This window comes from Eschscholzia californica, unplaced genomic scaffold (genome assembly GCF_041429995.1).
Source record: "Eschscholzia californica isolate CP2 unplaced genomic scaffold, dmEscCali1.0.p SCAF_6, whole genome shotgun sequence".
Classification (NCBI taxonomy): Eukaryota; Viridiplantae; Streptophyta; class Magnoliopsida; order Ranunculales; family Papaveraceae; genus Eschscholzia; species Eschscholzia californica.
In genome coordinates, this window is record NW_028238483.1 from 9,290,812 (window position 1) to 9,434,990 (window position 144,179).

General features: G+C 39.0%; 7 protein-coding genes and 2 long non-coding RNA genes across 12 annotated transcripts; 4 read left to right on the top strand and 5 right to left on the bottom strand.

Annotated features, from left to right (window-relative positions):
- Positions 1–4,884: 4,884 nt before the first annotated feature.
- On the bottom strand, positions 4,885–5,649 carry LOC147531614 (uncharacterized). Its single transcript, XM_086649762.1, has one exon. It carries the CDS (start codon positions 5,647–5,649, stop codon positions 4,885–4,887), a length of 765 nt encoding a protein of 254 aa, XP_086505888.1.
- Positions 5,650–10,127: 4,478 nt separating this feature from the next.
- On the top strand, positions 10,128–11,623 carry LOC147531615 (uncharacterized). Its single transcript, XR_015227142.1, has 2 exons — positions 10,128–10,933; positions 11,004–11,623. It is a non-coding gene; the product is annotated as an uncharacterized LOC147531615 (long non-coding RNA).
- Positions 11,624–15,727: 4,104 nt separating this feature from the next.
- LOC147531616 (uncharacterized) lies at positions 15,728–50,676 on the bottom strand. Its single transcript, XM_086650589.1, has 2 exons — positions 48,676–50,676; positions 15,728–16,436 (listed from the first exon to the last, which is right to left on the bottom strand). Exon 1 carries the CDS (start codon positions 50,598–50,600, stop codon positions 49,158–49,160), a length of 1,443 nt encoding a protein of 480 aa, XP_086506715.1. The 5' UTR covers positions 50,601–50,676; the 3' UTR covers positions 15,728–16,436; positions 48,676–49,157.
- A 6,802-nt stretch (positions 50,677–57,478) lies between these two features.
- LOC147531617 (Ubiquitin-like superfamily protein) lies at positions 57,479–69,851 on the top strand. Of its 2 annotated transcripts, XM_086646871.1 has the most exons (5): positions 57,479–57,681; positions 62,693–62,773; positions 68,212–68,397; positions 68,616–68,655; positions 69,654–69,851. In XM_086646871.1, exons 2-5 carry the CDS (start codon positions 62,771–62,773, stop codon positions 69,725–69,727), a joined length of 303 nt encoding a protein of 100 aa, XP_086502997.1. In that variant the 5' UTR covers positions 57,479–57,681; positions 62,693–62,770; the 3' UTR covers positions 69,728–69,851. The 2 variants fall into 2 exon arrangements, with proteins under 2 accessions (XP_086502997.1, XP_086502998.1); XM_086646872.1 differs by lacking the exon at positions 62,693–62,773 and having other exon boundaries at positions 57,568–57,681.
- Positions 69,852–95,655: 25,804 nt separating this feature from the next.
- Positions 95,656–108,093, top strand: LOC147531618 (uncharacterized). Of its 3 annotated transcripts, XM_086646875.1 has the most exons (7): positions 95,789–95,897; positions 95,996–96,070; positions 96,156–96,280; positions 96,960–97,056; positions 97,282–97,391; positions 106,342–106,416; positions 107,829–108,093. In XM_086646875.1, the coding sequence occupies exons 2-7, from the start codon at positions 96,001–96,003 to the stop codon at positions 107,877–107,879; spliced, it is 528 nt and encodes a 175-aa protein (XP_086503001.1). In that variant the 5' UTR covers positions 95,789–95,897; positions 95,996–96,000; the 3' UTR covers positions 107,880–108,093. The 3 variants fall into 3 exon arrangements, 2 of the variants coding, with proteins under 2 accessions (XP_086502999.1, XP_086503001.1); XM_086646873.1 differs by having other exon boundaries at positions 95,656–96,070; XR_015227405.1 differs by lacking the exons at positions 106,342–106,416; positions 107,829–108,093 and adding an exon at positions 98,957–101,480 and having other exon boundaries at positions 95,666–96,070; positions 97,282–98,455.
- LOC147531619 (uncharacterized) lies at positions 98,957–101,480 on the top strand. The gene is made up of 2 exons (XR_015227406.1): positions 98,957–100,334; positions 100,997–101,480. It is a non-coding gene; the product is annotated as an uncharacterized LOC147531619 (long non-coding RNA).
- A 15,211-nt stretch (positions 108,094–123,304) lies between the features above and the next one.
- On the bottom strand, positions 123,305–123,859 carry LOC147531620 (uncharacterized). The gene has a single exon (XM_086649763.1). It carries the CDS (start codon positions 123,857–123,859, stop codon positions 123,305–123,307), a length of 555 nt encoding a protein of 184 aa, XP_086505889.1.
- Positions 123,860–125,971: 2,112 nt separating this feature from the next.
- LOC147531621 (uncharacterized) lies at positions 125,972–126,820 on the bottom strand. The gene is made up of 2 exons (XM_086649764.1): positions 126,152–126,820; positions 125,972–125,998 (listed from the first exon to the last, which is right to left on the bottom strand). Exons 1-2 carry the CDS (start codon positions 126,818–126,820, stop codon positions 125,972–125,974), a joined length of 696 nt encoding a protein of 231 aa, XP_086505890.1.
- Positions 126,821–134,596: 7,776 nt separating this feature from the next.
- Positions 134,597–137,050, bottom strand: LOC147531622 (uncharacterized). Its single transcript, XM_086649765.1, has one exon. It carries the CDS (start codon positions 137,048–137,050, stop codon positions 134,597–134,599), a length of 2,454 nt encoding a protein of 817 aa, XP_086505891.1.
- Between the last annotated feature and the right edge of the window lie 7,129 nt (positions 137,051–144,179).

Consider the following 144,179-nt stretch of genomic DNA (forward strand, 5'->3'; position numbering starts at 1 on the left):
CGACTTCTTCCCTCGATAACTTGCTCGTCCGAACTCCGATTCGACTTCCCTTTTCGTCGTGAGGTTCACCATGGACTCCACTTGTCATCTGAACATTGATTTTTACCAAAATACCCTTGGAACTCTTTTCTCCCAGTCTCGTTCGCATGAGATGAAAATGTGATGAATTACTCCTTTTTATTCTGAATCAAACACCAAACTCCAAATAAGCTTCCTAATCAAGAAAAATGCATAAAATGTTACAAATAAAACCCGAAACGAACTAACTCATTGAAGTTAAGTGATCTAAATGTGGCATTTTCACGCCACATCAGCAGCACTGTTAAAAACCTGAATGGAAGACATCATAAAGGTATTATGGAACAAGGTGATAACACGATACGGAGTCCCGAGAATCTTCATCATGGATAACGGACCTCAATTCAACAACTATATGATGAAGATCTTCCTTACGGAATACGGAATCAAGTCTGCTTACGTTAGCCCCGCTCATCGTGCAGGAAACGGCCAAGTCGAAGTAACTAACAAAACTCTCGTAAAATACATTAAAACTAAATGCGACAATAACAAAATCTGGGTAGACGAACTCCCAAATGTACTGTGGACCTGACTCATCAAACATCCCCAAACTTAAATTTTTGCTAGTCCTCGAGCAAAACAGAAAAATAAAATTAAACCCCTTTCACCACTTTCGGAGGGAATCACAATTGCACTTAGCACGTGCAACAAGCCGTTAATCCTCTAGGTTACCCTAGAGTTTTGTCTCGTGAGAGTTTGCAGTGAATATACCTACGAAATTCAGTACTATTTCAAAATCCAAAAGGGTCTAAATCTAACATGGGCTGAAAAATGTTTATCCGGTCAAAATTTTGAAAGCTAATAGAAATGAAATCCAAGTCAACCAGACCATAGAAATGCTAACAATCCCTTCAGTAATAAACTAGACCCGAAGTGCACGTGACCAACCAATATGAGTGTCATTTCGGTTCGTAACAGACAAAACCTCGATTACCTTCTCAATACATTTCGCCTTGACTGTTGCCTCACGGTCATACACTAAAAAATTAAAGTCACTGAGAAATGATTCACTCAATGTGTGAGTATGAGTATGAAGGAAACTCAACACATTACAAAAGATGGACTAAAAGTTTGGTGAACGACTGATCTCATAGGAAAGAAACAACCACTAATACGGAATGGGGAAGCTAACCAACTCTTCTCACCTGATCTACTTGCTAACAATGCTTCCTAGAGGTCAATAGACACTATGGATGAACATAGAACTGCTGAGAACTCGATGTCTTCAAATCTTCAACGGAAAAACACTTAAACAAAACTAAATAAACACCTTTTTTTTATACTCTCTTTATTTTTTTTTCTTTATTATTTTTTTTCAATAGACGTCTGGTAATAAAACTCAAAATACAGAACGTATTTCCTTAACACTTCCCTCGGGGTTCTAAATGGTGAATAGAGTTCCTATCTTCCTCTAGTTGACACTGTTTTCAAGTTTCTCAAACTACAAGAGAAGGGTTTCCATTCCTGAGGACTTCCCTAGTGGTTGTAAAATTTGAACTCAAGATATCAAATGAATTTTGCTTTCAATATTGCGAGGTTGAGTAGCTCTTCACTCTACTCGGAGTTAGCGCAGAAGAGATCACTCGAAACAAAAAAGAAAAGCTCGGAATCTCACAGGGGTTAACTAATGATCAATCAAGTTCTCTCAGAAAAGTCTACTCTTCACCTATCTAACACTCACATGGCTAGTGCACAGACAATTTCAAGATTCGAAATTTGTGGAAAAACCTTAAGCAAAAGCATAGTACGACTAACTAGACTCTATGACCATTAACAAGCAAAACCAACTAGACTCACTTTTTTTAATCCAAAAATTTAAAGATTTGAAAAATTTTAAACCCTTTTGAATCTTTGAAATAAGTACTTAGCAAACAAAAGTTTCAATCCCCTATCCCCGAACTTAAACCGAACATTGTCCCAAATTTTCTGAAGACTATGCAAAAATAATAAGATGAAGGAAAAGATATTACCAGATTCAGACATCCTATGCATGGGTTGCCTCCCGAAATCGCTAAGTTTAATGTCTTCAGCCAGACAAAATAGATGACTCGACAAAATAGAAAGAATTAACCTACTGGATTACGAATATGTGACTAACTAGAAACCAATAATCGGTACATCTGTGGGTCCACCCAAAACACAAAGTTTTCAGTAAACGATAGTCTCACATTTTTGTAACTTGGTGATAGTGTAAGTGAGGCTATCAAGAAAGTAAGGCAATCCCCAAACTTAGACGACAATAAGGTCGTTCAGTTTGGTACTGCACCAGAGAGAACACATACCGGATATAAGGGGTCTTTATATGAATGATGACACCCAGACTTAAACTAGGGTTCTCTAAAACAGGTACTTCGAGTTCCTTCAATGGAGAAACCCTATTATCAGACTCTTAGTCCCTAGAATTCGGATTAGATAGTCTTTCTATAATTTCTTTAATCATGTTATCATCGGTGTCCCTAAAGAATTCTAAATCTTCGCCTAAGTCCGGCGAGTCACTGCTCTCATTTAGCAAATTGGTCAACCATGATTCATCATCCTCAGTTGGGAGTTTAGGCTTCTCATCATCTTCAACTCTAGAACACTCTTCACTATGGTCTAAAGGGATTTCAAGTTCGATACAATGAGAGGATATCTCAATGTTGGGTTCCACCATTTCTGAGATTTTAGGCTCAATATCGATGTTTTCTGGAGAACTGTACTCCTCTAAAATTGTATCCTCATCATCATACACATGGTACTGTGTACTGTACTTTATATTGTCCTGGTAATCCTCTTCTATAATACTTGTTTTCCTATTGAGTATTTTATTTAGACTTCTTCCATTTTCTTCAATTCGTTCATTTATCAGATCAAACTCTAAATTACTGTTTTGAAGATCACTAACCATTTGGACTAATGAAGGTGATGCTAAAGATGGAGAGTCAACAGTTTCATCATACACATGGTACTGTGTACTGTACTTTATATTGTCCTGGTAATCCTCTTCTATAATACTTGTTTTCCTACTGAGTATTTTATTTAGACTTCTTCCATTTTCTTCAATTCGTTCATTTATCAGATCAAACTCTAGATTTCTCGAATGATGATACGTTAACTAATGAATTACAACTAATAAGCATCGACCATAAAAGAATCTAATCTAAAAATGGTGGATCAAATCGGATGGACAACTATGAAAACTATATCATCAACAAGATCGAACTCATCTACCACATCACGGAGTTCTAACTATTGCCTATCAACTTATCAATAAGTATCAATCATAAAAGAACCTAATCTAATAATGATGGATCAAGTTAGAAGCATAAACAATGAAAGACATATCACTACGATGTTGATAAGAGCACATTAAGACTGTCAAGATGAAAAAACTATATAACATGAAAGGTTTCATCTGCCCTAGATAGGAATTCTAGCTATACATGATTATCAAAAACATCATCATAATTATAAAAAGGAATCCTATTACAAGATTGAATATGAGAGAGTAATAAGGAATATCACCAAAGATGTCATTTCTCCATGATATTTCTAGTTACTCCTCAAGATGATAATGAATGATCATCGTTGTTGATGATAATAATGTTGGTGAGATGAAAGTGAAGGAGGCTCCATTTCAAAAGTCCATGTTATGCTTCTCGCTCTCTTTCTCTCTCTTTTAATCTTCTCATAAAATAACAAAGAAAAGGAAGAAGGCAATGAAGCAAAGTTCTCTGATTTTTCTTTAAAATATATTTATATATATCTCTCTCTCTCTCTCACTCTATAAATCACTTCTCTCTGTTTATTCTCTCTTTAAATACCAACTTTCTCTCACTAAAAGTAGGAGACAAAATACTCAGAAACTTTGTACCAACCGAGAGGCACCAGCAAATTGATGAGGAAAGGATGCTGGTTAAAGTGATGAAGAATTTCCCTCTATATTTTTCTCTGATCTTTCTGTTGTCAAAGTTTACTCCAACCGAGAGATGAAGATGCAAGAAAAAGTCCCTGGTCGAGCTACTCTCTCTACTGTAAACAAATTTCCAACCGAGAAGTTCACTATGTATTTCTCCTAGTTACTCTCTCTCTAATCTTTCATTGAAGCCCGAAAGTAGATCCCCCCAAAAAATAAGATGAGACCGTCTTCTATATTGAAGAAGAAAGAAATAAAATCAGAAATCTTTCTCTCTTAATAATCCAATCAAATTCCAGTCTTACCGAGACCTATCTTCATTAGTTTCTCTCTCTAGAATCATTTCCCTTTCTCTAAACTATCTTTCCAAATCTTTTTCTTTTTTATTTGAATTTTTCAACGGGTTAATGTGCCCAACACTTACAATAAATAAACGGGTTAGAGGGCCGACCCTAAATAAATGGAATGGAAAAGATACTAGCAACTGGGCACGCAAAAAACAAGCAAAGGAAATAAAGTATGTCTTAACTCTAACGGTACTATTTCATGTTTCTGATTCTAATTACACCATTTTTATCTTCCAAAGCAATCTTTAATAAGTCGGCAGGTAACATGCTACCCTCCACCTCCTGATACCCCATGGTAGGCTTTAACTTTGATAAGTAATCGGCCACTTGGTTAATTTCACGGTAGACATGTATGATTTAACAATCTTCCATTTGTGTCCATAGCTCACGAATGTCTCGAACTAGCTTGACTAATCGCCACGAGGGTGCCTCCAAATCAGATCGCAATATCGAAACTGCTTGAGCTGAATCCGTTGTAATCTTCACTATCCTCGTACCGAACTTAATAGCCAACTGTAATCCCATTCGAATACCTTGCATTTCATGCATTATAACTGAAATACTTCATGTTTTTACTGTTGCAGCTACAATGATGTTGCCCCCTTGATCGCGAATAATTGCGCCAAATCCACCCGATTCAGCTTCATACGACCCATCTGTATTTATAAGGACTTGCCCTATCCCTGGGCCAGCCCATTTGCAGGAGCCGGTTGCCTCTAGCCTCAAAGGAATGGCCATATTCCACCGTTCAAGGATTTGATGGGCTTCGGCAGACCTATTGGGCCTTCGTTTCCAGGTTGCTACCTTGGTCTTAACATCACTGACCACACTTATGTACAACAGTTCAGCTGATTTAGCCTCCCGTCTAAATACACGATTATTTCGTTCCCTCCAAATGTGATAAATAAATCCACAAAAAGCAAGATACCCGAGCCTTCCAAGTACCGAGTTGCCATTAAACATTGTTGTGTACCATACGACCTCCTCAGTCCAATTCCCTGTGTAGTTCCTACGAATACCAAACAGAAATAATAGGTCTGTCCACACTGTTCTCGAGTAGTTACATTGAAAGAAATTATGCTCGTCAGTCTCTATGTCACATTGGCATAAAGGGCAAATGTCATACACTTTAAGTCCCCATGCTCGAAGCTTGGTTTTCGTTTTTAAACCTCTTTTGAGCGCAATCCAAGAAATAAATTGATGCTTAGGGATTGCCTTCGAACATCGCATAAGTGAAAACCATGGTATCGAGTTACCTTTTCGCCGAAGCGAATTATATGTATCCCTGACCGTGTATTCACCCGACGGAGTGATTTTCCAAACCACCATGTCCCTCTCAATCCACCCACTTCAATTTCGTGCAAAGTGTTGAAAACTTCTCCAAAAGCAAACCTGTTTTGATCTGAGAACATCCACTGTCCCATTTGTAAGAAAACAGCAACTCGGGCATCCTCTCTCATGCTAGAGTTAAAACTTCGGTTTAAATTAAAATATTCAGTTAAAGACCCCATTTGATGCCATACATCTCGCCAAAAGAATGTGTTCTGCCCATCGTGGATAAGATATTTCACCATTCCTTTAGCCAACTCTCTACAACCCAAAACCCGTCGCCAACACCATGAATAACTCTTAGGCCATGTTTAGCGCGCGGGAATGGAATGTGATTCCCGGGAATACCATTCCTGTAATGAGATTCCTGAGAATCACATTACTTAGTTTAATGTTGGGTTCGACCAGGAATAGGAATTCTATTCCTGATGGAATCCTAACTTGGTGTTTGGTTTGTATAGGAATGGGAATGTAAACTTTAGTAAAAGTTCACTTTTACCCTTATTTAAACTACATAAAATACACATTAACTTTGTTATATATTAAAAAATCAGTATTATTTATTCAAATTTGTAGATATGAAATAATAACATGATACACCAAAGGGTTATATTTTAAAGATAATAAATAAGGCCCCGACTTTGGGGAATAAAGAAAAATCTCTGGGGAATGAAGACTTCGGTCAACACGATTTAACTTGAGAACAACTTTATTTAGAGTCCAAAAATTGAATTCATCATCATTTTCCCCCTAATCTTCATCCCTTTCATTTTATTTCATCTCCTTCTATCTAACTCAAACCCAACGAGATTTGTATCCTACCTACTTGTAGCTGTGGAGCAAGCAAAGCTGAGCAAGCAAACTCTCTCTTTCTCTCTCTCTCTCTCTCTAAATCTAATACCTTTGTTGGAAGAATCATTAAGTCATCACTACTCTCTGAACCACTACTCAAATCCCTCCTATGTCTCTTCTTCTTTTGTGATGCATAATGCATAAACAATATTGTTCCTAACAACCATTGCTAAGTTCATCCGCATTTATCTTAACTAAACAACTAGAATCAAGTAATCAACTTTACATATTTCATCTTCACAATCAGCCTACCAAATCTTAACTAAACCTCATGCAACAACTAGAAATCATCTTACTTCCTACTCTTTCGCTTCCCTCCTTCAAACTAAACCATAACGAACATATCACCGTAAGAATCTGAAATTCGTAGGACATCACAATGTAAGAGTTGAGACAGAGAAATCCTAAAATCATTGCAAACTTCGTTTTTCATAAATCAAACATCTGAAATATAGATCTGGTGAAATTAACGAAGAAACCAGAGATCGACGCAAAGTTAACCAAAATTGGTATCATATCTTCGAAAAACACAGCAAATTTAGTGGATAACAATCGAATGTTCTAGGCTAGGGTTTGTGGGAGACGGAGTGAGTTAAAGAGATAAAGAGATAAAGAGATAAAGAGAAGAGAAATAAAGAGAGCAAGAGAGAGATAGTAGAGAAAGAGCGAGAGTCATAGAGAATGAGAAAGAGAACAACAAGAGAGGGAGAGGAGCAGAGAAAGAAAAGCAAGTAGCGGATGAAGAACATGGGGCAAAAATTAACTTTATTAAGTTTTGGACTCAAAATGAAGATGCTTCCAAGTCAAATCGTGTTGACCAAAATCTTTATGCCCCGGAGATTTTTTTTATTCCCCAAAGCCGCGGCCATAAATAAAGGTCTTAATAAAATTTTATTTCAAATAAAATTCTGCTCATAAACCTAAATAAAAAAATTTGTTCATAAACCTAACTAGTACTTATTAATACCAAATCCCACAAAAAAATTTAGACTGAATAATTTTTTATATCTAGGGCCTATTTTTTCCAAGTAGCCTAAGACCCCAATATAGAAGACATTCAGGTGGCAGTGCAAAGAAAAGAGTTGCTTTCGAAGAGTCACTATTGAGGATATCTGCTGCTTCTAGCATTTGATCGTAATCCAATCCCTCGTGTAACTTGGATAACTCGGCTACCACTTTGGTTGCAGTTTCATTTTCTTGGTTATGAGTAAGAGTTACAACCATCTTATCCATATATTCCTTCGTTCCTTCAGCAATTTTTTCAATCGAACTAGCAATGTTTCCCAAACTCGTTACTAATTTATTTGATTTTCGGAAACGTTTCCTCTTATTAACGTTTGAGGTTTTTGTTGTTGGAGCTGGACAACCAAAATAATTAATTTTTTTATATGGACACCAGTTTCTAAGGGGACAACTCTCCACTATTTTCACTCAAGTCCTCTTAAAATTAGATCTATTATTTTAACACCTCCTTCTTTTCTCATAAACCCTAAGTAAGTTTGGTCTTCTTCTACTACTTCATCATCAACCCAAAATTCTAGAGAGAGAATTTTTTTGGAGAAGATTATGACATCAAACAAAGGGAAGGGAATTGTTGAAGGATATTCCTAACCAGAAAGATCAGATCTAAAAACCTTAAAATCCGTTAAACTTTTAAAACCTAGAAATCAAAAATTTCAAAACCTTAGATTTTTTTTACAAACAAGTAGAGTTGCTCGTGCTTCCTGGAAAATCGACAAAATACGAGAGATCTTAATTTCTGAGTTTTTGTAAAAAAAAAAAACCTAACATGCCAATTTCGTAGATTTCCTACGAAAATTTGGCAAGACAGAAGGAAACTTGCCACGAAAATCTAGCATATTTTTGTAGATTTCCTACGAAATTCTGAGAATTTCTTATTCACTTCGATTTTTTGCCTTAAAATCGTTTTGTATTCTTTCAAACTACCCAAACGAAAATACAAAATAAAATTAAAAAAGTTAGAGTCTTACCTCATCAATGTAGGGTTTGATTAAAATCCATCTAAGGTTTGATAAAAACAAAGGGAAGTAGTAGAAACTATAGTTCACTAAAAAACAAATAGAAGTGGTAGAAACTATAGTTTACTAAAAAATAAGGGAAGTGGAGATTGATGAGTTTTATCTTCTTCATTCATCTAGGGTTTGATAAAAAACCAAAGGAAGTGGTAGAAACTATATTTTACTTTTAGTAGCAGTATAAGAATAAGAATAAGACTAAGAAGGAAGAAGAAGAAGATGATGAAGAAGAAGATAACTTAGGTTTTCAATTTTGAACTATTATTTTGTTAAAGGTCCACAAGTTAGTAACTGTTAGTATTTAAGACTTTATGGAGTTATCCCCTTATTAAATCAAAGTCAACTAAGTCAAGCATAATTGACTCGCACCGAGCCCGAAAATAGTTGTCCATATAAAAAAAACAGTTGTCCACGTATTGGCCACCTTTTTTATTTCCCCTTAAAATTTATTTCCCCGAAAAATCTCTAAAATTCTAAATATTCCCTTTAAAATTTCACACCCCGGAAACTATTTAGCTTTCCCCAAAGCGCTGGCCTAAAAATATTAGAAATCAGAGAAAGTTTTGGGCTGCCTTTAGAAAGTGTTTCATGGTCTCATCTTCTTCATTCTGTAAAAATTGTTCAACACCAGAGACATGGAGGAAAGTCGACGAAGTTCGGCGTTTTTGGCTAAGAGAGAGACGATGAAGTTCTGAATATGCAAGTGATATCATCACCATCAAGAAACACACACGTTTTGGTTTGTGATCTTTGCAAATCAATTCTAATTTCAGATTTGGGTTGAATTTAATCCCAATTTGGTATTAGGGTTTCAAACCATTAATGACTTCATCACTTTCTGAGTAAAATATTAGGGTTCCAAATCATCCCCAAATATCAGATTAGTCTTTGCATCCACTCGTTCCCTGCTTGTTCTCTTTAATGCCCTTTTGACTGTTTACTCCATTTATTCACTTTATCTGTTCTTTGGGTTTCGTGATTTGATTTTTAGAAAAAATGATAAGATCTCTTTGCTTCTTTGATCCTCTGTTTCTGACTTTCTTCTACCACATGAACATACTTGTATTAAAATCATGTAACATTACATCATAAAACAAGGTTCAACAGATTTGAGACAACCAAAACGCTTGAGAGAACTAGTTTTTATACTAATTCAAGATCCCTCTGCCTCTCAATCCTGCCTCTAACATCTAGCATGGAAACCATTTCAATCTTCAATTAAGGTTCTATGATCTAATTTGAAAGTCGATAGAGGAAGAGACGGAATATGAGATTAAAGAGGCGGTTTAGAGAGTATAGAGAGAGAAAGTTGAGACGGGAGGAGAGAGAGTGGGACTTTGAGACGGTGAGAATTCGATTTTACCACCTTTTTGGTGGTAAAATTTTCAGAGTGTTTTTCCTACTTTCTTTTAGGATAAATGACTTGTTGGGATGAAAATATTATCAAAATAATCAAAAAAGCCTAGATTATTTTCTATTAGGTAGAAGTTACCAAAATTTTATATATAATAAGAGGTAAAGTTTGAAATAATATTGATAATTATCAATAAGGTCACTTTCTTTTATTTTTCATTCCCAAAATAACCCCACCCTCTAAAATAGTTCTCTCTCTAAAAAAATAAGAAATTTGGTTTCTTCTTGTTCCACTTTCTCCGATTCTTCTGCGAGTCTTCTTCTTCTTCGATGCATCTTGTTCTTCGACTTCTTCTTCTTCTAGATTCGACAAAACTTAAGTTCAGATTCGTTTCTGATGTCAATGATTCAAACTCTAGAAAAACGACGCCCAAAATTTGATGACGAACAAGGGCTATGTACATGAAAGCTCATGGGAAGCTAAATTTAGCTTCTTTTGGTGTTCAAATCCATGCCCAGCCTATGAGAACTGGTTTAGATGATGAAGTTTATATAGCTACAACTCTTACAGGTATGTACATGAAAGTTAATCTTTTAAAGAATGGTCAAAGTTAATCTTTTAAAGAATGGTCTTAAGTTGTTTGATAAAATGCCTTAAAGAAATGTTTCTTCTGTTAATGCTGTAATTTCTGGGTTATCACAAAATGGGTGTTGTAGAGATGCTTTCTTAGTGTTTAAGTACTTAGGAGTTGTAGGGTTTCGACCAATTTTGGTTACGTTAGCTAGTGTTTACCCGCTTGTGAAAGTGTATCGGAGGGGGTGCAATTACATGGGTTTGTGGTGAAATTGGGAGCTGAGATGAATATTTATGTTGCTACTTCTACTTCTGTACTTACTACGTACTTGAATTTTCAAGCATGGCAAAATTACCTTTGATAGATTTAGAGTCCGAAACTCCAAAAGAGATTGAGCTGAGATTACTGCCATCTCTCGACATGCTAAGAATTAAAGATAAGAAGGATTGTGGAACTATAACCATAACGGTAAGTCGGTCTACATCATCCTTATTTGAAATAGTTTTATATTTCATCTTATATATATCTATCGACGAAGGAGAGACAAATTTGGTATGCGGGTCTTGTACCATGAATTCAATAAGGAAGAGCAGATGCAAGCCTTCGAAGAAGAAAAAAGAATCCTAGAAGAGAGGCAAAAATTGAAAGACGCTGGTGTGATAGGGAACACGATGGATACACTTGGTTCCGGAGTCGGACTAGTAGGGTCTAGTATTGGAGCTGGTGTTAGGCTTGTTGGTAGTGGACTTGGGGTTGGTGTCAAGCTTGGTGGTAGCGGAATTGGAGCTGGTGCAGGAATTGTTGGGTCGGGTTTTGGTGTTGTTGGAAGCGGCTTCAACAAAGCAGGGAAGTTCATGGGCAGGACCATTACTGAGCATTCTAGCTCGAAAAGAAATGGCAGTACCACTCCAAGTGCCCCCGAAAATGGGGATCCAAAACAAGCCTAATCTTTTTGTATATACTAAAACTTCAGTCAATACCACTTCAACCTTCGTAGTTTTTACGGTTATGAATGTTTGCCAGAGATACAATTCTGACTTCTGGTTTTAATATACAATCTTAAAACCTTAGTTATGCTACATTGTAGTTTCCACTTAAAAGTATGACATAATTCATCAACAGTTGTTGATATGAACCATTTATCACCTTCTACTTGGTTATGCTTGAAGTGCAACTTCTTTTTTTTCCTAATATAATTGAGAAATAGGAGACTGTTATAAGGATCGAAAAGGAAAATTGCGGTTCCTTCTCCTTGCTAATTGATACTTATGAGTGTTTCTGTTGTAGATGGTACGCGTGGTGGGAAAAATCAGGTTTATTTGTCGCAGATGCTAATAGTTTGAAACCTCCTTTTGCGATTGTGAGTTTCTGGAAGAAAACCTATAAATTGAACTTGATTTTATCGCGTTTGTCAATTTGTCATGCATTTATAGGTGTTATTTTTTGTATTTAATCATTGAATAGCAGGGATATGGGGCTTCTTGTACTAGTAAATTGCGCTTTTAAGATTCAGTAAAAATTGCAAATTGTTCTGAATCATAGTTGGTTTGCTTTTCAATTGGAAATCATCTATTGGTCAATTAGATGGGATTATGATTTTCATATATTATATGGTGGATGACACTGGTTTTGTTGCTAGATGTGAGGTTGTGTGGGATTATGATTTTAATGTCGATGTGATTCTAGAACTCAACAACTAGTTGCAGTCGACTTATACGAGAACTCTTTACTGTAACATTAGATATTTGATTAACATAGTAAAATGGTGCTGAATAGTGAATGTTACGTGGTAGTGACAAGATAAGTTATTCTTTCTCGTAGCAGTAGTATCAAGTATGTATATCTAGTTTTTATTGTATTAGTTTTCTGATTCGAAGAATGGTACTTTTGTCTGTAAGAATTTAGTTTATCAATATATTTCTTGTTACTTTGTCGAATCATCAAAACAACTTCGATAGCTTTTTCTTTTGCAGTGAAAATTTTGAATAATTTGATGCATCAACCATTTGAGTTAGACCGAGTGGTTCGAACATACCAATAGTTTATATTCTCGATTTGCAAAACGAGTTTGCAAGATATGCAAATCATGTTTGCAATCGATATTTTGGAAACACAGTTTTGCAGTTTACATTATGCAAACACATGTTTGCAGTTTACATTATGCAAACACATGTTTGCAGATCAGATTGTTGCAAACACGTCTGCATAACAGATTGTTGCAAACACGTCTGCATAACAGATTGTTGCAAACACGTCTGCATAACAGATTGTTGCAAACACGTTTGCAGAAAAACGTAAAGGAAAAAAACGCCGTTTTTTCTGGGTTTTTTTTTTTTAAAAAAAAGTATTGAAAGTGGATCTTGTTAAAAAGCTAATGAAAAATCATTTCTAAATATATAATTTCTATAGAAATCCGACATCTCAAACAAAAGTTATATCGATTTAAAGTTTAAAGAAAAATAAAAGAATTTAGTTATACAAAATGACAAAAAAGGGTATTTTAGTTTTTGCACACTTTTTGACCTGAATAATAATTTTCAAATGTTTTGTGTTTTTCTACTCATTTTCAATATTATTTTGACCCTTTTAGAAATTACCTCATTCTTTTGACCCAATCAAACAGCAAACAATCAACTTTCTCATGAAAACGACTTTCCCACTTTTATTTTCTCATGTATCAAACGGACCCTAAGGATGATTACAATTCCTGAGAACTCCACGTCTTCAAATCTTCAAGAACTACTTCAAGGGATAAACACTCAAACACAACTAAACCATCTTTTCCATTTTCTCTTTCTTCTATTGTTCTTTTTCTTTTTCTTTTTCTTTTTCTTTTTCTTTTTCTTTTTTTCCTTTTCTTTTTTTTTTCTTTTTTTTTTTCTTTTTTTTTTCTTTGAAACAATCTCCGATAATAGTACTCATAATACAAAAACAACTTTCTTGACATTATTCTTTCCCTCGTAAAATTTTCTTCATTTTCCTTCATGCCTTATTCTTAAGGTTCTAAACGACGGACGGGGTTTCTATCTTCCTCTAGACACTGCTTTCAAGTTTCTCATACTACAAGAGTTAGGTTTGTGTTCCTGAGGACATCGCTAGTAGTCGTAAATTTTAAACTCAGGAGATCAAATGAGTTCTTCAATATTGCGAGGTTGAGTAGCTCTTAACTCTACTCAGAGTTAGCGCAGGAGAGATCACTCAAAACAAAAAAGAAAGGCTCAGAATCTCACATAGGTTAAGTCTCCACTAATGATTAATCTGTTTTCTCGGAAATGTCTACTCTTCACCTATCTAACACTCACATGACTAGTGTACAGACAACCTCAAGACTCGAAATTCATGATAAAACCTTTAGCAAACGGATAGTTAGACCGACTAGACTTATAACTATTAACAAGCAAAAAACAACTAGATCACCTATTTAATCTGAAAAATTGAAATATTTTTTTGAACCCTTTTAAAATTTTGAAATAAGGACTTCAGCAAAAAGTTCAATCCCCTATCCCCAAACTCAAACCGAACATTGTCTTCAATGTTTAGAAGACTATGCAAAAATATAATAGGGTCAAGGGAAAGATATTACCAGATTCAGACGTCCTAAGCATGGGTTGCTTCCCAGAAAGCGCTAAGTTTAACGTCTTCAGCCAGACAAAACAGATGACTCGAAAAAAAATAAAAAAAGTTATACCTACTAGATTACAGAAGTGTGACTAACTATAAACTAATAATCGAAACATTTGTGGGTCCACCCAAAACATAAAACTTTCAGTGAATGATAGTCTCACACTTGAATAATTTGGTGATAGTGAGACTATCAAGAAAGTAGAGCAATCCCCAAACTTAGACGAGACTAAGGGAGTTAAGTTTGGTATTGCAACAGATAGAGTACAAACCGGATAGAAGGGGTCTTTATATGGATGGTAGACAAAGGGAAAGTAGTCTAGAGGACTATCAACGACACCTGGACTTCAATTAGATGTCTCTAAAACAGGTACTTCGGGTTTCTTCATTGGATAAACCCTGCTATCAGACTCACAGTCCCTATAAGTCGGGTTGGATAAACCTTCTATACTCTCTTTGACCGCGATGTACTCAGGGTCTTTAAAGAATTCTAAATCCTCACCAAAGTCAAGCGATTCAATGGTCTCATTTAACACATTGACCAACCATGATTCATCGTCCTTAAGCGAGTCAGACGCCTTCAAATCATCTTCAACTTTAGCAACCTCTTTATTTTGGTCTGAAGGGATTTCAAGTTTGGTATAATGAGAGGATATCTCTATATTGGGCTCTGTCGTTTCTGAGATTTAGTCTCAATAACAATGTTTTCAGGAGAACCATACTCCTCTGGAATCATATCCTCGTCATCATCATACACATGATATTGTGTACCGTACTCTACATTCCTATGGTAATCCTCTTCTATGATACTAGTTGTTATTTCTTGTAGAGTTCTGCAGATATTTTTAGTTTTTTTTCTAAATTCTGACAAAACTCGAAAGTACTCTTTTGAAGATCTTTAACAGTTTGGGCCAATGAAGATGATGCTAAAGATTGAGAGTCAACAATTTCACCGTTATCCCATTGAGGTTGAGACACGCGTGGAGCATAAGACTCTCCATTACTCCTCCTTAGCATACTAATAACTTCGAAAGTAATTTTTGAAGATCACTAACAGTTTGGGCCAGTGAAGGTGATGCTAAAGATGAAGGATCAATAGTTTCAACGTTATCTCATTGATGTTGAGACACGTTTGAAGCATAAGACTCTCCATTACTCCTCCTTAGCATACTAATAGCTTCGTGCAATAAAGATGAAGAGTCAACAGATCCACTGTTATCCCATTAAGGTTGAGAAACGTGTGGAACATAAGACTCTCCATTATAATGCATGTAAGATGATCTATCTGGATATCTATAATGAGACTCATAACCTTCTTGAAGTTGACAATATTCCAAACGATCGTCATTATGCAAATTATAGCTAGGTTAACGAACACTATTTTGACCATTTGCTAAGTACCTCCATGTAGGGGTGGGAATCGGGCGGGTATGGGCACCCGCGGCTAATTCTGAGTCGGACTCGGGCGGGTCGGGTAAGTTTCTCCTCTGCCCACTCGGGTTCTCGGGCGGATTCGGGCGGGCTTTTCTGAAATCTCCTATGATCAAAGCCCGCCCATGCCCACTAAAGCATCGGGCAAGTCGGGCTTCGGGCAAATCGGGCATCGGGTTTCTTTATCTGATACTTTTTTACCAGATCAGGAAACTCTAGTAATTTGATATTGTTCAAATAAGCTTCTCTAAACAAATTGATACCAAATCTTTACAAAACTTATAAATCAAGAATGAAAGAAATACTCAGATTCCGTAACATAAGAAATCAACAACTGATATAGATCTATATATGCAAACATGAGACTTGGTTGTCTTCCACTTTTTTTCTTGTCTTTGTATGTTTCATTAGTTCTTCTTTGTTCTTCCTTCACATTAAAATAATTTTAAAATTTGACCACTACATAGAGGTGGAAGATGATCCCAATAACTTATTTAATAGAGAAGAAGGTTGGCACAAGAAGGTCTAGTAAATAAGAGAGAAACGGCTAGAGAGACAACGTAGATTTTTTTTCTCTCTCTCTCTATGCTACCGAATTTCTCAGATTCAATGTGGTAAACTATTAGGGTTGCTTCAATGTGTTGTTTATATATCTTTGGAGAAACCTTAAATCTACTTTGGGCTTTATAGTGAAGTATAATCGACACTCAAAGTGATTGGCATCTATAGGCACCCGTCGGGTGAGCATATCTAGCTCGGGTATGGGCGGGATGTCGGGCAGAGCTTTTCACCCGAGCCCGCCCACGAAAAATCATCGGGCTGGGCGGGTAGTACCCATCTTCGGGCGCGGGCGTCCATGGACATTGTCGGACGCGGGTAAACGTGACGGGTATCGGGCTTTCGGGTAGAATTCCCACCCCTACCTCCATGGTAGATTTAAAGAACTTTCGTCCCTTCTGTCATTATAGTGGGACCAAAATCTATCCATCTCTCTTTCAATTTTATTTTTTTGATCGAAAACCGAAGAAGCACTACAAAGATCCTAGATAAAAGGAAAACAACCACAATCAAATTGACTCAACCAAGCAGCCTAAACAAAATCTAGACGACATAGAGGTTGGTCAAATTCACTTAAAAGTCTAGACAGCTCCTCCTTCGTACCAAAACTTGAACTATGATTGTTATGAGGGTTACTACTTCAAAGTACTGCGGTCAAACAATTCTCCAGGAGACAAGCAACTATGAAAATTGAATAACCGTCCTACCTGAGGCAATGTTTCCACTTCTCGAGGCGACATTTTTTAAAGAATTGTGGCCGACTGAGATCTTTCTAGAAAGTTCGGGATTAAGTCTATAGGTCGCGCAACGCTGATATCTCCCTAGTTCTGGGTGTAAGATATGGGCCGAACTTGTGGAGACCCCCTTTTTCCTTTTGAGACCCCAGGGTTGATCTTTCCATGTCAAGGGCGTTTTGTGCAGAGCTGGTTTCTTCCGATCGACCTCCCAGTTAGGGGAAAATGTGGTGGACCATTAGGTATGTAGCTGTTCTGCTGCCTTAAGCCGAGTCGATCAAAGAGACTTTAGTTCTTATCTTGACTCTTCAAACGTTAGTCAAGATCTGGACATTTTGTGCATCAATATGAGTCCCGCCACTTCTTAGTTGAAAGTAAAGAGACTAAGGAGTAGAAGTAACTCGTGTGTTTTTACTTTATTTTGAAGACCTGAAGTCGAGAGTAATACCTGCCCCAGAGCTGTTTCGTGAAACTCTTTGGGTCTTAACTGGACCTGGACTATTTCGTAGTGCTCGATCTTTTTCCAGAGCTGCGCTACCCCGGGCTGGCTTGTGCTGAGCTGGTGGGAGCTGACGGTGGTAAGTTTTCCTTTTTTACATCTGCTTTTTGCCAGAGCTAACTTGAGTCTTTCCTGCCTTAGACTATTGGACGTGTGGTTCCTCTTCCCGACACACGTTTCCACTTCTGCCTGAGTAATTAATTTCCTTTCCATGCGTGATCTTATGAGGTCATGGATTCGATCTTCTGATCATGTCCATTTTCGGTGCTGTTCTTTTGGGTCGTGGTACACGGCAGCCCTTTCAGCATGCGTGTACACGTGGTGTCTTCCTAGTGGTGAGACTATCACGTCCCCTTAAAATCCGCTGATATCCCATCTGCCATTTGATCTCGATTTGTGGGTATCCTTTGGTTATTATTCCCTTGCGTGTTCCCGAGATGTGTTTGGTTATTGCCTTTAATGCTTATTCGTCCGTTTTCGAGAAGTCTCTTGGTTATCTTCCTAGTATAAATAGCAGACTTTGGTCCTTCCGCTTCTCATCATCGAGAATCTATAAAGAAAAGAAAACCTTCTTCTACAAATATTTTTTGATTTCTTTCCTTAACATCTGTATTCGTCGGAAGTCCGAGAAGAGGCCTCTGTTTGAATTCACATTAGTCGTCTACCAGAAGAGTGTTTCTCCATAATGATCGTGGTAAAGGGTGGACTTCTCCATAATGGCCCTGGTAAACCCATGAGCTATTTTGGAGGATCCTTCAAGGTTGTTGAGATGCCAGTGCTGCCTTCAAATGGGGATCTCAGGGCCAGGTGATGATGGCGAGGGGGTTATTTTTTTTCCCTTGGTTGTCTTCTTGCTTTGACAATTCTTTGGAAGGTGGCTCTTAGTTATTTCTCAGTTTCCGTTTAACCGAATGGCGTGGCTGCTCCTCTAGGCTTTCGCATTCTTTGGTTTTTTTCCTAGCCCTCGACTTCTTTTTCAAGGATTTTGTATGTTCTTTGCAATTTCTTCTGCAATAAATCTGAGTAGTCATATCCTTCTTGATGTATTCATGTTGCAATTTCTTCTGTAATAAGTTTAGCTGCGTAATTGAATAAAGTCAACTGTTAGACGGTAGTCTCGTAGCAGTGATTATACGAACTTCCATAGAACTAATTCCTTCTGATGTAATCTCTCTGTCTGCCCCTTCTCCTGTTTCTTCTTCTTCGTCTAACTTGTAAATAGTTGATAATGGGTGTTTCTTGACGCTCTTCTTTTTTTATTCAGTTTTTATCTACAAATACTTAAACGTGGAATGGTTATTTGTCTAAAGCCCTAATCTGACTAATGCATTCCTAAACTTACTACGCATGCTCCAAATGATCGCCTCTGCAAAATTTTAAAGAAAGTTAGGCTTGATCTATCATGTTCTAATCTTACTATTTCCTTCTGCAAAATAGAACCCGAATTAGCATGGCTCTGCAAATCATGAGGATTTTCGAGTCTACTTCTACCCCTGATCACGGCTATTGCTCCTAGGGCAGTCTTTTATTAATCAAATTTTGAGCCGTTTAGCTTAAATTTCTCCTTGGGCCCCTAGTCGTTGCTTTCGTTACCAAGGCTGGTTTCGTTGGCTTGAGCACAACTAGTTTAGTTACGACTTCTCCTTAGACCCCTGGTCGTTGCTTTCGCTACCAGGGCTGGTTTCGTTGGCTTGAGCACAACTAGTTTAGCTAGGACTTCTTCTTAGTCACCTGGTCGTTGCTTTCGCCACCAGGACTGGTTTCGTTGGATTGAGCACAACTAGTTTAGCTAGGACTTCTCTTTAGTCCCCTGGTCGTTGCTTTCGCTACCAAGGTTTGTTTCGTTGGCTTGCGCACAACTAGTTTAGCTAGGACTTCTCCGTAGTCCCCTGGTCGTTGCTTTTGCTACCAGGCTAGTTTCGTTGGCTTGTGCACAACTAGTTTAGCTAGGACTTCTCCTTAGACCCCTGGTCGTTGCTTTCGCTACCCGGACTGGTTTCGTTGGCTTGAGCACAACTAGTTTAGCTAGGACTTCTCCTTAGTTCCCTGGTTGTTGCTTTCGCTACCAGGGCTGAATTCGTGGGCTTGAGCACAACTAGTTTTCGCCGGGACTCCTCCCGTACCTCTGGTCGTAGCTTGGGCTACCAGAGTTATTTTGTCTGCTTTCGCCTGACAAGCTTCGCAAGGACTTCTCCTTTTCCCCCCGGTTACCTTCGCCAGGGTTATAGTTTAACTAGGACTTCTCCTTGGGATCCTTAGTGGGGACCACATTTTACTCGAGTAAAGATTTTAAGTTTTACTAGGACTTCTCCTTCCAAGGCCTCGGGTCGCAGCCGTGGCTACCGGAGCTACCTCATTTGCTGGCTTGAGCCGATCAGTTTGACTAGGACTTCTTCTTGGGACCTTGGTGAAGGGTCGGTTTTACTCGAGCAAACTTTCAGTTTAACTAGGACTGCTCCTTTGGGCCCTCGGTCATCGCCATAGCTACCGAGGCTGTCCTGTCCCTGGTCGTGGCTTTCGCTAGCAAGGCTGTTTTTTATTTAGGGCCCTCGGTCGCCGCTTTCGCTACCAAGGCTACCTTTGGGTCCCCCGGACGTAGCTTTCGCTATCAGGGCTACCTACTTAGTCAGAGCGAGTTTAACCAGGACTTCTCCTTTTATAGCGTTTTTGGTAAAATATTTTATTTTATCAGATAAAATATGTAGCTAGTAGCGCTACTTCTTTTGCCTAACGACTTTATGTAAAAGGAAATAGATTAGAGGTAGTGGTGACCTGATTCTCTTAGCTCTGCATGTCCGTTGTGGGGCCACCGTAGAACACTTTGTCTCCTCCAACGGCGATCGGATTTGTCGCTTCTTCCTCGCAGCCTTGTGCAGAAATAAGATAGCATTCCCTGGCTACCTTTTGGTCTCCTCTGACCGTCCCTATGAGATTCGTTCCCGGAATTGGGAATTTCATCATGAGGTGGTTCATGGAAACTATGACTCCCTCAGGAAGTTCCTGCCTAGTATGATGTTATAGGCGTACATCTTGTCGACAATGGCGAAGTTTAGCATTATCGCTTTCTTCGATTCTCCATCGCCGATTAGTACGGGCAGGGTTGTTATTTTGTCTGTTTCGACCTGGTTGTCGCCGAACCCTGTCAGGCAAGACTTATAAGATTTGAGGTGGTGCTGACTTACCCCGAGTTTTTGGAAGCATGTCCGACTCATGACTTCCGTTGAGCTTCCTATATCGACCAGGATGCGTCCTACCCTCCAATTGGCCACCACAGCTGTTATTACTAACGGATCCGCGTGTGGAGTTATTACCCCAACTAGATCATCATCAGTAAAAACGATGGGTGGTGTTTCTGTGGTAGGTTTGATAAGCAGGATTAGCGGGTGATGATGCATAAAATGTCCAGATGTCGACTAACGTCTGAAGAGTCAAAGATTAGACCAGAAGTCTCTTGGAACAGCTCGGCTTAAGGCAGTGATGTGACATGAAAATGTCACATTTGGAGAGCCTAGCTTAGACTAATTAGTCCTTTTCGAGTGTTATCAATAATATTTTATGTGTTTTTCATGTTAGGTACTTATTTTGGAGTTAAGCGTGTGACTCAGAATAAAATGAGCGAATTATCACTATCATTTCATGTGTTGAAAATGAGAGAAAAAGACTTCAAGCAAATCAAATTACAAGTATAGTCAATGACGAGTCCGACGGTGAAAACGGTATTCAATTCGGAGTTTGGACGGGGAAGATATGAAAGAAAGAAGTCCGAGGGTATTTTAGTCCTTTGTGAGAATTTGAAGATGTAGAGACAAGGATGGAGGCACTCTCTTGGTTTCTAAATCATAGCCCAAGAGCCCAAGGAAGAATTATATGGGCACCCTCTCTTTATGGATCTAAGTCAACAAAGTCTAAAAAAATTGACTAAGTCTTGACCTAGGGTTTGAGAAGTAAACACAAGTTGGATATACTATTCATCATCTTCTAGCTTGAAAAATGAGGCAAGAGAGTTCTTGAGAGTGAGGGTTGGTGTTCTTGGTTGCTAGAGAGAGAGCTTGAAAGAGAGGGTTTTGAAAGATCAAGAGGGAAAGAGAGAAGGAGCCGACCAAGCTAGGCCGGCCATCACCAAGGCCGGCCAAAGCTTGGCCAGACAAGTCGCGGGAACAGCAGCAGCCAAGTTGCGCCGACACGGGAAGCACAGCAGCGGCACGGCCGGGAAGGAGCAGCAGCACGTTCCACAGGAGCTGCTGTTCTTCACGGGAGCTGCTGCAGACGCATCCAGCAGCAGCTCGGACGGCCTCCACCTACTCGGACTTCACTGGACCTGCTCGAACTTCACGGGACGTGCTCGGTAAACCTCATACGAAGGCACGGGACACATCTTCATGCTCGGGACTGCCGGATCTAGCACGGGACATCACCTCTTGGCCGGATTTTGATGATTTGGCCGGTTTCTTGTTAATGCTTTGGCCGGACTTTTCTAGGGTTTCCGGCAACTTTCTCGGCCGGAAACCTTAGGGCTTTTACTCCCCATGTTGTTGGCTAGCTACCCATGTGGTTTGATTTGGTTTTGGACTAGAAATTGTAGAGAGAGAAAGCTAGGGTTTAGCTTTAATGGAGGTTGTGTTCTAAATGGAGAAGATGATGGTGGTCGGTATGGGGAACCCAAAAAATTGCTAAGGGGAGATCGGCTGCAACTAAACACTCATATTTTCCGACGATCCTAGCCTCGAACCACATCGAAAAAGGGGGATTCTTTCATCATTTTCTTTCCATTTCTTATTCAATCACCATGTTTAGCTAATCTTAGTGTGTCGATTATATGAGATGAAATGTGATGAATTCGTGATTATGTTTAATATGATTTGATGTTTTGATTATAAATTGATTTTCATTTATTTCGATTATCGTTTCGATCGTATTTTCATGTGTCTTGTCAAGCACTTTACATAGTTAATAGACGAAACGAAGTATTCGATATCAATCGTAGTCTAGGTCATAATTTCATGTGTCTTGTCATGCACTTCACATAGTTAGGCGACTAGACAACACTTTCGTTAACTCGGGATTAACCGATTATGATGTTTGTTTGACTAAGTATGATCTCCGGATATACGTAGTGCTTATAGATATCACCTTAGGAGTCGAACATCGATTATACTTTGAAACATTAGATCGGACTACATATAGTCGTAGGTTTATCATTATGGATTCCCGGGTTCGACACCTCTTTCATTTATTTGTTGCCTCCCGACTCTTGTTCCTCCGATACTTCTCTCGAATCTCTCTCGCCCGTTTTACTTATATTGTTTAGTTTAGTTTATTTTACTTGTTTGCTTTAATCTCTTATTGCTTATTCATTAAAAACCCCCCATTTATCCTTGTTTCTCTTCTTTTTAGTCTAAGTTAGCCCTTAATATCTAGACAGAGGGATAAGACCCTTCGATATCTAAACTACCTTCCTATCCTTGGATCGATCCCGGCTTTGCCGAATTACTACTTGATACCTCCGCTTGGGTGTGCAACCTTTTCGGGTGCATCAGGCAGCAGGACAGCTAAAATCCCCGATGGTCCGCCACACATTCCTCTAACTGGGAGGTCGGCCAGAAGAAACCAGCTCTGCACAAAACGCCCTCGCCATGGAAAGATCAGCCCTGGGATCTCTAAAGGAATAAGGGGGTCTCTACAGGTTCGGCCCATAACTTACGCCCAGAACTGGGGAGATATCAGCGTTGCGCAACCTAATGACTTAATCCCGGACTTTCCAGAAAGATCTCAGTCGGCAACACATCTTGAAGTGTTTAAGCCCGATTGGACTCCACGTATCTAAAGGAGGAAACTTCTCCTTTAGAGTCTATCACTCCGGCAAGATATATACAAAATATCCTTGAACTTAGGAACTTTCACTTATCAAAGATCCGGGGTAGACTCGAAGAGAAACCCTAGATACGCAAAAGAGGTAACTTCTATTACGGTTTGACGGCCACCACCTCACCACCGCCACTAATCACAGTCGGCCTAACTTCGCCTATAAAAGGCCCCCGACATCGTCTTTCACAAGACACGGTCTCTTCAGGACAGACACACTCTCTCCCCCAAATATACGATCTCTTCATACCAGAAGGATCACCCCTAAAAAGAGAGTTATCACAGCTCGCTTCTGTTGATGTCGAAAATTGACTCCCAGTTAAATCAGCATGAAAAAGGGAGTTGATGCATGACACCCTCTAATATGATTGAATATTTTTTTTAGAGAGGTGAGATTCCTCTGTTCAGCTCTGCTTCTCTACTCTGCTCTGCTCCTTTGCTCTGCTCCTCTACTCCATGCTCCTTGCTCCGGCTCCTGACTTATTGCTCCAGCTCCTGATTCCTTGCTTCAACTCCTGATTCCTTGCTCCTTTTCGTCTGTTCCCAAGGGGTGAAAACCTGCAAAGGGTTCGAAAACCGCTCCGACGCTCAAGACAGTCAGGGTGCTCTTTGCAGTAAAAGAATGAATATTGATTGATCCTTTTGGGGGCGAGTTATGAGAACTCTGTTTTTGGGGGCAATCCTTCTGGTATGAAGATATCTTAGGTTTAGGAGAGATGGTGTGTTTCTTCTCCAGAGATCGTGTTCTAGGGAAAGAGTCAGTTTTTCCCTCTGGAGGTCGTGTCCTTTGAAGGACGATGTGGGGGGCCTTTTATAGGCGAAGTTAAGCCAACTGACCTTAGTGGCGGTGGTGAGGCGGTGGCCGTCAAACCTTAATAGAAGTTACCTCTTTTGCGTATCTAGGGTTTCTCTTCGAGTCTATCTCGGATCTCTGATAAGTGAAAATTCCTAAGTTCAAGGATACATCGTTGATATCTTGGCGGAGTGATAGACTCTAAAGGAGAAGTTTCCTCCTTTAGATACGTGGAGTCCAACCGGGATTAAACACTTCAAGATGTATAACCGACTGAGCTCTTTCTGGAAAGTCCGGGATTAAGTCATTAGGTTGCGCAGCGTTGATATCTTCCAAGTTCGGGGCGTAAGATATGGGTCGAACCTGTGGAGACCCCTCTTATTCCTATAGAGATCCTTGGGCTGATCTATCCATGCCAAGGGCGTTTTGTGCAGAGCTGGTTTCTTCTGGCCGACCTCCCGGTTGTGGGAATGTGTGGTGGACCATCAGGGGTTTTAGCTATCCTGCTGCCTCAAGCCAAGCTGTTCCGATAGACTTCTGGTCTGATCTTTGACTCTTCAGACGTTAGTCAACGTCTGGACATTTTATGCATCATCATGAGTCCCGTCACTTCTTAGTTGAAAGTAGAGAGACTAAGGAGTAGAAGTAACTCGTGTGTTTCACTTTAAAGGCTAGAAGTCGAAAGTATTACCTGTCCCAGAGCTGTATCGTAAAGCTCTTTGGGCCTTACTGTAGGGATTTGTGTATCTTATACACTATCTAGTGTTCTAAGCGGAATCTCAAACATCATATGTTAACACTAGATTTCCCAGGATCATATGCATAAACTAATCAATGAACTAGAAGATGGATAAATATCTTAACGCGTTTTTCCCTGGAACCATTCCAATCGCGTGTGAAGATCGAGAGCTCTAAGTGTAGCTCCTCTACTTGAGACACCGAGTGAATAGACTTGATCTCCCTTCCTTTCAGACTGCTAGGACTTACTAGAAGGTTGAGAAGAACTCTTCTTCTTGACTAGATTGATAGAACGGGAGCTTTTTCTCTATATTCCTCTCTCTCCACTAGCTGTATATTGAGAGAGAGAGAGAGCTGTATATTTTTCTACCAGAGAAAAATCCACACCTTTTTCTGTTCTCAACTGACCCAATATATAGACAAACCCTAATTAGAATCCCATTCAGATTAGGTCTTTCTATTTTCGGGTCACAGAACAGATAATTACAAAAATACCCTTTTGGGGTATTTTGATAATCCCTTAAGTGTGGCCGGCTAGGGCAGCCCACCATGGGCTTTATATGGCCGGCCCACTTACTCTGGTCGGCCATCACATGGCCGGCCTAATAAGCCTTCCTCCGGGCACCCCTTTTAAGGCCCGGTTCTTTTTATCTTGTTCCGAATCTCCATTCGAACCCTTTCGGCCTTTCAAGTTGGATCCCATCCATCTTTAGCCTTTTCCCGTCTAGTCAAGTCTCTCCGATCAGGTTACCACTCTTATGTGTAACCCGTTTTAGGATCCGATCTATGTTAGCCGCGAATCAACTCCTTGATCCGACGATCGTAGTTGGCTTCTAGCAAAGCATTACGACCCCTAATTGGACCGGACTGGATGATCTTCACGTGTGGTCATCGTTATCCTAACTGACAAATTGATCGCATTTCCACCTTGGTCGAAGGACACTCCTTCGGAAGGACATCTCCTTCAGACCGACCGGATAAATCCTTCAGTCTCCCACTTGTACTTAGAACAAGTGCAATGCTCGATTCCCATGTCACTTAGTATCTCATCTGATACGTCATACCCTTCAGACTTTCTTGATCTGGAGAACAACTGTCAATACAAATGATTAACCATTAATCCATTTGAGTGTGGCCACACATTTTCTAGTTGCTTCTCCTCAAGTGGCCCGGAGATACTTAATCCTAACTTAATAGGAGGACATTATCCAGTCTTGTACTCCCACTTAACTTCATGTCTATCCTGTCTCCCCCAGTACTCCGCCTTTATAACCTCCTTTTACGGCGCGGCATTTGACGGTACCAAAGTTCGACATTCCTTACATAAGATGAGTGGAGTACTCATGTTTAAGGAATCTCTCCAATCTTGCCTATGAGAGTTCGTGACGTTTTTCAACTCCTTGAAGAACTCTCATCTTTGGGTTATCCAGTGTATATTCTCCAATCATACACCCATGTAATTGACTTAAATACCATATTCCTATAGCCCATGAAACTGCGCTATCAGTCAATTCCCATGCTAGTCTTCTTGAGTCATTGTTGTCCATGCAATGACCTGGACTAGGGACTCAATAATGAATCTATTCCATGTTTACTTAGTAAGGTTCCCTTTACCAGATCACGTATTGATGAGACATGAAAATGTCCCATCTGAATCTCTTAACTCGGGTTAGTTAGTCCAGTCTGAGCAATTATTATGATGAATTGCGTGTTTTTCTTTCCCAAGTATCTTTTACGGAGTTCAGTGCGAAAAACGGATAAAATCAAGAGAAAGACAAACCCAGGGGCATTTTGGTAAATATGGTAGTCTGGTGATCTGGTAATTTTTGATGCTCGGATAAAAGTAGGGTTCAAGACTGACCCGTACGCGAAAGTGGAAGTCAAATCGGAGTCCGGGAGAGCAAAATAGACCTAGTCAAAGCTTTGATCAAAGTCAGTTGACTGAAATGAAACAAAGAGCCAGCAGAGACACGTGGCGTGCAGATGGGAAGCAAAACTGACGGCTCAGATGGATTCGGGTTACTTTCTGTCACACACGGTGGTACTTCAGGAGTTCCAGGGGTCCTCAATTCGGTGCAACTGCGTGCATGAGATTACCCTGTATTCTCAACATCTGACGGATAGGGATCACAACCGAACAGATCAACGGTCGTCCCACTGCATCGTACAGAAATCCATGGTCCGCACAACAGAAAAGCTTGGTCTTGAACCGCGCATCCCAGATGATTCGAAATCTTCCTTCTCTCTTATCTTCTTAAACTGTTTTGGTAAAATAACATGAGATTTGGAAATTAAAGGATGGTTCTCTAATCCAAATCAGAAAGGAGATAGAGAGAGAACACGAATCTTGGAGGATTTGAAAAAAAAAGATCTTCACGGCTTAGAGAACATAAAAACAGGAGAGGGAGAAGGATTATAAATAAGGTTTTAAAAGAAGAAAACAGGGAGAGAGAGTTGATAGAAGAGAACAGGGAGGAGCTAAATAATCACGGTTTTGGGAAAGAGAACAGTAGAGAGAGAGAGGTTTTGATTATTTCTGTTTTTCTTTTCTTTATTTTTTATTGTACTTTCTTTATTCGTGAGAGATAGAGAGATTACAGAGGGATTAAGAAGAGAGATATTGTAGAGAGAGAGAGAGAGAGAGAGAGAGAAACAGAACAGAGACTCGGTTTTGAATATCTACTCCATTTTGTTTTTGATTTCTCTTTCTTTTTGTTTCCTGTTTAGTGAGAGAGAAAGAGATAACATAGAGAGAGAGAGATTAAAGTAAGAGATAAAGAGAGAAACAGGAGGTTAGAGAGAGAAAGAAAGTTGAAGAAAATGAGAAAATAAATTTCCCAGAGGGAATCCATTTTCGGGAAGACGAGAAAATCATTTTCCCAGAGGGTGCGTTTGGCAGAATTCTTGGAAAAACAGAAGGAAATCACTTCCTTAAGGCTCTGTTTGGCTGCAAAATCAGTAAGAAACTCAATTTTTCTACTTTTCTCCCACATTCTATATAGTTAAACTTCCATCCTTTATCATGAGTAGCTAAATCTTATCTATCTAGGGTTTTAGATGAAGTCCATAATGAGAATGTTATCGTTTTAATTTATATGCAAGTCAATTTTTAGATTAAATCTTCATATCTTTTAAAGTTCGTATTACTTTTAATGACAACATCTTCCGGATTCTAGAACGTTCATGTGATAGAACCCGAGTAAAAAAAAGAACTTAGTTGAGTAAGGCAAATACATCGTCTTTAGGATTGTCACGTGGACGGATTCGAAAACCCTAGGTTCTCCTTTTTTGAATATCAACCTATTTGTTTTCTTTTGAGTTATATTTGCTATTTTTTATTTGAATCATATTACCAATCAAACCACTTTTGAAAATCACAATAGTTTTAAGATTAAATTGAGTTTGACTTAGTCTCTGAGGAACGAACCGGTCTTACCGAGAAATTACAACTTGACATCCGTGCACTAGCGGGTGTAGACCTATTTAGGGTAACCTTTTAGGCTCATCAAGTTTTTGGCGCCGCTGCCGGGTACTTAGTTTGAATTTAATCTAATTTTATTACTATTTTTGGTAAGTTTTTATTTTTGGATACTTTTACTTGCTTTTCCGTTTTTGGTGTAGAAAAAACGCTAAGGAGCAAAGGAGAAGACGCAACAAGGAGAGGAGCTCAAGAAGAAGAATTACATTTTATTTTATTTTTTATTTTTTGGTGAGAGAGAGACTTTTAGACTTTCTAGTTTTTTATTTTTGGTTTTAAAGTTTTGACCCTAAATTGGAGGGCTTAATTAAATTGTAACCGAAAACCAAAACGAAGCCGCGGGTCATCTACAAAGGTCATCGCCCGTCTTGAACGGGAGGTAAATTTCTTGAACACCCACGAATCTCCTGTCAGTGGGTATTTGTGTGAATTCGTGTGCTTAATTGTTGTGACCGGACTGTTAGTGTAATCATTTTAGTAAGGGCACTAACCCAGTTACAAGATAAGATACGGATTTCATCACCGTTCTCTTGCCCACATAGGTAACAACATTCACGATCCTAAACCTCACCTAAAAAGCTAAAATCTGATTTAGACATTAGCCCCTAAGGTCTCGAGCTCATAGGATCTTTGAAACCATTCAGGGACTTAATATTTATTTGGGCATTCCTAAAGGGAAAGTTCACTCAACTCTTTATAAGGTCGCCTCGAGAAGAGGAAATGTTACCAGGTTGGACGGCTATCACAACGTTTATCGTTGGTCGTCTCCAGGAGTTGTTTGATCGTAGTACTTGGACGGAGTAACCCTCATAAACATTATAGTTCAAGCTTTGTTACGAAGTAGGAGCTGTCTAGATTTATAGGGTGAACTTGACAAACCTGTCTATTGTCTAGGTTTTGTTTAGGTTGTTTGGTGGAGTCAGCCTGATTGTGTTTTCTTTCCTATAGGTTCTTCGTAGCAATTCTTTGGTTCGAAAAAAAAAATTTTGAGAATATCCTTGGTCATTGGGCTCTAGTGTATGCCCGATAGATATCGTGATAAGAGAGGTCGTTTCATTAGTAGAGAAACTCATCTAAATAATCTTCTAGCCCATCTCTCTTTGAGTGACACTATGGGTGAAAATTTGAACCAAGCCAGGGGCGGAAATCCACCTATGACACTCAGGGATTACATGAATCCTACTAGAACGTGTCAACCATCAAGCATACAGTTACCACACTCCACGACTCACTTCGAGTTGAAGCCGAGCATTATTCAAATGCTCCCGACCTTCCATGGGGTTGAGAACGAGAATCCCTACCACCATGTTAGGGATTTTGAAGAAATATGTGGGACTATGAATCTCCCCAATATGCCTGATGACATTTTGAGACTTAGGTTGTTCCCTTTCTCTTTGAAAGAGAAAGCAAAATCTTGGTTGTATGCCTTACAACCTCATTCCATCACTACATGGGAAGAATTGAGCAGTTCATTCCTTCTAAAATTCTTCCCTAAGCACAAAACCACCTCTTTAAGGCAAAGTCTTAATAATTTTGTGCAACAAGAAGGAGAGTCTCTTTATAAGTATCTTGAGAGATTTAAAGAACTTGAGTTGCAGTGTCCACACCATGGTTATGAAAAAAGCAGACTAGTCCAGATTCTTTATGATGGACTAGACTATCCCACAACATCCATGGTAGAGTCATTCTGTGGTGGCGGTTTTACTTATAAATCCGTCGATGATTGCCCGGAGGAGGATGAGGCTTGTCGGAACTGCCTTCCGCCTAGGTGCTCAGGGCAGGGTGATGATGCCCAGAGGGCTTCTTCGTCCTTAACTGCACCTCTTAATGGTGGTCCTTGTCAGCCTTTCCGCTTTTCTTCTTTCAAACTCCATGACGATTCTTTTGCAGTCGCTCATGTTTTTTGATCTGTTTTCCTTTCCCTCGACGATTGGGGCTTTCTGTAATTACTTCTGTAATAGATCCAAGCGCTAGTGGTGGTTTCGGTGTCCTTTTCTGTAATTTCTTCTGTAATAGTTCCTTCTTACGAATTAATAAAGAATTGCCTCTTCTTCATTACTTTTGTGCTTTCCTTAATTTCCCACGACTGCTCACTACGGCTCTTCGTTGATCACGCCCTATCGTTATGGCCCTTTTTGCCCTATAAATAGATGTTTAAGGCAAAGATAACATTTTCAAATCTCACCATGTCTCTTTTAATGGTTAGCGGAACTCTCCCTGGTAGTGACGTTAGGGTTGCCTTTTACATGGTTCTGAATCGTGATGACTTTCCATTGAGGACTTTTGCATGGAAGTGGCGGGAGAGGGTTTTATTGACGTCCTTCGTCCGCGCGATCTTATGGATGACAATCACCTTTCTACCCTCAGTTCCTCCAGGCCACTTTATCCTCTGGTTTATTCTCTGACTGGTACTACCAGCACTTCTGAACCTGCTCTTTTTCCTGCTTTGGATTTTCTGGTTCGTTGCCGTGGGGGTGGTCGCCTTCTTGCCGTCATGACCAGGGATTCGGTGGATATTGGCGGTTCTTCTTCATCTTCTTATTTCTCTGGTGAATGAGAGCTTTCTGCCAAACTGTATTTTCCAGTTTTCTTAAACATGTAATCAAAAAGTTGATGTAATTAGCCCTATACTTATTAATGCAATTTTTCTTAGGCTTACTACGCATGCTCCAAATGATTGCTCCTGCATAACAAGGAAAAGTTAGACCTGGTCTATCATGACCTAGGCTTACTAATTCCCTCTGCAAAATAGAACCCAAGTTAGCCCTGTATAAAAGTATTGAATATTTTATGAACTAGAGTTCTACCCCTGGTTGTAGCTTACGCTACCAGGGCTGGCTTCGTTGTCCTAAGCACAACTAGTTTAGCTGGGACTTCTCCTTAGACCCCCGATCGTTGCTTTCGCTGCCAGGGCTGGTTCCGTTGGCTTGAGCACAACTAGTTTAGCGAGGACTTTTCCTTAGATCTCTGGTTGTGGCTTTCGCTACCAGAGCTGGTTTCATTGGCTTGAGCACAACTAGTTTTGCTAGGACTTCTCCTTAGGCCTCTGGTTGTGGCCTTCTCTACCAAAGCTGGTTTCGCCAGCTTGAGCTTGGCTAGTTTCGCTACGACTTCTCCTTAAACCTCTGGTCGTGGCTTTCGCTACCAGAGCCAGTTTCGCCAGCTTGAGCTTGGCTAGTTTCGCTACGACTTCTTAGGCCTCTGGTTGTGGCTTTCGCTACCAGAGCTGGTATCGTTGGCTTGAGCACAACTAGTTTTGCTATGACTTCTCCTTAGGCCTCTGGTTGTGGCTTTCGCTACCAGAGCTGGTTTCGCCAGCTTGAGCTTGGCTAGTTTCGCTAGGACTTCTCCTTAGATCTCTGGTCGTAGCTTGGGCTACCAGAGTTGGTTACGTCGGTGCGAGCACGATTAGTTTTGCTAAGACTTCTCCTTTGATCTCTGGTCGTAGCTTGGGCTACTAGATTTGGTTACGTCGGTGCGAGCACGACTAGTTTTCGCCGGACTCCTCCCGTGCCCCTGGTCGTGGCCTTAGCTACCAGGGTTGTCTTCCTCATTTTAAGCATGAATAATTTCGCAAGGACTTCTCCTTATACCCCCGGTCACCTTCATCGGGGTGGTAGTTTAACTAGGACTTCTCCTTGGGGATCCACAGGGACCACATTTCACTCGAGTAAAGGGTTGAGTTTAACTAGGAGTCCTCCTTGTGAGGCCTTGGGTCGCAGTCGTGGCTACCAGAGCTACCTCCTTTGCCGGCTTGAGCCGATCAGTGTAACTAAGACTTCTCCTTCGGACCTTGTTGAGGGATCGGTTTTTACTAGAGCAAAGTTCAGTTTAACGAGGACTGCTCCTTAGGGACCTCGGTTGTAACCGTAGCTACGGAGGCCATCCTGTCCCCGATCTTGGCTTTCGCTTAGCAGGGCTGTTTAAATTAGGGCCCTTGGTCGCTGCTTTCACTTACCAAGGCTGCCTTTAGGTCCCCTGGTCGTGGCTTTCGCTGTCAGGGCTACTTGCTCGATTCAGAGCGAGATGAGTTTAATTAGGACTCCTCCTTCTAAAATATTTTATTTTGCTAAAATAGGTAGCTAGTTGCTGAAAATGTTTTATTTATTAGTTCAAATATGTAGCGAGCAGTGCTACTTTTCTTGCCTAGTGGCTAAAATAATATATATATATATATATATATATATATATATAAATAAAATATGTAGCTAATAGCACTACTTTTCCTGCCTAGCGGCTAAAATAATATATATATATATATAGGTACTCTGTGTGAGCAATACTAACCTTGGCGGCGCTATTCCTGCATGTTTACGGTGTGGTCGAAGTTAGTGATTTTTCCAGTGCTTGGAAGGGTGGGAACCACTGCTGGTCGTCGACAGTGTCGAGCTAAATTTGCGTAACATTCCCTGGCCGCCGCTTGATCTCCTTTTACTGTTCCCACCAGGTTCGTTCCCGGAATTGGGAATTTCAGGGTTAGGTGGTTCAAAGAGATCACAGCTTGTGATTCCTTCAAGAAGTTCCTTTCTAGGATAATGTTGTATGCGTGTAGTTCGTCGATGACACGAACTCCATCATTAGTGCTCGGCTAGTCGCTCCCTCTCCGATGAGTATGGGTAAAGTGACATTTCCCCCAGCTCGTAGTCGATCTCCGCCGAAACCTGTCAAGTAATGATCATAAGTCTCGGTGTGATGTGTTCTCACCTGGAGTCTTTGGAGGCATGCCCGGCTTATGATCTCTGTGGAGCTTCCCGTGTCAACCAGGATACGCCCTATTCTTCGATTGTCAACCAGCGTTGTTATCACTAGGGGGTCTGCGTGAGGCGTGATTACTCATCTCAGGTCATCATTAGTGAATATTATCGGAGGTGTGGCCTCGTCTCGTACCCGTCATGACCTCCGGATTTTTCCGTCGTCGTTTGTTGCTTCCGTCCTCTGCATGACTTGGCCCTCCACCTATGACGTTGACACTTTCTTCGCCCTCGGATTCGGATTTCGTTTCCGACTCGGTGAATATTTCCGCCAGAGTTTCTGATATTTCGCCGAGCTCTTTCGCCAGTATTGTCAAACGCCTGATTGTTGTTACTGCTAGGGTCGTGTCTTGAGCTCCCTGGCTATCAGTCTGGCCTTTTTGACTTAGGTTGGCGGCCCTTTCATCGGAGGGCTTTCTGAATGCGTCGAGGAGAGCTTGGGTTAGATTAGTAAAGTTTCTTGTTTCTGAGACCGATCCTACTCCCGAGAATGTTGGGCCCCTCAAGTCGTCTGCCGCTCTGGGATTTTTGCCCAGTAAGGATTTCAACCTAGCTTCCGCTACGTTTAGGTTACTCTGAAGTTTTGTTATTCTCTCTTCTTGTTTCCTTCTTTCAACCTTAAGCCGCTCGAGAACTGCTGAGATCATTATGAGGTATAAAGATCCTTCTCGGTCTTCACCGGGTGTTGGTTTTTCTGCTGGCATGTCTGCCTGAAGGTCTTTTAGGAAAAGATGATTAGTTCAGAAGAAGTATTGAGTAGGATTCGAGTTACCGAATGTGGTGATTTGCTGGAGAGATCCCCTTCTTCTAGCGCCAAATGCTGATGTCGAAAATATGCTCCCGGTTAAATCAGCATGAAAAAGGGAGTTAATGCATGACGGCCTCCGTTATGATTGAATATTTGGTTGGAGAGGTGAGATTCCTCTGTTCAGCTTTACTTCTCTACTCTGCTCCTTGCTCCTTGCTCTGGCTCCTGACTTCTTGCTCCAACTCCTGATTCCTTGCTCAAGCTCATGATTCCTTGCCCCTGTTCGTCTGTTCCCAAGGGGGGAAAACCTGCAAAGGGTTCGAAAACCGCTCCGACGCTCAAGACAGTCGCGGTGCTCTTTGCAGTAAAGAATAAATATTGATTAATCCTTTTGGGGGGCGAGTTATGAGAACTCTGATTTCAGGGGCGATCCTTCTCGTATGAAGAGATCTTAGGTTTAGGAGAGATGGTGTGTTTCTTCTCCAGAGATCGTGTTCTAGGGAAAGAGTCAGTTTTTCCCTCTTGAAGTCGTGTCCTTTGACGGACGATGTGGGGGGCCTTTAATAGGCAAAGGTAAGCTGATTGTCTTTAGTGGCGGTGGTGATGCGGTGGCCGTCAAACTGTAATAGAAGTTACCTCTTTTGCGTATCTACTCTTCGAGTCTATCCCGGATCTCTTATAAGTGAAAGTTCCTAAGTTCAAGGATACTTCGTTGATATCTTGTCGGAGTGATACACTCTAAAGGAGAAGTTTCCTCCTTTAGATACGTGGAGTCCGACCGGGCTTAAACACTTCAAGATGTATAACCGACTGAGATCTTTCTGGAAAGTCCGGGGTTAAGTCATTAGGTTGCGCAGCGCTGATATTTTCCCAGTTCTGGGTGTAAGATATGGGTTGGACCTGTGGAGACCCCCCTTATTCCTTTAGAGATCTTAGGGCTGATCTATCCATGCCAAGGGCGTTTTGTACAGAGCTGGTTTCTTCTGGCCGACCTCCCGGTTGTGGGAATGTGTGGTGGACCATCAGGGGTTTTAGCTATCCTGCTGCCTCAAGCCGAGCTGCTCCGAGAGACTTCTGGTCTGATCTTTGACTCTTCAGACAATAGTCAACGTCTGGACATTTTATGCATCATCAGCCCCCAAAAGGATCAATCAACGTTCATTCTTTTACTGCAAAGACCACCCTGACTGTCTTGAGCGTCGGAGGGATTTCCGAACCTTTTGCAGGTTTTCCCTCCTTGGGAACAGACGAACAGGGGCAAGGAGCAAGGAGCCAGGAGCCGGAACAGAGGAGCAGAGTAGAAAAGCAGAGCTGAACAAGGGAATCTCTCCTTTCATAACAGAATATACCATCATAACGGAGGTTGTCATGCATCAACTCCCTTTTCCATGTTGATTTAACCGGGAGCCAATTTTCGACATCAGCATTTGGCGCTAGAAGAAGGGGGATCTCTCCAGCAAATCATCACATTCGGTAACCTGAATCCTACTCAATACTTTTTTCAGAACTAACTACTTCCCTGAGCTCTTCAGGCAAACTTGTCTTCAGACGAGTACACTCCACGTGGGACACCCCATAGGCTTCGGAGCGCAGATGAGCTCGCGGCTGAACTTGAACAACTCAGAACTAATTACCTCCAAAGGGACGAGGAGGCAAAACGATTGGAGGAAAGCCTCCGCAAAGCTGAGACAGCCAGGTGGGTTGCAGCACCCAATGAAAGAAAAGAAGTGCTCAGGACGTTCGCGAGGAGGCTCTTCTCGCCTGGCGACACCTACGCACCTGAGACCCTAACCCTGCAACCAGGCGACCAGATGCGTCTGGAAAGTATCTTGAGGGAACAAGGCGGGCAAAACCCAGACGAACCTTATATCCCCAAGAATGCTGGGATAGGCGAGGGGTGCGTGGACGACCCTACCCTCTGCGAGTTGCTCATACACCAAGTAGCGGAACTAACAAGAGAAAAAGAGAAGGACAACTCTGGGGAAGGACAGTAATTCGGCAGCCACCTCTCTATCGGGAAATACTGGAGTCCAAAAAACCGGCAAACTTCAATTGTCCCACGCTGGAACACTATCACGGCGTGGAGGACCAAGGAGTGTTCATCAACAACTATGTTGCGAGGATGAACTTGTGTACGACAAACCAAAATATATGGTGTGTGGTATTCGCCACCATCTTAAAAGGGCCAGCTCAGGCATGGTACCAAGCGCTAGTCCCTAAATTCTTTTGACCAGCTCGCCCAAGCTTTCTGCGAAGCTTTCCGAGGAAGCACTAGAATCAAAAGAGGAACCGACAAGCTATTTAATGTGGTACAAGGAAAGAGCGTAACTCTAGCAAGCTACTGGTAGAGATATCGCAATCTTATGGTACAGGTCCCTGACCCGGAATCGAACGTCGCTTTTGTCGCCTTGCGGAGAGGCCTTAGACAGGACGACGTGATCAGAGATATCTCGGGGAGAAAGCCAGGCACCCTCGCAGAACTGATAGAAAGGTTGCAACAGTTTATCATGACTGAGGAAAACTATCTGCGAATGAAGGACGTGGCCAACATTCCGTATGAAAGTGAACGCCCCCGAAAAAGAGAACGGGAGGAAGTCAGGCCACCCAAGGACCGAGAGCGAGGCCCAGAGCTGACTTCACGACCTACACCCCCCTAATGAAAGGAAGGGAGGAAATCTTGCAGGTGTTAATAGCGAAAGGAAAGGCTAAACTGCCCAAACCCAATAACGACCGAGGAGAGTTCGGATCCAAAGATACGACTGCGTGGTGTGCCTTCCACAGAGGCTACGGCCACAAGACCGACGATTATCGGCACCTCAAGAATCTGATTGAGGAGATGGTAAGAAAAGGAGAGCTAGATAAGTACATCCATAAAGAACAACGACCCTACGAATACCGAAACAAGAGGTCAATAAACAGGGCAGGAATCAGATCGGGATCTGAAACCAACGAGCGGGCCCTAATTTTAGAAAGGCAAACAAAGGCTCGGAGGAGTCCACCAGAGTAGTGGGGAATATCAATACCATAGTAGAAGGACCTACCCTCGGAGGAGAAACCAAAGGCGAGCAGCGCAAGTACGCCAACGGTCTTTCTAATCAAGCCTGCCGTGGAAACTCCACCCATTGTCTGTACAGACGACGATCTGGTCGGGGTAATGACTCCACACGCGGACCCACTGGTAATAACGGTCGCGGTTGCCAGTTGGAGGATAGGACGCATTCTGGTCGATACGGGAAACTCCATAGAGGTCATGAGCCGAATGTGCTTCCAAAAACTCGGGGTAAGTGAACACCATCTCAAATCTTATAAGTCTTGCTTGACAGGATTCAGAGACAATCAGGTCGAAACAGATGGAATAGCGACCCTGCCAGTACTGATCGGCGAAGGAGAATCGGCAAAAGCGATAATGTTAAACTTCGCAATCGTCGATAAGATGTACGCCTATAACATCATATTGGGCAGAAACTTCCTAAGGGAGTCAGGAGCAATAGTTTCCATGAACCACCTCATGATGAAATTCCCAATTCTGGGAACGAATCTCATCGGGACGGTCAGGGGAGACCAGAAAATTGCTCGGGAATGCTATCTCATTTCTGCCCAGGGCTGCGAGCAAGAAGAAATTAATCCACTCGCCGTTGGAGGAGACAAAGTGCTCTACGATGACCCCACGGCAGATATGCAGAGCTGAAAACTAAGGTCATCACTACTTCTACTATCTTTCCCTTTTGAATAAAGCCATTAGGCAGAAGAAGTAGCGCTATTAGCTACATATTTTATCAAACAAAATAAAAATATTTTTAGCATAAAACGCTATAAAAGGAGGAACCCTAGCTAAAACTCATCTTGCTCTGAATCGAGCAGGTAGCCCTAATAGCTAGAGCCACGACCAGGGGACCTAAAGGCAGTCTTGGTAGGTGAAAGTAGCGACCAAGAGCCCTAATCTAAAAACAACCCTGCTAGCGAAAGCCACGACCAGGGGCATGATAGCCTCTGTAGCTACGACAACGACTGAGGGCCCTAAGGAGCAGTCCTAGTTAAACTGAACTTTGCTCGAGTAAAACTGACCCCTCACCAAGGTCCCAAGGAGAAGTCATAGTTACACTGATCGCCTCAAGCAAGCTGAGGAGGTAGCTCCGGTAGCTACGGCTGCGACTCGAGGCCTCACAAGGAGAAGTCCTAGCTAAACTTAACTCTTTACTCGAGTGAAACATGGTCCCTGAGGATCCCCAAGGAGAAGTCCTAGTTAAAACTACCGCCCCGATGAAGGTGGCCGGGGGTATAAGGAGAAGTCCTTGTGAAACTATTCATGCTTAAAATAAGGAAGACAATCCTGGTAGCTAAGGCGACGACCAGGGACATGGGAGGAGTCCCGACAAAAACTAGTCGAGCTCAAGCCGACGAAACCAGCTCTGGTAGCGATAGCCACGACCAGAGGTTTAAGGAGAAGTCCTAGCTAAACTAGTTATGCTTAAGCCAACGAAACCAGCTATGGTAGCGAAAGCCACGACTAGAGGTTTAAGGAGATGTCCTAGCTAAACTAGTTGTGCTCAAGCCAACGAAACTAGCTCTGATAGCGAAAGCCACGACCAGAGGTCTAAGGTGAAGTCTTAGCTAAACTAGTCGTGCTCAAGCTGGCGATATCAGCTCTGTTAGCGAAAGCCATGGTCAGAGGTCTAAGGAGGAGTCCTGGTGTAACTAGTTATACAAAGACAACCCTAGTATAGACGATCAGGGGCAGAGCTAAAAACTCTAACACTATTCAAAACTTTTTACGTAGGGCTGACTCGGGTTGTATTTTGCAGAAGGAAATAGTAAGCTTAGGGCATGCTAGATTAGGACTTAAATTATTTCTGTTGCAGGAGCGATCACTAGGAGCATGCGTAGTAAGTCTAAGAAAAATTGCATTAGTAAGCATAAGGTTAATTACATTAACATTTTTACATACTTAAGAAAACAGGAAAACACAGTCTGACGGCAAGCTCTTATTCACTTGAAGAATAAGATGACGAAGGACCGCCAATGTCCACCGAAACCCTAATCATGACGGCCAGAAGGCGACCATCCCCACAGCGACGAACCAGGAAACCCACAGTAGAAAAGAGAGCAGGTTCGGAAGTGCTGGTAGTACCAGTCAGAGAATAAACCAAAGGATAAAGTGGCCTGGAGGAACAGAGGGTAAAAAGGTGATCGTCGTCCAGAAGATCATGCGGATGAAGGACGTCAACAAAACCCTCGCTAGCCACTTCCATGCAGAAGTGCTCAGTGGAAAAATCATCATAGTTCAGGACCATGTAGAAAGCAACTCTAACATCACCACTAGGGAGAGTTCCGCTAACCATTAAAAGAGGCATGGTGAGATTTAGAAAAGTTATTCTTGCCTTAACATCTATTTATAGGGCAGAATGGTCGTGATCATGGGGCGTCATCGGCAGTCATGGGGAACTAACAGACCTAAACGTGGGAAATAAAGAGAAGCACAAAGGTAAAAAGGAAAAAGGTAATTCTTTATTAATTTATAAGAAGGAACTATTACAGAAGAAATTACAGAAAAGGACGCCAAAACCACCACTGGCATTTGGGTCTATTACAGAAGAAATTACAAAAAGCCCAATAGTTGAAGGGCAAAGAAAAAACTAGGAAACAGGAGACACAAAATGAATCACGTATCTCGCCTGAAGAGGAAGTTACAAGAATAGCCCCAATTGTTGAGGGAAAGGAAAATAGATAAAAAAACATGAGCGACTGCAAAAGAGTCGCCATGAATTTTGAGAGAAGAAAAGCAGAAAGGCTGACGGGAACCACCATTCATAGATGCAGTTAAGGACGAAGAACCCCTCTGGGCATCATCACCCTGCCCTGAGCACCTAGGCGGAAGGTAGTACTGACAAGCCTTACCCTCCTTCGGGCTCAAACATAACAGCGCGTGAAGTGATCACGGCCATTATGAAGGAACCCATTTTTTATCACGGTCATTATAAAGAAACATTCCTTAAAGCAAACGCTTGGTATGAACTCGAACAGAGGCTTCATCCCGAATCTTTGGGAAGTAAACAGGAAGAAATAACGAAGCAACAACAGAAGGAAAGAAATCTTAAAATGTTTTTCAAACTTTTTGGTAGTGAAGAATTGGGAGCCCAAAGCAGGCTATTTATAGTGAGAGAGGATAACCAAGAGACCTCTCGGAAATAGATAAAAAGCATTAAAGGCAATAGACCAGACGCGCCTCGAAAACACTCAACGGAATAATGAGTAGGAAGTATGAACGGCTCAAGAACTGCGGTTACCAAGGAGGCTCAGCGGGTTTAGAGGAGACGTGGTTCATTCACCAGTCACGATGCTCCACGCGTCTACGAATGGCAGAGCAGGTTGCCGTGTGAAGTGATCCAAAAGATCAGCGCCGGAAGCACATATTCAGAGGATTAAATCTGTGACGTCACAAAACCACGCATGGAAAAGATCAATTTCTCGCGCAGAAGACGAAACGTGTCTGGGAGTGACAAACCACACGTCAGAGTAAGAACCTAGCTGGGTCAGCCCCAGCAAAGATAATACTTGGTCAAAGAAAATCTCCAATTTATGAACAATCAATCAACTCTGGTATCGACAGAAGGACAAAGCTCTACAAAGCAGCCCTAGTCCAGGTAAGGCCCAAAGAGCTTCGCGATACAGCTCTGGGACAGGTAATACTTTCGACTTCTGGCCTTCAAGGTAAAACACACGAGTTACTTCTACTCCTTAGTCTCTTTACTTTCAACTAAGGAGTGGCGGGACTCATGATGATGCATAAAATGTCCAAACGTTGACTAACGCCTGAAGAGTCAAAGATCAGACCAGAAGTCTCTTGGAACAGCTCGGCTTAAGGCAGTAGGACAACTAAAATCCCCGATGGTCTCCACACATTCCCCTAACTGGGAGGTCGGCTATAAGAAACCAGCTCTGCACAAAATGCCCTCGGCATGGACAGATCAGCCCTGAGATCTCTAAATGAATAAGGGGGGTCTCTACAGGTTCGGCCCATATCTTACGCCCAGAACTGGGGAGATATCAACGCTGCGCAACCTAATGACTTAATCCCGGACTTTCCAGAAAGATCTCAGTCGGCCAAACATCTTGAAGTGTTACCTATTGACTTAATCTTACAAAGGAGAAGTTAACTCCTTTGGATACGTGGAGTTCAATTGGGCTTAAACACTTCAAGATATGTGGCCGACTGAGATCTTTCTAGAAAGTTTGGGATTAAGTCTTTAGGTCGCGCAGCGCTGATATCTCCCCAGTTCTGGGCGTAAGATATGGGCCGAACCTGTGGAGACCCCCTTTTTCCTTTTGAGATCCCAGGGCTGATCTATCAATGTCAAGGGCATTTTGTGCAGAGCTGGTTTCTTCCGACCGACCTCCCAGTTAAGGGAAAATGTGGTGGACCATCAGGTATTTAGCTGTCCGGCTCCCTTAAGCCGAGTCGATCTAAGAGACTTCAGGTCTGATCTTGACGACGTTAGTCAACGTCTGGACATTTTGTGCATCATCACGTCTGATCTTGACGGCGTTAGTCAACGTCTGCGACGAGCCGATCACCTCCTTGTCGACGAACCATGAAATCAATCGCTCTGAAAATCACAGGCTGAGAATTGCTCAAGGTCCACCCTTGAAAGGAGGAACAGTCAGACATCATGGTCGAAAAGCCTTAATGAGACAATAAATTTGAAGACAAACCAATACAACCCCGCGTAGGGAAAACCAATAATTTCAAGGCTTTAAAAGATAAAGGAAGAGCAACGACGATTTTATTTATCGTCAAATAGGTCTATTACAGAAGAAATTGTGGAAAGTAAAATGAGTAGATCAGCAGCCCGACAAGTCTAAACTAAAGAAAAAGAAGACAAAAAGGAAATGGAGCAGAGCCCGGACTGCAGGGAATAACTTAGAGAAGCCACTAAAATCATTTAATCCTTAGAAGACCATCCAAGGGGAGCGCCTCCGGAAGAGGACAACCCTAGGAAATGACTCTCCACCGCCCACATCACCCTCCTTTCGACGAGCAGAGCAGGAAGCGGCACCAAGAGCTGCACCTTTCCGGCAGTACATTCCAAATGGCACGTAAGGTTATCACGACCATTATGAAGAAGCCCACCCATTATCACGACCACTATGAAGAAAAATCGTATAGGAAGTTGCAAGTGTAAACTCGAACAGGGGCCTCATCTCAAAGTTATCAAAATCAAGGAGCCAAAAAGAAATATCAAGACGATAGAATGATTTAGAAGGATTTTTCTTGGGAAAAACTTAAGCACAAGGAGGCTATTTATAGTGGAAGAAGAAGAGCAAAGGCATTACTCAACAGGCGTGAGGGCATTAAAGAAAAGGAACTCATTGCTCATGTTCCTCGCTCCTGCTCCTTGCTCCAGCTCCTGTTCGTCTGTTCCCAAAGGGGGGAAAATTTGCAAAGGGTTCGAAAACCGCTCTAACACTCAAGCCAGTCAGGGTGCTCTTTGTAGTAAAAGAATGAATATTGATTGATCCTTTTGGGGGGCTAGTTATGAGAACTCTGAGTTTCTTGTGATATTTTTGGGGTTGAGAGATCGTGTCCTGTGAAGGACAATGTGGGGGGCCTTTTATAGGCGATGTTAGGCCGGCTGTGTTTAGTGGCGATGGTGAGGCGGTTGTCGTCCAACCGAGGGAGAAGTTTCCTCTCTTGAGTATCTAGGGTTTCTCTTAGAGTCTATCTCAGATCTTTGATAAGTGGAAATTCCTAAGTTTAAGGATTCTTCATAGACATCTTGCCAAAGTGATAGACTCTAAAGGAGAAGTTTCCTTCTTTAGATACGTGGAGTCCAAACTTGCTTAAACACTTCGAGATATGTAGCCGATTGGGATCTCTCTCGAAGTTTCGAGATTAAGTCGGTAGGTCGCTTGGCGCTTCTGCCTCCCCAGTTCTGGGCATAAGACATTGGCCGAACCTGTGTGGACCCCCTTACTCCTTTGAGGACCTCAGGGTTGATCTGTTCATGTCAAGGGCGTTTTACAGGGCTAGTTTCCTCTGGCCGACCTCTTAGTTAAGGGAATATGCGATGGGCCATCAAGGGCTCAGTTGTCCCTCCTACCTTAAGCCGGGTTGACCCAATGGACTTCAGGTCTGATCTTGACTCTTCAGACGTTAGTCAACGTCTGGACATTTTGTGCATCATCAACTTCAATGCCAAGAAAATAATTGAGAGAACCCAAATCAGAGATAGCAAGTTCTTGAGAGAGAGTGGTAATAGTGGTCTGAACTAAAGAGGGATCACTACTTGTGATGATTATATCATCCACGCAGATGAGAATTTAGATGATAGAAGAAGAAGAGATGCTATAAAACAACGATGTATCAGTTTGAGAAGCCTGAAAACCTTTGCTTAAGAGAAAAGTACTTAATTTCTCAAACCAAGCTCTTAGAGCTTGCTTAAGACCATAAAGAGACCTTTGAAGTTTGAAAAGATGAGTGAGATTATCTGAATCAATAAAGCCAGGAGATTGGCACATGTAAACTTCTTCCTTGGGAAGGCCATTCAGTAAGGCATTTTTGATGTCAAGCTGTCGAAGAACCCAACCTTTAGAGACAGCTAAGAGATAAAATAATTCTGATACAAACAGGCTTAATAACTGGACTAAAAGTCTCTTCATAATCAAGACCTTTAGCCACTAGTCTTGCTTTATATTTAGAGATAGAACCATCAACATTCTTCTTAATACGAAAAACCCACTTACACCCAATAACATTCATGCTTGGAGAAGAAAGAGTGAGAACCCAAGTACCATTTTGAATAAGAGCATTGATCTCCCCAGACATATCTAGCCTCCATTTCTGATTTTTTGAAGCTTGAAGAAAAATAGTAGGAGTAAGATCATGGACTATAGAGAAACATTATAAACCTTGGGTTTCCTAATACATACTTTGGCTATGATTGTCATAGGATGAGTATTTAAGATAGGAGAAGAAGAAGGAACAGGAGAATTATCAACATGAGAATTATGAGTAGGAGGAAAATTATGAGGAGAAGGTGAATTATGAACAAGAGAATGAGGATTAGAAGAAGGAGGAGTACAAGAAGAGGGAATAGTATGAGCAGGAGGAGCAAGAACATGAGAATTAAAAGAGGAAGATAGAATAGGAACAGGAAGAGGAGAGAATGGCATAGGAGCAAGAGAAGATGTTGAAGTAGAAGGAGCAGAAATCGATATATAAGGGAAGAGAGATTCATCAAAGACAACATTACTAGAGATAACTATTTGATGAGTGAGAGGATTGAGACATCTATAGCCTTTATGCTTTGGACTATAGCCAAGAAAAATGTGCAATGAACTTCTGAAATCAAGTTTGTGTCTATTGTAAGGTCTAAGACATGGATAACACCCACACTTAAAGACGTTAAGATAATTATAGTCAGACTTAGTGTGAAACATAGCTTCTAGAGGAGAGACATTATGAAGACATGAGTGGGTTTCCGGATTTGATCCTCTGATCACGAATTTGATCCGGATTTGATCCATGCGTGATTCTGTGACTCTGCGGATTTGATCCTTTGATCACGCGTTTCCGGCGTTAATCTTTTGGGTTACTGCACACGATAGTCGTTTTGTTTCCATACGAGGACACGTGGCGTTTTGCGTGTGGAGCAACCATCGCGTCTCCTCGAGCTCTGCTAATGCCTCTTCCGAATTGACCGTTTCGAGCCGGAAGTTTCTCTTAGTCATTATGACTCTGTGTGTTCCCGAGATCCGTTTATTCTTCCGTCTTAATGATTTTTGCTCGTTGAGGAGGTCTCTTTGTGACTGTAAATAGGATCCCCTAGTTCCTGATTTCTTATCAATGTTTTCCCCTTGTATTTCTTCTCTTAATTTTTTATCTTCAACTGCTAAAATTTCCAGATGAGGCCCTTGTTCGAGTTCATGCTTGGTGTTCTCTTTGGTGATGTTTTTCCGATGATGGAGATAGTTAAGGGTAACTTTTCCGATAATAGGGATAGTTACCCGGGATACCAATTTGGGTCCGACCCCACAAATGGTGGTTTGGCCAGGTGTTAGTCATGGCATTCCTGTCAGCAGAGGATCCCTTTTGCTAAATTGTCCCTTTCCCGGGCGACTCTTTGAAGTTCTTGTCTCGATTCACGAGATAGGGGTGATCTTGGTCCTCTTGGCGCTTTGTTACCTTCAACTTCTTTTTCTTTCATTTTTAGCAATTTCTTCAGTAATAGATTTGAATGGTCATACTCTTATTGATGTACTTTGGTTGCAATTTCTTCTGTGATAGACCTCTTTTATTAATTGGAGCTTCCTTTTATTTCCTTGAACTGTCGTGCCCTCTCTGTTCCTGATTGCTGAGTTGTTTTCATATTTGTTCTTCTCGTTTCCGGTGATCCTACAAAATTAATCAGTTATCATTGTTAATACAAAACCTAACTTACTAATGCACTTTCCCTAAGCTTACTACGCATGCTCCGAATGATCGTTCCTGCAAAACAAAAAAGATTTGAGTTTATTCTAGCATGACCTAGTCTTACTAATTCCTCCTGCAAAACAGAACCCAGATGATGAGTCATGAAAATGCCTCATCTGAATATCTTAATTTAGACTAGTTAGTCTAATTCGAGCTGTTACTCTGATGTTTTGCTTGTGTTTCCTTACTCAGGTACCTTTTTCAGAGTTATGTGTGCAAAACGGATAAAAGTCGGAGAAATGCAGATTAGGGGTATTTTGGTCATTCTGTGATTCTGATTTCATGATCAGTATTAGTGCTCGGATGGAAAGTAGAGTCCAAGACGAACCCGTAGGCGAAAACGGAAGTCAAATCGGAGTCCGGATGAGTAAGATAGAGCTAGTCAAAGTTCGGGTCAAATTTGGTGGACCAAGAGTCAAGAAGGACACGTGGTGCGCATCGAGCAAAGTAATCAGAGGGACAAGAAACAAAGTGGGCTACTTTCTGTCACGTCCAGAGGTACACCAAGCTATACTCGTGACCCGGACAGCCCAACCCGACTCGATGACGTCAGCTGACGTCATCGTCATCTTCTTCCTTTTATTAGAACCGAGAGTTGTTCTTCTTCAAATCGAGATTTTTCAAAACAGAGAAAGTTTCTCTTATAACCGAGAGAGAAAAGGAAAGAAGAGAGAAGAAAGGAAAAAAGAGAGAAGAAAGGAAAGAAAAGAAGAGAAAGGAAAGAAGAGAGAGAGATTCGATTCGGCCATGAAATGATAAAGGAAAACAGAGACAGAGGAAGGGAGGAACTCGGATTGGGAGCCCTCTCTTTAAGCTCAACCAACAGAAAGACTAGAGGGAGAGAGAGAGAAGCTAGAACCAGAGAAAGACAGAGAGACAGAGGAAAACCGAGATCATCTCTCCATTCGGCCATTAATGGAACCGAGAGCTAGAGTGAGAAACAGTTTTTGAGAGTTTACTGTTAGGTTTCTTTTTCTTTTGATTCTTCTCTTTGTGAGAGAGAGAAGGAGAGATTGAAAGAGTTAGTAAGAGAGAAGCTCTTGAATTGTAGAGAGAGAAAGAGATTTAATTTAAGTTATAAAACTCCATTATTATTTTTTTTCTTCTTCTTTCTTCATCATATTCGGTTGTAAAGATTAAGAGAGAGTTTCTGTGTTCATTAGAGAGATAAAGAGAGAAGATTGAAAGAGAAAGAAAGAGAAAACAGAGAAGGAGAAGAAAAACCAGGGAAGGAAAACTATTTTCTCGTCTTCCCGGAAACGATTTCCAGGTGAGAAAATAATTTTCCTTCCCTGGTTTTTCTTCTCCTTCTCTGTTTTCTCTTTCTTTCTCTTTCAATCTTCTCTCTTTATCTCTCTAATGAACACAGAAACTCTCTCTTAATCTTTACAACCGAATATGATGAAGAAAGAAGAAGAAAAAAAATAATAATGGAGTTTTATAACTTAAATTAAATCTCTTTCTCTCTCTACAATTCAAGAGCTTCTCTCTTACTAACTCTTTCAATCTCTCCTTCTCTCTCTCACAAAGAGAAGAATCAAAAGAAAAAGAAACCTAACAGTAAACTCTCAAAAACTGTTTCTCACTCTAGCTCTCGGTTCCATTAATGGCCGAATGGAGAGATGATCTCGGTTTTCCTCTGTCTCTCTGTCTTTCTCTGGTTCTAGCTTCTCTCTCTCTCCCTCTAGTCTTTCTGTTGGTTGAGCTTAAAGAGAGGGCTCCCAATCCGAGTTCCTCCCTTCCTCTGTCTCTGTTTTCCTTTATCATTTCATGGCCGAATCGAATCTCTCTCTCTTCTTTCCTTTCTCTTCTTTTCTTTCCTTTCTTCTCTCTTTTTTCCTTTCTTCTCTCTTCTTTCCTTTTCTCTCTCGGTTATAAGAGAAACTTTCTCTGTTTTGAAAAATCTCGATTTGAAGAAGAACAACTCTCGGTTCTAATAAAAGGAAGAAGATGACGATGACGTCAGCTGACGTCATCGAGTCGGGTTGGGCTGTCCGGGTCACGAGTATAGCTTGGTGTACCTCTGGACGTGACAGAAAGTAGCCCACTTTGTTTCTTGTCCCTCTGATTACTTTGCTCGATGCGCACCACGTGTCCTTCTTGACTCTTGGTCCACCAAATTTGACCCGAACTTTGACTAGCTCTATCTTACTCATCCGGACTCCGATTTGACTTCCGTTTTCGCCTACGGGTTCGTCTTGGACTCTACTTTCCATCCGAGCACTAATACTGATCATGAAATCAGAATCACAGAATGACCAAAATACCCCTAATCTGCATTTCTCCGACTTTTATCCGTTTTGCACACATAACTCTGAAAAAGGTACCTGAGTAAGGAAACACAAGCAAAACATCAGAGTAACAGCTCGAATTAGACTAACTAGTCTAAATTAAGATATTCAGATGAGGCATTTTCATGACTCATCAAACATCCCCAAACTTAGATTTTGCTAGTCCTCGAGCAAAAATAGAAAAATAAAACTAAACCCACCTTCACCACTTTCGTAGGGAATCACGATTGCACTTAGCACGTGCAACAAGCCGTTAAACCTCTAGGTTACCCAAGAGGACGAGTTTTGTCTCGTGAGGGTTTGCAGTGAATATACCCACAAAATTCAAATATCTCAAAATTCCAAAAGGGTTAAGTATGACATGAACTAAAAATGTTTATCCGGTAGATTTTCGAAAGTTAATAGAAATGAAATCCAAATCGACCAAACCATACAAATGCAAAAAAAAATCTCTTCACTAGTAATCAAGACTCGAAGTGCACGTGACCAGCCAATATGAGTATCATTTCGGTTCTGAAAAGACAAGACCTCAATTACCTTCTCAATATATTTCGCCTCGACTACTGCCTCACGGTCATACACTCAAAAATTTAAGTCACTCAGAAATGTTTCACTCAATGTGCGAGTATGAGCATGAAGAAAAACTCAACACATTACAAAAGACAGACTAAAATTTTTGATGAACGACTGATCTCATAGGGAAGAAACAACCACTAATACGGAATGGGGAAGCTTACCAACTCTTCTCACCTGATCTACTTTCTAACAATGCTTCCTAGAGGTCAATAGATGTTAAGGATGTGACTAGAACTCCTGAGAACTCGACGTCTTCAAATCTTCAAGAACTACTTCAGGGAATAAACACTTAAACAGAACTAAAAACTTTTTCTTCTTTTTTTTTTTTTTTTTTTTTTTTCATACGACTCATAATACAAATACTACTTTCTTCACATTATTCTTTCCTTGGTAATATTCTCTTCATTTTGCTTCATGCCTTATTCTCAGGGTTCTAACAAATAGATTTCTATCTTCCTCTAGTTGACACTGTTTTCAAGTTTCTCAGACTACAAGAGAAAGGTTTACTTCCTGATGACATCCCTAGTGGTTGTAAAATTTGAACTCAGGAGATCAAATGAGTTCTTCTTTCAATATTGCGAGGTTGAGTAGCTCTTCATTCTACTCAGAATTAGCTCAGAAGAGATCACTCAAAACAACAAGAAAGGCGCAGAATCTCACATAGGTTAAGTCTCCACTAATGATTGATTAAGTTCTCTCAGAAAAGTCAACTCTTCACCTATCTAACACTCACATGGCTAGTGCACAAACAACTTCAAGACTCGAAATTCGTGGAAAAACCTTTAGCAAACGGATAGTCTGACAAACTAGACTCTATAACTATTAACAAGCAAAAACAACTAGACTCACATTTTCAATCCAAAAATTTTAAAATTTTGAAAAATTTTGAACCCTTTTGAATTTTTGAAATAAGGACTTAGCAAAAAATTCATTCCCCTATCCCCAAACTTAAACCGAACATTGTCCTCAATGTTCTGAAGACTATGCAAAAAATAACAGGGTGAAGGGAGAGATATTACCCGGTTCATCGTCCTCTGCATGGGTTGCCTCCCAGAAAGCGCTAAGTTTAACGTCTTCAGCCAGACGAAACAGATGATTCGACAAAATAAAAAGGATTAACCTACTGGATTACAGATATGTGATTAACTGTAAACCAATATTCGATACATCTGTGGGTCCACCCAAAACACAAATTTTTCAGTAAACGATAGTCTCACATTTTTGTGAATTGCAGAGAGTGCATGTGAGACTATCAAAGAAGAGGGGCAATCCCCAAACTTAGTGGATGCACAGTCCACTAAGTAACTATAAATACTCGGACCAATGACTAGAAAGTCATCAAAAGGATCGACATAACAATGAAGGGCCAATATATCCGTCGAAGGCAGAAAGTCATCTGCAAGTTTAGTGGATAGAATATCCACTATTTCCATAGACGTTCTCGAGGAGACATCTGAAGTGTCCCAAAAGGGATCAACAACCGAGTCTGAGACCATGTGAAAGGTCAAACTAGACTCTAAGGGTAAGGCAATATGCTCGGGGACCACGTCAAGGTCCATGGTTTCCTTAGGTAAACAGTCTGACAAACTATCTAACATGTCTCTACTGTCATCAATGTCCTCAAATACATCTGGAGTCTCGCAGTCATTCATAATATCATGCCTTCCTAGAATTTCATCTAAGGCTGACTCCTTACAAATCTCAAATGTCGGAAAGTTCAGAATAGTGTCATTCCCAAACTTGCTCATAGCGCCGTCATTCTGGATATCAACGTCTAATACAGTCCTATCATGGTGAGATGACATAGGTGGAGGAAGCAAGACAACAAGGTCATCAGACCTTTCAGGCTCTAGGGTATTATCAGTAAATTCATCGACATTTAACTTAGTACTAGGGTTAGACGTATTAACCTCGTCATCGTACCTAGTACCTTCCTGAGTTTGGGGTGGTGAACCCCCTTCCTCGTCGGCGAATAACTGTGACTTAAACATTTTCATCTGTTGAGCCAAGGACTCAGTATCCTGCTGCATTTGAGTCGTATATTGTGACATAATCTCAATAAGACGACTCTCGGACTCTGATCGAGATCTATCTTCAAGAGTCTCCTCGTAATAAGGTTCGCTAGTGTAATTAAACGTAGACTCTTGATAATAACTTCCTCCGTACATATTAGGATCATACCTGTCTCTAAAGTCATTGGTCTCAGAATAGTGTGGACAATAAGGTCTCTCATATATATTTGGCGTCGGACCATATCCATCGCTAATCGGACCATCTCTACACATTTGTTGATAATCTCCTAATGTCATATGAGATTGATCAGGCTCATATGGTCTACTCCACTCACTAATCGGACTGTTTCTAGACATTCGTTTATAATCCTGAAATGTCATACCCGGTCGGTTAGGCTCGTCTCTACACATCTGCTGATAATCTCCTAATGTCATATGAGATCGATCAGGCTCATATGGTCTACTCCACTCACTAATCGGACTGTTTCTAGACATTCGTTTATAATCCTGAAATGTCATACCCGGTCGGTTAGGCTCGTCTCTACACATCTGTTGGTACTCTCCTAGGGTCATACCAGTTCGGTTAGGCTCAACTAGCCTATTCCCCTCGTTAAGTCGTTGACAATCTCTTAGAGTCGTACCACGTTGTTTAAGCCAGTCTTTACGCAACTGTTGGTATTCTCTTAAGGTTATATCAGTTCGGTTGATGACGGGTCCCTTTAGATCAAGGTCATCATCATCAACAGGGTACGTCCAACCATTAGAAAAATGCGCCATGATGGTCAGGCACGATCACAAGATGAGAATTGACACTTATGTAACTAAACTTGACTCCTTTCTTTTGGTCCAAAATATTATTATTTTTTTTTTTTTTTTTTTTTTTTTTTTAACACGAAAACCGAGGAAGCACTACTAAGATCTTATAAAAAGTACCCACTAACAGGGGATTCGTGGGTGATTAGAGAAAGTTACCTCCCGTTCGAGACGGGCGACGACCTTTGCAGACGACTCGGGCCACTCTCCCCGCGAGTGTTCGAACCCGAGGCTTCGTTTTGGTTTTTTCGGTTACAATTTATGCCCTTTAAATTAGGGTCAAAACTTAAATCCAAAAATAAAGTCTAGAAATTCTAAAGTCTCTCTCTCACCAAAAATAAAATAAAATAAAACTGTAAATTTCTTCTTTTCGACTCCTCCTCCTTGTTTGCGCCTTCTCTTTCGCTCCTTAATGCCCTGCACACCAAAAATAGAGAAGCAAGTCAAAGTGGCCAAAAATAAAAACTTACCAAAAATAAAAACTTTCCAAGTTTAGAAAAAATTTTGAACTTAGTCCCCGGCAGCGGCGCCAAAAACTTGATGGGCCTAGAAAGTTTCCTAAATAGGTCACCACCCGCAAGTATACGGGCGTCAAGTGATAATTCCGGTAAGTCCGGTTCGTTCCTCAGAGACTAAGTGAAACCTATTCTAAGACTCGGGAGTAACTTGGTTTTTGGTTTTGATGAGGTTTTGGTAATAAAATATAAAATATTAAAGTAAAATTATGGAAAGAAAATAATTACAAATGATACAAGGAACTCAAATGGGGGAGAGGATCTAGGGTTTAGGAATTCACCACATAAAATTACCTTTAGAGCAAATAATTATCTAATTAATTCTCTTTTTTTTTATAACTCAGAATTTCGGATAATGAACTATCCTAATTCCGGGAGATGTTTTCGTTAAAACCGAATAAAACATAACAATGTAATCATTTTATTTTAAATAAATAAATTTCTAAACTACTATTTATCAATTAATAAGTATGAATCGTCAAATGATTTAACATAAGCACGATGCATCAAATCGAAAAGTATAAATAGTGAAAAGAAAATCTATTTATCAAACTAAAACGAATTAAACTATGAAGCATTAATCAAGAGTTAATCAATAAAAATTATATCTCTAAAAGGTCAAAAATGGGTTTCATCGTAAAACCCTAGATGGAGAGTCTTAGCTAATCATGATCGAGATTTAAATAAATATGAATAATAAAAGAGAATGGAAGAAAACTTATCTTTTTCGCTATTTCCAAACCAAACAGGGCCTTAGGGAAATGATTTCCTTCTGTTTTTTCCAAAATTCCGCCAAACAGACCCTTAGGGAAAACTATTTTCTCGTCTTCCCGGAAACGATTTCCAGGTGAGAAAATAATTTTCCTTCCCTGGTTTTTCTTCTCCTTCTCTGTTTTCTCTTTCTTTCTCTTTCAATCTTCTCTCTTTATCTCTCTAATGAACACAGAAACTCTCTCTTAATCTTTACAACCGAATATGATGAAGAAAGAAGAAGAAAAAAAATAATAATGGAGTTTTATAACTTAAATTAAATCTCTTTCTCTCTCTACAATTCAAGAGCTTCTCTCTTACTAACTCTTTCAATCTCTCCTTCTCTCTCTCACAAAGAGAAGAATCAAAAGAAAAAGAAACCTAACAGTAAACTCTCAAAAACTGTTTCTCACTCTAGCTCTCGGTTCCATTAATGGCCGAATGGAGAGATGATCTCGGTTTTCCTCTGTCTCTCTGTCTTTCTCTGGTTCTAGCTTCTCTCTCTCTCCCTCTAGTCTTTCTGTTGGTTGAGCTTAAAGAGAGGGCTCCCAATCCGAGTTCCTCCCTTCCTCTGTCTCTGTTTTCCTTTATCATTTCATGGCCGAATCGAATCTCTCTCTCTTCTTTCCTTTCTCTTCTTTTCTTTCCTTTCTTCTCTCTTTTTTCCTTTCTTCTCTCTTCTTTCCTTTTCTCTCTCGGTTATAAGAGAAACTTTCTCTGTTTTGAAAAATCTCGATTTGAAGAAGAACAACTCTCGGTTCTAATAAAAGGAAGAAGATGACGATGACGTCAGCTGACGTCATCGAGTCGGGTTGGGCTGTCCGGGTCACGAGTATAGCTTGGTGTACCTCTGGACGTGACAGAAAGTAGCCCACTTTGTTTCTTGTCCCTCTGATTACTTTGCTCGATGCGCACCACGTGTCCTTCTTGACTCTTGGTCCACCAAATTTGACCCGAACTTTGACTAGCTCTATCTTACTCATCCGGACTCCGATTTGACTTCCGTTTTCGCCTACGGGTTCGTCTTGGACTCTACTTTCCATCCGAGCACTAATACTGATCATGAAATCAGAATCACAGAATGACCAAAATACCCCTAATCTGCATTTCTCCGACTTTTATCCGTTTTGCACACATAACTCTGAAAAAGGTACCTGAGTAAGGAAACACAAGCAAAACATCAGAGTAACAGCTCGAATTAGACTAACTAGTCTAAATTAAGATATTCAGATGAGGCATTTTCATGACTCATCACCAGATTAGCCCGGTACAAACACTTTTGGATAACCTCCAGGTTTCGACCATGTTCCTGATCATAACTTTCGCTCCCAGGACTGTCTTCGTTGGCTCTAGCCCAACTAGTTTGACTAGGATTTCTCCTTAGACCCTGGTCGTTGCATTCGCTACCAGGGTTGGTTTCGTTGGCTTGTGCGCAACTAGTTTAACTAGGACTTCTCCTTAGACTCCTGGTCGCTGCTTTCGCTACCAGGGATGGTTTCGTTGGCTTGAGTGCAACTAGTTTAGTCAGGACTTCTCCTTAGACCCCTGGTCATTGCTTTCGCTACCAGGGATGTTTTCGTCGGCTTGAGCACGAATAGTTTCGCCAGGACTTCTCCTTGTAACCCTGGTCGTGGCTTTCGCTACTAGGGTTGTTTTATCGGCTTCAGCACGACGAGTTTCGCCAGGACTTCCCTGATACCCCTGGCCACCTCTACCAGGGTTGTAGGTTAACTAGGACTCTCCTTGGGATCCCAAGTGGAGACCGCGTTTGACTCGAGTAAAGTGAGTTTAACTAGGACTTCTCCTTGTAAGGTCTCTTGTTGTTGCCTTAGCTATCAGAGCTGCCTATCGTGCCGGCTTGAGCGCGGTCAGTTTAACCAGGACGTCTCCTTAGGACCCCGGTGAAGGGTCAGGTTTTACTTAAGCGAAGTTTCAGTTTAACTAGAACTGCTCCTTGAGGTTTGCGGACGTCTCCTTAGGACCCCGGGGAAGGGTCAGGTTTTACTCGAGTGAAGTTTCAGTTTAAAAGAAGAAGAAGATGTTGCTCCCCAAACATCAGAGTGTATTAATTCTAATGGAGTTGTTACAGAAGATACACTTGATTTATGAAAAAGTTTGACAAGAGTTACAAACAAAAGGAACAAGGGAAGATGAAGATTATTTGCCTAAATGACATGCTTCATTGTTCTGAAGGCAGGATGACTCAATCTTGAGTGCCAAATCAAAAGCCAATGTAGCAGCAAACACAGAACTTTGAACAACAGAGGGATGAGAATGCAGCTGAATAGTGTAGAGCCATCCTCATATGGACCATGAAGAAGCTCCCTGTTCGATTGAAGGTCCTTGATATTGAAATATTCAGGAAAAAATTAAAAGTAACAGTTATTGTCTTTAGCAAACTTATGAACAGATAAGAGATTCTTAGTAATAGTAGGAACATGAAGAATATTGTTAAGAAAAAAATGAATGTGAATCATATGAAGCAACTGTTGAACCAGTATGCGATATAGACAAACCTGAACCATTACCAATTTTGACATGTCCTTTGCCTTTGAATTCTGATTTAATTCCTAAACTGGAGACATCTGAGATAACATGATGAGTGGCACCAGAATCAGGATTCCATGTGGTTGAAGAATAAGATGGACCTTGTGGTGGAACAGAAGAATAGGTATTGTGGATTGCAGGAAAATGTGTTTCATTATCTATGAATGGATGAGATTCGAAATGTTGAGGCATAGAGGAGTAGTCAAAATCAGAATAGGGATATGATGAGTATTTAGGAAAATAGGAGTTAGGATCTTCAAATTCAGTGAGATAAGATTGATACTCAACAGTAGAATTGGATGATTAAGGTTGAAAAGCTGCATTGTTCTTATTATAGCAATAATAAGCTGAATGACCAGATTTGCCACAGATTTGATATATAACTGGAGAAGAAGATCATCCTCTGAATAAATTTCGACCATGATGTCTTATATCAGTTCGACCTCTTCCTTTGTAATAAGATTGACCTCTACGAAAACCTCGAAAAGAAGAAGCCTGACTCAAATTAATGGAGGAATTGAGAAGATTGAAAGAAGTTTCACGTTGTAATCGATTTTCTGCAATCAGAAGACCAAGTAAATCATTAGTAGAATAAGACTGGGATTGAAGAGAAAAGACAGCTCGAAAAGAACCATAACAGCTGTGAGACCTCTTAAAAGTATATCACATAGATCATCACCTGAAATAGGGTTAGAAGCTTGACGTAATTGTAAAGCAATTGATTTTTCTTTATTGAAATAGTTTTGAATAGAGTCAGATCCTTTCTTCAGATTTTGAAGATCAGTCTTTAGATTGGATACTCTAGCTTTCGAGTGAGATGAATAAGAACATTCAAGTTCAGTCCAGACATCTTGAGAAGTTGTGAGATCAAAATCTTGATTATGAGTTTCCTCTGTGAGAGAGGCAAGAAGCCAGCTAAGGATCATTTGATCTTATTTGATCCAATTTGTGTATTCAGGATTAAGAGAGGGAAGATCAGTAGGATGAATTCGAGTGAATTTGTCAGGACAAGGAGAAGATCCATCTACAATATTAAGAACATCATAAGAACATAGGAGAGGTAAAAATTGAGATTTCCAAAAGATGTACTTCGTAAAAGTCAATTTATTTGAGACATATTGATTTATAGTGGAAGGAGAAGGAAGATTAATCGAAGAAGAAGAAGATGAGTAAATTGTAGAAGAAGAAGAACCAGTAGCCATTAAAAGGAAAGAGAAGAACAGAAACTAAAGAAGAAGAAAATGAAATTCGAAGAAGAACAACCAGAAAACCAAAGAAGAAGAAGAAGAAAAATTAGAAGATCATACTTGTTTGAAAAAGAAAAATTGAAGAATCAAGAGGTTCGGATACCATGTTAGAATTCATGAAGAAGAAGAGGCGGAAATCAGAAAATGAGATTTATTTCATTATACAAATCAACCACTTTTACATTGAGAGTCTTAGTTTAAATAGAGATTTGAGAGAGAGAGAGAGAGAAAAACAGAAAAATGTAGAGAAAGAGAGAGGTTGTTAGTTGTTTCATAACTAACTTTAGTTTCATAACTAACTTAACAACCCAACAACTCTATCAACTAACCTAATTTAATTAACTCGGTTATATACATTTGACTAAGTTAAAACTCTTAATTAGATGATAACCAAATGTCCTTAACAAAGATAGACTCAAAATCATGTTGATTTCTTCTCCACTTCCCTCCTATTTATAAAATTCTTCCATAAAGTGCAACTAGGAATCGATAAGAATTTGCCAACAAACATGAAATCTAATCAAAATAATCGAGTTCACAAGTCAAACCCTCACCATTAAATTCATAAAAACAAAACACATGAAAATATACTGAAAACCTTGCTAATTTCATCTTTAACTTCCCTCTGATTACAAAATTCTTGCATAAAATACAACATCCAGGAATTGATAAAAAAATTCCAGCAAACATAAAACGTAATCAAAACAATCGAGTTAATAATTCAAACACCTCACCATTAAATTAATAAATAAAGCACATGCAAGTCTAATTACCAAATATCCAGTTGCATAACATTACTCAATTCAATTTCTAAATCCATATAAAGTTTTCCAGAACATTTCCCTATTTCAATTTTTCAGAACATGAAAGTTTATTTGGATTTAGAGATTGTTATGAGATTTAAATATCCAGTTTTAGAAATAATACCTAATCCAATTTTAATTGATGACACGAGTTTGTGTATGAGATTAAAAACATCAAAGGTTTTGAATAAAGGAAAAACACTTACAATCTGGTCGTCTCTTTTATGTCCTAAGACTTAATTTGTACAAGTTTTCTTTAATGGCGGAGCCATAGTCGCTGGTTGAAGTTGGCCCAATTGAAGATCTACATATGGAAGTACTATATAGTTTGTAAGATCTCCTCATCTTTCTTTCTTTCTCTCTCGCTAACTCTTTCTCTTTTATTACTTGTTTCCTGCTAGATCAGCAGTAGCCCCGACGGGTTATGTTTTCATTTCATAAAATCTACATCCGTATATCAATGGGGTTTGTTATTCTGTGCAGATTGAGAGAGAAAGAAGAAAAAGAAAAGAAAGAGAGAAAATAAGATGAATATGATGAAGAATAAGGTGGTGGTGTTAGGACAGCGAAAGAAAAACAAAGACTGAAAAGAAAAAATGTTTTATTTTAAATGGTCGTTCGCCCATCAACCGTGGACTTTTTTAAACGAGGAGGACAGAGAGAGAAAAAATAGGGAAACCTTTTGTAACATAGGGTACACAATGAAAAAAAAAATATTGACGGTTAAGTTTGACAAACTCAAAAATAATTTTTGGATTCAAATAGAAATGTTGGACAAATAAGAGGGCCAAAATTTTTAGTTGGTCACAAATTTGGGGCCAAATTGGAATTAACCTTTTTCTTATTATGGCTGAAAAACGGTTTTAAGATGTCCAATTTCATAACAATTGCAGTCGGATGTTACTCACTAGGTTGCGAGTGTCAACTTGAGTAGAAAGGAGAGGTAGGAATCGAAGAAGGAAACGTCGCAATTTCTCAGGTAAGAACCCTAATTTCGCCCTTTTTATCTTGGAACAATAGCTTGCAGATTTCTCACAACCTTATTATAAGTAGGAATTCGGGAGTTGAAGTATTTGCTTGATCTCAGTTTTCATGTAATAACTATTAATGATTTATCAGATCATTTCAACTGTTTTTATCCAGGGGAAAAAGGTTGGAAATTATCGATTTAGAGATAGCTGTTTCAAAATTATAATGTTATTCTACTATAATTGTTGGCATGATGAATGTGATTGCTGTAAATTGGGGTTTTATGTCGTCAAGTTATATGCTGATCTAATTGATGTACAAACTTCAAACTTTTCTCTTCAACCAAACAAACTTGGTTAAATCTAGGGTTTACTAATTCAGAAAATTTTGATAAGCATTGCTTTAGTTTAGATGGTACCATCGGACCATTTGGAGATCAAGGGTTAATTCTTTCTGTAAGAGAGAGGAACCTCCTACAGATGACCTTCTCTTTGAAACTTTTTATGTTTTAGTAGAGTAGGGAAAGGGTCAGAAGTAAGTGTTTAAAGTTTGTGAACCTTTTTGAAATGGGAATTCCTCATTGACTTCCTATTTGGTAACATGCTATTTTATTTCCTGTAGTTTCCTTGATTCATAAAATTGTAGTACTTGGTTAGTTTGAGAATAGTTGAAAATGTTAGATTATGATAATGGACAATGACAGATTAGCCTCAGACAAAAAAAACATTAACCTTAGAAGAGGTACAATGGCTAGAAGCAGGAGCAGAAACTTAGATTACTTCCACAAAATCATCAATTGCCGAGCTAGAACTAATTGAATTGGAAGATCATGGACCTGATTGATATCCGATATCCTTTTATAGAAGATGCTGGGATATAATTAAAGAAGAGATAATTGACATGATAAAGGTGTTCATGGAGACGACTGCCTTAAGAGTGGAGATTGAACCAGACTTATTCGTATTGATACTGAAGAAGAGCAAGTAAGAAACGTTCGATGACTTTAGGCCAATAAGCCTAGTGGGAGGGCCTTACAAAATTGTCACTAAACTCGCGGCAGCTAGACTTCGAAGGTTCTAAATACTTTTGGTATCCCCCTTTGAAGGAGCTTTCGTAGCAGGTAGACAAATCCGGGATGTAGTATAATGGCTAATGAGCTGATAGACTCAAGAAGGAAGGGAACCAGAGGCCTACCCGTGAAAGCAGATCTACAGAAGGCTTATGATCAGGTAAGTTGGGACTTTCTGTACTAGACAATGGAGAAAACGGGATTTGGATACAAATGGCATTCGTGGGTTTGTGGATGCGTATCATCACAACATTCTCAGTCCTCGTTAATGCTAGACCCTCAAGAGTCTTCTAAAATTCCATAGGAATCTGTCAGGGCGACCCACATTCACTGATGTTGTTTCTAATGGTAGCTGAAATCCTTAGTCTCTTTTTGCAAAAAGCAGAGTCGAAAGGTTGGATCAGGGATTCTAAAGCAATTGTTGATGTAAAACCAATGAATCACCTGCAGTTTGCTGACGGTTACACTCTTTTCATAGATGAAGATCAAAGATAACTTAAGTGGCTGAATAACATTCTAATATGGTATCAAATTGCTTCCGGTTTGAAGCTAAATTACTCCAATCCTCAATTTGTGTAGTATCACAGCGAAATGAAAAAGGCTTGAACCAGTCGGAACTACGTAATTTTGGATGTGAGATGGAAAAGCTGCCAAGTACCTACTTAGGTCTCCCATTGGAAGAAAGTTCCAGGAGCAAAGCCCTTCGGGACCCAGGACTAGAAAGAAGAAATCGAAGGCTTTCAGTCTGGAAGGAGGTAAGGTAACTCTCATCAAAGCAGTTTATCAGCTCTGCCTACATACTATCTCTCTCTTTATGCTATCCTAGTAGGAGTTCTAAAGATAATAGAGATGAATGACTTCTAATGCAGTGATTGGTGAAATATCATAGGTTAAGAGTATGTGTTGGGTGGCGTGGTCAATTGTGTGTAAAGATCTGAAATTCTGAATCAAGGAAGCCTAGGAATCAAAAACGTAAGAAACATGAATAAAGCCCTGTTAATGGCTACAGAGATTCAAAGAGGAGAAAAAAAGACTCTTGAGAAGTATATTAGCAGAAAAGTATGGAAGCTCCTTGAAGAAGTGGGTGATTAACAATATGTGGGGTTTGGAGAGGGATCCGGAACAGGGTGGAGGATTTTATGGAGCTAACAAAATGGAAGTAAGAAATGGACAAAATACTCTATTCTGAGAAGATATCTGCTGCCATAATTTAACCCTTAAAGGAAATTTCCGGCTATCTATCACTTAGCAAACTCAAAATAAGCAGCAGTCAGCCAGGTATATAATTCCGACCGCGCCTGCTGGGATCTAAACTTGAGAAGGAATATCAATGGTTGGGAAGTACCTATGTGGGTAGATCTGCTGCAAATAATAGAAGAAAATGCCCCTAATATAGAAGAGCACGTGGGGATTTGGAATAAAAAAGAGGATGACAAAATCACTGCAAAAATGTTTACTGAAGAATGAACCAAGACGATATAGAAGATCATATGTGGATAAGCAGAATAATTTGGAGCAAATCCACTCTTCAAAGAGTATGCTTTACCGTCTGGGCAGCCTGCCTCTAGAAATTGATGACACTCTGACAGTGGTTCAGTTAAATTGGAGAGGTTTCTGCTTAGTGCATCATGTTTAAAGAGGCAGCAGATCATTTGTTTGTTCATTGTTGATTTGCATCAACACCCGTGAGTTATTTGAATAACTCCATAAAGCCAAAATGGTGTAATCCATGGTCGATTAGAGAAGTTCTGGAACAATGGCAAGGGATGCAAAGAATTTTGGGACATGATCCCTAAGGCCATTAGTTTAAAAATCTAGAAAGATAAAAATAATGAATTCTTTTGAAGAACATAACACTCATAATTCAGTTCTAGAAGATGATGTAAAAGGCTTGTTGTTCAATTGGTTCAGAAATCTAAGTAATGTTAGAGCATCTCTTGCAATGATTTCTTTCAAAAATTGGGAGGCTTGGATCAACGTTACCAGATTCGCTCATGTAGGGAGCAAACCCTATCTGTTTCGATCATACCCTTTAGGGTAGGTTCGCGAATCAGATCGCCAAAACCTGGGGTACCCATTTGCACGACAAAAAAAAGATGAAAAACATGGCGTACCCAAACCTGGCGTAGGGGTCAAACTCAAAATAATGTTTGCAAGATAAGAAAGTCGATCAGAGAAATAAGAACGAAAAACAGATGTTTAAAGCTCCAAGTTTTTTGTGTCTTGAAAACGTTAGAAGATATATTTTTTAAGTCTTCTCTCTTAAGGTTCTTGTGGAAATTTCTAGGTTCATTTATTTTCTTTCTTTTAAGTTTCACACTTAACGGTGAAAGAAATAGAAGAGAGGACGAATAAAAAGGAGAGAGATACCGACTGAAATTTATTTTTGGTGTATTATAAACACTACTTTTAGGGTTTGTTATTGGTTAATGTGTATTCATCCATCAGATCAACTTGAATACAATAGGGTCCGTTAGACTATATAGGTCTTACAAAGTGTGAATTTTACTTTAAATTTTAGGGTTCTGAAAATAATTTATGATTAAAAATTTAAGTTTTACGTTATATATATACATTGTATAAAATTTCGAATAATTATACCCTAGAGAGTCGGAAACGTCTAATTAGCGCACACGTACCGGAGAGTACCACGCTTTAGGTAACATTGGCTTGGATATAGTAACATGTAACCTAGCCACCCATGTTGTTTCCATAGTTTCAATTTTGTTTATATTAGTTCAAAGTTTAATTATTATCATCTGACACAATAATATAAAAGTAAACACACCAGTTACTTTTTGTGGGGCATGAAGGGGTATGTGTTAGCTTATTTTTGGGAGGACAAGAAAAGAAATGAAAAAACAAGAACATAGGAGCAAAATGAATGAGAAAGTGAGCCAGTAAGTGAGCAATGGTTCTTACAGATATCTCATTTATGATGATGTTATAACTTGAAAATAAGCTTATATTTTTCTCGAACTGCAATTGAATGCTTTAGCTAAATGAAAAGAAAAATTATGTTATTGAGGAAGACAGGTTAATGGTAATCGATGTGGTTTCTGTGAACTAGAGGAGCTATAGATAACCTATCCATTGTGCAATTGCACAAGCACTTCGTCGCTGGTCCAAAACTTTTAAGAATAGGAAGCATAGATGGTCTCATGGGGTCATTTGATCTATTTGGGAAGAAAAAATTAGTAAGATCTTTGAGGGAGATGATGCTTCCGAGAGATTTTCCTCCAATTAAAAACTCTCTAGACTTGTAGACGTTGTCTTACAAATGAAATCCTCATCCACTTAATTTTTCCTTCTTTTGATTGGTAAAGTACTCATTCAATTTCTGTAACTGTAATTTTTTACCCTGCCCCAACAACGAAAAAAAAAAGAAAAGGAGTAATACTCGGATATTTAAAGAAAGGGAGAGCTCCACTAAGGGAACTTCGCTAAGAAAACAATCCTATTTCACTGTGTGTAACATTCAACCATGGGCAAAGCTCAAATTTAGAATGATGTTGTGTTGAAGTGGGAGTCTTTACTTTTATGTAACGTTTTAGGCTATGAATACTTGTACATAGATTTTTCTTTAATACAATTAAGTCAACGTTTCAAAACAAGATAGTAAAGAAATGTCAAAATAAAGAGGGCGACCCTTCCTCATGCTGTTAGCCTCAATCTTACCTCACAGAACTTATGCTCAACCGACTTAAGCATCTGATTAAATTATTTTCATGCTTGAGCCAATCTGCTTTAAGGTAAACAGTGATTAGTTTGTCAGAAACTCAACCAGGTAAGGTTATGCTACAGTTTGACATGCACGTTTACGCCCGACACATTTTTTTTATACATTATGTGATGTAGGCATGCCTTTTTTGTAGTTACAATTTGAGCGATCAGTGAAATTTTTTTTTCTGGTCTTTTATTGAGTTGACCAAATACTTTCATGTGGTGGTAGGTCGAGAGTTGACAGCGTATAGGACGCTTTCTTTAAATTCATCCATTTGTTCACTTGCTCGAAGTGGGAAGCACTGCAATGGTAAACACATTATCATTTTGCTAGTTTCTCTTATACTTTTTCTAAACTGACTGCAGCTATGTATTTTCTGGTACAAGTTATTAAAACTCCCAAAATTTCCAATGAAATCACCGAATTATTTCCATTTCCGAGCCAACCAAAACGAAATCTTACTTGCGTGTTTGCTTTGCATTATTTCCTCTAAAGTGATCGAAATAACGAAATATTTCTATCAACAATATGTTTCACCCATAATTTGGAGGAAATGACTAAGAAAATATCGATACATTAGAAATATGTCCCTATTTTGTTCATTTTGGTGGAAACAATGCAAAGAGAACCTGTAAGACTTTTTTCAGTTACGTACGGAATAGAATCTGGAAATTTCTATGGAAATTTCGGAAAATATAATACATTATGTAATACACACAGTACATAGATAATAAGTATAACAAGGTTATTTCCTTTTTGACCCCTTAGTTTATGACCAGCTTCGTTTTCGACCCTGTAGTTTTTGTAAATTCAAAATTGGCTCCCTTTCCTATTGTTCTGTCAGTTACATTTAACAGTTGCTACTTAATTTCCTCTTTGACGCTCCCATAAATCAAATTCCCTTTTGTCCCCTTCTTCTATATGTTTATCTGAAAAGTGGTCGCCCGCTGGCCAAGCGTCGGCAACTTTCTTTGTCTAATTCTTTTTCTTTTTCTTCTACCACCATCTTTCGATCAAGATTGATCTTGGAAATAATGGTCGTTCATGTCATTGTTGTAATTGACAGATTTTCAAATGTTGATTTGTTTATAAATGATAAATGTAAGTTTTCACCCACCACGATTGTAGAACATTTGAACGAGAGATAAATACACATTCAAATTGGGACATCTATAAAAAAATAAAACTTCAAATCTTAAAGCTTATCATTGATTTGTTTATCTACCTATAGCGGTTGACAAATCTATACAAAAATCGAACTTCAAATCTTAAAGCTTATCATTGATTTGTTTATTTACCTCTAGTGGTTGACGAAACAGAATTGGTCGATGTACACTTAAGAAGATCAAAAGAGCTACAAGTAAATTAAAAGAAGGCACGCCCGAGATGACAAAACTAAAAGAGATAAAGAGTAGATTTTTTTATGTCCATAAGATACGAAGCCGAGCTCAGTGCCTAATAGTGACTTCATCCTTGACTAAGAAACATGCTTTAATTATCTAGACATTTCTCGAACGACTTTGGTCTTCTTCATTTATGAAATTTCAGATGTGGGTCGGGAGAGAGGGCGGGAGAGAGAGACAAAAGAAGCGGAAGAAAGATGGTGGCGGCGTTGATGGTTGTGGTGGTGGAAGAAGAATAAAAAATGATGAAGCGGTAGCTGGTTGGCCTGCCGACAACCACTTTTCTGATAAATCATAAATATTAGGAAGAAGGGCACAAAAGAGAATTTTATTTAAGGAAGGGTAGAATAGGAAATTAAATAGCAAACGCTAAAAGTAAGCGACGGAATATAATTTTTTTTTTTTTTTTTTTTGAAACCATTGAAACCCTTTTCATTCATAAGTGATTAAATCACTGATTTACATGGCAAATAGTAATTCCTCTCTGTTCAGCGACATGAGAGTTACATAAGTAAATTCTAAGAACTTCGAATGTAAAGTACCTCATGAGGTGAGAGAACTTGGACTAGACTCTGACGAAAAAGACAGAAAAAGATGAAAGGATCCTAAAGATCACGAATAAAAGGACCCTAAAGGTCAACAAAATATTAAATAATACTAAATAAAGAAAATACTAATTTAAATCCCCGTCGCTTTCGTCGGAAAACCGCCGTCATCATCGGAAAACCGCCACCACCATGGAAAAAACCGCCACAACACCAGTTGTTATAGTTACTCTTCATAGAAACCCTAGATTCAGATCTTCAAAGAAACCCTAGTTGTCGTAGTTACTCTTGTTGTAGTTGCTCTTCAAAGAAACCCTAGATACAGATCCTCCATTGAATTTCGATCAAGAGTGACTATGTTTTTTTATTGTTGAAAATGTGGATATGTTTATTAATAAGAAAAAAGATCATTGGGGTAGCAAACGAGAGAATCATGTGAGGCATTAGACTATAAACACAACTCTCTTTCTCTCTCTTACAGACAGCCAGCTGCTATCTTGTTCAGAGAGAGAAGGTTGAAGATGAACCTTACTCTTCAAAAAAGTAGTAATTGATGCAAGATATTTGCTCTGTTAAGCAAGAATCTAGAGAGAGAAAGATATTGAGGTTCTTGTTGGAGTATTTTTAGGGAGAGTCGGAGAGAAAAGCTATTCATTATTAGAACAAAGAAAGAGAGGAATCCGGCGAAGGGAAGACCCTTCGCCGGAGAAGCCAACTTCGAGATTTACTCAAGAAAACGGTTATTTTACTAGAGAGGGAGAATCGGAGAGCCTTTTTCGCGACGGAATATAATATGGGGCCAATTTTGAATTTTCAAAAACTAGGGGCCAAAAAGAAGCTAGTCACAAACTGCCAATATTTTACAGCAACGTCTTAACAAAATGCTACTAATTTTCCTTGTTACCCTTCATCGGTCATGGTTATAGTGAAGTAATATGCATATTATGCTTCTTCCTTGTTTATCAATTTTGTCCAAAGAAATACATTATATTCTCATCATTTGCTTAACGTTTTCATCATTCCTATAAATTTGTAGTTATTTCCACACTGACCAAAAGATTCCTATATCTATGCGAACCGAAATATAGGCCGCAATTGAAATTTATACCTTTGCTACAACTATTGATGTACTCGATTACGGAGTATATGTTCAATTTAATATACATCTTTCGTACAGCCGTCCTCATATATTGTTTTAAAGCCTGCTATTCCTTGCACTTTGTAAATCTAATATGTATTGAAACTACATGAGCTACATCTGTTGTAGGATTAGGGGTTAGTGACTTAGTGTATAGGTTGTCTAATCTTTCTCAAACAAATGTACTGTACCCTCTATTCACTTTTCACGAAAGATGGTTCTTGAGCTAAGATTGTAACTAGTTCTGGTGTGCGTGAGCTTTGAAGTTGAGAAAAAACTAACAAGAACGTTATTTCAAGGGTGTCACGTCATTGTCACAAGTAAATGAACGCAAATCATGACTTGTAAGTCCACCCATAAACAAGCTATTCTATGGTTTCTGGTGTGCGTGGCCTTACACATAAGATTGATATCTGTTCTGGCTACTAAATGAAATTTTTGCTCCTTTTATTTGACAGATAATGCTTTAGGAGTATGTAGGTTATTCATTCCACAATGTGAAAACTTAATTGATTAAAAAGGTCGTGAGATGTTACTTCGATCTCAACGGACCATCAAAGCCAGCTTAGTTTTGGAATACATCTTTTTGATGTCAACCCGCTAATATGATACTAAGATCACGCCCAACCCAGCTCTGGGTGACCACCGATTAACAGCTATTTATTTACTTGATCTTTATTCTTGGTTCTACAGTTACTCCACTTTTATCTATTTACCTGTTGCCTTTCAAAGAAAGCAAGTATCAGAAACTTTCTACTAATTAGAATCTTTAGTTTTGGGGAAAGAAGATTTTTTCCCAGGCTGACCTATGATATTATATTCTATTTTTTATGAGTTAGAACTAAGAACTAGTTTATTTGGGAAATTGACATTGGGAGATTCTACTAGATTCTTTTAACTAAGTGTAAACCTCCATTAAAGCTCCGGCCAACGCGTTTACATCAGCTCTACTTTTGTTCTTGAATTTGGTGACAGGCCTTGCTCAACATTTGTTTGGTTTTGGTCGGTCTCCAGTTACTAGAACGGAAACCTCTTTCTTTGTATGTGTACCATTGATGTGATGTTTCAAAATGTATTGGATTTTTCAACCACCCAAGACATCCATTTGGAGTTTAAGATCTATACTTGGCGCTGTGAAGTTATTTCGTTCTTTTGTCAATGAGGTTTACATAACTCAAATACAATCAAGTTCTACTTCCATCATTATGACAGATTCATAGTCAAGAGTGTATTAAGTATGTAGTTGGGGTGACGAGTGGCTCAGTACTCGACTCTGTCTATGGAGTGCGCCGGTACGGCGAGCCTGCTGTTTTCCGTGCTCCAAATTATCTTGAAATGGATGAGTCGCTCTATCGAGTCACTGCGGATTTAGACGAAGCGCAAGCCATTGACTTACCGAGTAACTCATAACCAAGGTTACCTGGTTCGCGGATCGCTCCGGTACGTGTACGCGGATCGCTCCGGTACGTGGTACGGGTACCGGTACGCGGAACGCTACCATGTGAGTATCGGGTACGCAGGGGTATACTTCTCCGGTATGCCATTTTCGAGTTCAGTACGTTTTGGACTATTTTTCATAGACAATAAATACTCTCTATGATGCATTTATAATAGATACACCTCTTAGACATCATTTCTCCATCAAACTTACAATCTAACAAGCCAATTAAAAAAGTTCTTGTTGTTTAACTACCCAATTAGTCGAATTTGTAGTTTTCTACAAAGATTTTAGGTTAATTAAGACTAAAAACTCAGATACAGTAATTGTGGGGTACTGGATCGCGAACCCACCCAAAAAGGGTACGGTGAATCGGGTACGCGGTACGTAGGGTAGAGGAGAGTATCTGGTAACCTTGCTCATAACAATAAATAAAAAGAAACATCCATTTTTTCAATTTTACTGTATATCTCCACTTCAGCATGCATATACGATCAGTTTAGGTGTATTGCGAGCTTCTCCACAGTAATGTTAGACTCTTCCCTGAGCGAATCAGAGCTGAAATATCAGTCCTTAAGAGTCATTTATTATGCTCTCGTGGAAACCTGTAAGGAGCATGCTCAAATTGAGCCGTTTTGGACTACAACTCTCTCTCGACTATCTTGATGGTATTTTGCCTCCACAGTAATGTGGGACTCTACACCTGAGTAAATCAAAGCTGAGACGTGAGTCCTTGATTATATGTGTACTCGTGGAACCTGAGAGGAGCATGTTCGTTCATATTGCGCATCCTTTGGACTACAACTCTTTCTTGACTATCTTGATTATTGCACGACATAATAGTTGGCCACCTCCCACCTCTTTATTAAGATGTCTGGGACCTGGTTCACCATACAGTAGACTTACACTTCTATCCATAAGCTAGAACTGATAATAAAAGGCTCACAAGTTCGTTACAAACTATAAATGAATGAAGGAAAGATAGAAAATGGGCCATATATTGACAACATAATGTCCTTATAAAAGACAATGGAAGTGTTTCTTGAGTTTATTGTGAGCGTAAGTGTAACTTTGGCTATGCGTAACTTTGGCTATGCATTTGATGAATGATCAAATGAACAAGCTCCGATTTACTTTGTTCTGTTTACAATTAGCTTCATGTCTCCACTTTCACCTGAGACAATTTTTAATAGTGAAATGAGTTGGTGTAATATTTTCTGCAGGCTATGTATATTCGCGTTAAGCGCCAGAAGATAACATACTTTGTGCAATGTGATCCAACTGAGACAATTTTAGACATCAAGCAGAAATTGCACACACTTACTGATCAGCCCGTTATTGATCAACGTTTAATCCTGGTAGAAACTGGGGACATATTGGATGATTCAAAGACATTGGCGGATCAAAAGGTAAACACTATACATTTGTCTTCCACCCTTCCTAAATCTTAACAGTTTAAGTTGGTCCAATTTACTTCCGACCTTATATAGCAAAAAGTGGGAGTAGGTAGAACCAGAAACTGTTGTTCTTTTTCTATCAGAATTATGTACGTAATTGGTTTCTATCTCATTCATGAAAATGTCTTCATCATTATTTCTTAAATTTTTGTTCTTTTTCTTTTGTGCAGGTGGACAATGATGTTGTTGTGGCATTAACATTGAGGAAAGGTATTGTGTTGTATATTACATTTTATTCTCTCTTTTCATCTTATAAAGTATTAGGTATAACCCGGGCGCATGGAGCACAACACTTTTGTCGAGCATGATATCCTAGGGTAAACGGACCGTTTGTGGAGCACGTTACGCGAGGCTGAATGATTTGAAATCTATTAATACGAATAACAGATAACATTAGTAGAACTACAGGACTATTTAGGGTTCGTAAAGAAATTTCTCCTTTTACAACATGGAATGGTTCGTTCACTTGATATTCATTACTTGAGATCATTCATCCTCATTCCACCCCTCCCTTCCCTAATCACCAAAACATAGCACAGAGTAAAGAGAATTTTTTGAAACTACTACTCTTGTAATCACCTTCCAGCTTGACCCTCCAGTTCCACATGTAATTACCGGAACCTATAGTTGTAAAGATCTATAGCACAGAGTCTAGAGAGAGAGATTTTCAAATTCGTTTACAGACTATAATTCGTCCCTGCCTTTTACGAACAAAGGTCCCTATTTTCATATTTGTCACCCCTTACCTTATAATCATCTCCTTGGAAGTAAAATGTACTTTGAAAAGCCCAAAATATGGGAGTTATGTGGTAGTTGCATCTGAAGCAAAAACTGCTGTGCGTGGAGTTCTCTCGACCACCCTTTCTTTGCAATAGTAAGAATGATAGATTTTAGGAAACCCACTAGTGATATATATAACCTTTTGATAGATTTTTCTCTGAATCCGGAGGGTCAAGACTGAGGGGAAAAAATTGTGCAAGTACACCAGTCGCTTAATAAACTTTCACATTTTCCACTGTTGAAGTGGCTGCAAGTATCCAGCAGGACTCCGATTATGTGTAACCAACATGGTGAACAAGATATGGAGTTTCCTTGTTATGAAGTAGAATAAACAACATCTTCAACTAGCATTCTTTGTTCTAACTCTCTGCTTTAGCTTTATCCTTGGTTTTAGTTTATTCACACTCCAATTTTGCTTTCCCGTATAGATGATAAAGCTTTCGAAGATATCAACATCAACTCGCCGGAAGACACCTACTACCGTGATGGAGATGGTTATTGAGTCAGTGAGCCGAGTCATTAATTTCGAAACAATGATAATTTGGTATATTTCAACTATCGCTATGTTTGATATCACCTATTTGAGAATTTCTATGGAAATATGTATTTCCATAATTTGGAACTAAGTATATTATATTTTATTCAGCAAGGCTACACAACCCGCCTCCTTGGACTCCCACATGAACCGCATGTGAGAGAAACAAGGGCTTCTCTTTCCACGTGACTGAACATTGAGAGGATAGAGAAACCCTTGTTTCTCTCACATGGGACACTGGGAGTCCCAAGAGGCGGGTTGAGTATACTTTTTGTATTTTATTGGCGTTGGAAACCAAAGAAATAGTATTTTAACTTATTTAAATCTATTAAACTGAATATTTATCTTAATATATATTCAAAATGACATTTTCTTTTGTCAATAGTAGCAAAATAACATTATTCTTTTATGTTTATGAATGACATTTTTATCGTAAGGTTAATAAAATGACATTGTTTCCTTCTAGTATTTTTTTTTGGAAACTCTTGACTTGATAGAAAGTCGTAAGGCAAATGTCATCATACAAAAAGTTAAACATGAACTAAATTTACATACTAGACCATTGCAAGGACCCAACTTAAATTTAGTAAAACAACTATCCTAACACCGAATGGGTCAAGTCGTGAGTCGTTGTGTTGGATTCTCGCAGGCAATGCTGGAGCACCCCAAAATTTAAACATGAACTAAAATGCTGGAGCGCCCCACAACTATCCTAAAACAACTATCATACAAAAAGTTAAACATGAACTAAATTTCCATTTCAGATATTGACACCGGGCAAACTCCCTCATATAGAAGATGAGAAAACCTTATTTCTTCCTATCAAGATCCCCCAAAATATCTGAATCTATCGACTGCAGCACTGCTCTCCAACTAATGACATTCCCGCAGAGTGTGAATGTATAGCCCGTCAGCAACCTCTTCCTATCAAGATCCCCCGAAAAACCTGAATTTACAAATCCAACCACCGAACCAGAAGTGTCAACCCTTCTGTCGTAAATCAGATCAACATCTGCAATTCCTCCCAAATACCGCAGTATCCATTTCACAGCCTGCCAATGACCTCTCTCAGATCTGCCCATGTATCTGCTTACTACACTATAATCATGTGAAATATCAGGCTTTGTGCACACCATAGCATACATAATGCAATCTACTGCATTTGCATAAGGCACTCGAGACATGTACTCTGTCTCTTCATCAGTTGTCGGTGACAGTTCACTCAAAAGCTTGAAGTGTGCTGCTAATGGAGTACTGACAGGTTTTGCCTCAGTCATACCAAAACGTTCCAACACCTTCTCGATGTACGTTTTCTGAGACAAGAACAGTTGCCTAGCAGATCTGTCTCTACGTATCTCCATACCCAGTATCTTCCTTGAGGCACCCAAGTCTTTCATCTCAAACTCACCCTTTAACTGATTCTTTAACATGTGGATTTCCGACATATCCTTGCAAGCTATCAGCATGTCATCCACATATAAGAGTAGATACACATAAGAACTATCTGAGAGTTTCCTGTGATACACACAACTATCATACCTACTTCTGTCATAGCCGTTTTTAACCATAAACGTATCAAAATGCTTATACCACTGCCTATGAGACTGTTTCAGTCCATACAAGGATTTCTTTAGGAAACAGACATGGTCTTCTTCTCCGAGAATCTCAAACCCCTCTGGTTGACGCATATAGATTTGTTCTTCCAACTCCCCATGTAAAAACGCAGTCTTAACATCAAGTTTCTCCAATTCCATACCATACAAAGCAACCATAGCAAGTAATACTCTAATAGAGTTATGTTTAAACATGAGAAAATACCTCAGTGAAGTCTATCCCTTCTCGCTGTATAAACCTCTTAGCTACTAACCGTGCTTTGTATCGTGCATCTTCCACCCTTGGGATTCCTTCCTTCTTCTTGAAAACCCATTTTCTACCAACAATCTTCTGACCCTTAGGCTGCTCGGCTAATTCCCAGGTCCGGTTCTTACGAAGAAACTCAATCTCTTCATTCATGACAAGAGACAACTGCCTGGATTCATTACTCCTCATAGCTTCGTCATAGGTGCATGACTCACCTCCATCAATGCTTTCCCCTACACTAAGTGCGAATGCAACCATATATACTATTCCATACCTTTCTGGTGCCCGAATGTCTCTCCTTTCCCTGTTCCTCGCAACACTGTAATGAACCAGTTCCGATTCATCTTCCTCAGTTTGCTCATCTGTCTGAGGCCGAACCTCTTCCGGGGTGTCTATCTCAAGCTCCACCTGTTCCCTATAATCTTCCTGCTCCACCTGTTTACCAACTATCTCCCGAGCATCAACAGGCGTTACCTTCTGAGTTATCATCGCTAACTCATCAAAAGTAACATCTCTACTGATGAGAAACTTCTTTGATTTTTCATCCGGACTCCACAACCGATAACCTTTCACTCCGGGCTCGTAACCAAGAAATACACATTTCTTAGCCCTCAGATCCAGCTTACCTTCCTTAACTAACATGTGCATAAGTCGGGCAACCGAAAATCCTCAAGTTCTCATACTTCGTAGGATAACCAGACCATATCTCATTAGGAGTTTTACACTCAATAGATGTACACGGAGAAATATTAACCAGATACGCTGTCGTGTTCACTGCTTTAGCCCAGAACACCTCCGACAGCTCTGCATTCGAAAGCATACAACGAGTTTGTTCTAGTAGAGTTTTGTTCATACGTTCTGCCACACCATTCTGATGTGGTGTCTTTCTGATCGTATGGTGTCTCACAATCTCTTGGTCTACAAAGAACCTATTAAACTTGTTTCTGCTGATCTCAAAAAATAGCTTTCCGTTAGATCAACATGAAATCGAGAGTTGATGCATGACAGCCTCCGTTATGTTTGATTATGCTGTTAAGTTGAGTTTTGCTCGGTTTAGAGTTCCTGAATCCCCCGCTCTGCTTTCTGCTCTGTCTCCTGTTCTGCCTCCTTCTCCCTGATCCTCGCTCCTTGCTCCTGCTCCTTGTTCCCTGCTCTTGCTCCTTGCTGCTCCTGTTCCTGTTCGTCTGTTCCCAAGGGGGGAAGACCTACAAAGGGTTCGAAACCGCTCCGACGCTCAAGCCAGTCAGGGTGCTCTTTGCAGTAAAAAAATGAATATTGATTGATCCTTTTGGGGGCGAGTTATGGGAACTCTGAGTTTTGGGTGATCTTCTTCGGATCAAGAGATCGTGTCCTGGGAAGGACGATGTGGGGGGCCTTTTATAGGCGATGTTAGGCCGACTATGATTAGTGGCGGTGGTGAGGCGGTTGCCGTCAGACCAAAGGGAAAGTTTCCTCTCTTGAGTATCTAGGGTTTCTCTTAGAGTCTATCTCGGATCTTTGATAAGTGGAAGTTCCTAAGTTCAAGGATCCTTCGTAGATATCTTGTCGATGTGATAGATCCTAGAAGAGAAGTTTCCTTCTTTAGTTACGTGGAGTTCAAGCTGGCTTAAACACTTCGAGATGTATAGCCGACTGAGATCTTTTTGGAAGATTCGGGATTAAGTCGGTAGATCGCCTAGCGCTGCTACCTCCCCAGTTCTGGGCGTAAGACATTGGCTGGATCTGTTTGGAACCCCCTTTTCTCCTCTGAAGACTGATGCACCCGAAAAGGTTGCACATCCAAGCGGAGGTATCAAGTAGTAACCGGTAAAACCGGAGTCGATCCAAGGATAGGAAGGTGATTTGGATAACGAAGGAGTCTCGTTCGCCGGCCTAGGTATCACTAGCTAACTAAGACTAAAAAGGAAGGGAAACAAAGATAAATGGGGGGTTTTGATTGTAAGAGTAACAAAAAGAATAAAGCAAGTAAACTAACTGAATAATAAAAGTAAACGTTCGGGGAGAGGTTCGAGAGAAGTGTCGGAGGAACAAGAGTCGGGAGACGGTAAGACTCGATTCGGGCAACAAATAAGCGAGAGAGGTGTCGAAGTCCGGGAATCCATAATGATAAATCTACGACTATGTGTAGTCCGATCTAATGTTTCAAAGTATAATCGATGTTCGACTCCTAAGGTGATGTCTATAAGCACTACGTATATCCGGAGATCATACTTAGTCAAACAAACATCATAATCGGTTAATCTCGAGTCAACGAAAGTGTTGTCTAGTCGCCTAACTATGTGAAGTGTATGACAAGACACATGAAAATATGACTTAGACTACGATCGATATCGAATACTTCGTTTCGTCTATTAACTATGCGAAGTGCTTGACAAGACACATGAAAATACGATCAAAACGATAATCGAAATAAATGAACATCAATTTATAATCAAAACATCAAATCATATTAAACATAGTCATGAATTCATTACATTTCATCTCATATAATCGACAAACTAAAGTTAGCTAAATATGGTGATGAGTAATAAATGAAAAGAAGATGATGAGAAATCCCCCTTTTTCGATGTAGTTCGAGGCTAGGTTCGTCGGAAAATATGAGTAGATAAGGTTCAGCCGATATCCCCTTAGCAAATTTTGGGTTCCCCATAGCGACCACCATCATCTTCTCCATTTAGAACACAACCTCCATTAAAGCTAACCCTAGCTTTCTCTCTCTAGAAATTTCTTGCCCAAAATCAAATCAAACTACATGGGAAGCTAGCCAAGATGATGGGGAGTAAAAGCCCTATGTTTTCCGGCCAAGAAAGTGGCCGGAAAACCATGAAAACTCCGGCCAAAGAAGGTGAAAATCCAGCCAAGACAAGATGGAGTTCCGGCCAGCAGCTCCCGAGCACGTCCCTGCGGTTGCGTCCCATGCTCCTGTGGTCGCGTCCTCCATGCCCTGCAGCTCGCGCCAGCCCGTGCAGTGTGCGCGCATGGAGAAGCTTCCACTGTTGCGCCGGAGCAGCTCCTGTGCACGTTCCTGCTGGTCGCGTCGGAGCTCCTGCAGATGCGTCCCGAGCAGCAGCGTGCACGTCTGTGACAGCATCCCGAGCTCGGAGCAGCTGCACATCCCGTGCTCCAGCAGCTCCTCCCGTGCCATCTTGTGTCCGGCCAAAGCTTTGGCCGGCCTAGCTTGGCCGGCCAAGCTTTGGCCGGTCTCCTTTCCCTTCTCTTCAACTTCAAGCTCTAGAAACCCAAAAACTTCAAGAACTCCAAACCCTTAGCCTCCTTGCCTCCTTTTCTCTCTCTACTTTTGTTCCTTGCCTTTCGGTGGTGAAGAAGATGATAAACCCAAGAAAACCCAAGCTTTCTCTCTCCTCCTTTTTGCCCAAGTTAGAAGATGATTCAAGAAGAAGATGAATAGTAGCCTTTGACCCCTTACTCTAACTTGAGTCAAACCCTAGACTTAGTCAAACTTGACTAAGTCTTTAGACCACAAATGGGTGCCAATAAAATCTCTACCCAATTCTTCTTCTCTTAATATTTCTTGAGCTTGGACTTGGTTTTGGGCTTTGATTTAGAAACCAAGAGAGTGCCTCCATCCTTGTCTCTACATCTTCAAATTCTTACAAAGGACTAGAATACCCTCGGACTTCTTTCTTCCACATCTTCCCCGTCCGAACTCCGAATTGAATACCGTTTTCACCGTCGGACTCGTCATTGACTATACTTGTTATTTGATTTGCTTGAAGTCTTTTTCTCTCATTTTCGGCACATGAAATGATAGTGATAATTCGCTCCTTTTATTCCGAATCACATGCTTAGCTACAAAATTAGTACCTAACATGAAAAACACATAAAATATTATTGATAACACTCGAAAAGGACTAATTAGTCTAAGTTAGGCTCTCCAAATGTGACATTTTCGTGTCACATCAAAGTGAAGGAGTTGAAGGAGATGTCCTTCGACCAAGGTGACAATGCGAACAAATTGTCGGATAGGACAATTGATGTGGAAGATCATCAAGTCCGATTGATTTAGGATCGTAGAGTTGTAGCTAGAGACCAACTACGATCGTCGAATTACGAAGTAATTCGCGGCTAACTTCGATCGGATCCTACAACGGGTTACACATAAGAGTGACAAATTGATCTAGGATATGACTAATGGGAGTGATATATAATCATGGGAGTGTCCCATAAACATATCTCATAGGCCTAAAAAGGAATTAGGCAAAGATAGTACAAAAGGGCCAAAAACAGGGTTTTTGGGCCTAGACCGGTTCGGGTACTTCTAGGACTCGGATTGGGCTGAATTTTGGAGGGTTAGTTGCTGATATAATAAACATTATATCTTCCAATTTTCGTAGTGTTTGGGCACCTCCTCCTTAGGGAATTGAGAAAATACCAATAGTTGCTATTTTCGACTATTTCCCTAAATCTTATTCTAAAGGGTGTTTTAGGAAACCTAAAAGGAGGAGGATTCTTATTAGGGTTCTATATAAACACTCTTAGGGCAGAGAATAAGGTGTGGAATTTCTCTCTAAGCTTTCTTACTCTACCACATCAAGTAGAGAGGAGAAAGTGAGCTAATTCCCATTAACTATCAATCTAGTCAAAGAAGAAGGTGTTCTTCTTTTCAACCACCATTGGTGTGCTAGCTATACAACAAGGTGGGAGATCAAATTGATTGCTCGTGTCCCAAGTAGAGGAGCTACACTTGAAGCTCTTGGTCTTCTTCAATCAATTCAACTAGTTCGAGGGAAAAGCGATTAAGGTAATCTACTATCTCCATTAGATTAATTACTAGTTTTGCATGTGATCCTGGGAATACTAGTGTAGACATTAGATGTCATATTTCCGCTATAAACACTAGTAGAAGGGTGTAAATCCCTACAGTGGCGTCAGAGCCTCTTGCTATTAACTAGTTTTTGCTAAGAATCGAACTAATTAATATGCTTAATAGTTTGAAAATTGAGTTTATAAAAGTATTTTAAAAGATGTTTTTAAAAGTATTTTAAACTCATAATTTGATGGGATTCAATAAATTTTCAAATTGAGAATCAAATTGATGATTAAAAGTGTTTTAAAAGACTCAATTTCATTGAATTTCAAACTAATCCATGCTTGATTATGTTGATAGTTATATTTAAAAAGGTTTTAAACATAAAATTTGATTAATTATGAATTGGATTCAAAGATTTTTTCAAATTGATTTCAAAATTGTTCTTTGAAAAATTTCAAAAACCTAGATTTTGATCCAAAATTGGTTTGATTAAGAGTTGTTTTTTAAATTTTGGAAACTTTTGAAAAACAAAGATTTGGAATTTTAGAAGTGTTCTAAAAGGAGTAGTTTTGAGTTTGGGAAACTCTCAAAACAAATTTGGAAAAATTTAAAAAGTTTCTAAAAGTTTTGGAAAATTTTAGAAGTGTTCTAAAAGGAATTTCAAAAATTTAAGAAAAGTTTTAAAATTGGAAAATAGCAACTTAAAGTTGCATAAGAAAAAAAAAAAAAAAAAAAATTTCTTTTTGAAAACTAGGGTTTTGAAAACCCTAGTGTCCGGCCAGGAAGCGTCCTGGCCGGACCAGAAGCTCCTGGATGCGTCCTCTGGACGCGTCCAGAGCAGCTGCTGAGACGCGTCTTGAAGACGCGTCCAGAGCAGCTACTAAGGACGCGTCTTGAAGACGCGACCAGCAGCTGCGAAGGAGCTTCCTGGACGCGTCTAGGACGCGTCCAGAGCACTCGACCAGACGCGTCTTGAAGACGCGTCTGGGAGGTTCTGGGTGTCTCGGACTAGTCCGAGACACCTAGTGCTGGTCCGGTCCAGTACCAGACACGTCTAGGACGCGTCAGGTACATGGACTAGCGTCCTGGCTCCGGCCAGGACGAGACCAGGCCTTGATAAGCCTCGGCCAGGACATGCCGGCCCTATGGGCCGTGCTATGTCCGGACCTTGTCCGAGCCCTTTTTGGGCTTGGGCCGGGACTTGTCTAGGACTTGTCCCGGGCTTTTTTCGAGGCTTTTCGGACCACGAAAAGGGACCATCATTCGAGTGGGAGTTTTTGCCAAAATTTTTTTCCGATTCCAACCAAATAATTCCAAAATCAATCCGGGCCATCCAAGAGCCCAAAACGGATTTCTCCTTAAATTGATTTATGAAATCATTAAGAATCGAACCAATATTTTTCCGAAATTGACCCGGGCTTTCTCGAGCCCAAAACGGAGTTTTTCTAAAAGATGATTTTAATCATAAAACATAAAACCGGAAAGCACCATTAGTTGAATTCTTCGAATTTAGACTTAAGGTCCGCAATGTGACATGTGATGTCAACAAACGTATCTCCCAAGATAATCATGCATATATAATTCTTAGCCTTGATATATTATATGATTGCATGTGATGTGAATGCGGGAAACTAGTATGGCCATAGATTTATTTCCTTATTCTTGTTTTAAGCACGGATGGGTGCATGCTTTGTAATTAATTTTAATTTCAAGTTTATACGATCTGCGAATCGTTAAGAGTCTTGTAATTAGAGTTTAGGGTCTATGAGTCCATTGAAGAAACTCGAGGATGAAATCCAAAGGCGAGTGGGAGAAATCAATGGAGGTTCAAAGATGGCGATCCAAGACGAACCAAAAGGCGAAACAAGAAGAAAACCAAGGGAGATTAGATCTTCTGGGTTAGGGGCCATACTAGGATCCATGTCTGCTTGATTTACTTTCTCGCGCGCATTTACTTACTTATTTACGCTTTATGTCGTGGATGTTAGTTAGGCTAAATAGTTCACTATAACAACCGCCAGACTAGCGTAAAAGTCCCCAAAAGTAATCTTGAGTAATCGCCTATCCAGATTAAGACACTCGTTGCGCCCTTGTTCGAGGAAGGTGGGTCGGCCTTCGCAGAGTACCTCCTCTACCTTGGGACAATGCGGGTAGGTCTATAGAAGAGGCCTACACGTCTGAATGGTTCTACTCAACGAGATCAGCAAGAGAGTCTTGGATACTCGAGGCAAAAGGATAGATTAGTCATTCATTAATGAAATCTATTAACCAAGAGTCATAAGGTATGATCAGTGAAGGAATTCACTCACCCGGAACGACGGAGTCAAAGGGTAGGGCCTTCGTCCGCTTTACTTCGAAGAACTGGGGTCTTGGAATCACTTATTCAATCGGGGATGATTTTTATTGAATAATGTGAGAAAACTAATGTTTTTTCAAAAACGATAACGAGTTTTAAAACTTTGCCATTTCTTTATGTAGTTTTAAGATGACACAAACGATTTCAACATTGAATCACACCTAAGGGAGGTGCTGATCCACTTCCTAGAATGGAAGAATGAATCCGAGAATAATTCTCAGATTCAAAAGGAAGGTCACTAGAATACCCAATCCCAATGTTGACTCATACAAGAGAAGGTCAAAAGCCATTTGCAAGCAATCGTATAACATTCTCTTTGGAAGAATAATGAATGCTAGCATAACCATTAAGACAAACTGAGGAAGAATTTCCCACAGAAGTCATAAATGGAGAGGTACGAGACCTCCAAGGCAATCTGAAAGTCATCCTAACGGAAGACAACAGAATACATCTATCACCCAATTCAATATTGATTGAACAAAGATAGATAAGACCTTAGATGAGTCACTCAGGTTGTTACAAACAAACTGAGCAGAACATACGGGAATATCCAGTCTAAGAAAGGTTCTTGAGATTTGGTACAAAGAATCTAAGAAATAGATTCAAAAGGGCAAAAGGATCAGTCAAGTGAGACAAACATTTGATCAAAGAAAAGCAGCTACCGAGTACATGATCAAGAGTATTTCTCATTACTGTGAATGTTTATGAACAATGGCTAGACCATTTAAAAGGAAACTACCTTTAGCACCTGGAGGACAAAAGGAATGGAATTATGAATTCCGATTCCGTATCCTTGTTAACAAAGTTAAAAACAAGTATCGTAAAATTCCTTCATCAGGTATTTAAGACCAGATGAGCGGCTCAGTGGGAGCTCAAGGAAATCACATACTTGACTAAAAGAAGTAAAGATTCAAGAGGGAGCAGAAGCAGTAATGCTAGGGATGCTGAAAGGGATCGAAGTCTTCTTTTAGACACTGATCTAGCTTAAAACTTAATAGTGATTATTTTGTTCTTCTAGAAACGTCTGATGTTTTAAACCAGTGATAAAATTAACTGAAGGTTAACATTGATAATGGCTAAAATCAAGAGATTCAAACTCATTAAACTTCAGCATTGTCAATTGGGTCTTAAGGACTAATTGACAAAGTCACCCTTTTCAAAAGGCATAAAGACTAGTAATCTATTAGGACTCATACGGTGTTATGCAGACCTATAAGTTTACTTGCAGAAGCTAACGAGAGAAACTTCAAATACGTACTCTGACAACTTCATGAAGTATGGAAACGTACAAATCATAAAGTATAAGTCAGAATGTTTGAAAGGTTCAAACAAAGTACAAACCGAAGTAAAGAATCACTTTGACAAGATAGTGAAAACTTGAGTCAAACACTTGATAACCATCAAAGGAGTTGAGAAACAGTTTCCCAACTCTGCTCCATGGAACACATCCGACGGATGGTGGATTCAGTGGGAGTAATCGAACATTGCTATGCATAATTCGATCAAAGATGGGTTTAAGCCAGTCTTCCGAATATTTTGGGACATATTCTATAAACGATTGTTTTCACACTTACCAAAATTCCGTCTAAAGCTAAATTTGTGAAAGCATTACAAAACTAGCTAATATCTGACGCAATTTCTTTTTTAAAAAGAAATTTGGGCTTCTTCCATAACCAATCAAGAGAACAAAGTGTTTGTTGCTCATGATAGTATTCTTCTAATAATTAGCACACCTAGTAGTCTGGAAGAAAACACTAATTATTACAAGAATAAGTGGGAGAAAAGTACAAGTCGATTTAATTCGATCATGAGAAAAATCATGGAGGGTCATGAAGAACAATCATGAAACTTGTACAAGTCGATTAAATTCGACCAAGAGCAACAAACTGCGACTCCTTGGAAAAGGAAAGGTTAAAGATATAATCTTATAATCCCACCGCACAAAAGCGAATGTCATTCGCCGGAGAACTCTCAAAACAAGTGAAAGTGTCTCTAAATGAATATCTCAAAGTAGTTGAGAAAATTCCAAATTGTTGTTCAAAAGCCCTAAAAGGTCAAATCTCAAAGACACAGAAAATAAAGGTTTTTTCTGAAGAGATAAAAAACCTGCGCAGAAACGGAAACTGACTCTAGATTTTGGCTAGAAGCCAAAATCATCGTGGAATCCATATCTCGTCAAGACATGAAGCTTGATAATTTAAGTCAACAAAAGACCTAAATTGGTTTTCCAAAATAGAAAACTGAGAAGGATGGAAACATTCGTGTTTCCCGAAACGAGACAAGAAGAATAAAGATTCTTCCAATCAAGTTATGTCCACAAGCATGCTTCAGAAATCTATCGATGGATTAAAAGCACGCAAGAGTTAGAATCTTCGATTCAAAAGGCAATCAGAGAAATTTGATTCCTGGAGAATGAAGAAAATCTTGAATCACGAGTTTCAAGAAGGTAAGTGGGAGTAAACAAACCTTCCGGGTCCGTATGCAGAGTACATACAAAAGATTGAGTACGACATAAGGTGTTGTATAACAGTAACGAACTGACTCAATAAAGGACCACACACAAAAGGATAAAATGCCATTTTGGGCATCTGAAGATCTATAAGCATAGATCAAAAGGATGATAGGATTAGAGAGACTCAGTACGCTGAGATGCTTGAAATCCGAAACAGAAAATCTAAGACTCGGAAAGTCTAAAAGAATTTCGACCCAAAAACTCATGACAGAGGGCGTTGCAAAACTCGGAGTCTAAAAGACACCGATGAGCTAGCACGCATGAGAGAGACATTTATGTTCGAAAACATAAAGTCAATCATGTTGGACATGATTAGCATTTAAACATCCGAATTCGGATTGGAAAACCGAAACACTACTTAGTACATCCTAGAAGGCTAAAAGATGAAGTAGTACAAAATTGAACATGTCATCGTAGCAAACTTCCAGACATGGAAGGAAAGTAGGCTAAAAGTGTTTTAAGCCGGGAACTGTTGCAAATACTACACAAAGAATTAAAGGCCTTAACCCTAGTAAAGATTACTAGATATTATCAAGGTTGAAGATAGTAATCTTCAAATTAATTGATAATAAGCAAAGTTTAAAACCGACTACCACGGTAGTCAAACTAAACTGTCACCTAAGACATAGTATGAGATTCATACACAGTCTAAGGCATGAGGTATAAATTTTAAACCTCGACAAGTAAAACTGAGTGGGTAAAAGGAGTTTTACGGAAGAGGCTCAGATTTACAACTCTCGTTATCAGAAATAATAAGAATTATTTCGAAACTTGGTTTAGTGTTTAAACGACAGTCCATCGATAATAAAACGTTCCGAATAGGTTTGTCAGATACGTAATCTGATGAATGAAACCCTATTAAGTGAACTTGGAATAATTATTATCAAAAATCCCTGGTCCAGGTCATTGCATGGACAACAATGACTCACGAAGACTAGCACGGGAGTCGATGGGATAGCGCAGTTTCATGGGCTATATGAATAGTATATTCTATTCGACTACGTGGGTGTGTAAAAGGTTTATACACTGGATAACCCTCAAATGAGAAGTACATCACTCGTGATGAACGTCAATACTTCTCATAAAGACAATTGGAGAGATTCCTCAAAACATGAGTGCTCCACTCATCTTATGTAAGGAATGCCCGACTTTGGTTCCGTTAAACGCCGCGCCGTAAAAGGAGGTTATAAAGACGGATACTGGGAAGGATAGGATAAACATGAAGTTAAGTGGGAGCGCAAGAATGGATTGTGTCACCCTAATCACATTAGGTACAAAGTGTCTCAAGGCCACTTGATGAGTAGCAACTGAAAATGCGTGGCCGCGCTCAAACGGATTAAAGTTAATCGTTTGTCTTTTACAGTTGTACTCGGATATCAAGAAAGTCTGAATGATGTGACGTATCAGATGGGATACTAAATTGACACGGGAATCGAGGCATTGCACTTGTTCTAAGTCCAAGTGGGAGTCTGAAGGAGTTGAAGGAGATGTCCTTCGACCAAGGTGACAATGTGAACAAATTGTCGGATAGGACAATTGATGTGGAAGATCATCAAGTCCGATTGATTTAGGGATCGTAGAGTTGTAGCTAGAGACCAACTACGATCGTCGAATTACGAAGTAATTCGCGGCTAACTTCGATCGGATCCTACAACGGGTTACACATAAGAGTGACAAATTGATCTAGGATATGACTAGTGGGAGTGAGATATAATCATGGGAGTGTCCCATAAACATATCTCATAGGCCTAAAAAGGAATTAGGCAAAGATAGTACAAAAGGGCCAAAAACAGGGTTTTTGGGCCTAGACCGGTTCGGGTACTTCTAGGACTCGGATTGGGCTGAATTTTGGAGGGTTAGTTGCTGATATAATAAACATTATATCTTCCAATTTTCGTGGTGTTTGGGCACCTCCTCCTTAGGGAATTGAGAAAATACCAATAGTTGCTATTTTCGACTATTTCCCTAAATCTTATTCTAAAGGGTGTTTTAGGAAACCTAAAAGGAGGAGGATTCTTATTAGGGTTCTATATAAACACTCTTAGGGAAGAGAATAAGGTGTGGAATTTCTCTCTAAGCTTTCTTACTCTACCACATCAAGTAGAGAGGAGAAAGTGAGCTAATTCCCATTAACTATCAATCTAGTCAAAGAAGAAGGTGTTCTTCTTTTCAACCACCATTGGTGTGCTAGCTATACAACAAGGTGGGAGATCAAATTGATTGCTCGTGTCCCAAGTAGAGGAGCTACACTTGAAGCTCTTGGTCTTCTTCAATCAATTCAACTAGTTCGAGGGAAAAGCGATTAAGGTAATCTACTATCTCCATTAGATTAATTACTAGTTTTGCATGTGATCCTGGGAATACTAGTGTAGACATTAGATGTCATATTTCCGCTATAAACACTAGTAGAAGGGTGTAAATCCCTACACAAAGACCCTAGGGCTGATCTGTCCATGCCAAGGGCGTTTTACAGGGGTGGTTTCTTCTGGCCGACCTCCTAGTTAGGGGAATATTTGGTGGACCATCAGGGGCTCAGCGGTATTGTTACCTTAAGTCGGGTTGACCCGGTAGACTTCAAGTCTGATCTTGACTCTTCAGACGTTAGTCAACGTCTGGACATTTTATGCATCATCAGTTTCCGCAAAATTCCATTCCATTGTCAGTCCTCTAGCGTTTGATCGATTTTCTAGTCTGCTTCTCGATCAAGGTCCTCCACTGTTTGAACTTAACGAATGCCTCATCTTTGCGTTTCAGTATGTAAACCCATACTTTCCTGGAAAAATCATCTATCAAGGTTAACATGTATCTACCCCTACCATGTGAGCTGGCCCGAGAGGGACCCCAAAGATCTGAATGGATGTAGTCCAGAGTTCCTTTGGTATTATGAACCGATATACTGAATTTGACCCGACAATGTTTCCCCAAGACACAATGTTCGCAGAATTCCAGTTTTCCAACCTTCTGCCCACAGAGTAAATTTTGCTTACTCAGTATAGTCATCCCTCTTTCGCTCATATGCCCTAACCGCATATGCCATAGCTTGGTAGTCTCAATCTCTTTGTCTGATGATGATACCGCTACAGTTTTAGTAACAGTGTTACCCTGTAGCACATACAGACCATTTGTCTTCAACCCTTTCATAACTGTAAGACTCCCCTTAGAAATCCGATGCACAACACCTTCACTAGTGTATTTACAATCATTATCATCCAGAGTTCCCAAAGAGATCAGATTCCTCTCCAAATCTGGAACATGTCTGATGTCTGTTATAGTCCTCACAATACCATCGTGCATCTTGATCTGAATAGTACGAATTCCAACCACCTTACAGGGAGTGTCGTTTCCCATTAACACCTTTCCTCCATTAGTGGTCGTGTAAGTGGAAAACCAATCCCTATGAGGTCATACATGGAACGTACAACCCGTATCCAAAATTCACCTATCTTCAGCGAAGCAGGCATTGATAACCAGAACCATAGCTTCATCACATTCTTCAATGATTGTCAAGACACTACCATCATCTTCCTCGATGACTGCTGCCTCCCTTGGTTTCTTTCCAAGCTCGGGACAGTTCTTCTTGTAATGTCCCTCTTTCTTACAATTATAGCATTTGTACTTCTTAGATTTCGATTTAGACTGTGAACGACCTTTCCCATCGACCGCATGCTGCGGCCTCCCCCTTACAACCAAACCAGCTCCTGAGCTGCTTTCTTCCATTGACCTCCGTCTCAACTCCTTAGAATTCAGCGCTGCTTTAACATCTTCCAAGGTTGTAGTTGTTTTTCCAGACATAAAAGAATCAACAAAGCTTTCATATGTTGGTGGCAGGGATGCAAGCAAAAGTACTGCATTATCTTCATAATTTGACATCTATATTTGTCAAGTCCATAAATACCCTGTTGATTTCATCCATATGGTCTTTCAATGATTCCCCTTCTAACATCTGTAAACTAAATAATTTCTTCTTTAGATACAAACGATTAGTTAGAGATTTTGTCATATATCTTGCCTCCATCTTACTCCAAGGCCATCGGCTGTAGTTTCCGTCGCTACTTCCCGCAAGACCTCATTGTTCAAACAGAACAGAATCTGACGAAGAGCTCTTTCCATGAGATCTTCCTTCTCTGCTTCTGATAATGATTCAGCGAGTGCATCCTTCTCGTTCAACGTTTTCAACAAACCCTGTTGAACTAATACTGCTCGCATCTTAATCTTCCAAAGATTAAAATCATTGCTTTCATCGAACTTCTCTATCTCGTATTTCGCCATCACAGAAACCTCAAAACACAAGCTCTGGTACTAGTTTGTTATGACAATCGAGGTTTAATGTGATCAATAGCGAGTAATCAAGCAGAAGCAATAGGAAATAAAGAACAATCAAGAATAGAACATAGAGATTTACGTGGTTCGGTTAATGAGACCTACTCCACGGCGACAACGACGCGATGATTTCCACTATGATAAGCAAACAAGTTACATAAGAGATTTCGTGAGATTGTGCTGCTTATTCTCCTTAGGATTTTAGTTTATATAGCCACTAAAACCATAATCCCACCGCCTCCCCGACTCTCCCTCTCTCTAAATCTGAATTACACATGGATATGCTAACACTAATAACCGACATAAGCACTACTCCGCATTTCTAGCTCTGTCTCGGAGTCCATTTGTGCCTCAAAGTCCTGCTTCACATACCAGCCCTGTCTCAGTAATCAGCTCCGCTAACAGGTCCAAAATTGTTAATGGGTCGTAAACCAGGTTCGATATCAATCCATATTCAAGACACTTTCAACAGGTTACACATAAGAATGTCTATTTGATCGGATGATATGGCCAGTGGGATGAGACGTATAATCTTGGGAGAGTTCTATAAACATGTCTCATAGACCTAAAAGAAGTTTAGGCAAAGATAACATAAAAGGTCTGAAAGAAGGGATTTTGGGCCGGGGGCAAAAAGTGAAGTTCTTCGGCTCTGATTGGGGCCGGCCTTGGCGGGCCAGTTCCCCTAATGAGGCCGGTCAGATTCAATCCATATTCAAGACACTTTCAATAGGTTACACATAAGAATGTCTATTTGATCGGATGATATGACCAGTGGGATGAGACGTATAATCATGGGAGAGTTCCATAAACATGTCTCATAGGCCTAAAAGAAGTTTAGGCAAAGATAGCATAAAAGGTCTGAAAGAAGGGATTTTGGGCCGGGGGCAAAAAGTAAAGCTTTTGGGCTCTGATTGGGGCCGGCCACATGCTAGGGAAATAGGAAATGATTGTTTCTTTAATCTTATTCGAAAGTTACTTTTTGGTAAACCTAATTAGGGTGAGACTCTAACTAGGGTTCTATTTAATGTCTCTTAGGGACTTGAATAAGGTGTGGAATTTTTAAAGAAGCTTTTTTACTATACAACATCAAGTGGAGAGAAAGTGAGCTAATTCCCAAGCTATCTAACTAGTCTAATAGAAGAAGTGTTCTTCTAATCAAACCAGCAAGTTCTACTTAGCTACAAGGTGGGAGATCAAATTGATCATTCGGGTGGCTTGAGTAGAGGAGCAACACGTGGGGCTCTTGGTCTTCGCATTTGATTGGAAAGGTTCGAGGGGAAACTAGCGATTAAGGTAATCCTAAACTCTTAGTTAATTATTAGCTTATGCATGATGATCTTGGGATCATACTAGTGTTAGACATGAGATGTCTGAGATTCCGCTTAGCACACTAGGTGACACCACAACCCAACAGTCACAACCTTACTTTGTCAGTACAAGTCAGCCTTACAAAAGTAATATTACAAACGATATGATTTCTACAAATGAAAGCAACAAGATTGTGTTGATTGCAAATGAAAGCTTATAAATTATAACAAGCACATGACTAAAGAAGCTTCTTAAGGCTAGGGATGCTTATGCCTCTTTGGTTGCCCACTATTTGGAAGGCAGGGGTCTTCCACTCAAAGCTTACCTTCCACTCCCCTACATATATGCAAAGTTATTGTTTCACCTATTTTCAGAGGGAGACATCATTGGTTTTAACCAGGCATACTTGTTTAAAATAAAGACGTTTATGTCCCCGTGCCAAATGGAAATTATGTAGGAAACTACCTATGTACATGAAACCTTACTATGCATGCTCAAGATATATGTCGGCTTAGTGCAAGGCATATGCTAGAACCATTAATTACCTTTCATATGAAAATACAAAAAGACGTTATACCAACAAGGTTTGACAAGATGGTCGTGACACAAGGAGGACGAAGAAGAAGAAGAAGATTAATGAGATTGGAGACTGAAATTGGAGAACCCTAATTGGACGATTTAATGGCTGAAATCGTCGGTGAAAATTGGGGAAGTTATAAAAACGCCCACTGTTTTGGCAATAGGCGCCTTTTTTACAGGTGTAAAGAGGATGCCAGATCACTAATGTCGGATGCTGTTAGAATTTTCTCAAAAATTTTCTTACTCCTACCAAACGGTTGAAAATGTAAAATTCATTTTCTTTGTTGTCACGAAAATTAATTTTCACATCCAAACCTTTTCATACGTAACAAACATACTCTAAGATTGTGTGAGAAGACAAATAGCAAACCTTAGTTTTGGATAGTTGCAAATTGAGAAGATGATAGTTAATATTAGTTAATATTTGCAGATTATTAGCAGTCACTAATATTTGATAATCTTATCGGTCAGTTTGTATTGTTTTCACAAAAACGATTGTTTCCCCATCCAATTCTTTTCAAACGAACTAAACATAACCTTAATGTTAGTTACTATTTTTTCAAACTTTATTTTATCTTCTTAATTTCCAAAGTAATAGTAACGACTTCGCGAACTAGAGAATTTTTGTTGCAAAATGTTAGGTCAAAATTTTGCAACGCCGTACATTGAGGTTAGAATCATCTATTCTATGATGTCTCTTTTATAGTTAAATTATTTAATTTTTTTATTACATTGTGCGTAAAAAAAAGTTTGTTTATTTTTTTCATTTCGTACAAAAAGGTCCTGTTTCACATGATGTCTCTTTTATAGTTAAATTGTTTTTTTTTTTTCATTGTGCGTAAAATTTTTTTTTTATTAAATTGTCAGCCACGACCCTCGAAAGGGATCTACAAGTGCATTGAGACCCTACAACGGTCTTTATGGTGGGCAAAATCTAAAACCATTTACACCAGGAAATTGGAGATCCATTTGTTTTCCAAAATCCAAGGGATGTTTAGGTTTTCGAACCCCATTTATCAGCCACCATGCTTTCCTTAGCAAACTTGTGTGGCATCTTAAATTGAAACAAAAGCACCACTAATGAGACCAATAAAATCAAAATATTTTCTATACTCATATCATCCAGGACCGCCAAAAAATCATCACTCGTAGATTTGGTCGAAATCAGATCCTAACAGAGATGCGAAACAGACCTTGAAGTCTGTTCTTCGAATCTAAAATCAGATACGAAACAGACTTTGAGGTCTGTACTTCAAATTTGAAAGAAGATTCGAAACATATTCGAACAGACCTTGAAGGTATGTTTCAAATCTGAAACAGATCTTGAAGGTTTGTTTCGAATCTGAAACAGATCCGAACATACCTTCAAGGTCTTTTTCGAATCTGATTTCGACCAGACCTTCAAGGTCTGGTCGATCAGATCTCCGGCAAAGGGGGTTTCCCTCTTCGCCGGAGTTTAGAGAGAGAAAGGAAATCAAATTTTTTTTTTTTCGAGAGAAAAAAATTGAAGGTCGCCAGCCGGAAATTGGGTCGGCCGGCGACCGCTGCAAGAGAAGATGATGATGTGGCGTGATAGGTGACTTGACAGAGAGAGAAAATGAGATGGTGGAGAGAGAGTAACAGAAAGTTAAAGAAAACTCAAAAATGGGGCCATATCAGAATTATTGGTAAAGTAGGGGGCTAGGCAGGAAGCTGGTCACAAAGTTGGGGGCCATTTGTGAAGTAACCCTGTTCAAAATGAATTGGTATATTTACAAAGCACAATCAACTCTACAGAGAAAAAAACAAGTCATTTAGCTTAAGCAAATTAATTCAAAAAATATTTTACATCTGAGTTGCATAGAAATACAAGTTGTTTGCAAGGCATTGCAATTTATTTGCAAGACACAACAACCTGTTCACAAGACATTGCAAACTCATTGAAGCATTTCTTCGAGCAAGTCTTGTGCATAATCTAAACGACCTGATTTCAACTAAACATCAAGAAGGGTATAAATATGAGTTCTTTTTTGAGAAAATGACTGTTTGGGGTGAGAAAAATATTATAATAACTAAAAAAACCTATATTGTTTTCTATTGACTAAAATGTTTCAAAATATTTTGATTAATGAGGTATAAGGTGTAAAATAATATGATTAATTGCTATTAAGGTCATTTTCTGTTTTTTACATTCCAAAAATACCCTTATCTATTTAAAGTAGTTTCTCTCTAAACTTACCTCAGTTTTTTAGGTCTTTTTTTCTTCTTCTTCGTTGAAGTAACAGAGAAAATAAGAGATTTAGAGAGAGTGGGAGAGATGATGAAGTTCGATTTTCAGAGATAGAACACGACCAAAGGCATCGATTGTTAGTAGGTGATGATTGGTCAACCAGTGAAAGTTAAGACCTTGAGCAAAAAAAAGTGAATATCTTGCATGAAAAAGCAATGAGAAGCAACTTCAGTAATCGATTCAGGCACATACATACCACCTCCTTACTACCAAATGAAATATCTCTACCCAGGGAAAAACTCGACAGGAAACCAAAATTATATCCATTTAAAATCAAAGCAAACAAAAACAACCCAAATTCACTACCCTTTGGTGGAGATGATGAAGTTGTTAAGTTTAACATGGAAATTAGTGATCATATGCGTAATGGTCAACTTGATTATGCTCGTCGTGTGTTTAAGGACATGTCGCGTAGAACATTTGTTTCTTAGAACGCTATGATCTCTGGGTATTTGATTAATGATAAATTTGATCTTGCACGTCAAATGTTTGATACAATGCCAACAAGTACACGGGAGACTTGTTAAAGCTGGATATGAAATGGGTTGCTATGTGGGTAATGCACTTCTTGCTATGTATTGTTAGTGTGGTTAATGTGAAACTATGCAGTTTGGTTATATTGTGCTCTCAACTTCAGCTGGGATTATGGATCATGAAGAGGCAAAGGAGGAAGAATGTTGGTGGTAAAGTACTTGGTTTCTTTTATTAGGTCAAAGTTTTGACAGAGTATTTTTGGTGGTGAAATGTGAGAGGCTTTCTGTTGTTTCTCTACAATAGTTGGGGTTAATTTTTATTTAGAATGTTTTGGTTTTCTTTATTTTTCCTTACTTTAGACTGGAGTCTATTAGGTTCTATTGTAGAAGATAATATGAATTTATTTACTTAGTTTTCTTATTATCAAACAGTCTTTTGTTTAATTCTTCGATTTTGGTTTCTTTCTGCTTGAAGTTTATATATAGTAAGAACAATCATCGACGTTGTAAAACTGTTTGATGAAATCTTCAAAGTGGAGAATCTGGGAGTTGCGCAAACAGTTGATTTTATTGAAATTAAATAGTGAACATGTCTGTTGTTAGATAAATGATCAAGAATTTCAGTTCGCATTCATTGCCTTATTTTGTTTTGTGAAGTATAAAGAACAAAAATGGAACTGCAGAAGATGATAAAGTCATTGCCAAAGGTTATATAATTGCCCGTTAGATGGTTTTACACTATTACTTGAACTTTCGAAGTATAAAAAACTTTTTTCTTCTCTTTGTTACTTTCTAAGGAGTAAGAGATGATGCTAGGCAACTTTTTGATAGAATGCCAGAAAGAGATAAATTTTGTCACCTCTTTGAGAAGCATTATGAAGTGGACGAGAAAGAGTTACTTTTTTGCTATTCCGGGTGCTTTCTAGGCTACTTGTTTTGAACTTGGACATTCTATCTTGAAGGGAAGCCATTGAGAGTCTAAAATAGAGAAACAGAACGAGAGAGCTAGAGATGGAGTTAGGAGGAGTTGAATGGGTAATTTGGTAGTAATGGTGGGTATAATCGACTGATATTTATAGGGGGTTGGGGAAGTTGGAGATGGAAGAAGAGTGTTCGTGCATTTAATAATGAAATTGGAACTTGATTTTATTAAAGGTGAGTTATTACTGAATTATAATTAGAAAACGTTTAGTCTATCAAAAAGCTGTACTTACTCTAAATTTTGCAAAAACAGTTTGCAGTTTACATTATGCAAACACACGTTTGCAGTTTACATTATGCAAACACACGTTTGCAGATCAGATTGTTGCAAACACGTTTGCAGAACAGAGTGCTGCAAACACGTTTGCAGAAAAACGTAAAGAAAAAAACGTCGTTTTTTTTTGGGTTTTTTTAAAAAAAAAGTATTGAAAGTGGATCTTGTTAGAAAGCTAATGAAAAATCATTTCTAAATATATAATTTTTATAGAAATCCGACATCTCAAACAAAAGTTATATCGATTTAAAATTTAAAGAAAAATAAAAGAATTTAGTTACACAAAATGACAAAAATGGGTATTTTAGTATTTGCACACATTTTGACCTGAATAATAATTTTCAAATGTTTTGTGTTTTTCTACTCATTTTCAATATTATTTTGACCTTTTTAGAAATTACCTCTCATTTTTTTTTAGCAAGATTTGATTTCCTCACACAAAAACACAAAACACGTTTGCAGAAAAACGTAAAGAAAAAAACGTCGTTTTTTTTGGGTTTTTTTTTGAAAAAAGTATTGAAAGTGGATCTTGTTAGAAAGCTAATGAAAAATCATTTCTAAATATATAATTTTTATAGAAATCCGACATCTCAAACAAAAGTTATATCGATGTAAAATTTAAAGAAAAATAAAAGAATTTAGTTACACAAAATGACAAAAATGGGTATTTTAGTATTTGCACACTTTTTGACCTGAATAATAATTTTCAAATGTTTAGTGTTTTTCTACTCATTTTCAATATTATTTTGACCTTTTTAGAAATTACCTCTCATTTTTTTTTAGGAAGATTTGATTTCCTCACACAAATTAACTTTAGATATAACATCATCAAACAGAAATAACAGTGAAACTACCTTGAGTTCTTAAGTTGGTTTGTTCGATCGGTTTTGGAGAGAGAATCAATCAATCGTGTGATAGAGAATCAATTTTTGACAATGAAAATCAATATTTTTGTAGTTCTTCTGTTCAATGTTAGAGAGAAAGTGAGGGAGATAATCGTGTTAGATTTTAGAGGGAGAGAGTGTAGGGTGAGAAAGAAAGAGAATTTTTTTTGAAAATTACAAAAATAATTTTTCTTTGACTTGTAAGTCATTTATGTCTTTTCACCATGTTAGTGAATTAAATAAGGTCGCGGCTTTGGGGAATATAGAAAATTCTCTAGGGAATAAAGATTCAGTCAGTCAAAACTTGACTTAGAGATATTTATTTTTTAATCCAAAACAATATCAAATTTTTTTTAGTCATTAGTTTTCATCTTCATCTTCACCTGAGTTTCACCCACAAACTCCAATCACCACCACCACAATTACCCGCCATCGCCACTACCACAACCACCAATTTTTTCTCTCTCTCTCTCTCCCTCCTTTTTCTCCTCTCGTTCTCTCTCCATTTCTCATACTTTTCTCTCTAAAATTCTGACTACGAGAAAACCCATTTGTCTTCTTCCACTCGAGAGAAAATTGATGTTGCTGCTGTCGTCTCAATTCATCTAGGTCTATGGGTTCAAACATGTTTAATGTTTAGTTATGTAGGTAGGTTTATTACCCCATGTTCCTTAATTTTAAATCCTTTTGAGAACCCAATTTTATCCTGATCTCAAAAAGGGGCAATGGTTTCTTCTTATGATTCTATATTTGTTGTTCATCTCTCTAGAGATTATTAATTTAAAGTAGATGACAAACCCTAACAGATGAACCGATTTCTATTTTCACTTTCAAATCTTACATACTTAGAGAAGGGGACTTTTGTAGATCTCGCCCTAGAAAATAATGTTAACCTAAAAGACCCTATTAAGATTCCTGAGCCACTAGATACTTTCTTCTCGCCCGCAGCAAGCGAGTTCATCATATTCTTTCTATTGCTCTTTGTGAAATTTGTAGGATGTTACGAAACTACAAGTCTACAACAATGCCTTTTGCTTGTGATGTTGAAATGATTCATAAAGAGAAGACAACAGTTAGTGAGAGAGGAAAAGAGAGGAGATAGAAGAGGTGAAAATGGTGGCGGAAATGATGGTAGTATGAAGTTGTGGCGGTGAAGGTGATAGAGAAGATGAAGATTAGGGGCAATGTCTGATCAAGTGAGTTTTTGGATTAATTTATAATATGCCCCAGAGAATGTATAAAAAAACATGAATTCCCTAGAGAATTTATTCCCCGAAGATTAATTTATAATGGGACAAGGAGCTGAAGCCTATAAAGTTTTGAGGGGGATTGGGTGAAGGGTCCAAAAGGAGGCCCTTAATAGGATTCCCATCCTAGGTAGGCAAAAAATAAAAAGCAGGTCCAAAGTGTCAGGTTGGGAAAAAAAATGACGAAATGGCCCTTGGAAAACAAAGTATTTACATTTCATGCCATCGAAAAATTACAAAATTGCCATTGAAAAATTACAAAATTGCCATCGAAATTTCTCGGGAAACGATTTTTTCTGAAAAAGAATCTGACAACCCGTCCATCAAAATTTGTACTGTTCAGAAATTTACGGAACTGCCACCGAAAATTTCCCGAGAAACGAATTTTTTTTCGAAAAATTATTTTATTTACTGGAAATTTTTTTCAGTGCTAGACACTTTTGCTGGGCGGGAATTTGAAATTCCGTCTAAAAAATTTGAAATTTTAGACGGAAAATTGAACTTTCAAAAAAATTTGAAAATTGGAATTTTTTGTGTGCGGAAAATTATTTTATTTACCGGGAAGAGATGGTTTGCTGGGCGGGAAAAATTTTGAAATTTTGAATTTTTCGTGTACTGGTAAATTATTTTATTTACCAGTCAGTTTTTTTTTTCAGGAAAACGTCGGCATGTCCCGTCCAAGGGTAAGAGGGGGATAAAAATAAAAAAACTGACATTTGGACCTGCAACTAATTTTTGGGCAAGAGTGGATTTTTTTTGGATTTACCCCCCAGATTTTGGACCTTTGACTCAAAAATCCAAGTTTTGATGAGTCTTTTTTAGTTTTTTTTTTTTTTTGAAACCAAGGGAACAATTTCCATTAATAAGTGATTAAATCACAATGTTTACATGGATAAATTTTTATTTCTCTCCTCTGAAAACTTCATGAGAGTTACATACCTTTAAATGCAAAGTGCCTTATGAAGAGAAAGAAATTGGACTAGACAGACTCAATAAAATGACCGTAAAAGTCGAAAAATGAAAGGATCCTAAAGATCATGGATGAAAAGACCCTAAAGGTCGCGAATTAAAAGACCCTAAAGGCCGTTAATACAATACTAGTACTAAAATAACCACCCTAGTCTTCATCGGAAAAAACGGTTTTCATCACGTAAAACCGTCTTCATCGCCGGAGAGCCGCCGCCATCTCCCGGAGAACCACCACCACCATAGAGGAAACGCCGCAAAAGCAACCCCCCACTGCCCCATCACCGCCGTCATCAGAAAGCCGATTTTATCGCTGGAAAACCGCTGCCATCACCGGGAAGGAAAATCGCCATTACTCAATGCCACATACCACACAGCCACACCAATCCGTTCATCAGCATCAACTCAGTTCTCTCCAGATTCCAATCATGACTGAACGAATGAAAATTGATCATTGATTCCAGAAGGAAATCAATCACTGCTTCATAAAGAACATATAGAAGAAGATGATTTAACTAACAACGTCATCGTGGTCGAAGAATTTCTTCAACGAATAACTCTTCTATCAAGATGTGAACAAAAGATTAAAGATGGATTTATATAATCAATACTTTTGGATCTTCAAATATCATCTACTTTCTAATCAAGGGTTCATTTTTCTAAGATGAACCATAGGTTAAAAGATCAACAGAACCTTGAATTAATCCCTTATAACTAGGTAAATCTAAACTAAAAATTTGAAGCAAATCCAGTTCTTCTATCCCCAAATTTGAAGCAAAACCAGTTCTTCTGTCCCCAAAAATTTAAAGCAAAACCATTACTACAAAGTTCCGATCAAAACTTCATGACGTTAAGAGCGACCCTAATCGATTGACGGAATATGGTGGAAGAAGGCTGCAGAAGAGAAGCCCTATTAATGGAGGGAAGACTAATGGAGGGAAGACTAACAAACAATGAAAAAAGAGGGATCCGGCGAAGGGAGAGCAAACACATATCGGAGAAGTTTTAGAGAGAGAGACGGTTACGGGGAGGAGAGAGGAGAGAGCGCGTTTCAATATTGAGTCGAGTCTTTTTTAGTTATAGCATAAGCTTTTCAGGGAGATATGGGCCAAATTTTCCTTCAACAAATAAAGAAAAAAATCCAGACCGGTCTAGGATCATCCTGCCTTGAAACCGGGCAGTCCAGACCGGGCCTGCTTTTACAACACTAATCAAGAGTTAGGTGACTGTTGCCGCGCCTCGGTAAAACAAATGATTAAGTCTGCGGTCGCAACGAAATCTTTATTGTCTCTCGATCTTCGGCTCCCTAACTATCTCTGTTGGCGGAGAAGGCGAGGGTAGGGATCACGCACCATAGTCGCTTAGCACAATTAGGGTTTCTTCATTTCTTACAACATCGATCCATCAAATTTTGATTTTATAATTTATAAATCAGGAACAATGGGAAACACTTCTTCAATGCTTACTCAATACGACATTGAAGAAGTCCAAGAACACTGCAACAATACTTGTACTTTCTCTTCAATCATTTTTTTCTTGATTTCGTTATTTTCATTCTTATGGAGTTTTTACTGATGATTACTTCGATTTGTTAGTTTCACAGCAAGAAATCGTTTCTCTGTACCAAAGGTTTTGTCAACTTGATCGAAGTGGTGGAGGTTTCATTTCTGCTGATGAGTTCTTATCTGTACCTGAATTTGCTGTTAATCCTCTTTCTCAGGTGATTATTTTTCTTTTAATAATCGTCTAAATAGTTTAGAACTTTTTTTGGCATTCTTTTGACTGTTATTTTATTTGTTAGTTTCACAGCAAGACAATTGAATTTTAAGAAATTTATGCATTCCTTACCTAATTTGGATTCTTTGTGAGCTGTTTGTGTTTCTGGTTTCTTGTATAGAGATCTATGTAGTCTGTCTCGGCCGAGATGTCCGAGAATCTCGTGTCTCGGCTCGGTCTGGGACCTCTCATGAGACGAGACATGGGCGAAACACCGAGTATGGGTTTGGCCAAGTTTCTTGTCTATCTCGCCTCATCCAGACCGAGACCGAGAAGAACCTACTTGACAATTTTTTTGGATTTCTTTTTGTGTAAAACTTAAAATCTTAATTCCATACAAATTATTTATTACATTCTTAACTACTTCTTATATTTCCAATTAATTTAAGATAATTAGCAATAATATTTTAAAAACTAAGAAGGGAAGAACACAAGAAGATTCTGTGTGAATAAAATGTATAATTTTGTAGTTTTTAATGTTTTTGTTTCATGCATTGCATTGTGAAGGATGCCAGGTAGTTTATAGTTCCAAAGCATTTTGGTGCTCTCCTAGCTGATTTTGTTTTCTGTATCAAGAATGATGTATATGAAAGAGTTTTGATTATCTTTTATTTCTCTTACAGCGATTGTTAAGGATGATAGACGGTTTAAACTTTAAGGAATTTGTGGCTTTCCTTTCTGCGTTCAGTTCTCGTGCAGCTCTGCAGCAGAAGATCGAGCGTAACTACCTCTGCTTATAAAACTACAGTAACTGACTAAGATGGCTTTTCCACTTTGACTTATATGATTTTTATTATTTAAAAAAATGAATTTATTTCTTAATAATTCGAAACTTGGAAACTTTTGCATTTTGAGTTAGTGTACGCCATCTATGCTAAATTTTGTAATGAAGATATGATACAGTTTTCTGTATGATCTTATTTCTGTTTTCTCTTTCTTATATAGTTATCTTCAAGATTTATGATTTAGATTGCAACGGAAAGGTCACCTTCAATGATATATTGGATATGCTGCGAGATTTAACTGGTACATACATTTCTGAACAACAACGACAGGTTTGTCTTTCAGTTCTTTTCTCTTGTTGGTTAGTGCATTTTGCTTGTTTCTACTATGTTCCCCTCTTCAACAAAGTAGCAAGAAACTAGACCCCATTTTTGAATTGCCTGGAAGATTTGTCAGAATAATTTGTTACTTACACACCCATGTTCAAAATCTTGATCCATTACGTTGCGAATATTGTGATTCCTGTAATAGATCCCCAGGACCCCAAGCATTTCGCAAAGAAATTTTCTGTTAAAATGCACAGTCCATGCCCGTGCAAACATAACTTGTTTGCTATTATTTGCAAATGCACATGAATTCATGATAGTGAAATGCCAAATGGATGACTTTGCGAACCATGTATTTGTCCAAAACCAATTTCTTTTTCCTAAATCAAGTTAATCAACCATGAGAGGAGCGCTTTTACAACTGGAATTTTAACTTGTGGTGCTCTTCTCTCCAATCTGTGTGTGAGGGCGGGGACCACTATTGCCTACCGTTATCCTTCTTAGTGGTGAATTTCCAGATGCAGCTGTCTGTGATGGCTCAAATCCACTGATGAGCTAGTGGCATAAGACTCCATATTTCATGAAAGAAACATCTCAAGGGGAGTATGGAAATATTATGAATAGGATTCCAAGCTGTGAATATTGATTCTTGCCTGGAGAAGAGTAGAATGGGAAGAAGAGAAAGAGAGCGCGGTATTAGGGACAGAGTAGAATGGGAAGAAGTAAGAAAAGTAGAGCAGGCAAGATTAGCAGAGAAAGCTTGGAGAAGAAACCTCATTTTAAGGAATGGAACCTTTGAGAAAGGGAGATTAAAAAGGGTTCCGTCCACTTTTCTGCAAGTGGAAAGTAAGTGCTTCGAGATAGAAAATTTGAGTAGAGGAAGATTCGGGATCCTTGAAATAAGCCACAATAGAATCTGAAAGATAAATCTGCCGGCCACAGGGGTCCTCAGTTTGATTCACTTTATAGAAGACTTAGAACAAGGAGATCAAAGAAAGAATTCTAAGAGAGTATCCAACTTCAAGGACGGCAAGATCATTTGGTTGTGGGAGAATATGGTTAACGCTTAGGCCTGTAAACGGTGGTCCGAGAATTCGAATCCGATCCGCATCCGCACTCAAATAGTCCGACATTTCGGATTTCGGATTCGAATTTCGGATGTCTTGTCGGATAATTTTCGGATTTCGGTTTCGGATTCGGATATAGCTATATCCGACTTCGAAAAAATCCGATCCGATTCGCATTTGAAATCAACGGTTAAGATTCACCCAAGGGATTAAAAAATAAACAAAATTTTATCCTCAACTAGTCAACTTAAAGTCTAAAACTAAGTCTTCAGACTTCAAAGAATCAAAGTTCAACTTCAAGTCTTCAACCCTTATCGGAATTTCAGATCAAATAATATTGTATTTGAATTTCGGATAATAGCATTTCGAATATCGGATTCGGATGTCATTTTTGACCATCCGTCGGATATCGAACCCTTATCGGATAGTTCGAATAATTTCGGATTTCGAATTCGGATAGTACTGTATCCGAAAATAGTTCGGTCCGTTTACAATAACGCTCAGGGAGAATACGTTTGGATTCTCATAGCAGGTGAAGGTAAAAACAGTAGTAGAACCATATGCTTTCCGGCAGCCACGAAGCAAGGAGGGTGGGTTAAAGTGGCGGCAACTCTAATGAAAGTTCTCTCGATTACCCCTCCACCGATTAGTCTTGGCGGAGTAAAGAAGGGGCAGACTCCCAAAAATCTCTTATCCTCCAACAACCTGACCCCCAATGCATGGAGGCAACCTGTTCACATTTCATCATTGGAACCACAAACGAGGACTGGTAAGATAGTGAAGGACTCTTCCGTTTCGCAGGCAGTAGTCCCTCTGAGTAATTCTCTATTTAAATGCAAACCAGAACCAGAAGTGCTTCAAAACCTCCACTCCATCTTTTTTCTTCTTCTTCAAGCTTTTCTAAGGGAAGCTCATCTAATCCGACAATGGCTGTAACGGATAAGGGCGGCATCAACTGGGAATCATCTCTAGTTTTAGAGATGATTCCACCACAGGATGATTGAAAGGAGGCCATCCAGACCATTGCAACAATATTAAGTAGCCAGGACTTCGATATCATCCCTTTCAAAAGGGGGTTCGCCATTATCAGAACCAAACTAGATCTCTCAATAGTTAGAGGGTTGGAAAGAATTGAACTCCTGAGAACTAGGTCCATCCTGAACAAAAGACAATGCACGGCAAACTGCAACGCTATTCCGGTCAACCTCAACCTGATCGAAGTCAAGCTGTTTGGACTACCCTTCCTTCTCTGGAAGGAAATGATCTTCAGGTCCTTGGTTTCAGAAGCCGGCGAACTGAGAGAAATACATGAGGACACCAGAAATTTCAACAACCTATACTTCGCTAAAGTCCAGGTCTCAGTCAAGCCCAATGGAGCTATGCCAAAATTCCAGGTGGTGGTGGACAAGGGGACAACATTTCATATCCGAGCAGAGTCGGAAGTGATATCGGAGAAACAACAGTTCCTATGGACAGAATCTCTGGTACCAGATTCCGATATGCAATTCCGAGCTAGCTCTTCCCCGGCGGCAACAGTACAGTTCCATGCCTCAGACAACCCGCCGGCTAGTAAAGTATTAGACAAGACAGGTGACGTGAGGAATTTGGAGGAGCCAAATCAGAACTCGAAAATCGGGGCAGCCAAGGTATGGAGGAGAGTCTCGAACACTCTGCAACAGTCACCTAGAGGTCAGAGGACAGGGGACAGCAATACGTCACCCCTTTCGCATGCTAACACAGGTAATGAAACCGGGGGCTCAGTTGACAAGAAAAAGGACAGAACCTCGAGCCAGATGATAGAAGATCAGGCAAAAATACTGGCAGAAGTCAACTCCATCACGGAGGTCCCAATGCTCGAGGCTGTGACGAGGGACCAAGCATTGTATGTCTTGGCTAACAAAGTAGTGGGAAAAAGTGCAACGGAAGGGCTTCCACGTACCTCAACGGAATCTAGAGATCTGACCCAGGAGATCAAAGCCTCGTCGGAAAGATGGGAAAAGCAGAAAAAAGTTTTTGCAAGAAGAAGGAAACTAAGAAAGGTGGTTTACATCCCCAAGAGGGGGAAAGACTAGAAGCAGCACCCACTGTGAAGCCACAAGCAGCAAAGTTCAAGGGACACATCCAACAGAAGGTGAACTCAATTCAGCTGATCAGCAAAGGAATATGGAGGAGACCCCCATACACTATCAAGTAGACAATTCGAAGAAGGGGATCAACAAGGAAAGCGATTTCCTATCAACAGGGAGGGACCTGGGATTCGCTTGCTTCAATGACCAGGATAGGGTCCTCGCACTGACCAGGAAGAAGAAATTCACATGAATGAGAGCCCGATGTACCAAAGAGAACACCAGGAACCTCTAACCCTGCAGCCTTTGGCAATTCAGCTTCCAGTGACAACTCAACCTGATCTTAGCTTGGAGATATACGAAGGAGGAGCGGAGGGCTTAGCAAGAAGCTGGCCAGCTTTCGGTAGAAATAAGAGACTCAAGGGTCTGGCTCGGGAGCTTAAACAGTTAGAATGAAGGCACCTAGGGCCAACTCAAGCTCAGGGATATCTAAGTTCCCATGTCTCTGAATCTTCTAAGCTGGAACGTTCGAGGGCTAGGAAATCAGGCGAAGCACCTGGCTATTCGTAATAGTATTAAGGAGTTGTCTGTTTCTTTTGTGTGTATCCAAGAGTCCCAAAATATCTAGTATGTCTCCTGCTTTAGTTAGATCGTTATGGGGTAAAGGAAACCACGGGTGGATTGATAAACCTTCCATAGGTGCATCGGGGGGTATTCTATGTATTTAGAATTCGGATGATTTTGTGTTAGTCGATAGTCTAATCGCAAACTTTTCTGTTAATTTATGTATGCGTAATATTAAAGACGGCTTCACTTGGCTATTCTCTGGGATTTATGGGCCTTGTATCAAGGAAAAAAGAAAGGAGCTCTGGACTGAGCTCTCATCAGTGGGTAATAGGTGGAACTTACTTTGGGGTATAGAGGGAGACTTCAATGTCGTTAGATTCATCTATGAGAAGAGACAAGGGAAGAAAATTACAGCAAGTATGAGAGATTTTGAAGATTGGATTTTCCATAGCGGATTGATCGACTTACCTAAACAAGGCTCGGAGTTCACATGGTCCAGTAATCAAGAAAATCCGGCGATGAGCCTACTGGACAGATTTCTGATCAACCCGGAGTGGGAAGCGCAATACCCAGAAGTGGAACAAATCATCCTTCCAAGAATAATCTCGGACCACTCTCTAGTTCCGCCCCCAAAAAGAACAACCCTCCGTTCAGATTAGAAGAAATATGGATGCTAGAGAAGGACTTTCTCGCTAACATCAAGGAATGGTGGGATGAAACAACACCCAGCGGTACGGAGGGAGAAAAACTATGGCAGAAACTTCAATTCTTGAAGGTCAAACTCAAAGGGTGGTCTAAAGACAAGTATAGGGCATTGAAAGAAAGGACAAGGATCCTAACAGAGAGAATTCACATCTGGGATACCGAGGAAACATCTGTTCATTCATCCTAGGAATTGGAGCCAAGAAGGGAAACCAGAACAGAACTTATGAAAATAATGAACCTGGAAGAAATCAGCATCAGGCAAAAATCGAGGGTCCAATGGCTCAAAGCTGGTGATAGAAACTCGACTTACTTCCACAACATCATCAACTGCAGGAAGAGACGTAATAGAATTAGTGTCTTAGAAAGGAATGGCAGGCAAATTACGGATGAAGAGGCGATTGAACAGGAAGCAGTAGCTCATTTCTCTTCATTGTATTCAGAGAACAAGCTCTGGAGGCCCTCGATAGACAACATGAACTTGCCCCAAATCTCAGAGGAAAGGAAGCTGGCCCTAGAAGCTCCTATCACGGAAGAAGAAGTTATAGCAACCATGAAAGGTTTGTCTCCAGACAAAGCACCGGGTCCAGATGGATTTCCCATATCCTTCTTCATTAGATGCTGGAGCATAATCAGGAAGGAAACGATGGAGATGATACGGGAGTTCTCCGAAACAGCCAAATTGGATTGGAAATTAAACACGACCTTTGTCGCCCTTATCCCTAAGAAGGATCAAACTCTCTCATTCGGAGATTTCAGACCAATTAGCCTGGTGGGAGGAGTTTATAAGATAATATCAAAGGTCCTAACCACCAGACTCAAAACGGTTATGGATGACCTAATATCTCCCTTTCAAGGAGCTTTTGTAGAAGGCAGACAAATTTTAGACGGTATTCTTATAGCCAACGAAATCATTGACTCAAGAAGAAAGGTGAAGGAACATGGTCTGGTAATCAAGATTGATCTAGAATAGGCCTATGACAGAGTATCTTGGGATTTCATTTACAATGTTATGGAGAAAATGGGCTTTGGATATAAGTGGAGATCATGGATATTTGGCTGCGTCAGCACTCCATCTTTTTCTATTCTGATCAATGGGATCCCAACGAAGCCGTTTCAGAGCTTTAGAGGACTTAGACAGGGTGATCCATTATCACCATATCTATTCTTAATGGTTGCTGAGGTCCTGAGTCAATGCCTCAGGGAAGCAGAAACAAAAGGGTGGATTCAGGGATTTAAGGTCGGGGATGAAGGGACGACAGTTAGTCACCTTCAATTCGCAGACGACACCTTATTCTTCTTACAGGACTCCGCTTGTCAAGTTGCGAAATTGAAGGATATCCTCATATGGTTTGAAATCTCATCCGGCTCGAAGGTAAATTATGCAAAATCTACAATTATGCCAGTACTAGAGAAGGTTCCTTTAGCGGCTTCAGTCGACATTTTGGGTTGTGAAAGGGGATCGATGCCGGCAAATTACCTAGGACTTCCCCTTGGTCAACGGTACAAGAGCAAAGAGCTATGGGACCCGGTATTGGAGAGAGTCACTAGCAAGTTAACCTCTTGGAAAGCAAAGATCCTATCTAGAGGCGGTAAACTCACTCTAATTAAATCAGTCCTATCGGCTCTTCCGTTATATTACCTCTCTTTGTTTAGTATGCCTTCGAAAGTCCTCAAAGAAATTAACCTGAAAATGTGCAACTTCTTATGGCACGACAAGGAAAACACGAAGAGAATTCATTGGGTAGCTTGGGGCCTGATTTGTAGAGAGCTTCAGGAAGGGGGACTAGGTATTAAGAACATCCGGATAATGAATGAGGCACTATTGTCAAAGTGGCTGTGGAGGTTCTCCCAAGAACAAACAGGGTTATGGGCCAAAATTATTAAGGAAAAGTATGGAGAGACAGGGGGAGTTGCTCGAAAAAGGAAATCGACGACGTTCGGATGCGGAATCTGGAAAGGGATAAAGATGGATAACAAACTCAGCATGTTGACTAAATGGAAAGTAGGAGAGGGAAACCAAGTTAGTTTTTGGGAAGATATATGGTGCACGACAATCCCTCTAAAAGATAGGTTCGCAGCCATATACGACATCTCCAACACTAAAGCGGAATCGGTGGCCAAACACTTTAACCACGATAGGGAGGAATGGTCGGTAACAACTAAAAGAAGCCTCAACGAGTGGGAAATCCCTATTTATGTGATGTTGCTAAAACTCTTGAGTCATCATAAACCCGTACCAGGAAGACGACCTAACGGTTAAGAACTGCTATTCGCGTTTGACCTCTACTACTGGCCAAGCTTCAAAGTCTTTCAACTTTGGTACCCTATGGTCATCCTCCATACCTCCCAAAGTCAATTTCGTGGTATGGGCGGCGGTATTAGGAAAACTTCCAACGGTAGACAACTTAAAGAAAAAGGGGTGGGCAATTCCGAATCAGTGTGCCAGATGCAAGTTGGAGGAAGAATCTATCCCTTACTTGTTCATCCACTGCCCTGAGGCAGTAAAGTTGTGGAATTACTTCATCAACTCGGTGGGGATGGTGTGGAGTCTTCCTAAGGACTTGCCTAACACTATCTCTCAATGGGAGAAAGCACCAATTGCAAAGCACAAGAAAAAACTATGGAGACTAGTTCCATTAGCCATTACCTGGTGCATATGGAAAGCAAGAAATGAAGAGGTGTTTTCGGAAACTATGAAAAACCGATTAGTGGGTGAAGAGGAAATCTTAAGCACCCTATTCCATTGGAGTAGGAATATGGGTTGGGCGAAAGGGTATTCATTCCTAGATTTCATCTCTTCCTGTGATAGCATCATAAATATGTAATCATTCATAACCCCGCTCGCTCACCACGAGCATGTATTTTTTGCCTTATCAATATATCAAATGTTTCAAAAAAAAAAATGGAAGAAACATCTCTTTCCAATGGTTACTGTAGTGGTGTGGCAGCTCTAGGCTCCCTCAAACACTAGGGCCCTCTCGAAAAATTTACTTCTGTATAAGTATGTTATAAAGAAGAGTACATGCATCGACAAATAATTGAGTCTAGCTTATTTGGTAGGATAGTAGGATGTAGTAGCGAAGGTCTCGTTTCCAAACTTTGTCTTCGACATAATTTTTTACATAAACATGATTGTGCATGGTAAGAGAGAAACGTAGTACTTGACACTAAAAACACTGAGTAAATCTAGAAATTGGAAGACCTTGCTTGGTTGATATTATCTTTCCCAACACACAAGAAGATTGCACGGTCAAATCCTTCTGCAATATTTTTTTCTCTCTGCTTGGCTTGAAATAGTACCTTTTCAGTGTTTATACAACAAAAACAATTGAGTTTCATTTAGCTCTTGTTATCTTCGGTTAACAAGTGAGCCATTTACAGTTCAACAATTTCTTACTTTTACTTTTATCTTGTTTTTCTCCAACTAATGTTATTTGCACAGAAAAATCTGTCTAAACTTGCACGTTGATGGCAATGTTGACTCTTCACTTCGTCGATCGACAGTTTTTGAAATACAACTTTTTGTTAACAAAAATACATAATGTTTATGGAAAAAAAATCTGTCTCAAATTTTTTATTTCCAACACTTCTTTTTTCTTTTCGAAAATCGTCTTTCCATAAAAAATGTAGCTTGAAAAAAAGGTTGTACGGAAAAAAAGGGTTTTGAGAAACGCGGGTGTTTGAAGCAGATTTTCAGAAAAGCAAACATGTTTGAAAAAATAAAACTGGTTTTGAAAAAAAATCGTTTTTCAAAATAATATTCAATTTCAAAATAAATTCAAATAATCCTGAATTTTAAAATTCTTATTGGTTACCAAACAAAAAAAGCATTTGGAATCATGAATACTAAGGACTCATGAATCTGTGGAATCGTAATTACTCCATACGTTGAAACGTTAAACTCAATCGAAGTTACCATTTTTCTTGATTGTAGAATATTTTTAAAAGGGTTACAGTGGAAGAAATTACAAAATACATATGATAATAATTGTCAATATGAAAAAATTATCTTCAAGAAAATGCATGATGGTTGAATATTTAATAACATTTACAGTTCATTCCATATTAAGTTTTTTTAACCATCCAAGAAACTTGGTTATATGCTAGATGATTCAAGTAGTCAATTTTATTAACATAAAACTGGTTTATATCTTGCAAACACTAAACTTATGAAATAAAACTTCACCTTCTAAGGATGTAACTTTATTTTAGCCCCTCTAACAAAAAAATTCTGGTTCCACTTCTGATTCTTTTGAATAGAAGAAATATATATAGCTGTATAAATGGCCCGAAACTATTTTTTCCACCGGCCCCAAAATATTTTGACCCATTGTGGATTTTCTTATCATATGTTAGCTAGAAATACATTAATGAAATGCGTTACGATCATCTTATGGCTGCCACTGGAAGCAATGTTATATTTATTTGCTTATCCTTAGATTGTTGCATGGTTTTTCACAGCATGTGTTAATTGTCAAGAGTGTCATCTTGGAAATGATAGTGATTCGTAGAGATATGATCTGATTGTAATCTATTATTGTTTGTACACAGAAAGTGTTGACTCATGTCCTTGAGGAAGCAGGCTACACAAAGGATTCTTTGTTAGTTTTAGCGGACTTTGTGAAGGTACTACGTAAACGTTTTATCTTGTATACTGTACTGTTATAGCATTTTGTTTTATATGCAGGTAATAGCTGCACTTACTTAGGATATGTGTAGTGTTATAGCATTTTCTAAATATGTGCAAATAAGTTGGGCGTGTTTGTATTCAAACTTTTCGAGAAAGAAACAAGTAAATGAATGTCAGCAACCCTTGGCTGGAGTGGTTACCGTTTCTTTCTACCTTTGAAGTTACGGGGGTGAGACGTGGATAAACATTACCTTTTCAAAAAAAATGTTACTTGATGAATTGTAATTTTTCAACGAGTCTTTTGCATATGACCAAAGGGTTTTGTCAGGAATTTGTTATAGACAGTGGATTCTTTTGGTGGGCGGGGAATTGACTGACTAGGTCCAGACCCCGTTCGTCACTGCTTTTTTTTCAAATCAGGATTGTGTGTGATTTGCCTTGGGCTACCTAAGCGAGTCATGAACTACTAATGATCCTGGTGCACTGGTACCAATACAGTTTTCTGAAACTTCGTATATGTATATTTAGAATTTGATACATAACATATTTCCGAAGTGCTGCATGAGCACCATCCTAGGTTGTGTAGATGGAGAAACCTAAGGTGGTCCAAGTTATATGCCCATGGCCAGGAAAAACGTTGTACCATGTGGAACTAGGTCCCTGGGTGGTTCCTAAACCAGGGAGCTGGTGTTGAGACTTTTATTACACCATAGTGTATCAAAGCCTAGGAAGGCTCTCTCTTAAGTGGTAGTGGATGATGTGAAATGGAAGTTTCAGGTGAAAGTCACTTAGTCCACAGTTCTTAAGAAGACATATGAGACCTAGGTTACAATCTATAAAACAACAGCTTGTCTAACATATCAGCCAGGCCTTTTAGGTGAACTTTGCACCTATATTGGTCCTTAAGAAGCCTGGGGTAGTATACGACAGGCCTATGACATGGACAACCTTGTACCTTGTGGAACTAAGCCAGTGTCGCTGAGTAGTGCCTAAATCAAGGACAATATGGCTGGTATTGAGACGGTTTAAGCATAATTTGATACTTCGTCTTTGTGGAGTGAAGGGTCTGACGTCTACATCTTTTGTCAGATATTTGTTAATACTTAATAGATTTCAATTTTTGACTTAGCGTTAGGTTACAAATCCTACTCTTGCATCAACTCTGAAAATTTTCTACTACCTGGGCTTATAATAATATATCCGCAATTATCTTACCAGGGCATAAGATCATTTAGTCTTGATTCACTAATTCAATGATCTATTTATTATTTACTTCCGCCTACTCCAAGATTTTTTCTGATCATGGTCTTATCTGGAGTACTACAATCTTTTCCTAAGTAACAATTTTCTGGTTGACATTAATCTATGGCCCATATTCGTTTACTGAAACTTGTTCCTCTATTTGCAGATTCTCGGAAACTCTGGTTTAAAAATGGAGGTTGAAGTTCCAGTGGATTAGTAGGGTAAACACTGATCAATATGCTGTTACCACCTTTATTCCTGTTAAGGATGTGAGTACTTGTCAATTCGGCTAGTCGAAAATTGAATGTCTGTAACCAAGTATTTGTTTGAGATGGAAAATTTATTTGATCACATTTGTTGCCTACCTGTGCTTAAACAATTTGACAAGTTATTACTAGAAAAAAAACAATTTGACAAGTTTAGCAATAAAACAACTAGTGCCCGTTAGGGAATACATTCCTCCATCCCTTCAGTCCCGAGTGATTTTCTGTTATACCTATTTTTCTGCCTGTTAACTGATACTTGCAAGGGCCAACTAACTGATACCTGGTAATACATTCCTCCATCCCTTCAGTCCCAAGCTGTGTCGAATTGGACAAGTGGTCCTCAAAACCGACAGTTTCTTCTTTTTATTACTAATGCCTAATTTCCACCAGTTTTTACAGTTATCTTTTGACCACTTTCTTCCCATTTTTCTTTTTTACGTGTTTTGTATATGGACTCAATGAATCATTACTTCTTTACATAGTATAGATACATTATGCATATACTAAATTATGAATTGAGTAAGATCAACAACTACCATCATATATCATAAACTCTAAGAGCAAACCCTAATTTAGGTGTGGGGTTCCTAAAATTTGAATTTTGTGAGCCCCATAAACAAGCATTGCGTCTCAAACGGAGAGCCCATCTACAATAATAGCTGTTGGGGAGGCCCCAACGGCTATTTGGGGTGGATCCCAATTATATTGTTTCTTTTTCAATATTTTAACTCTTCCATTTGTTGTTTTAAATCTTTTTTTGTGAATTCTTTTTTCTAAATCTTTTATAAGTTTTTCTTGTTTATCTTTTTAAAATTCTTTAATTCAAAGATTATATTAAATTTAGAACTAATAATTTATAATTGAAAAAATGAAATTAAAATTCGCATGTGTAGATCACACGTTTAAATTTGAGTTAGGAGTCCTTGATTTGGGAGTCTATAATGGAATTGAAAAATTTAGGAGTTCTAAATTTGGGAGTCCAACCCCATCACATTGGGTTTGCTCGAAGAGGCATCCTAAGGGTCATACGAGTCCATTTATTTCTGCTTCTACCTTATTTATACGCAAATTCAATAATCATGTATTTTCACTTTCATGAGAATCGCACTTGAGACCTCCAATATGCGGTGTATTTAATTACTAAACCTGTTGGTGGTGAACATTTTTTATGTTAATTATTTCATTTCTCAAGCTAACGAATGCTTATATTTAAACAACACCATTGTCGCCAACCATCTTATAGGAAAATTAGTGCTACTACAAGTATTACAAATATAACCACGGAAATGAGTAAGAACACATTCTCTTTGTAGTGGAGCAAATGGCTTTATTGCGGATGAGATCCTCAATCTCATTCAATACTATTTTTTATGCCCAAAATAGTAGTCTTATGATTATCCCTTCCTCCCTTTCTTCTATCAATTCAACTGGGACACTTTGTCTAGTGACATAGTTGATATGGTTCAATCCCTCTCTGAAACTACAATTCTGCCCTATAGTACAAACCACACTTATATCTGTCTGCTTGGCACAACTAATACCCCCAAATACCGACAGATTATAGACCTATTAGTCTGCTCAACACCACGTATTAAATCATTATTAAAATTCTTGTTGATATACTCAAACCTATCCTTAGTAGTATTATATCTCCCGCTACAAGCTATTTATGTTCGCGGCAGACAAATTAGTAATAACATTTTTATTAGTCAGGAACTTATTTACCCATATAAAAAAATAAAGGGTTCTAAAAGCTATTTTGGCCTCAAGCTATACATGTCCAAAGCTTTTGATTGTAACAAATAGTCGTTTCAAACAGACATCATGAATAAATTAAGCTTCTTTAGTCACTGAATCCGTATGATTCATGCATGCATTTCTACTTCTTCTTTTGTTGTTCTTATTAACAGTAGATTGGGTCCCACCTTTGACCAGAATAACGGAAGGCCGAGGCACAGGTGCAATAAAACAAGTCTTTTCCTTGACCGCAATAAATAACCCAAAATTCTGAAGGTAACATACCTGAAATCATTAAGGGTCCCTCCAACAATACAATCAAGGAGATCTGCAAGACAAACGCGAAATATGAATACTACGGCGGGAAAAGTTCTTAAATGGCTGAGGCGAAAAACGCTGATGAACCCAACACCCTCAACTTTAGCCTGTAAACTGTGAAGGACTAAACTCTAGGCCTGTAAGGGTTGCATGAAAGATAATATGAAGATCGGATTGAGAGGGACCTCTGGAATAAAAAGAAAATCCATGGCGAAAGATACAGGCTTCCACATGACTGGATAAATTCATAGAAAGAGACATCTGAACAGTCAAAGTGATAAGACGTCACGTTTCATAAGATAATCATTAAAGGGTGAACACATATTGAGGAAAGGGCATGTGGAGGAGCGAAACGTACTGCCAGAAGCGTCGTCAATTACAAAACCATTAGAGGAAGGTAAAACACCATGAAAAGCTGGCGACATTAACGACTGAACTTATGGGGTGACATCATCAAACATGCGTTGGAGTTATGAGGTTGGCTGGTCGATGAAGGATAGATAGCTTAATCAAGAAATTAAATAGGTCGAGCAAGAAAATAAAATCAAAAGAGGATCTCATTCCTTACATGAATAACTATGAGAAAAGAAATTACAACAATTTTGGCAAAGACGCTTATTTCAACCTGATAAGAGGATGAAATTTGACAAATAAGAAAAAGATCGTCCAGAAGATATTCAAGAAGAAGAAAGAAGTTTAATCGGCTAAGGAGATTCGTCTCCAACCTTTACCAAATATCTAGAAACAGGAGGATGAGTCATCTGCAAGAGGTAAGGAACAAAACGCAGAAAAGAATTAAAGCCTACATGAAACTCGCGAAGAAAAGAAAGGTATATAAAACTCGATGTCTCACTACCCAGTTAGCCTGGACAAAGTGGGGAGGGAGAGACAGCCCAAGGATACCCAACCATCCTTACTTCATGGAGAACTTGTAGAAGAGGTAATAGCGAAAAACCAACCATGCATCAACTAACTCACCACCGTTGCATTAGATGATTAAGATCCAAGCGCTCAAAACCCTAACAATGAGAAGCACCCCCTTCAACATCACCAGTGTGAGAAGTATAAGGAACAACCGATTCTAAAATTGAAGTCAAATAAGAGTCTCATCTCGAAATCAGAAGATTTGAAGAAAATTATCAAGGAAGAAAAACAACTCAGAAAAAATTGCCCATGAAAAACATCAAACATTAGACAAGCTATTTATAGATGGAAGACGAAGAGCAAAGGACTCGGCAGAAGCATTAAAGATTAAAGAATATAGAAAATGGTTGTTTCAGTCAAATTTATCACAATAACCAGAAAATCAATTGCCTTTTTTGGAATAACCAAAAATATGTCATATTACTATACATAATTGGCAATCATGTCTAAAATAATATACTACCAAGTTTTAAGTGTAATTCCAAAAGTGAATTAGCTCTATGAAAAGAAAAACATAATTTACTGAAAGACCTATCTTTATTAAAATTTGTTGATGGTTGTTAAAGATGGGGTCTTCCACCAGGACAAAAAAGCTCCAGAGTTTTTTTGAGGAAAGAGAGAGTCCTAAGTGACGTCACCTTCTTCTAGGTTTTTTTCCCTCTCTCCTTTTCTGTAAACCCTAGCCGCAACTATCATCAAAACCGTTCAATAACAGTATCAATAGCAGCCGCCTTCCACCAAACAACTTCAAAACGATAACTCTAATCCCTCATATAAACCCTACATTACCTCTAACTCACCTAACACGCATGCATACAACTCTTACTCTCCCAAAACGAGAACTAAGACAACAACAACAGAGAAAAGTAGCTTTAAAAGCTTTTAGTTTCATTACCTTTTGTCTTCCTTGCTCTTTTGTTTGTTTCTTGCTGTCGTTAACTAAAATAGGTAGTAGTTGGCTTGCTTTTAGGGTTCCAAGGTATAGAGGGATGTCAAACGTCCTATTAGGTTGAGTAGACAACTCGGATAGTGAGTCCTCTACCAATCCCCACACATGCACGCCAATAATGGTCTTTTGGCAACCAAGAGTGTCTAGTCTTCATAATCCTTCCCTTCTCTTCCTTTTAAGCTCTGCTCATATGCGATTCATCTGTAAAGCTCTTCTTCTCTTTCTTCTGTCCTCTACAACTCTTTGCCTTTCTTCCTCTTCCTGCTCATCTGTCTCAACAGTAACATTGGTCATGGCTACTCCCTTCACTTTCGCAAATGGAGGTCGCCTATCTCTCAGATACTCAAAGCCCTCAACAAACCAAAAACTTCAGACAATTAACCAGGCTTTCGTAGCCAGGTGGTGTTGTCCATACGCATCTTCCCTTTCTCAACTAAAAAGACTTCTCTATCCACAATCCAGGTTCTTTCGAGACTGGGACTACTTTGAGGTAGATGGCCCCATTAACACCTTCCTGATTAAGCCAAAGAGCCTGTTCATCCTCAACGCATTAAACTTTGGTAGGCCCTGGATAATGAGAGGTATGATGGTGGTGCTCAAACAGGTAGATTTTCCTCTCACAGAAGATGTTCATGATCTTTACTTTGAGCCTATGTGGTGTACACTCTATCGTCTCCCTCTTGCCATTCAGAATAGGGTTGATCTGGAGTTCATATTTGAGAGTATGGGAAAGATAATCCAAATCAAACCCAGGAATCTAGGGTTTGATAATAACCAGATAATTAGGGTGCACTTTCTCTATGATGTCAAGACCCCACTCCTTGCTGTCTTCAACCCTATTTTTGTAGACAGAGAAATGGAAATTAAGTTAGGTTATCAAAAGTTTCCTGGTGCTATATGCCAACCATGTCGTATCGTTGAACATTCCCTCACTAGATGCCCGTCAATGATCCAAGAATCCTCAGAAGACGAAGAAGAAGAGTACAACCAAGACCCTATGGATGCAACTATAGTGATATCTCCTAATTACAATCCCAATGTCCCGGAACCAGTGGCTCCTCCACCCTCTCCAGTTAACCACCCTATCCCACCTCACAATCTGTTCTCTCCTACTGGAAAGAGAACAAGGGCTAGCACTAGTCTCCATTCCATTTCATCTTCAGATCCATCAAAAGACTCGGTGCATGCTCCTACCATGATGTTGGACAATATGGACACTCAACGAATGTTAGATGAATCATTGCTTCTGACTAGAACCTTGGACATACTGACCAACAGGGAGGAGGCAGGGGACAACAATCTACCCGAATAGTCTACTCGTTTGTTTAGTGTGTTGTTTGCTTTCTTCTAGTTGGCCCGGCCTCTGGTACAATCGCAAGAAAATTACCCCTACCTCTTAAGGTTAGGAGAGTATAAGGAGACCTTGCATAGCTCTATGGTATAAGACATTGAGACAAGATCTCCCTTTTAGTTTTCTTGCCAGTTGTTACCAGTTGGAGTCCTTTTGTGAGCTTATCTCTTATCTTTAGTGGACCTTTAGCCTTTTATTTCATTCTAGTCTTTTGCTTTGGTTATTATTAGGGTCGGTAGTAATCCCCTCTTTGAGTGCCTTTAGTGTTCTTACTTATCTTTGTTGCCTAGTCATCTTCTGTAGGCACCGCCACTTACCGAGTTATAGATGGACATCCTTAAACCAGACCTATCAATCCTCGCATGGAATGTTAAAGGATGCGGAAATTTTTTGAATAGAAAACACCTATAGACTTTAATCCGAGAACACAAACCAGATTTGATCTTTTTATCTAAAACTAAATGCATGAATATAAGCATAAGCAAACTTCTGAACCTAAGCATGGACTATAACCAATACACGGTTGAGCCCAATAACAAAGCGGGTGGGCTCGCTATCTTTTAGACTAAAAGTCTAGATATAAAAATTATTTATGCGGATAAAAATATATTTCATGCTAAAGGCACTCACATTAATGTTAACTCCAGTTTCACTTTATTTGGTTTCTATGGTTGCCCTTATAACAACAATCGTATGGGTCCTTGAAAACTTTAAAGAGCCTTACTCGGAGAAAAACACTTCTTGGATTATAATAGGAGACCCAAACACCATTCTCCATCCGGATGAGAAAGTAGGAGGAAATAAAGTCTTTCCAATCCATGCCAAAAACATAAAGAGCATGATTAATTTTCTTGGGATCCGTGATGTCGGCTTTAGTGGATATCCGTTTACCTGGTCTAACAGACAATTTTCTGGGAATCTTATCCAAGAAAGATTAGATCAAGCCTTAACCAACGATCAGTGGCTTATAGATTACCCCAACACGAATCTCAAGCACCTACCAAGTGTTGGGTCAGACCGCAATCCCATCCTTCTTAGCACTACCCTTAAATCTCAACTAAGACCGAAACCCTTCAAGTGTATGCGTACCTGGATGTCACACCCAGAATGTGGCGCCTTCATCCAAAAGAATTGGATTTCTAACCTCCCTCAAATCCAAAACTCCCTAAACAAACTAGCGATAAACCTGTCAAAGTGGACTAAAGAAGTATTCATACACATTGACAACAAAATCAAAAGCCTGACCACGAGTCTCCAAAGGATTAGAGATTAGGAGACCTTCCAAAGACTTTCTAAAGAGCTTGAAGAAGCTTATAATCAGCAAGAAAGTCTCTGGCGAGATAAATCGAGAAACGCGAACATTCATCTTGGAGATAGAAATACGAAGTACTTTCACTCCAAAGCTATACACAGGAACAGAAAGAACCAAATCATGATGCTCAAAATGGATGATGGTTCTTGGACTAGTGACCATAATGAGATAACTAACTTATTTCACTCTAACCTTACCAAGATATCCACCACCATTGAACCAACAGTGGGAAGCAATATCCTGGATCTTTTTACGACCCAGATTACCGAGGCCCAAAATTTAATGCTCATAACGACCCCAAACAATGAGGAGCTCAATAATGCAGTCTACTCTCTAAAAACTGATGCGGCTCCAAGTCCGGATGGATATTCCCCTTACTTCTACCAAGAAAATTGGAATACAGTGAACTCTGACATTTGCAAGGTGGTCAAGGACTTCTTCCACCACTGTCAACTCCCCGCAGGGTCTAACCATACTCACATTTGTTATATCCCCAAAACCAAAACTCCTCAGTCCACTACGGACTACAGACCTATCAGCCTTCCGAATACTACGTACAAGATTATTTCTAAAATCCTAGCCAACCGTCTCAAACGCACTCTTCCGGAGCTTATATCTCCCTTTCAAGCGGCTTATGTTCCGGGTAGGCAAATAACAGATAACATCATCATTAGCCAACAACTATCTCATTATTTTAGGACTATCCGGGGAGCTAAAAGCTACTCTGGTCCGAAGCAAGATATGTCCAAAGCCTTTGACTGGGTAGAATGGCCGTACCTCGAAAAAATCATGGTGAAGTTAGGCTTCAATGACCATTGGATTAATATGATCCACTCTTGCATAGCCACCTCATCAATGGCAGTCCTCATTAATTGGTAGACCTGACCTATCTTTCAACGTCAAGCGAGGAATTCGGCAAGGGGATCCGCTCTCCCCATTCCTCTTCAGTCAGGCCATGGAAGGTCTCAGCCGATTGCTTGAACATAATAACACTTCTAACGACTTTATCGGATTCCCCATTCCAAAATCTAATCTCTCCATCAAACACTTGCTGTTCGCGAATGACTGCATAATATTCGGGCGGAACTCTCTTGAGAACATTAACAGCCTTATGAATATTCTCAATATTTTCAGTGAAAACTCGGGTCAAATGATCAATTACTCTAAATTTACGATATTTTTCTCCAAAAATACTCACCCTAAATTTAAGCGTATGATCATTCGCAATCTCAAAGTTCACTAATCCTCCAACCTGGATAAATACCTAGGAACTCACCTTTTTACTGGAGCTAACAAGAAGCAAGTCTTCTCCTCGCTGATTAATCAGATTCAAATCAAGCTCTCGAAGTGGCAAACCAACCTTCTTTCCCAAGCAGGCCGTTCTGTTGTTATTTCAACAATAGCAGCGGTCGTTCCCCGATACCAAATGCAATGCTTCGCCATTCCAAAAGGCTTATAGCAAACGCATTGAGACCCTACAAAGGTCTTTTTGGTGGGGAAAATCTAAAACTATTCATACCATAAATTGGTCGAAAATTTGCCGCCCTAGGAAAATGGGCGATCTTGGATTCAGACTTCCCACCATAGACAACCAAGCTTTCCTCAGCAAACTAGTTTGGAGAACTCTGAAGAACCCAGATACCCCGTGTGCTAGGATCCTTAAATCTAAATACTTCCCCAAAGAGCCCAAACCGAAATCGGCCAAACAAAATCACTTTTGGCTGTGGAAATCCCTCTTTAAACACAATGAACAGGTTTCTAAACTAACCTTCTGGGAGGTTAACAAAGGTATTAAGGTTAATATCTGGAATGACTTCTGGATCCCAAACCACCCTCCGCCTCTTATTAATGAGTCAAACATTGAGAATAATACATTGAATGTAAATATTATAAATCAATTATTTAACCCCTGATATATGTAATGCTATTCTAAGTATAAACTTGCAGCCAAACCAAGAAGACAACATGAGATGGATGCTGACAAAATCAGGTAACTTCACGATAAGATCAATGTATAATTTTTTAAGAACCAACGACCAAGAATATGAATCTATTGATTGGGATTTTATATGGGACATAAACACCACCCCCAGAATTAAACTATTCCTATGGAAATGTTGTACCAACAGTTTACCTGTGAGAGACAGAATTGGGAAATACATAGGCAACAACCTAAATTGTACATATTGTGATAGTATTAAGGCGATTACTCATGTACTACTACATTGTTCGCATGCTCGACAAATTTGGTTTCATTTCAATGTTAAAATAGATAATATAGACAATATCGGAGAATGGATTGTCAAATGGAAGGACATGGACGAAGAAAAGGTAACATTATTCTAAAAGATTCTCTGTAACATATAGAAAGCAAGATGTGAATTTTTTTTTTATAGGAAAGGACCAAAAACTCATGCAAGCGATCTCATCTATAAAGAATACGGTAACTAACAGTCCTAACAAAAAGCCCGGGAAACTCAATAACAAAGAGCAACAGGGATCAGATATCAAAAGCGACTACTATAAAATTAAGGTGGATGCGTCTTTTATTAATATCCAAGAGCCAGCAGGTTACGGATGCATCTTGATAAATGCTCAGTCAAAATCATAATGGTAATAACAGACACTATTCGTGGCCAAAGTTCAGAAGAATGCGAATGCCTAGCCATTCTCAATGCGCTCTAATGGGCAAAAGACCTCCAAGTATTACAATTAGCCATCGAAAGTGATAATCAAAATTTGATCAACAACCTAAATAGCAAAGTCTCCACGATCCATTAGCAGTCAGAGAAACACCTGGAAGCGATAAGGAATATCAAAAGCGAGTTCGACAATATTTTATTCATTCACATTTCGAGAAGCAACAACAAAGAAGCTGATATGTTAGCGAAATGGGGTAGGAGAAATCAGAAACGACAGGCATGGACTCGCTACAAGCTCTGACTTCGGATCTTGGTTCTTAGTTAATTTCTTTTCATTTCCTTTCAACAAAAAAAATGTCTAAAATAATATGACTAATTAGTTTTTAGGCCATTTTTGTAAAACATACATTCCAGGAATACCCTCGTCCTTGGACTTTGATCTCTCAACCATTACTCTCTCTAGAATGCCATATCTTCTTCATTTTCTTCTACATTGTTAGATTTGATTCCAAGTCGAAAAATTTATGGATCAATCGTATCGATGGCTCTCTTTATCTCTTTCCCTCTCCATCTCTACCAGTTCGCACCTCCTTGTTGCTATAACAGTTTGTTAAGATTTCTCTCCCTAGGTGGTCTCTCTCACTAAATCCGACCAGATCATCGACATAACTTTACCATCTCAGGCTAGTAGCTTGCTGACCAGAAAAGCCTGCTTCGTCTGGTGTCGTGGTTTACCTTTGAACCTTAATTTAATACAACTTTCCTCTTTTTATCAAAATTCAATCCTCTTCCTTCCTTAAACCAAAATATACTTATTCTTTTAATGCCAGATTTGTTAATACTTACCTTATATTCGACCTAATACCTATCACCACCATATCCACTTTATATTTGATCATATACAACAACCAGTACAAGACGATTGTTGTGAGAGAAATAATAGTTGAAATCTCCACGGAAACCTTAAAACCATGTCTAAAGCTATGAAGCAAATATCAAAGCCATATCTAAATTTATGGAACCCTAATACATGGAAGATGGTTTTTGATTGTCGATTTTCAAGAACTTTTGCGTTTGATTTCATAGTTTCTCAACAGATCTAAAGTTAGAGAGAAAGTAGAAAGAAAAATGAAGATCGAATTTTGCAAAACGAGTTTGAAACTATAAACTTGTGCAAACTCAGTTTGCAAAATGCAAATTCAAACTGTGTTTAAAATATTGCAAATTAAAACTGAGTTTGTAATATTACAAATTAAAACTCAGTTTGCAATATTGAGAATTCAAAATCGGGTTGCAGAAGAAAAAAAGGTAAAAAAATGTTATTTTTTTTTAGAAAAAATATTGAAAATGGATCTTGTTAGAAAGATAATGGAAAATCCTTTCTAAATATATAAATTTCATACAGATTCGACATATTCAGAAAAAGTTACATAGATTTAACTTTTAAAAAAATAAATAAAAGTTTTAATTATACAAAATGACGAAGGGTAGTTTAGTCTTTGTACATTTTTTGATCTGAATAATAATTATGAAGTGTTTGGTGGTTTTTTTTAAAATTATTTTCAACATTATTTTTGACTTATTTGGTTAACTCCTAATGAATAAAAACGCCTCGAAAATTGACTAGGTCGTAAATACTCTGCAACGAATCGCGATGGATCTCTGACCCAGTTAGACACAACCTTAATGTGACATGAAACGACTAAGGCCATGCTCCTACGAAAGGAAGACGTGTGTCCCCCGACTGAGAAAGAAGGTACCTTGCTCAATTACTCAAAAGATAAACTCAGAAAATGCGTGATCAGAAGATAAGACGCCTAATGTAAGAAAATAAAAGAATAAATGAATGAAATCCATTCCTCTAAAATGAAGGCATTAATGTCTATCTCACGCGAACAGACACATGGACAAGTGCAGCAAAAGCAACCCCTGGAGGTAGCTCTGAAAGACAACCCTACAATGCAGCCCTGAAGAATAACACTAAGGAGCAATAAATACCTAATTATGCGAAGAACGTCAGGCTTCACGGACAACCCTGACTTAGGTATATATTCTAGGCCTTGAAGATTTAATTGTTCAGCACGTATCATGCACATGATCAATCACTTGCATACGAAACAGGAAAGATTTCTAAGTTCTTTTACTATTTCATTTCTCTAATTTCCACTAAGGTGTGGCAGGACTCGTGAGGATTCAAAAATTGGCCATCAGTTGATTGAGGTCAATAAGTCAAGAAATTACTCAAAACCCAACGGGTCAACCCACATCAAGTCAACGGGAGGACGAATCCGAAGGAGGTCTGCCGCTCAAAACCCAGAACTGAGGGGTCGGTACGATTGTCTTAGGCACCTTAAGACTTGCATTAACTCAGGTACAACCAGTCTGTCTTGGGATATACGAGAAGACTAGGGGGTCCACGTCAGCAAGGCAAATACCTCAATCTCGAAACATGGGGGTTGTAGCGTGCATATTGCTTACCGACTTAATCTTGAAATTAAATAAAGATCCTAGTCGGAAGGATCTTATGTATTTAATAACTTGGGTTTCTAGAGTCTCTCAAGGAGGTAACATCTCTCAAAGAATCTATCAACTCAGAAATATAATCTATCGAGAATCCTTAAACAAGGGAACTCCTAAATATCAAAGAGACGGGATAATCTCAAAGAGAAACCCTAATAACTTTAGACTACGAAATAATATTTTCAATCTAAGACAGTGGATCTCAACCGCCTCATCGACGCGCCCTTGCGTTTGGTCAAAGCAGCCTATAAAAGTGATCAAATCGTCTCAAAGCAGACACGTTGGAGAAACACATTCAACACACATGGAGTAAGTCTCCAAAGGTTCACTAAATATTCAATTCTCTTAACTACATGGGTAATCTGACTGTCTTGAGTGTCAGATATATAGGTTTTTGAGCTCCTTGCACGTTTTCCCCCAGATCGGAAAGGAGCACAACAGGATTCAACGTAGCAGTCTTACCATCAAAGCGGGATCTAACATCACAACCCCATTATCCTAATTGATACCAGAAGGACAAATTTTAACATCAGGAAGCTCCGTCGCTACTTCTTGCCAATGCGTGCTTTTCATTTTCATACATGTGGTCTTTTTCCTTTGTGGGTTTGTTTCTTCAAATTGGGCCTTATCATTATTTGTATCTTCAGTTAACTTATTATCTGGGTATAAGAGTTCAGCTAACTTACATCTTCTGGATAGATCATTTGATCCTAGTAATCTAGTTTTGGCTCATTTTAATTCGATGAGGGTCCATTCTATTTCGACTGGCAATGTTATTTGGGTCTCAACTTTGACACTACTCTTTCTCAGTTTTTGTTTTCCGCTGCACCTCTCACCCATCACAGTTCTTCAACAATTTCTTATTATAACAAAAAAAAACAATTTCTTATTGGCTATGTCAAGTCTTTAGGTTTGGGCGTGGCCATCAATTTTAATTTTCAGGTGTCTGATTATAATCTTTTAGATTGTGGTGGGGCATGATTTCTATTTCAAGAGAATACTGGAGGGTAACTTAGGAATCTTCGGGTTCCACTTTTAAGAGATCTCAAGACTTTTATAAAGTTTTGAATTTCCTTTTCCATCTAGTTCTAATGGTGTGGTGTGAACTACTACAGCTTTCGAAGTGGTAGTACTTATTCGATCGGATAGTAGAAAGCTACTCCCTCGTAGGAGGATCTTATTCTTATAGGAGTGTGTTCTTGGCAATATATTTGTGATTCTTTTTACTCCTTGTAGCTTTGTCTCCATCCTTGTTATTTTTTTTTTTTTTGAGATCCATCGTTGTTATTAATAATACTATGTTTCAAAAAAATTCAAGTGACTCAAAAACTAATTTATATATTACTTTAGTTATCACTGGGTTGGATATGATAATTAAGGAAGAAATCTTTCTTCCCCAATTAAAATGCTCAAAGAGCACACAAATGTTGACTAGGTCTTCAAAGCATTGGAACCTAGTTTACTGAAAAGAGGAACAATCCAAACTTCTCCTTGATTTTTAATTTCTTGCCGGTTGTTGAGGATGAAAAACATGGTGAGGGTAGATTCACATGTCCTGAGCTAGAGAGAGACACAAATAGAAATGGCAACATCATCAAGTGTGAGACAAGTCATCTTTATTGATAAAGACAATTACATCTTTCTCAAAAAAAAAAAGACAATGACATAGTGAAAGGCATCAAATGTGAGTAATGTACCACGAAGTGGATCTGTGCCTCGTAAAAAGAAAGACCATAAACTCCCTGAAGGACAAAACAAAGGGAACACTTACTGGTTGGTAACAAAATAACAAATAATGTGGTCTAATAGTTTTTTTTTTTTTTAGATGAAGGAGAATAACATTACTGAACAAGCGAATACATAGTTTTTAGCGAACAACAGTAATAAAAGAAGGTATTACATTCCATACCGTCAAATTTGTCTATAAGTTCTTTAACCTGTTGCAAGATCTTTTTGGATTGCCAGTGAAGGCCAACATTTTGATCGTTGATGAATAGGATGAGAGCTTGGTTATCACTTTCGATGTGCACATGGGTAATATTCAATTCTAAGGCCCATTTAACGCTGAGTAGTATGGCGAAGCTTTCACATTCTTCCGCATTCTGACATCGAACTGAGTCTGCCGCTGCGATGATAAAAGCAGAGTGTTCATCTCTGATGATACAACCTATGCCGGCTGGTTCTGTGCTCTTGGAAAAAGATGCGTCGACATTAAGTTTTATGAATGGTGTCGATGGAGGTCTCCATGTTGTTCCTTAGTTTTATCCCTGCATTTGTTGGTGATAATAGATTCAATCTTAATTGGCGTAATAGAGGTGGTATTTATCCTGTCAATCATTTGTCTCAGGTTTTGTTTCTTTGTGGTGAAGCAATTTTCACAACGTGCTTTCCATATAAACCACAGAATTTTGGCATATAGTAGGGTCAGTTCTTCATCTAGATTTTTCCATTGATGGATCCATTGATTTGTAGATTCTATTTGATCTGTTCTTACCTGAAAGTGAAACCATATCGCTTTCGCGAAGGTGCAGTGAAGCATAACATGATCTAATATTTCGTTTTCGATACAATTAAAACAAGAGAATTGGTTTCCAATGTATTTACCTATTTTTGCCTTTACTGGTAGCTCATTAGTACAACATTTCCACAGAAATAGTTTAACGCGTGGAATAGTATTCATATTCCAAATAAAAAAACCAGTCGGTTTGATCCTGCCTAAGATTTGTACTGCCTATTCTCAGAAAATTATACATAGATTTAATCGAAAAAGTACTTGATTTTGTTAACGTCCATATGGGTTTATCCTCTTGGTTGCTTTGGATATTTATGCTTAGGATTGAGCTGTAGAGATCACTGTTAAAACAACTTGTAGAACATTAGTATTCCAAGTATTATTATCCATAAGTTACGCTACCCATAAATATATTTTACAATATAGTAAACCAAAGGTCTCTTGTGGTTGAGTTAATAAATATATTCTTTCCATAAATTTTAAGAGAAATAATTTATGGTTAAAATTTATAGTTGCCAAGACCAACATAACAAATAAGTCATTCTTGTCCTAAAAATCAGATTCTTTTCTCTCTATCTCTTTATGTTCTTACAACGTTTATATCTCTACTAATTATTTTGTCTTGAAAATCATTACAAAAAATTATATAAATGTTTTAAATGTTGAATCTTCTTAAAATATTATTTAATTCTAACAACATAGTTAAATGTAACATTTTTATCAATTATTTTCGTAAGAAATGAATTTTCCATCATTGCAATCTTATTTTCATAAAAAAACATAATGTAAACTGATATTTATTTTGTTGACATTTTCAATATTTTTCTAACATTTTATTGATTCTATTAGCATAATATGTGTGGCATATTATATGAATTATTTTTTTTTGGTGAAAGTAGGCATCCGCCTAATATGTATTCAATATCAAAAAGAGGAATGTTAGCTTTGTCCGTCGCTAACTGACTTACAATATAATTAGGAGGTTGAAACATCTCCTTTGATGAAGAAAATTCTGAAGTAAAAGCATTCCTAGTTAGTAAGTGAGCCACTTTATTAGCTTCACGAGAACAATACATGAACACAATTTGTCGATCATCATCTCCCCTCTCTGTCACGAAGTGCATAATTGTTCAAATTTTCCACGGGGTATCTCCTCAGGACCATAACAAGCATTTACTACCGTCATTGCATCACCCTCAACAACACAAGGAGACTGGGTTAATGTCCTAGTCATTCGAACAGCAAGACGCGCCGCTTTAACCTCAGCTTCTAAGGCATTCCCAGCTGTGTCGTAGCTCGTATATGCAGATATGAAATCACCATTATTATTACGACAAATCACCCCAAGAGCTGCTTTCCCGTCTTTATAAGGCGCATCAAAATTAATTTTGATCCCTCCACACTTTGGGGTCAGCCACATTGGTGGGTGTAGAATGTTCTCAACTGTCTCTTGCTCGGTCATGGTAGCTTTAATCCCCTCAAAGTCCTGCATCATATTCATTGCTTCTTGTACAATCTTACGACTATTTGGAGCTATGTTCTCAAAAACCATTTTATTTCTCGCCTTCCATATGAACCAAGCGGTATATAATCGCAAAAGTATAACACTATCATCTTCATCACCTACAGATCCATTGACATAATATACTAGAAAACGGTTCCTCATCCTTGAATCTTACTCCTATTGGTGGTAAAATTCATGTTTCTTTTGCCACTTTACATCTTCGAAATATATGGTCAATATCTTACTCTTCCTCCATGTTACAGACCAAACAAACCTTCGAGGCATGCGGGTTAAACCTTAATGCTCTCTTTTTAGTGGGAAGCGCATTTTGGAGTAGACGCCATAAGAATTTTTTTACTCTAGGTTCAACTTCAGTTTTTTTCCAGAATTGAGTCCACGTTAGTCCATGTGGTAGCGTCGAAGAGAATGATGTAGAAGGCATATCATTTTCCAACGTCTTGTGTAGAGATTTAGTGGTGAAGTTTCCCTTTTCTGTGTGGATCCACACGAGTTCATCCTTGCTACATTTTGTACTTAAAGGAATTTGGAGAATTTGTCTAGCCGATAATTCATCGAACACCGCCATTCCTTTTTCCAGTCACCTGTTTCTCCAATCAAATCACTAACTAGTCGAACATTTTTTTACCCGATTTAAATCCTCTTAAAGTATGAACCCATGGGTCCTCCCAGATCTTTATACCTTTCCCATTGCCAACCGAATAACAAACTCATTTTTCAAGAACTTTACGCATTTCTAACATGCTTCTCCACGTTGCTGTTGTTGAGAACTTGGGCTCATAATTCCAAAAATCATTTTTTTCAAGTATTTGGCTTTTAATAGTTGGACCCATAAGGCATTTGGTTCCGTCAGAAATCTCCATACCAGTTTTGCCACCATTACTTTATTTACCAGACCTATACTTCGAATTCCTAACCCACCCATTTTCTGACTCAGTTGTAGCTTCTTCCAATTTAAATAATGCATTTTTCAGGCCTCTGTATTATGTCCCCACCAAAAGTTGCGTTGTACCTTCTCAATATTCTCCATGACCCTTAGGGGCTATATTAATCGACAAAAAAGAAATAGGGATGGAAGCTTGTTCGCTTTTTAGCAAAATCGCTCTACCAGCATGTGATAGAGAATTTCTCTTCCAACCTGTTAATTTTTTTCAACTTTCTGAGTGATAAAATCATAGGAAGACAATAAATGTTTCGGCTTCAGTAGATAGTTCCCCAGATAAACATCATCACTTTTCATCTCTTTCACCCCGAGAATTCTCACCACCATTTCTTTTTTATCTGTATCACGATTCGAACTCAACTGTATAGAAGACTTTTGGTAATTTATAAGTTGACCCGAGCAGCTACCATATGATTCCAATACTCTCTGAAGTTGTGAAAAATATTAATCTCTGACGCTTTTCCAAAGAAAAAGAGGTCATCAGCAAACATTAAGTGACTGATACTAGGCGCATATCTATTTAATTTTAGCCCATTGTATAACCCATTAGTTTCAACTTGTACCACTAATCTAGTGAGGGTTTCCGAGCATAAAATAAATAAATACGGGCTAAATGGACACCCTTGTCTGAGTCCCCGTTCACTATAAAAGAATCCCTTTGGTCGCCCGTTCAACAATATAGAAAAAGATGTTGTCGATACACATTTCATAATTAAGAGGTGTGTATTTGCAATAATACCAAATCTGCGTAACACTGCACTTAAGAATTCCCAATTTACTCGATCATAAGCCTTCGCCATAGCAACTTTTAAAGCAAAAGACCCATCTTTAGCGGAAGTATGTGTTATTGAGTGAAAGATTTCTTGCGCCACTATTATATTATCAGAGATTTGGCGACCGGGCACAAACGCATTTTGTACTTGCAAAATTAATTTCTCAAGTAAAGGCTGGAACCGTCTAGTCAGTATCTTCGTAATACCTCGGTAGATAACATGCAAAGTGCTATGGGTCTATAATCAACCAGCTTCTCAGGGGCTTTAACTTTTGGAATTAACGTAATATGTGTATGATTCAAATTACCTGGCAAGCGGTCTGACTCGAATATGTACCGGATCTGACTCGTCACTTCATCACCAATTAGCGACCAACACTTTTTATAGAATAAAGCCGAAAACCCGTCGGGGCCAGGAGCTTTGGAGGATTTCATCTCCTTTAACGTTTGCCAGATTTTGTCTTTAGAGGGAGGAACACTAATATCAATGTTTTCTGCTGCCGTGAGGGGTCTTGAAGTTAATTCTAAAGCTTCTGGAAAGTCAGAAACCTGTTCTGTTCTTGATGCCCTGTAAAAGTGATCAATAAAAACATTAGTGATCATTTTTGGATCAGCAGACCAAGATTGGTCCGCCAATTTCACCGCATTAATACTATTTTTTTCTTCTTCTATTGAGAACAGATAGATGAAAAAATTTAGTATTTTTATCATTGTCCCGCACCCAATGTTTTTTGGCCCTTTGGCTCCAAAATAATTCTTCCATTCTTCTAAGTGTTGTGAGCTTATCGGCGATCTGCTTTTCTTCTTCAATTGTCTCCCTTGATGGGGGACGGTTTTGGGCAGCTAGTAGCTCTTCTTCTGCTGCTTTAATTTGTTCAAACAAGTGCCCTACCCTATACTTACTCCACACCTTTAATTGTTTAGCAATCTGAGGTAATCTTTGAGTGAAATTACCGCTAGCCTGTTCCCAGGATTCTTCCATTTTATCAAACTCTTCGTGTACAGTCCAATGAGCTTCAAAGCGGAACAGAATGACTCCTCGAATTTTTTCTTTTGATGTATTTAAAATAATAGGTGCATGATCACTATTGAACCTTGGCAAGTGTTTGACTTGTGTTTGTGGGAATCTAACTCTCCACTCTGGATTTGCAAGTACTCTATCTAATCTTTCCCGGTTGTGAGTTTGCAGTTCTCTCCCAATAGTCCAAGTATATGGCGGGCCTGAATACCCTATGTCAATAAGGTTACAATCAATAATCATCTGCCTAAATTGTTCTGCAGCTTTCCTATTGAAGCCTGATCCTCCCCACTTTTCTTTTTCTATCATTACTGCATTGAAGTCTCCCCTGGCACACACAGGTTCTTGAGTTTGAAGACTGAAGTTCCTCATAAAATCCCAGAAAACTCCTCTATCATTAACACATGGTGGACCATAAACTGACAATAAACTCCACTTTTGGATTTAACCTATTTCATCCATTCTTGAATGTATATGATTATTGGAATGAGATATCACTTCTAGATTAACATTGTCCTCCCATAATAACCATAGTCCTCCACTAAGTCCATTTGATGGTACAATAAAATAATTCTTGTAGTTCACTTTCTTAATCCAGATATATGACGAGCTTTGTGAGAGTTTTGTTTCGGACAAGAAAACAATGGAAGGTTTAACTGCCCGGAAGAATGTATTCAAGGACAGAATAGTCGGGGCATTCTCCACTCCCCGACAATTCCGACTTTGTATTATCATTGAACTTGCGGCATTGTAGGGCTGGCCGCAAGAATCCGATCATCAAAACAGTCTTCAGTATTAGTTCTCCGTTTCTTTCCTTCATCTTCTTCACTATCTTCATCAATCAGACTAAATTTTCGACTCCGTTTAATAGTCTTTGCCTTTGGGGTTGCTTTATTTTGTTGGGGTTGAACTATTTCACGAGCTACCTTCTTCCATGAACCACGTTTGTTACTGTGTCTAATTCGTTCAACATCTTCTTTACCATCTTTCTTACCCACCTCTTTTAGTTTAGGTGTTTCACCTTCATTCAAGACTTCACATTGTACTTGAATTTTCATCCCAGTTTGATTCACCTCTAAGTTCTTACTAGTTGGGACTTCTTCATTCTCTGGTCATGCAGTGGCATAACACCACCACCAGATAAGCCGTCTAATGTGTTACTGAGTAATACTTCCTGCGTGCTTTGATCACTCTTGGTATTAATGATCTCAGCCGTTGATGTATTTGCTATAATTATCTCCTTCAATAGTCCCGTATCCACTAGCATGGGACTAGTCATTCTCTCATCAATAGATTCGTTGACCAACTCATTCCTAACGAAAATTCAACAATTTTGGTAACTTTTAGAGTAAGTCTGGCAACAGTATCATCACCCACCTTGGTATGGAAAGTAATAATATTGTTGTTATTACTAACCTCCATTAGATAAACTAGAAAGTGAGAAATTTGAGGAAGTAGTTAAATTTAAATTAGGCAATTCACTTGATTTACTCGATTCGACAGATTGAGTAAAAGATTTTCCCCGATTTTCATTGATTTTCCTGAACGGATTCCGGCCAGACCCTTCTTCTCCGACTGTTCTTGATCGATGATCGGAGTTCGATCTTCGAAAATCTACTTTCATATCATCATTAAATCTCGGTAGCAATAACTACTTTGCTCTTTATTGCTTTTCTATGGACCACTTGTCAGAAATTTCTTCTCTAACTTTTGTCCTCGTTGAACAATCTGCCATCAAATGACTAGTTTCCCACAGAAATAACAATGTTTTACTAATTTCTCATATTTGATCTTTAGAGTAGTTTGTCGTTTATCGTGTAATTCCATAATAATTTCTGCTTTCAAAGCTTTAGTGATATCCATGCAAACCCTAATACGAGCATATTTTCCCCATTTGTTCGCTTCTCCTTCTGGAATGGTTTTAGCCTCCCCAATCATGTTCCCTATCTTTGTGATTGTTTCTTCGGTAAGGTATTCAATAGGCAATTTATGTATTTGAACATTGAACTCCATCTTAGTATACATATAATCCTCAGGTAGCTTATTCTTTTCACATCTTTCCCATAGTACTAAGTCATCTTGGATATACCAGGTGATCCATCCTCCACTTTTTCTCCATCAGTTGTTAACTCAAAGTTTACTATATACGATTTAACGTGGAATTCTTTCACCCTAGTTTTTCTATCGATTTCCATGCTCCTATCAACTTCTCCTTTAATATATTCAGGTTCATTGTTCTTCCAGAGATCAGTTTAACCGCTAAGCATTTTCGTCCTTCATCTTCAGACTTCGCCTCTTCTTTAGATAGTTGTAAGATTCCATCATCATCTTTCCCCATTAAGTTTCTCATTAAATCCACCATGTTATCATAATCTTCATCCATGATTTCTAAGTTGTTAATCTTCTGTATCTCAAATATCCGGTAATTGATTTTGCGTAGGTAAGAAGAAAAACACCGATCTACCACCCCCCAAGTAGTGGTTTCGGGCAAAGGAGCTTACCTCCTCAGAAAATCGCCCTAAGTGACGTAGAGAGATCCACCAGAATTAGTTAGAGTATGTGAATAAAAGTTTAATTATCTATCTAGCATCTTATTGATTCTAACAACATTCTTAGATATAATAGAATTTTAATTTTTTTCTAGCATTTTATTGATTTTTAAAAACACAATTATATACTTACACTCAAAAATACTTTTAAGCTTGTAAAACAACTTAGATGATGAATCAATGTAACAACAACATAATAATGTATCATATGTTTTCTGACTTACTTACATTATGTTACCAAATTTTTAACATTTCTTTACCATTTCCTTGATTCTCCTGTATTACTTAAATTAGGAGAACGACATTTTAAACATTTTTCTAGAATGTTCTTTATTCTTATTACACGTAATGCTTATACTATTTTATGGACCGTTATTCGATCATTGAATGGATTTCCGTGATGCAAATTCTTATAGTTGTTACCTTAAATCAATGAGCGATTCTTACAGTTGTTGTTTTTAATTGCACACACACTCAATCTTTTGTGCTGGATCGCTAAGAATTGTTTGTGAATGCTGCAAATGGAATAAGGTTTTTTACCATCTTGACCATCTTAGAAACCTTCATAAACGAAATATTAATTATAAATCAGACTTACACGATAAATTTGTACGCATCTTGATCATTTGACAAGATATAATAATGCATCACTTCCTATCCGTTTATTGTCTATATAATAGGGCAGTCTCTTTGAGTGTGACTCAACATTTTTCATGTATCTTGTCATAAAGAAAATACACTCATAGGCAACATATCCATCGGCAATTGAACACTCCGGCTGAGCTCTATCACAGACATAATTCATTAGAGGATACAAAAATCTAGTTACACAAGAACAAACTCTCATCAAACGAATAAACAAGTACGATAAATATAATATATTGATAAAATATTAATAAAAAATTAATATACCATTCAATGGGGTACATCCATCGACATTGGTCGGGACCATCAATCCGTACCTCTGTGGGTAAATGAAGTGACAAGTGAATCACTATGTCAAAGAAGGTAGGTGGAAGTATCTTCTCCAACTTACACAAAATAAGTGGAATTTTATCCTCTAGTTGTTGATAATCTTCCAGACGACGTACTTTGAGCACAAGTCACGAAGAACATGCTTTGGTGAAGTCCTTCGAATTGCCAATGGCAACAACTGTTGCATGATCACATGTGAATCGTGACTCTTCGAATCATATATCCTTTGTTCTTTAACAATAACACGACGAACACTATTCGAGGATAACTATCTAGAGTCTTGAGGTTCTTCAACACGTTGCAAAACATCTCTTTACGTGACTTGTCCATAGTATAACTGAAGGGTTACGTATGTATCTAATACACTATCTAGTGTTTATTGCGGAATCTCAAACATCTATATGTTAACACTAGACATCCAGGATCGATATTTACATGACTAATCAATGAATTAGAATGGAAAGAAGATTACCTTAATCACTTTCCCACGAACAAAATTCCGACTAGATTCGGAAGATCAAGAACTCCAACTATAGTTCCTCTCCTTGAGACACTGAGTGTATGACTTGAACTCCCTCCTTCGAGTCAGCTAAGACCTTCTTGAAGGTTGAGATGAAGAACACTTTCTTCTTGACTAGATAACCAAGAAAACTCCTTTTTCTCTTTCTTTCTTTTTCTCTCTTGAAAAGCTCTCTTAACTTTGCTCTTGATTGCATACATAATTATGTCTAATGAGGTCCATTTATAGGGAACATAGTGTAGGAGTTTGTCCCAAACTAGGATTCCTAAAATATCTCACTCAAGACATCCTTAGAAGTCCCACACAAAACCAAATTAGGGCTTATGGTGTGGCCGGCCACTATAGCCCATTATGGGCTTTGTGGCCGGCCCACTTAAGGGTCTAGCCGGCCATGTGCTGGCCGACCCCTTTATGGGCACTCCCGGGCCTCCCTTTTAGCCCGGGTTTATGTATACTTGTCCGGACTCTTCCGAACACTAAATAATGAATCCAATCCACTTATTTGCCACTTTATATCTAGTCAATCTCTCTCCGTTCAAACCATCACTCTTATGTGTAACCCTTGTAGGATCCGGTCTATGTTAGCCGCGGATTACCGAAGTCATCCGATGATCGTAGTTGGCTTCTAGCTAAGCATTACGACCCTTAATTCGACCGGACTAATGATCTTCCGTATAAGGTCATTATGATCCTATTCGCCAAATCGTACGCATTGCCATCTTAGTCAAAGGACATTCCCTTAGAAGGATACCATTCCTTCGGACCGAGGGAATATATCCTTCAATAACATGCACCTGGAATCTAAAGTTTACCATTTACATTTTCTTTTGGGAGAAGCTCGTACCTAATTCCCATTTTCACGAGGTCTAATCTTGTCGTGTCATATTATCTTTTGTTTTTCCCTCAATATCCATAATAGTACCCAAAATATTGTCACAAATGTTCTTTTCAATATGCATAACATCTAAGTTGTGTTTAAGCATATTATGTTCCCAATACGACAATCCGTAAAAAATACAGAGCTTTTTCCAATTATCCGGCATAACATTTTTCTGTTTCATAACTCTTCTTTTTATTCTACAACCAACATCACCACTCAAACTCTCCTCAATTTTTTTGCCAAATACATGTGGCAAGTCTCTTAGCTTTTGCAGTATATCAGTCCCAATTAGAGGGTTTAGAGGTGGTCTTCGTTCAATAGTTCCATCAAATTCCTTTTTCATCTAACGAAACCTATGATTCAAAGGTAGAAACCGCCTATGACCCATATAACATGTCTTCCGCCAATTAGAAAAATATCTATGACATGTTTGCTCACGAATGGTGAACGTGCCATTTTATCTTTAGTATTCCAACCTAATAACATGGCAAGTCCTAGATAATCACTTATAGTCCACAATAAACCTGCATGCATTCTGGACATTCAATTTTAGAAGCATCATAAGTGTCTACCTCTTCTTCCCATAATTCTTTGTGTTCATCGATCAACAACCACAAATACATGTCTATGTCATTTCCCGGACGATGAGGTCCAGGTATAAGCAATGAGAGGACCATATGAGGTTGTTTCATGCACAACCACGGTGGTAAATTGTAAGGAACAAGTACCACCGACCACGTGTTGTGCGAAATGCTCATTGTTCAGAAGGGATTGAAGCCATCACTTGCCAAACCCAATTTCACATTTCTTGAATCTGCAGCAAATGTCAGATTCTTAACATTGAAATCGTTCCAAGCTTCAGATTGCAAGATGCCTTAACAACCCATCTTTTTTGCGAACTTCATCTTGCCATCTCATATCCGTTGCACTGTTTAATGACATATACAATTAATGTTATCTTGGTTTCAAGGGGAAGTCACGAAGAGATTCAATCCCTTGATTTCCTTCCTGAGTTTTCTTTATTTTGACAAAAAACTTCGTAATACAAAAGTCTATTGAAGACGAAGATTAGCAAGAGGAAGAAAAAAAAATGGGACAAAAATTTATGAAAAAAAAGAACACAAACAAAATAAAACAAAACAAAAAAAAATAATAAATGAACCACAATTAGTAAACCCGCTAAAAAGAGTGGTCAAAAGTGCATTTAGAAAAGAATAAATCTACATGAACCGTGCACATGAACCGTCCCCCAACTTGGACAAAAGACAAAAACTTTTTTGGTGCGTTTGGTTGCAGGATTCCTACAAAAGTGGAATTTGGTAAGAATCAAGATTTCTTGGTCTATTTGGCTCACAAAAATCTTAGGACTCTTGAATCCCAAGGATTCCTAAGTCCAAAATTTATATTGGACCAAAATCTCACCCCACCCCTTCAGATTTGCTAGGATTTTGGGTTAATAAATCCAAATTTCAAACTTAAAATAAACAAAAAAGTATTCCCTTATGAACATATTTTTCTATAATGTACTTATTTTAAATATATTTTTCAAAAATCATTATTATTTCTAAAAACTGTTTTTTTTTTTTTCCGAAATGATTTTCGGAAACCTTTTTTTTTTTAGAAAACTGTTGTTTCCCGAAAATCATTTGTTAAGTCTGAAACTGTTATTTCCCAACCCAAATTTTTTGACAACCGTTTTTCCTTGAAAATCAATTTTTTCCGAAAACGACTTTTTTTCTCGAAAATCGATTTTTCCCCCAAAACATTTTTTCCTCGAAAACCATTTTTCTTTGCAAACTTATTTCACCCGAAAACTATTTTTTCTCCCAAAACTGTTTTCCCTGAAATTGTTTTATATAACCAAAATTTCCTGAAAAATGTATTTGCATGAAACTCATTTTCCCCAAAATCCGTTTTTTCCTCAAATTTTTTTTCGATAACCGAAATTTCTCTGAAAACTTTTTTTTTCATTAGATTGTTTTTCCCAAAAAAATTTTTCTAGGAAACAACTGTTTTTGTGAAAATACATTTTTCAGTTATCAAAAAAAAATAACTCGGGAAAAAATGTTTCGAGAAAATAACGTTTTTCGAGGAAAAAACCTAATCGGGGAAATCGATTTTCGAGAAAAACGTTTTCGGAAAAAAGACTTTCGCGAAATAACGTTTTCTAGAAAAATATCCCAAAAAGAAGAACAATTTTCGAAAAGACGTTTTGAAAAAACGAGTTTCGAGAAAAGGGTATCTTCAATTCTGTTAAAAGAAACATTAATAAAACAAAACATAATAAATCATAGATTTACTATTAGTTACCAAACAAAGGAATCAAATTTACTTGGACTATTGAATCCGTGCAATCATGAATTCGAAGGACTCATGAATCCACAAATTCATGATTCCGTTATCCAAACACACCATTAATTAATTGAATTATTTCCAAATAGCCCCCTACTTTATGACCAGCTTCATGCCTATCCCCCTTCTTTATCGAAAATATCCAGATGGCCCCCTTTTTCAGTTACCGTTATAACTTCGTTAACTAGTCATCACCTCTCTCTCCTCCATATCATCACCACTCTCTGCCACCTCATCTTATCGCCACCTCATCGTCTTCACCGTGAAGGTCGTCGGCCGTCAAATTTTCCGGCGGCGACCTTCAAACATAAAAAAAAATTCTCTCTCTTCTCTCTTCTCACACATATAACAACCATTAAAGAAAAGGCTAACCAACCTGGAAAAGCTTCAAAACCCTTTCAAGAACTTCACAACTTTTAATGAAATCTGGAGGAGACAAAGCCATGGAATCCCTAGAAATATCAACATAAGTAGTCTCTCTTTTACCAAATTTTTCCCAATTCTAAGAACAATATTAGTCTAACTCTCACCAGATTCTTTTAAAACAATTAATGCACCAGGAACATTATCCCATGGGACTTGAGTAATAAGAGTACCATCTTCATCTTCAATAAGACCTTGATTATGATCTCCTCTAGAGTAATGGTTACTTAGGGTTTCACAAGAAGCTTCAAGAATCTGACGTCTACTTATTAAAGCATCTTGACAGAACCCATATTGAGGTTGTTGTCTTGTTGAGAAATTTTAGCATCGTATGCTCCAGTGGCGGACCCAGGATTGTTGGCTGGTGGGGGCACATATTAAATGAAAATTCTAATAACAAAAAAATTCTATTTGTTTATTTATTTCTAATACCATAATTAGATACAAATCTATAGTTGACCGCGCCGAGTTTTCATTTTTTGAAATCGCTGCATAATCACTTCATTATCAATTGAATCAAAAATATCTCTCTCAACATATGCGAGCAAGTTATCATTCATCCATTCATCTCCCATTCGATTGCGCAATCTATTTTTGATAATATTCATACTAGAAAATACTCTCTCTACTGTGGCGGTTGCAACTGGAAGGGTTAATGCTAATGTCAACAACATGTAAACCAATGGATACACTTTATCTTTTCTTTTCTCTTTCATCTTTTTTGCAAGATCAACTAGCCCTTTCAATCCAAGAAATTCGTTGCTAGACTGCATATCAATTAAATAATTTTCAAGTTGATCTTCAAGCACTCTAAGGTCGATGCTAGAGAAATCTTTAGGGTAAAATTTAGCAAGTTGGATCAATTTTTGTTTGTCAAAAGCTGCAAATGAGTCGATCGGACTCAAACTAGCCAAACAAATAAGCAACTCAGTGTTCACCTCATTAAAACGATTATTCAACTCTTGAAGTTGCAAATCCACGACTGTATAAAATAACTCAACGCGGTAATGATGTAAGTTTGTGATTTTTTGAGTTTTTCGCCTCGGTCGCCCTTCCAGTATGAACATATCTTCCATGTTAGGAACTCCAATATTGTGTTTCTCACAAAAAGAAGATACTTCATTAAGCAAACAATCCCAACCACTGTCTCGCATTTCTTGTAGTCGTAGCTTGCATATTGTTACTAATTTCATAGCATTAACAATCTCTTGATCTTTTCTTTGTAGTGCTTGTGACAAATCATTTGTAATACCCAAAATATTTTTTGTCAAGTGGAGACATAAAACAAAATTGAAAGACTGAACTGAAGTCAACAAAACCCTTGCTTCAAATTTTTTATCAGATTTTGTATCATCTGCCACCATCTCAAGTACATCTATAGTGGCTGAAAACATGTTAATCAAACTCACTAATGTCCTGTGATGAGATCCCCATCGTGTGTCACCAGCTCGTACAAGACTAGTTTCTTGATTTAGTCCTTGTCCACTAGAAAGTTCATTATTATTAAGGGCCTCAAAGACTGTATCAGAATGTTTTTCTCGAAGAAGATCACGACGTTTTGGAGATGCTCCAACAATATTCACAACATTAACCGTCAAAACAAATAAATCGTTGATTTCTGTATGTTTCCTTGCCACAGCAACAACAGCTAATTGGAGTTGATGAGCAAAACAATGAACAAAATAAGCACACCCATTTTCTCTTAAAATAAGTGTTTTAAGACCATTAAACTCACCTTGCATATTGCTTGCCCCGTCGTATCCTTGTCCTCTTAATCTGTCCATGCTTAAACCATGTCTGGAAAAGAAGTCATCAATAGCTGTCTTAAGTGCGAGTGATGTTGTATTGCTTACATGCTCAATACCAACAAATCGCTCAATTACTTCACCTTCATGCACATATCGAAGTACCATAGCCATTTGTTCCTTCGTAGATATATCACGAGATTCATCAATAAGAATAGAAAACCTAGATTCACCCAATTCGCGAATAATTTTGTCGATAATTTCAAATGAAATAGCATTTGAAATATCCCTTTGAATTTTAGGTGACACTAATTTTAGGTTTTCAGGAGCTTCTTCCATTGTGACGGCTTTAATACCATCATTTTTATCTCTCAACCATTGTAACAATTCAATAAAATTTCCTCTATTACTTGAGCATTCAGATTCGTCGTGCCCCCGAAATGGAAGACCTTGCTTAAGGAGAAAACGAACACAATCAACAGACGCATTTAAACGGATTCGATAATTTTTCCTAACTTCATCAGAATGTTTGGACAAAACTGTTTCAATATGTTGTTCTTGTCGTAATAGAGCTTCACCGTTTCTCACAGCATTGTTATGAACACTATTGATTCCTCCCACATGAGTTTGCAACCTTTCTTTTTTCTTCCAGTTTGAAAATCCTTCACCCACGAATGAATCACAACTGTTAAAAAATAGATAGCAATATAAACAAAATACAACATCTTTTGATATACTGTATTCTAACCAATTAGCATGTTCGTTAAACCAAGCGGGGTTAAATCTTCGTGCTTTTTTTCCAAAAAGCGTCAAAGGAAAAGTATGGGTTCGAGGTTGACAAGGGCCTTTTAAAAGATACGCTCTTCGAACTTGATCTCGAATATTTGGATGATAATCTAAAATTGGAGTGCGCATTCCAGGATCTGCGGGAAGACTCGTCAAGTCGATTTTATCATGTGTATTTCCTGAATTTTTTCCTTCTTCTATTGTTGGTGATGACAATTCAATGTTATCATGATTTTCTTCTAAATTGTCGTCTTTTTTTGTAAACTCAGACAATGATTCGACATCTTTAACCTTCTCTTTTGAATTAGTATTAAGCCTCTTAATATTTGAAGACTCGTTAACATCACCGATTCTTTTAAAATATCTCTCCATCGAAACACAATGAAGAATAAAAGAACTACCAAAATATATTACTTTACTCTTGTTATTTTCTGCATAAGCCACCCTCACTAGAAAAGTACTTTCAACTAATAGAAGAGAAGATGAGAAGACTTGATTTTATACTATTAATTCTCTAAACCCTAATTTAAGTTGGATTTGGAATTTTTCTAAGTTAATAATCCTGATCTAATTTGGGCATACAAAGTTACTAAAGTTGGGTGGTCTACTAGTCTTATAAGGAAGTTATCATTGTCCTTTTTACTTTTTAATTACTATTGTACTTGAAGTTGGAATTGGAAACAGAGCCAAGAAAGAAACAGCCAAGAAAGAAACACCGTGTTTAGTGATTTCCGAGGCAAGAAGGTTGGGTTTGGAATTAATTTAGTAGGTATTGTAAAAGTTACTTTATAGGGAGATGTTTTTATTCCTACCATAACTACTCTTATAGGGAATCCACATTGGGGCATGGGGGCACGTGCCCCCAGGGGCCCCAATGTGGGTCCGCCCCTGGTATGCTCTTCTAATTCCGTCTCCTAAGAAATGAGTCTCGGCTCCTAAAACCTGCAATAAGAATTGTTTAGAGAGAGAAAGCTAGAGGGAGAGAAAAAGTGGTATTGGAAGTCAGTGTAGCTGTTGTTGTTGTGAGGAAAATTGACGGTGGTGTTGGTGGAGGAAGAGAGGAATTGGAAGTTGTTGATGAAACAGTCAACCCATTTACTAGCGAAGCAAGTAGGAATGGAAGTGGTGGTAGTAAACCCATTTTTACTACCAAAACCCACATTTAAATTAGGGTTTAATTTGGGAGGAGGATGAGGAAATCTCTTTAGTGGTTGTTGTTGATGGTAAATTGCTCTTCTTCCCGAGCAAAGGGCTAAACCTACATGCTTCAAAGCATCCATTTAAGAGGAGGAGGATGAAGAAGAGAGAGAAAATGAGAGGGGGGTGGGGGGGAGGAACAGGAGAGAAAAGTTTTTGTTTTTTAAGTTAGAGAAAATGAGGGACTTTTAGGATTCCTTATTTGAGTGGGACTCTACTAAGGTAATGCCTATATGAGGACCAGTTTAGAGTTCAGAAAAGGTGTGGAATTTTCTCAAGAAGGAAATCACTCTCTTCACACAACTATTGGAGAGAGAAGATTTTAGAGAAAAGTTCCCACTCTATCTATCAAATCTAAAAGAAGAAGTTCTTCATCTCTACCTTCAAGAAGTTCCTAGTTGACTGAATGAAGGGAGTTCAAGCTATTCATTCGGTGTCAAGTAGAGGAGCTACACTTGACGCTCTTTGAATTGCACACGCGATTCGAAAGGTTCGTGGGAAAATTGCAATAAAGGTTAGTTTATCGCACTTCTAGTTCATTGTTAATAGAGTTTCGGACATAGTTATGATTAGCTTGAATTAGATTTAAACGTAATCAAACACGTATTTGAAATAGTTTCAATGCATAGAATCATTAGATTTTGATGTTTTTGAAAAAGGTTTTCGAAAACGGATCTAATGGATTATAGAATTTGAAAACGGGTTTCAAAATCATGAAATTTGGATGGTTAATAGTGAAAACCATCAGCTTTTCACCATGAAAACAGTAGGAAGAAGAAGGAAACAGACAAGGTCGGTTGGGGTGTTTTGAAAATTCCAAAAACAAATGTCCGGACCGGCCTGGACGCGTCCGGACTGGTCCAGCAAGTCTCGCGACGCGCGGGACTGGAAAATCTCGGTCCGAGTAGGACCGGGATTCCTAGTCCATGTAGGGTATTTTAGGGTTAATGGGAATTTATAAAGGCGCCCTCTTTAGAGTAAAGGGCACCTCCTTAACTCACAAGGGAGGCGCTTTCAACACTTACAGGGTGCGCCCTTAACACTCATTTGGGATGTCTCCCTTAATTTACACATTTCTAATATTTACCCCGTACATAATAGCTTCAAGTTATCTTTTTTAAGTTAGCCCCCTAGCACGTCCCATCCGAGATGGCCCAAGCCGTCCTCAGCACAGGACGCGTCTAGGACACGTTCATGGCATCTCGGACTTGGAGTCCGAGATGACCAAGTGTTGTCCCATGCTAGGATGCGTCTAGGACGCATCTAGCACGCCCCATCCGAGATGGTATAGGCATCTGTCCCTAAAAGTCCGAACCATTGACTAGCTTTAACTAAGACTAGTCATAGGACTTTGACCAAGTTTGACTTGAGTTTCTTCGAGTTTGACTTTGGGCCCATTGGGCCTTGACTGGAGTGGGAGATTTTTCTTGCCTTTTCTTCCGGTTTCAAGCATAATTTTTCCGACATTGACCCGGGCCATCCGAGCTCCCAAACGAAGTTTTTTTTCCTTGAATCGATTTTGGAAAATCAATAAGGAAGAAACCCAATGGGCCATTAGTCCGAATTTTGCGAAAATAAAATAAGAAGCCCATTAGACATAGAGATGTCACAATATCCCACAAATAGTTGTACGGAACATAGCAAAACCTTGAAACGAATCTAGGATACATACTTTATATTATGAATGTCATATTTTTGTATGTATGTATATATATGAATACGTAGAATATTATTGCCTTTAGATAAGTTATCGATTCTTGTTTCTAAACACAAACGAGTATGTGCCCGAATAATACTTTGAGTATAGGTAATGCCTATATAAGGACCAGCTCAGAGTTCAGAAAAGGTGTGGAATTTTCTCAAGAAGGAAATCACTCTCTTCACACAACTATTGAAGAGAGGGGATTTTAGAGAAAAGTTCCCATTCTATCTCTCAAGTCTAGAAGGAGTTCTTCATCTATACCTTTAAGAAGGTTCTAGCTGACTGAAAGAAGGGAGTTCAGGCTATTCATTAGATGTCTCAAGTAGAGGAGCTACACTTGAAGCTCTTTGATCTTCACACGCGATTGGAAAGGTTCGTGGAAAAATTGCGATAAAGGTTAGTTTATCCCACTTCTAGTTCATTGTTAGTTTATGTATTCGATCCTGGATAACTTAGTGTTAAACATTAGATGTTTGAGATTCTGCTACCAACACTAGTTAGATGATTAGGGTAGTCTTAGAGACATGTAATTCCCTACACCGGGCCTCCATTTCGGGCCCGGTTCTTCCTAAGTTTGCCCGAGTCCCATCCGAACCTTTTGGGCTTATTTAGATGGATCTAATCCATCTATTTGCCAAGTTCCCACTAGTCAACTCTCTCCGATAAAGTCACCACTCTTTGGTGTAACCTGTTGTAGGATCCTGTCTCTGTTAGCCGCGAATCACTGAAGTGATTCGACGATCGTAGTTGGCTTCTAGCTAAGCATTACGACCCCTAATTTGACCGGACTAGCTGATCTTCCGGATAAGGTTCGTTATCCTAATTGACAAATTGAGCGCATACCTTGGTGGAAGGCACTCCTTCCAAAGGACATCTCCTTCAGACTGAAAGGATATATCCTTCAACACTAACCTTCAAAAATGGTTTTCCAAGATTGTTGAGCAACAAATCAATTTGTGTAATGTGATCTTCTTGAACGGAGCAACACCAACAATAATATTCTCTCCACTAGGGGTTTTTACCACAGAATCATTAAGTAAGAGAGATGAAGTTGGGTGTACTATGGTAAAAAATAAGATTGTTTTAGGGGTTTAAACTCAGCTATCGAAAATCAATGATCAAGATTGATTGTATATTAATTTTGCATTAACTTTGAATGAAAAGACCCTAACAACATCTTCCCACTTATCTTCCCATTCCGTTAAGTTCATAAAATTCCATCTCCTACTGTCCCAGCTGTCCAACAATTGTAAAGTTAGAGAATCAATTAATAGTTTTTGTCTTTTGCCCAAGTTGGCGCGACGTTCATGTGCACGGTATTACAATAATATATAATAGTTAGGGTAGTTTAGTCATTTGCCTCTTAAGGGCCTTTTAGTCTTTTGTCTTTACTATATATTTATCTTTTTGTTATCTTGTAAACCTAACTACAACTATCTTTTGCTATTGATTTGGTATTGATTTCTACATGGTATCAGAGCCTTTAAGATCTTAAAGGAAGGAAAGCTTCATCACCAATATGAGAAAAGAGTATTAGAAATTACGGAAGGCGGTTTGTGATCTTAGAAATATGCAGTTTGGACTGGATATTTAAAGAGGAAGGAGAGAGCTGTTGGGAGAGCTGGAAACGCGGACTGAATGCTTGTTTTGAGGGAAGATGCACTGAAACAGTGGTTTTTGGAAAATGGTAGTTTTGGTTTGGGCGGTTTTTCTGTGAAGGAAATCAAGTCGTTGTTGTTAAAGCCGGTTTTGAGGGAAGGGGCACTTAAACAGTGGTTTTTGGAAAAGGGTAGTTTTTGTTTCGGCGGTTTTTCTATGGAGGAAACCAAATACTTGTTGTTGGAGAAAAATGGTGCGTTTGGACGTCTGTTTTTGCTAGTTGGGAAATTATCTTCTTCAAGGGACCGTTTGGCTGCCGCAGGGAAAAGAGTTCTCAGTGTGAAAAACCAGTTTTTTTTCCATTATCTCTATTGTTCTTTCATAATTTCTCGCTGCCAATCTGGTATTATTACTTTGCACTTCTTCATATTTCTTTAGCTAGTATGTTTGGTGTTGTTTTCTTAGTTATATTTTTTTTCTTGGTTACATTTGGTTTCGAATTGAGAAAATGGACAGTGGAAAGATGGTTCATTGTAAGCTATTAATGTAAGATTGAATGGTAAAAACAACTGGTATTGGAGTTTTTTGATGAGAAATTTTTTGAAAGGAAAATATTTGTGGGATTACATTGATGGTATTGTTGTTCAACCAATTGATAGATTGAAAGAAAACTTTGCTGAGTTATCTAGGGTTTGGGAAGCAAACAATTCGAAAATTATTACTTGGATTAATGACTCAGTGGATAACACAATTAGATATCAGTTGGCGAAATTTCAAACTTGTCGTGAGATGTGGTTTTACTTAGCATATATGTTCAAGAAGTCGAACTTTGCAACACAGTATAAGTTAGAAGCTGATATTATAAATATGGACATAGAGATATGAGGTATTCAAGAAGTTCATGTTGTAATGACTGATATTTTTGAATCAGTTAGCTCTAGCAGAATCCGAAGAGTTGGAGACTTGTCCTCCTTATATTGCTCGTAGGGAGGAATGTCGTTTGGTTCAGATTTGGATGCCTTTGCGTAATGAGTTTTAATCAATTCATAGTATAATTTTGCATAGTAAGCCACTTCTTTCAATTGCTAAATTTCTAAATAATCTAATGGCTGAAGAGGCACGTCTCAAGTACCAAGTGCTGATGTCAAAAATGGCCTTCCGTTATATCAGCATGAAAAAGTGACTTCATGCATGACACCATCCGTTATGTGTGAATATTTTGTTAGGTTGAGTATAGTTCCTTCGTCGGTTTCTTGCTCATGCTCTGGTTCTTTGCTCCTTGCTCCTGCTCCTGCTCATTCTCCTTGTTCGTGTTCCTCGATTCCTGGGGGGAAAACCTGCAAAGGGTTCGAAAACCGCTCCGACGCTCAAGACAGTCACGGTGTGCTTTATAGTAAAAAGATTGAATATTGATTGAACTTTTTGGGGGCGAGTTATGGGAACTCTATCTCTTTCTTCTAGGCTTTAGGGTTAGAAGATAATTTCTTGTGGAAGACGATGGGGACCTTTCTAGGCTTATGAGGCGGTTGTGATTGCCGTTGAGGGAAGTTTTACCTTTATGTTTATCTCGTATCTAGGATAAATAGAAGTTCCTAAGTTTAAGGATGCTTCGTAGATATCCTGTCGAGGTGATAGATCTTCTGGGAGATGTTTCCTCCTGTGGGACTCTTTCAAGTCCAAACTTGCTAAAACACTCAAGATCCGTGGCCGGTTGAGATCCTTAAGGAGATGCTGGGATTGAGTCGGTAAGTCTGCAGCGTATTCTTGTCCTCCCAATTTAGGGTGTCAGACAGTGGCCTAGCTTTCGTGGACCCCTCATTCCTTTAGAGATTCCAGAGGAGATCTATATGTGTCGAGGGCGAAACAGGGTTGTTACTTCAAGCTGACCTCCTAGTTAGCGGTGCAGGTAGCGAAGTGTTGGGAGATTAGCTGCTCTGTCTGCCTTCAGCCAGGATGATCCGTTGGACTTCAGGTCCGTTCTTGAGACATTGACATTAGTCAAAGTCTGGAGAATTTATGCATCATCATGAGTCCCGCCACTTCTTAGTCGAAAGTAGAGAGACTGAGGAGTAGAAGTGACTCTCGAGTTCAGACATTTAAATATCTTAAATATCTTTGAACACAACGGGTATACCCGGACCAGAGCTGTTTCGTAAAGCTCGGTCGTTCTTTTGAGTTTCCTGAGCTCCGCGTGCCGGGGCTGATTTTAGCTGAGCTATTTTTGAAGTTTTTTTTTACAACAGGACTGTTGAGGTTCCGTTTGTCGGAGGTGTTTTTTAGCCAGATCAAATTGAGTAGTGGTTCCTTAGGAGCGTTTACGCGTATCTTTTCTCGTGTGACACGTCTCGATTTCTGCTTGAGACGATGGATTTCCTCTTCCATGCGTGATTCTGTGACGTCATCGATCCGATCTTTTGATCCCGCGTTTTCACGTTGATCTTTTGGGTAACTCCTCACGGTACCTTCTGCTTCCATGCATGGACACGTGGTGTTTCACGACTGGAGAGACGAGCGAGCTCTGTAGGGTCTCCTTAATTCCCTCTGACTTGGTCAGTCTTGAGCCGCGCTTCGCCACTTAGTCATTATTGTTTGGTGCGTTACCGAGGCTACTTTTTGCTTCCTTTGATTTGATGTTCTCTTTATCTGTTAAGAGAACCACTTTATCTTCTTATTCTACAATAAGTAGCCTCTTTTGGCTTTCGAGTTTTCTGCAATACTTTACTTTTTCTCTAGTATCTTTTCTTTAAATATTTTTCTCTATTCTTCTTCAGCCCCCATTCTGTTTGAAGATGAAGATAAGGCCCTTGCTCGAGCTCGTGCCTGGTGCCTTCTTGATGGATGCTTTTCCGATGATGGTGATAGTTAAGGGTAACTTTTTCGACAATGGAGATAGTGTTACCGGGGGTGTCAATTTGGCGTTAGTCCACAAGATATGGGTGGTCCAGATACTGATTGGGAGTCTGCCACCTTCCGGAGGACAATCTGGGTGGTAGGGAATTCTTT

What these genes read in the sequence shown, in the direction of transcription:
- LOC147531614 (XM_086649762.1), bottom strand. Translation starts at nt 5,649, where the DNA reads ATGGTGGTTTGGAAAATCACTCCGTCGGGTGAATACACGGTCAGGGAT.
- LOC147531616 (XM_086650589.1), bottom strand. Translation starts at nt 50,600, where the DNA reads ATGACCCTAGGAGAGTACCAACAGATGTGTAGAGACGAGCCTAACCGA.
- LOC147531617 (XM_086646871.1), top strand. An exon ending in AGACATTGGCGGATCAAAAG is followed by an intron (nt 68,398 to 68,615) that starts GTAAACACTATA and finishes TCTTTTGTGCAG; the next exon opens with GTGGACAATGATGTTGTTGT. An exon ending in GGCATTAACATTGAGGAAAG is followed by an intron (nt 68,656 to 69,653) that starts GTATTGTGTTGT and finishes TTTCCCGTATAG; the next exon opens with ATGATAAAGCTTTCGAAGAT.
- LOC147531618 (XM_086646873.1), top strand. Translation starts at nt 96,001, where the DNA reads ATGGGAAACACTTCTTCAATGCTTACTCAATACGACATTGAAGAAGTC. An exon ending in CTGTTAATCCTCTTTCTCAG is followed by an intron (nt 96,281 to 96,959) that starts GTGATTATTTTT and finishes TTTCTCTTACAG; the next exon opens with CGATTGTTAAGGATGATAGA. An exon ending in TTTTAGCGGACTTTGTGAAG is followed by an intron (nt 106,417 to 107,828) that starts GTACTACGTAAA and finishes CTCTATTTGCAG; the next exon opens with ATTCTCGGAAACTCTGGTTT.
- LOC147531620 (XM_086649763.1), bottom strand. Translation starts at nt 123,859, where the DNA reads ATGAGGAACCGTTTTCTAGTATATTATGTCAATGGATCTGTAGGTGAT.
- LOC147531621 (XM_086649764.1), bottom strand. Translation starts at nt 126,820, where the DNA reads ATGAGGAACTTCAGTCTTCAAACTCAAGAACCTGTGTGTGCCAGGGGA. An exon ending in AAAGGGCCAAAAAACATTGG is followed by an intron (nt 125,999 to 126,151) that starts GTGCGGGACAAT and finishes TCACTTTTACAG; the next exon opens with GGCATCAAGAACAGAACAGG.
- LOC147531622 (XM_086649765.1), bottom strand. Translation starts at nt 137,050, where the DNA reads ATGGAGAGATATTTTAAAAGAATCGGTGATGTTAACGAGTCTTCAAAT.